Source organism: Pinus tabuliformis, chromosome 6 (genome assembly GCF_031772625.1).
Source record: "Pinus tabuliformis cultivar Carrire ecotype Pingquan chromosome 6, CPIR1, whole genome shotgun sequence".
NCBI classification, from domain to species: Eukaryota; Viridiplantae; Streptophyta; class Pinopsida; order Pinales; family Pinaceae; genus Pinus; species Pinus tabuliformis.
Genome location: NC_142292.1, coordinates 1,036,384,525 through 1,036,528,703, shown reverse-complemented (window position 1 = coordinate 1,036,528,703; position 144,179 = coordinate 1,036,384,525).

The window sequence follows — 144,179 nt, the reverse complement described above, 5'->3', positions numbered from 1 at the left end:
AATGGAAAATTCCGGTCTAGGAGCATCAGGTATTTTATCGTAGAGCGTGCCAGACTGAGTATAGATCAAGTCTAAATATTGTGCACGAGAAATAACTTGCTCTTTAGTGATGACTCCTCCCTTTGCCACATCTTCTGTGATAGAAGGTAATAATGACTTAATAAACCATTCAGCTAGCAGCTGATCAGGAACATATGTTTTTACCATTCTACGACGACATTGCCACTCATGAATATGATCAGATATGTGAGTGGCCGTTGTCTGTTTGAAATTGGTAAGAAGCTCTGTTCCTGTTTCGTACCTTATTGGTAATTGAAAATGGGTTAAAAAGGTTGTGGCTAGGGTACTGAAGTTGTCAAACGAAGCTCTCAGTAACTCGATATACCATTTTGCTGCCGAACCAGTTAACGTCCTCTGAAAAAGGCGAAGCCTAATCGAATCATCGTTTAGGGTGTTTGATGAACACCATAGATGAAATGTCATCGCATGATTCGACGGGTCCTCACCCGGATTTCCATTAAATTTAGAAGTATCTGACGGAATTTTATGCGGAATCGCTGGCCACCAAGGGGCATAAGCAATTGGATCATTCGTCAGCCGGTTTAGATCCGGTAATTCTAGAGTTACTATAAAGGGCAACTGTTGATTCAGGTTAGGCGAAGCATACCCAAGATAAGATGGAATCACCTGAGCAGTGGTTCTTTGCATACCAGCATAATGCATTTGATGGTGGAAACTTTGACAAGGTTGATGGGAATAACCATTATAATATGGTTGTTGATAACCGCTTTGGAAATGCGGTTGCCCATTACTTACAAAGACTTGTTGCTCAGGTCCTTGATATGATTGCTGGAATTTCAGTTGTTGAGATTGAACCAGCCATGGTTGTTGGACCATTTTCTGTTGCCCAATACTAGATGATTGACCAAGATGGGGAGTCATAGTACTTGTTTGAGTCTGAGCCGCTCCAGATAAGGAGTCACTAACCTGAGGTTGTGATTGAGTCATTGAGACAAGAGGCTGTTGTATTGCAACCTGAGAAACTTGGGGTTGAGATACAACAGGTAGTGATTGTACTTGCGACGCAGTCACCATAGCAGGTATAGTGGGAATATTCGACACAGGGTGGACTGGTTGCATTAAATATACAACCCTTGGTTGTTGAGGCAGTATTGGTACCCAACTGCTGGATGTAATTCCAGTTTGACCTGAACTTTGTTGTAAACTCCCATATGGTTGTTCTCCGGGAGGGAACAATGAAAAGGCATACTGCCCTCCATATGGTGGCAATCCAGTACTTAAAGGGTAGATTGGCCTTTGAAGACACATTGGATCAATTTTTTGAGTTTCAACATAAGAAATACCAGATGATAATCTGGATGAAGAAATAGGAACTGACCATGTCATCGAAACAATCCCTGATTGGACTCTGGCTTGTTGTTGATAACTTGCCGAGACAGATGGTATACCATCGAACATCGTTGGAGTAGCAGCAGGAGGCTCTGCCACTGCTACGTTGGATGACACAGTCCTGGATGTCGATGGTTGTTCAGACATATCTAGTCTATCCAAAAGATTTTCTAGCGATTCTACAAGAACTTTGAGATGAGGGGAGACTAACTTCTAAGACCAACGAGGGAACAGTGACGTTATTCCGATTAAAATAAATTTTAGACGCTTTGACACAACTTGTTTTTTCAATTTTTAAGAGTCGAGAAAAAACAAAAGATGACTCTAGTCGCCTTCGATTTTTAATGAGCTTGAAGTGACACATGCTTAGATGGACCTATTCTATTAAGGAGTCTAAAAAGGAACGAAAGGGACTGCTCTAGAAATCTAGGTAGAGGGATTACCAAACCAATCGCAAAACTGCAGAATACATTTTACGGTACGGCAGTCAATCTTCCCGAATGCTGTGTTCAGTGCATTGCGATCGATAGGGTGGCAGACACGACTTCCTATGGATAAAGGATTAAGCCTATTGGGGTCTCCAAAAATATACTCGACGGTACGTGGGAGCACAAGTCCGTACTGGCACTTATCGTCTCAAAGTGGAGGAATCACCCAACCATCAGTGAAAACAACAGTTACCAGGCTTACGACGCCGGAATACGTCTCTAGCCTAGACTTCTAAATGTTGTGCGTTAAGTTCCAAAGCATTGTTAGATTCATTGAATTTATTTTAAGTTGATCTTGTTTATGAAGTTTGCCTTTCAAGTTCACCGCGAGATGTAGATGTAATTCCTAAAATGCAATCTAAGATGATAAACAAACTTTTTATCTTTTTTTTGCAATGAAAATCCTAGCTACTAAGGAAAAGAAAGACATAATATTTTCACAAAGAGCAAAGAGCACACTCTAAATGCACTCTCCTAAATCAAGCCAATTAGACTGTCTATATGCAAATGCACATGCATGTATTTGTTTTCAACTTTCTTAGTATATGAATGCTAAAAAGAAAGTTGATGCACAGATCTGAATTTCTTTTCAAGTGACAAATATCAACAAGTTTCTTTTCGAAATCAAAAAATGGAGACGATCACAACACTTTACGATTTTGAACTGAATACTTGTTCTCGACACTAGAAAATTACAAATTCAGACCAAAAGAAATAGTAACAGGATAATCGACCATCAACAGAAATCAAACTCTTTCCTACGATTGAAATCGACACTTGCGACAGTTTCAAATCAAAGGATGATAGTACGATTATGTTACTTTTGCGAAGGAGAACTGTAAATGACTCAACAAACACACAAAAACATCTACAGTTCTTTTGTACAAAGGAGGCGAAATAACAACAAGGAAAAGGGGTTTCAAACAGACATATACTGATCACAGGCAGTAAAATTTAGGAATAGAACTGGAAAGAATGAATCACAGAAGCCAAAACTGCACAGAGCTAGTCTGATCAGCGCACCTGTAACACAGAGAATTTGAAATGCAGTGCAACTTGTCCACTCGGGAAGTGCGCTGAAATTTAGATTCTCTGAACAGTACCTGCACTGGGACAGAAACGAGACTCTGTTCGGGTTTTGGGTCACAGTTTGCAGTTCAGTTCTTGGGTTTTGGCCGAGCAAAAAGCAATCAGTAATGCAACAATCAGGGGTAGATCTAAGGAGGATCTAAGAGCTATCACAAGGGCAATCAAATAGTTTGTGAATCAGTTGTTTAAATCATAAACAGATCCAGTAGATGGATTGAAGTAGCAATTATCTACTTTACATTTGTTATGGCAAATGCAATTCGAATGCTACTTGTAAGTTTATGAAACAAACAACAAAGAATGATAAACAAACAAACTAATTAGCTCCCTAGTGGAGTCGCCATTTTGTTACAGGGAAAAGTGTCTATATAGAACTGCTCTATCCCACTAAGGTGTGACAACTTCCTTAGAAACAAACAGAGAAAAGCTACTTTCATTTTTCCTTTATGAATTATAGATAGAAAGGAATAGAAATACCAACCTCTGTCTTGCGCTAATCTCCTGATTTGATTCCTCTCTTCTTTGATAGTCTTCAGCTACCTGCTCCCTTGCACGCCCAGCTTCACAAAGTACCTGTAAGATCACAGAAGCATAGCACTATACAAAGACATGGATCTATAATCATAAACAATCTAGGATCAGATGTAAATTGACCATACAAATGTAGCAAGCATCAATGACACAAAAGCATGGAGGAAAACTTGAATAGCTTTTATTGATAAACAAGAAAAGAGCCAAGAGGAGTTACAACCAATTATTCTGACCCAGCATCAACCTCCTAGAAAAGAAGCCCCTCTTCACCTCAGACAAAGCTTAGATCACCCAACAATATGATGTTTGTCTCAAGAAACCAACAACAATTCCTTACAATATGCAAAATTCCAGCCCCCAACCTCTGGATCTCTGGGATGAGAGATCTATATATAGATATTTGCAGAGGTGTGAGTCAGCTCTGGGTTTTTGATTAGTGTCTTCTCACTGATAGTTCTTGATGCCACTTGGAGATCTCATTGATCTCTTACTCATCCTTGGGCGATTTTGAGAGGCAAGTGTCCCAAGAGAAGTTTCTGGAAGATTCCATGATCATCCACCTCGCAAACTGTCTCTGGCACTTGTCTTTTCCTGTCCATCGCACCCTATAGAAGGGCTTTTTGAAATGAAACGCACTTCCTGTGTGTACAAGGTGCGATGCATCGCACCCTGGCCATGGAGAAAGTGAAATGATCCAGTTTTGACCAGTTCTGAGCAATTTTTCATGGAGAACTTCTGGGAGAAGCTGTAATCAGTTGACCTTGTTCCTTTAGGGCTTAGAACAACACTTTTAGGGACTTAGGAGACCTTAGTTTATGGACATTTCATGCTTGGGGTTGCAGTGCCCAAAAATGTCTATAACAATTTTTCTAGGCTTTCCCCCCCTCATCAGATGCTTTTGCAACTAGAGTAGATTCTTACTGAGGTTGTTTTGAAACTGAAGCAAAGGAAGGGGTGGTAGCAATAGTTTGAACAAGATTCAAATACATGCAAGGTTCAAGTTTTTCAGGGGCATTGTTTGCAAGAGGATCGATGTACCAAATTGGGATCCCCAAAGTCATGATAAGGAGACTCAACATAGCCATGATAGGAGTAAAATTATTCCTGGTGGTGGGAATAAAAAAGGTATTTGACCAAAGGCATAATGACCTAGAGGAACTCCTCATGAAGGAGGAGGGCCAAAAGTTAAACCACTTGAAGGGAAATGGTCTGGAGGAATTTTTCCTGAAGGAGGAGTTGAGTCTTGAGTAAGGGATTGTTGTGAAGATGATTGATAGTAAGATGCATCAATTTTATTGTTGGAAGCCCGTGATTCTTGAAGCATGCAAACACTTGAGGAGCTAGCCTCAAATGAAACTGGTGGTGGGACAGAATAAACCCCAAGTAGCATGGAATATTTATAGACTTGAGGTGAAACATTGGTAAAGGTAGGAGTGGTCTTATTGCCCACCATTGATGAAATGGTGTTTTGAGGATAAGTCTAAGAGTAAGGGTCATAGTAAGTTAGTTGATTGATAATGATGATATTTCCATTGTGAGGAAAGCACATCTTGTGAAAGATAGAGGATGCAACAATTGACATGGAATATATGTAACTATGACCAAGCAAGAAGTTATAATCTAAAGGGGCATCAATAAATTCGATATTGGTCATGATCGTCTTGCTAGCAACATTGATGGGGAAATTCTGATATAAACCAAGAGGATGTGAGTGGTGATTGTCCCATGCATGAGGAATGATGGTGGATGGTGACAAGTCAGGTGAACCAAGTTTGTTCTAGACACGATAAACCATCACACAAGAGGAGGCACCTTCATTCTCTATACACCATTCAATAGTGGTTTTTTTTATTGAGACCAGTATCTAAAAAGAAATGGATGAAGGGAGAGGAGGAGGTTCCACATTATCAACATCAAAGAAAATCAAACAATGATAAGAAGGGTCCACAACACCTAGAGAAGATAGTAGAGATTTTCATTGGGATGGACATGTCTGGAGGACTTCCAACATTAACATGGTGACAAGAGATTGCAACAAGTCATGTACAATATTGTAAGTACGGGCATCTCAAAAACTAGAATCATTTCAATGCAATGGTCCTTTGATGATGTTAGGATGAACCTCTACCTTAGGAAGAGGGATCTGTAAGGTACCATTTGGTGATGAAAGGGGCTCAATGGAACTTTTGAGTTGAGAATCAATTGTCGACTTATCAGGAGGATTGTCATACTAGTTTGACCAAGTTTGGAGGTTGATATTTTCAGAATTCATCATAAGAATCTAATAATTTTCTTTCCTAATTTGAGAAGGTTGAGGGGCTCAAGGATTCTAGGTAGCTGTTACACAAAAATATCGTCACCATGATTATTTGTAGTCAGTATGGGTCTATCATCACTTGTACTGTCCTCCTAAGCAAGTCTCAGACCTCAGCTCTTCAAATCAAGCTTTGGAAATGAGAGAAAGACATCAAAAATCAATGTAACTCTGGTTTCGCACTTTCTCCCATGATCACCTATGGTCCCGCACCTTCTGTGTACAAAAACTGCGGACCTGTCCGCTCTATCCCTAATGGTGTAGGTGCGGACCCCTATGAAAGTCAAAAGGCGCAAGTTTTATCTTAAAAAACTCACTTTGGGTTAATTCTAGAGGTTTCTAGAAGGAATTTTGACGTGGATTGTTCACTCTGAGGTGGTTCATGCATCCCAAAAGAGAAGGAGCTAATCCCTTGATGAGAGGAGCTATCCCTTTGAAGGAGGGCTTTATCCCTTTGAAGGAGGACCTAGTAACCACCCTCCATTGCACTATAAATACAGGAATTGGGCTAGTTGCTAGAGAGGTTAGAAGCTGAACATTTTTGAAGGTAAATGCTGGTGAAATCAAGACTTCCTAGTTGAGCCTAAGAGGAGAGATCACAAATCTTTTTGGCTTCATTGGGGAGTGAGTGAAACTTGTCAAAGTAGAGGAAACTTCTTGCTGGACCCTGGGAGGAGCTTGTACAGCGTCAAGGCAAAGGTTGTAAAGTTCTTCTTCTTTTGAATTAATACAATCAAACTCATTTTTCTCAACAAGTATCTTATGTTATTTGTTTCATGGACTCCTTGACTTTCATGTTAAATATGTTTTATGCAATTGGATTTTCAGGTGCTATTTAATTTGTTTGCCTTGTTTGTGTTTGTAGATTCGCGAAAAGGAGCTCATTTGGATCAAAGGAACGAGGGCATCCACAAGCTTGCCTTGGACCTAAGGTAGGCCCTAAAAACACTTGTTTGCTATTGTTTATCAAAGCATATTTAGAGAAAGATAGTGTCTGGTTGGTTTGCTTGTCATTAGGTCTTCTTTAGATTCTAGGAAGGTCTATCTTGTCCGCAAGATTGACTTATTCCGTGTGACAGTAGGTTGGGTGGCCACATATCCTTAGTGAGGGAATGGATTGGTAAGCATTTTTGGCTACATTGAAGTAGGAATGGGTTGAGTGATGGGTTGCTTCCATCTACATGCATCTTCTTGAACTTCCCATGCCTAACTCATTCGAGGGAGAAGGGGACATTCATGAGTGTAATGGTCACAAGTCTTGTTATCAATTAGAATTTTCTCAAGGTTAAAGAAAGAAATTTCCGTGGTAACCACAAACCAATCTTTTAGAGTCGGGTCTAGCCAACTTAAGTCCAGAGAGGGCTCTCTCTTTATAATTTAGCTTTGTTTGATGGGATATTAGGCTAGTTATGAAAGTTCAGGGGTGTTATTTTTTAATTGGGTGGTGGAATTAAGAAAACAGATGGGAAGAGCAAGTATTTAGGCCATTTGGAAATGGAGTCAAGTATGAAACATTTATCAGGATTTGATTAGTCATCGAGGTAAGAGTTCACAAGGCAAGCTAGTATAGTAAGACAAATCTGAAGGTTTCAATGGATGAAAATCTTAACCAGGGCCAAGGGCAATGTAGAATCCTTAACAAGGATTAAGATGAAGAAGGGAGGTTTGGAAAATAGCAAGGGAAATTAAGAATCCTATACAAAAGGCCAATAGAGGGAATGAATCATAGAAATAAGAGAGTAATTAAGAATTCCCAAACTTAAGTAATTTAGTAGAAAACATTAAATAAGCAAACATTTAAAACAGAGAGAACTTAAGCTAATTTTGATGATATTACTCCTTATTTACTTTTAATAATGATGAGAAGCACATATGATATTTCGTAACATAAAGGAAAACAATAATCAAACTCAGAGAAGTGATACTTATTTGTTTCCCACAGTGCACATGAATCGAGTGAAATGTCCTCAGCTTTATTTAATCCAGTAAACCAGTATAGCCTTGATTACAATAGCTCCTTTAGCTCCAAACAAAAATTCTAGAGAAATTCTTTTTAATCCACACAAAATACTTCAAATGAAGAAGTATTTATACTAATTCTAAACTGAAATATCTTGAAGAAATATCAAGATTGGTTTACAAATATCTCCAACTGTTTTACAATAATAGAACTTAAATAAAGGACACTCAAAACTAATGAATCTATTTGGCACTATGTTTATGTATTTATGGTAACAAATAATAAAAAATCAAATTTTATAGCAACTCTTAAGTGATGATGAGGCATCCCAGTCATTAACTGCTTCCTTCCTTTATGCATTCTACCCCCAAAATTATACAAACTTAGGGTCCAATGATATGCTTGTATATCTCAATCCAAGATAGATATGTAAAAAGTGAAAGACTTTATTGTAGATAAGAATGTGTTTGAGATACAGCTCTCTCCGTTTCCCAAAATTCAGCTCCAACTGTTCACAATATTCTCTGCAAAAATATGTCAAAAATGAGATTTTGCACAAACTGAAAACTATGCTATGAAGACATGAACTTATATCCCTTTTGGTAATACCCGTGTAAAAAGTGAGAGATTTTTTTGTAGACTAGCCTTTTTGGAACAAAAAACTCCTCCAGTTTTTTAAAATACATCTTGGATTGGTCGCAATAGTTTCTGCAAAACTATGACTTAAACAGGAAATTTCTGAAGAATGTACCATTTATGCTCTGATTTCATCTTTTAACCTTGAATTTATTTTAACTGTTTTTCACTTTTACTTTGGATAAACTTCATTGTTGATGGTGAAAGTGTTTTCATATCTGTTTAACCCTTACTGCATCCATGTTTACTTTTTATTGTTTACTTTTACCACTCTGTTTTTTCATCTGTCTTCACTTTGACATGAATTTGTATGCTCTGTAACTATCTTCCCTGCTGTTTATCTTGACTTGGTCTTCAATATGATACTCTTTAACCCTGATACACTTTGACTGTTCTTTACTGTGTCCTTTTACCTTTCTGTATATTTTAGGTTTTTACTGTCTATTTCAACAATAAATCATTTAATTTCATGTTTCCTCTACTTGTCCTTTAACTGTATGTTTTATTTTCCATCTCTGTATGAATAGATTTGATAACAATCTTGGAGTAAACAGGTCTTATGACTAGTATTAAGACTGTTTATCCAAGGTTGTGGTCTTCTGATCACCTGTAAAACAAAACAAACTGTTAAGAAAGCATTGGTTTTCAAGGGAGGTCAAAAAGGTTTCATTTGAGCTTGAAAGGTCTGTGGAGTGAGTCCAGAATGCTTTTCGGGAGGTAAACCATGCTTGAATTGGTTAACAGAGGCTTCATGTGGCGCAGATGGGTTACATAGGGTTTTACTGCACAATCAGGTGAAAACGAGCAAAACTGGGGTTTCCATGTTTAAACGGGTAAATGGTTGATATTGGTGGGTTAACGACAGTGACAATTGGTGTTGGAGAGGTAAATCCCCTCTACGGATAGAGGCAATCCCTACTAGCCCAGAACGGGTCTAGCAACAATTAGTCAATGCTACCATGCAAGTTCCTAATTGCAAATAAAAGGTAGGCAATGAAAACCTACTTGGATTCCAACGCTAATGTTTGATGAAGAGACGTCGCTCTCGCTCCTTCGCTTTGGCCGGTCACAATCCTCCACGATCCTCGTGAATAGACACCTGCACACACAAAGAGAAACACAAACACAAGCGTGAAATCTAATAAATGCAATTATACGTCAGTCAGAAAGGACATAACTCACATTAACCATTACAAAGACAAATGAGAGTGGAACCATAATAGTAGTCATCTATTATTAATCAAAACAGAGAGGAGTACAACCAAAGTTCTGACGTCGAATCCTTCTCAAGAGGGTCCAGCCAGCAAGTCTCTTAAGCATTCACCCTTGAAGGTAGATCTCCCAAGACAAAAACTCTCTCTCACACAAGTTTACACAAGAGAGCAACACTTCACAACCTTCCTTAAGCTTTCTAGCAATCCCACACTTGTCACACCAACTACCTATTAAATTCACACACTAGCAGCAGCACTCTAAGCACTATCAATTCCACACTATCCAAAAACTAGCTGCTCATGGCAATGGTAGAGGCTTAAATAGGAGAAGGAGTCTCCATGAATGGTGGGAGGATGAGCTTATCTCAAAGGAAGGTGGCTCAAATGACGAAACAGACATGCCAGAGAAAGGAGGGTGACATTTACAAGGCCAACAACCAGGTCTGGAGTCATCTGGAAGGCCGACTGTTAGAACAAACTCGCCCAAACAAGATCAGCGTGGGTGTATAACTACACTGGAGCGCTGACATCGCATCTGAATAACAGGGAAGGTTATGTCAGCGCGACCCAATATGAATAGAAGATGTGCTGGTTTATGAAATTCGACCAGCGCGGGAAACACGTGTACTTCCGCGCTGGCAGCGCATTCGTTGTATTATGAGGCGCGAGTCAGCGTAGTTATTTTAATAACAATCACGATGATGGAAAAAACTTTGGCAAAGTGGGTCATTTGGCAACATTAGAGAGCATGAGCATGATTGATTTGAACTCATGACACAGTAGGGAAACTGATAGGGAGACAGTGACAAATTATTGTGTAACAGATGCCCCCTAAAGCATGAAGCCCAAGAGAGTGGGAGGGGTGAAATGCTTTACAAAACTCGCTGAACTGGAACACCACCAGGAAGAATCTGCACGTATGTACAACTGATATCTCTGAGAATCTACTACATGTAGTCTAGGCATGGGCGCAGCCATCCAAGAGACATATGGAGAAGGTCTGTGGTATGGACGCAGCCACCCAGCTGAAGAGACCATGATGATAATAAGGTATGGTTGCAACCATCCCAAAAGACTCAGGTATGGGCACAGCCATCCATCAACGAGTCATGTAATAATAATCCACAAAATCGCAACCTGGATTGCAACAGACAAAAATCCAGGGTCTTGCGCTTCATCCTGACCCGAACAAAGTACAAGTCCAAGCATGTGAATATGAGAGTCGAAGTCGAACATGCAAGAACATTGTTTGATTACCAGTCAATAATGAAAACTGTTAACAGATGCGAGAGGTACCACCAATAATGACAATGGTCCTCAAGGTACTTATAGGTACAATCCGCGGCGTGTGAATCAATGAGCTGGTGTCGAACACCCGCAGAATCATTCGATCGGAGGCCAATGATGAAAACGTCGCGTCGAACACGAAGAACCTGCCATTGAGACATGCAGGCTCTAAGGCACCTGAAGGGAGTCTCTAAGTCACCTTCCTGGATAATGAGCTGAAGTCGACAGGAAGTAACCTTGATCGAAGGTGGGCCATAATGCTTCCCACATCATCGACACGAGACAAAGAAGGATAAGATATTTTGTGTGAGGTATCAGAGGGAGGTTGTAATTTTACAGAGGTCAACTTCTCTTGAACATATCGGCGGCACGACAGTGGATTTGGCAGTATTTGACATCAAATGAGCAGAGGTCATGGTGACAAGGCAATGAGCAGATGAGAGGCTAAATAGGATAACCCAAACCCACGGAGTCTAGTGTAAAACAAGATGAGAAATCCCCGCCCAAACACGAATGTAGACTAGTGCCATGTTCAAGAGCGACATACTGCCGACACGACAATTATTACAGTTCCATTTTCCCCACCATTTCTGGCAGGTACCTCGATTATTTTTGGATGACAAGCTTGACAGGGATAGCATATGCTTGGAAAGCGTCATTTCAACGGTGTCCGATGTCATTAAGTTTTAACGAGTCTGACAAAGGAAGAACTCGGCGTCTTTTCCTGTTTAGAGAGTCTGAAAAGACAGCGGAAAAGAAAACTCCAGGGGGGTCCTTTTTCGTAAAGTTGTGTCTCTCGAGCCCGAAAAAGTATAAAACAATGCTCGAAAGAACCGCCCGACCAGTATGATCGAGGAGTACTTTTCGTAAGTAGTGACTTCGACCCGAAAAAGTAGAAAAGTGGTCAGAAGTACGTCGTTTTGGAGCCAATAACGAGTTCGAAACGACAAACACCCGACAATCTTTTTAGTTTAAACGGTCGAAAAAAGAGCTTTAAAGGCGACCGCCTCTCGTTCTTTTTAACGAGCCGAGAGGGGGGCTCGGCCATCTTTTCTTGCTTTACGTCGAAAAAGAGCTTAAAGACGACGTTGCGGGACCAAGTGTGTATAGGACCGTCGTGACCCCACCGGTATGAGAATCTACACAAGAAACACCGCACGCGTAAACCTGTTCGAGATAATATGTACCACATGCATAAAAACATAGTAAAACGATATTGGCACCAAGCACATGGTAAAAAACATCACAAAATCCCATATTTATGAAAAGTGATAGTTAATTATAAATTTTTTACCATAAATAGGGGGTAAAAGGAGGTTTTTACCATTGTTACCATTTTGAGCCGTGGAGGACGTTGTGGAGCTGCGAGGTTGACGAACCAAATTCCATCCTGTGCGGACATCAACCACCCTGCAATCTGTTCCAGGTAGGTTCTCTTTCTCCTGTGCTCCATTTTGAAGCAATTTAGCTGCATTTTCACGGTGGGAAGTGTTAGTTTGGGCGAATTTTTTGGACTTCAATTTGCTCTCGGTCAGCGCGGATTTCCCCATCGGGTTCGTGCTGATCGAATAATATTTACACATACCACCCCCGGATCAGCGTGGAAAACACGTGTGCTTCCGCGCTGACCCAAGAAAAAAAACAAAGGGCGCCATTATCAGCGTGACTGTTTTAAAAACAGTCGCGCTGACGCCGTGAAACCAAATTTTTAACAATTTGAACATGTAAATTTTAACGGTCAGGGCTCTAATGATTTTTTGTGGCCATGCAGGACAAAATGGCATTTGTTTGGGAAGAGCGAGCTCATGATAATGAGGATATAGCGGCATTCGCCAATGCTGGGTGCCGTAATGCAATGCGGGCATGCGGAGTGCTCAAATTCTTCCTAACTCCGCGCATGCGAGCACAACCTGATCTTCTCGAGTTCCTGATCAGAGCCTGGAATCCTGTTGATGGGAAGTTTGTGATTCGAGGCCGAGATATCGAGTTCGATTATACGAATATCTATTTTTTGACCGGGTTATCACGTCGAGGTGAGATGCCCATTCTGGAGGGGCAGCGACCCAGTGGTGAAACCCTAGATATGCTGATGGCTCGGGTGTGCCCACAGGCACGCAAAACGCGGAGTGGGAAGGTAGCTATTCCTATGGTGGAGGACATCGTCCTTCGAACCATACTCTTTATGGTGACCCGGGCAGTGGGCTCTTTGGCCAATCACGAGGCTTCGAAGACCCATCTCCTATTAGCTCTCAAGTGTTTGAATCCCATGATATTCAACTGGGCAGCAGCAGTAACAACCAGTATGAAGATACAACTGAGCAACTGTCGACGTGGTGAGTCGAAGCAGTTTGGCTATGGGTCCATTTTAGTCCCGCTCATGCTGGAGCCGGTACCGGCATTACAACTACAGGACATGGTTGTGGATCCACACAGAGGCCCCTGGGAGACGAGGGCTAGTCGATGGGGCCATGTCATGCCGCGAGGAGGTGGCGGTCGACCAGTGGCATGGGGAGTATATTTCTGAGAGTGGCTAGATCGGCAGGTTATTTTTGTGGAGGACTGGCCATATGCTAGCATTGACTTCTGTGGAGATCCAGACATGTCACTGCCCGCGGGAGAGCATTGGGACGATGGTGGTAAGCCACTTGATCTCTTTTTAATTTTTTATTTTTTGTAATGTTTTTAATTTTTCATGTACATGTCTTTACGATGAATGCTATGGTATGCAGATGTAGGACCGATGAGACCCCTTGGTCTGGCCCCAGAGGCACGGAAAGAGGCACAAGGCACTGGAGCCCTGGCCCTGGCTCCTCCAGGAGTTGATACGATGGAGACTGTGATACAGAACCACGAGGGCTTACTGGCGGGGATTCCAGATTACCAGGGGATAGAGGAGGTCCCCATAGCATCTCAGATCCATACAGTGGGGGTAGAACCCAGGATGCACCGCCTTTTGAGGTGGGTGGCACGGGCGGCTGCAGTATACAGAGAGCATAACCCACCACAGTAGACATCTAGGTCTTATTTCCTACTGATGTTTTTTGAGAGACATGCGTCTCAGATATACTGAGAACACAGGCCTTATCTAGACATATACACTTATTTTTGAGCGCCTTGGTGCGCCATATGATATATATATATATATACCGATTTTGGATGGATCTTTTACATGTGATGATGTTTTTATATGCTATGCAAATGTCTAACACAAATGTAATCTAATGTATCAGTTGCATAACATACGACCCACATATTTTAATTTTTTACGCAAGCTTAAAAGCACACATGACAGCACACATGCAAACTATGCTTGGAAAAGGATTTTATTTTTGATGCACACGGTGCAAACATTATGATATACATATACATATGCTTATCCTATGGTCTTATTATGTTTTCTATGTCTTCTTGTATAATTTTTATCTGTTACGCAAATGTCTGTCTAATACATGGTTTGCCAATGCATCAGTTAATGTGTTTAATCGTCTCGAAATATGTTGATATGTGATGTAATCATAATTCTTTTCTAACAATCTTACACGTAAATACAAGCTTAGAATGCGTTGGTCTCTGACGGAATATTGCCCGTTGAGTTGATGGACGACAAGTTGAGAGTCCAGGTTCACCACCAATGCACGAATGCCGAGATCAACTGCTTCGGCTAATAACTCAATTACAGCACTGTATTCGGCAACATTGTTGGTGGTACGACCCAAGCAAACACCTTGAAGATCTAGCAACTCTCCGTGAGGATCATAGATCGCCCACGCCGCAGAAGACAAATTGCAAGTGCTACGACAGGCACCATCAACGAAACCAACATAAGGTGCACTAGACATCTGCACAAGAAGCAGAAAGCACAATAAGAGGCAAACACGCCTTCACATCAAAGCAAAACGTGAAATCATACACACATAACACACTTGCTAAAAACACACGTATGTACAAACTAGGTGCACAAAATCATGCATAGTATTTTTTCAAATAAAGCCCGTTACAGGGCTTATCGAGAGGATTTCCTTCATAGTCAATCAGCTCATATGCCCCCTTCTACAAAACTCTCTTCACGATATAGGGGCCTAGCCACATGGGTTCGAGTTTACCTGCCCCTAGCTTATCCTTAGCTTGATCATAGAGCAGTACTAGATCTCCCTCAATAAAGGAACGAGGTTGAATGGTATTGTTGAAGTGAGCCTTAACTCTCTTCTTCTGTGCTTCGATAGCTAGAGAAGCTAAGCGATGGGTCTCGTCTAGCTGTTCTAAATAAAGAAGCCGTTCCTCCACCAGAGTGGTGTTGGGAAGCAACTCGACAACTAACTTTAACGAAGGAATCTCACATTCAACAGGAAGGGTGGCCTCTAGTCCATAAACTAGCTGAAAAGGCGTGAAACCGGTGGCGTCCTTCACAGAGGTCCGGTAGGCCCACAAGGCAGGGAACAACATTAGATGCCAATTAGACTTGTGTGTACCAACGGTACGTTGGAGCATTGTGATCAAGACTTTGTTCACGGTTTCAACTTGGCCATTGGATTGAGGGTAGTACGGCGTCGAACTATCTTGACGCAAGCCTAGTTGGGTCATTAGTTCCGTCATCATGTGATTACGGAAATTCTTTCCGTGATCTGTGACGATAGCCTGAGGGACTCCAAACTGTGTAATGACATGATTAAACAAAAACCGCGCCGCTGTGTGACCGTCTTCATTCAATGTAGGCATCGCTTCGGCCCATTTGGTGAAATAATCCACGACAACGATGATATATCCATGCCCCCCCATCGAACGAGGGTTACAGGATGTATAATCGATGCCCCATTTGGCAAAAGGACCTACGGTAACAACAGGGTGCAGTGGTGCAGGAGGTGCACGCATTTTCCGGTGGTAGATCTGGCATTCATGGCATGAACGGACGGCAAGGATGCAATCCTTGAAGATAGTAGGCCAGAAATAACCAGCACGGAGGATTTTCTGGGCGGTGGCATATCCCGGACGAAACGTTGTTTCTAATCAGCACCCTCGACCCTTGGTATGGGGACATCATAGTATACTTGCAGACGTCTTCCTTCCATCCCAATGTATCAAAAGACGCTCGACGTAGGATTCGTCATCAATCTCAACCCTATCGCATTATTGGCGATACCCTGTACTGCCTCGGCGCTGATTCTGTTCTCCGCCGATGACAATTTGGTGACTCCACTGGGGAGCATGAGCATGATTGATTTGAACTCATGACACAGTAGGGAGACTGACAGGGAGACAGTGACAAATTACTGTGTAACAGTTGGTATCAATGGAATGACGAGACATTTTGTCATTTATGGGAGGTGGTAAGCGGGTTTCATCGCATCGCTTATGGGAGGGAAGTGGTTTTTAGGGAGGACCGCGTGATTCCACACATCTTTCGACACATAGCATCGGCACTATTTGGGAAACCGCTCACATCACACGCTAAAGGTTGACCAAAAGGCCCGTGCGATATGAGCGATAGTCGTCGGATCTGAGGGATCCGATCAGATGGTGGTCGGGGTGATGAAGTGACTGATGGATAATGGAGGGCGGGCCCGATATTAATTAAAGGAGTTATTCATATCGAGGGCGATTTGATTGGTCACTGAGTTATTAATTAATCCTGGTGACTAATTAATCCTCATTTAACATGATGGGGTCGGGGTTCTTAATTAGTTATGGTTTAACTAATTAATCCCAATTATTAGTGTTATTATGGTTATTTTGCAACCAAAGGTGGGATATATAATTTATTGGGTTTTTAATAATAATATGGGTAATGGGTGTTTCATTTTTGGGAGCTAAATAATACAAGTTAAAAGTTAATATGACTTTGTGGAAATTCAACATGTGCTAAGATAAAACATTTCCGAAAGTATATTTCATCATATAACATTTATAACTTAGGCTAAACGAATTTGAGGGTTTATATGGAGAATGTTTTAATTTCCTAAGTAGAATAGTATTTTACTTAGGAAAAGCTTTATAAAGGGAGTGAGTGACTTTATGAAGGGGTAATTGTTGATGAAGGGGATTTAAGTACCTTAGGTATTCCAAATTATTGGGCCAAGGGTTCGGTCCCTCCAAAAGTGAGAGAAGTGCTCTGAGCCCCTCTAACTTGTTTATAGGTACCTTTAGCACTTAGGGGAAAGTAGTGAAACTTGGGGGGAAAATGGATAGGGAAATTAATTAATTTGACATTGTTTCCTTGATGTGCTGTCTCCAATGTGAGTTGTGCTTTGTCCAAGTGATGAAAACAAAAGATTTAGGCATTAAACTTAACCATTCACCACACATTTATTCTGCAACCATCATCTACTTACCCTACCTACTTTATCCTAGCATTTTTACTTCTTTATTATGGTGCACTTAAAATAGCAACCATTATCACACTTTCTTTTCTTTTACATGTAGATATCTATCTAAGTCTAGCCTTATTACATTTAAGGGCTCAGATTAAACTGTTGAGCTCCTTTTATTCACTCTACTTATCTACTTATCTACCAATATTAAACAGTTTGGTCAGATTTTATTCTCTATCTATATAAACATGAAATTGAAAACATGGAATAACCAAGTTTAAACTATTTGGCTACAATGGATTGTGGCATAAGTGACAAGCTACACACAAAATTTATTACACAAAATTAAAGTAGTGGCATTTGGACTTGCACACTTTCATGGTCTTTTTATTTTTCTTGGGATTCATTTTCTTTCATTTTTTTGACCTTTTGTTTATTCTTTTTGCCCTTTGATTTTTATTTTAGGGCATACCGTCTTTACATTTTTTAATTTTTGGATTTTTTACAAATATGGAAAACATTTGCAGAAGCAAAGATATGTACATATTTCAGAACTAAACCAAGTCAATCATGATATATGACACCTATTGGTATAGGAATCTAACAGTGGCTCCACTGGGGGATGGCATTTCCTTGTGAAATGTTAAGAACACCGTCGACTAGTAGCCTGATCCATTGGGCCAATCCCACACATGTATATGCTATGTTACATAATCTTTGTGACTAAAACTTTTGAACTAAAAATACATCCTTTCTGCAAACTGAAATATGATCTAACATAACCTTGCTGTTGAAAACTAAATTTCTTCTTACTCTAATAAGCTTTCTGACTGTTGGTTAGGTAAAATGAAACAACCAATGCAACCATTCAAGAAGTATATATATTTGTGACCTTTGTTGCTTATGCTTGTTGGTGTTTAAAATTGAGATCTTGAAATCAAATATAGCTTTGTTCACCTTTGAGAAGATAAGGAAATTCCTGATCTCCTTTGTTGAATATAGAAACTTTACAAAAGGATCTTGTAAAATATATACACTTTTATTGAACTAATTCAAACAACTGCACATCTATTGTGTATGGCCTGCATGCCATGAAATTGAAATATCACTTTTATCTTTATCACCCTACATGTTCTCAATTGATCCTTGTGATGATATTTCTATTGATTGTAATGTCTGTCCAGTGAAACCATTATCATCTTGATTTTGACTCTCATAGTTTGTTAATGGATAGAAATTCTGATTGCATTCATCATCCAACCTATCAGCTATTGGATCATAAAGAACTTGGAAGAATTGCTGCAACTTACTACATATAGGTTCAAATGGAACTTCATAGATTTATACAAGCTGCTCCTCCTTTTCTTTAAAATTTTTATACCACATTTCCTTTAAAAATTGAAATGATTCAAAACAAAGAGGTAGGGAATCATCTTGGGTCATTTGATCATATGTTCCAACTTCCAAGTTTTCTTTTGCAACTTGACATTCAATGGCATTTTGGGGTTGCAAATCTAGATATGAGAAGTCTTGAACAAGGATTTTATTGCCCTCTAGATAGATAATATCAAAACTTGTTGACATTTGATTTCTAATTGCATGATAGTTATCTCTGATAAATTGAAACGAAGAAAAAAAAGATGGTAAATTTCCTTCACTGATTTCAAATTTTTCTGCACTTTCCTCCTCATTCTCATAGCTAAAATGAACAAGTTAATCACTATTTTCAAGTTACTGAACCTGAACTTCCTTATTCCTCCAATTAGCTTCTGATTCCTTTGAAAGGTTAATTTGGATTTGAGAAACATAATCATTATTATATTGATCAATCTTAGGCACATCATCATAAGAATTAATGTCACCAAATGTACATATTAGATCAGCAGATTGCCTCTCCACATATGGTTCTATAACTCTATCTTCAGATTTATGGTAGTTGGAATTAACAGGGATTTGTTCATGGATGTCAACCTCTTCTTTTTGTGAAACAAATGTGTCATGGTGATTTTGAACAAAAAATTCAACTTTCATGGTGATATTCTGCATCATTTCCTCTGTTTTCTTTATCAAAATGTCGAGTTTTTCCTCTTTTTCTACTTTCAACTTTTCTCTTCTAATTTGCAGATTAACTTCTACATCTACTGCCATGTTCTGCATCTGTTCCATTGTTGAGGGGTTTCTTTCTCTTAGATGAAATTCTATCTCTGAATCAAATGCTCTTGGGTAATGCAAAAGAGCTGAACCAGGGGGAGGTCTTATATTTAATGGTATTGAATAATAGGCTTGATTAAATCTGTCTGAAAATTGTTGTATTGTTTCATCTGGATGTCTTTTTAATTGATTATATTCTTCTATGATTATGAGAAGATTGACTTTTAGGAACCAACTCTTGACTTTGTCTTGCAATGAAAGAGCAAAAATCCTAATACTAACATCCTCTTCAACTACTTCAAATAAGTTAAGATAATCCTCAAAAGCTTGAATATATTTTTGGGCAGTGATACCATTCTCTCCATCAAACCTAGGGAGATACTTGGGATAATCATTAGGGAAAGCTTGGAGTGTAGCAGGTAACATGAGGGGCTTATATCTATCAGGAACTTTATGAGGTACTGGAATATGTACAGGGATTGTACTATTAGTCTTAATTTTTTGATTCTCCTCAATTGGAAAATGATCTTCATAAGAATTAGAAGATTGTTGTTCAAATGTGTAAGGATACTTTATATCTACTTTTTTCAAAGGAAAATAATAAAAATTTAATATAAAATATTCTCTAAAATACAATATACATTGAAAAAATTTATCAATGAGAAAGAACATAATGTCTTGGATAATAATCCAAGTTAAAAGCCTGATCTTTTCACACAGTTCTTTTAGGTTCATTTCTCCAGTGGAGTCTTGATTGTGAATTGATTTGGAGTCGCTAGGTGGATGATTTTAACCTTTGTGTGTCTGATCACTATCCACCATCATAGATTAGATCTAAACCTGTAAAACGATTCTGAAGAAAATGTTAGTTCTCCCCAGTGGAGTCGCCACTATGTTATCACTTAGAATTTTCTCAAGGTTAAAGAAAGAAATTTCCGAGGTAACCACAAACAAATCTTTTAGACTTGGGTTCTAGCCAACCTAAGTCTAGAGAGGGCTCTCTCTTTATAATTTAGCTTTATTTGATGGGATATTAGGCTAGTTATGAAAGTTCAGGGGTGTTTTGTTTTAATTGGGTGGTGGAATTAAGAAAACAGATGGGCAGAGCAAGTATTTAGGTCATTGGGCTATGGAGTCAAGTATGAAAGCTTTATCAGGACTTGATTAATCACCAAGGTAATAGCTCACAAGGCAAGCTAGCACAGCGCAGACAAATCTGAAGGTTTCAATGGATGAAATTCTTAACCAGGGCCAAGGCCAATGAAGAATCCTTAACAGAGATTAAGATGAAGAAGGAAGGTTTGGAAAATATCAAGGGAAATTAAGAATCCTATACTAAGGGCCAATAGAGGGGATGAATTACAGAAGTGAGAGAGAAATTAAGAATTCCAAAACTTAAGCAATTTAGTAGAAAACATTAAATAAGCAAACAATTAAAACAGAGAGCACTTAAGCTAATTCTAATGATATTACTCCTTGTTTTCTTTTAAGAATGGTGAGAAACACATATGATATTTTGTAACATAAAGGAAAACAATAATCTTTTTTGTTGAGGAAAATGTCGATCCTTCTTTTGAATTAACTGATCAAATAATTTACAATATGAACAGAAAACTCCCCTCCGCCGAGGAGACGAGAAAACTTAGACGCAACCCAAAGGGATAACCATAAAGCTGAATAGAGAAAAACAAAAAAACCTGGTGGAAGATCCCATCACTTTGGGCCGTACAATCCGCAATCACACCCACTGATGAGGTTGACCATGCGTTGACAAGACATTCATATTTTGGCGGGACCAAACCTCCAAGCTGCACGGAAAAGCAAGACTGTTGATTAACCTCAGCTGCATCCTATGGTGGAGATTATATCACACCGAACAATAAGACCATGTGATAGTGAGCGGGGAAGGGCAGTTTCCCAAACCCCCTCCCTACCACGTGTAGGCATCTGAATAAGATCGCTTCGAAAAAGCAAAAACTGCTTCCCGAGAGAAGGCAGTGCGATCAGGAGAAAACCACCAGTGAAGTGGTTTATCCCTCCAGACCCCAAAAATCCCATCAATCTCGGTCATACAATCCGTAATCACACCGACGGATGAGGTTGACGGACGAGGTTTACCACGGACCGACAAGACATTCGTATTTTGGCGAGACCAAAACTCCAAGCTGTAGGGAAAAGCTAGACCGTTGATTAACCTCAGCTGCATCCTACGGTGGAGATTATATCGTACCAAACAAAAGGACCACGTGATCGTGAGTAGGGAAGGGCGGTTTCCGAAACCCTCTCCATGCCACATGCAGGCATTTGAATAAGATCGCTCCGAAAAATAAAAAACCGCTTCCCTAGAGAAGGCAGTGCGATGAGGAGAAACCACCAGTGAAGCGGTTTATCCCTCCAAACCCCAAAAACGGATAATCCCTGCTGCCGGGAGAACTGGGATACCTTCCTCGCTCACTAAATCACCACTCCTGAACCTAGAATCTAGAATGGAAAAGGAGCACACCTAGGAAAAACGAATAGTGGTTACCATTACACTCACTCTTAAGAGCATTGGAATCTGTCTCGCTGTCTTCAATTAATCATTTTCAACCCCGTGTTCCCAATAATAATAAATTTCCTTGTCCTCTGCGGCTTGAGCCTCACAGATGGCTTTTAGCCTGCTAGGAGGCATTTCCTACCATTTCATGTTTATTCTGTTGATTTAGTGAGCGAGGAACAACACCTCCATAACCCTCAATTCCTAGGTTGCTTTTTGAAGCCCCATCAATTTTGCATTTCAGATAACCATGTGGTGGAGAATGCCAAAATTCCTTTTCCCTTTCCAACAATCTTACTTTTTTGCTAAGACCCTGGAGAATAATCTCATGCATTCCCAGTTGCTTGAGAGTTCTCAAATCGCACATGGTGGGAGGATTCGAGAAGTAACTGTGCACAATGTTGGAGACGGTCTCCTTAATCTGCTTTAAGATCAATTCCAATAGGAAAATGGCAGTAGTTTTTTCATCCTTGAAAATTATTTTATTCCTTTCCTTCCAAACATTCCAGATAATGAAGCTTGGTGTCAAGGTCCAGGCCATATTAAGGATATCATTCTCTGAAAAGTTTTTTCTCCACTTGTTCAGGGTATTACTGATGCTACCTTTTTCTTTGTCTGTCTGTTGAAAAATGATGTTGAAATAATCCCACAACCAGTTGATATAGGAATAGTTGTTGAGAATGTGCTCTATTGTTTCCTCTTGAGCCTCACATAAAGTACATCTAGAGGGCCCCATAACTCCCTTCTTCTAAATGTTGTCCCAAGTTAATAATTTCTTGTGATGAACTAACCACATAAACAATTTGATCTTCATCCATCCTTGGTGACTCCAAAGTTTTTGCCAGGACTTTGCCAAAACACAGGGATCTAGGTTAAGCGTAATTCTTTTTACTTCATGGATGTTAAAGATGCCTTCTTTGTTTTGTCCCCATCTTAACTGATCCTGCCCATCTGTGACCAAGATCTTTCTCTGTTCTTAAATTTTCATAAGTTCTTCTATTTTTGCCTTTATGGGGCCTTCCCCACTGCATTCAATTTTCCTCCATCTTCTCCATTTCTTAGTATCATGAGGAAGATTCCATAAATCCATGAGTTTAATTAGTCCTTAGGAATCAGTTTCCTGATTGATGCTCATAAAGTCCTCCCTTAACAACATTGGTTCTTGTTGCCATTTATCTTACCAGAAGAGAGCTTATTCACCAACTCTGATTTCCCAGAAGCTATTGTTCTGAACTGGGCTTTTGTTGTCCCAGGCTTTATTCCAGATGTGAGAGCCTTTTATGTTCCCTGATATTCTAATGAGATCACTTGTTTGCCAGGAGTTGGAAAATTTTTCTTTCCAGGTTTTAGCCCATTGTGCCTCTAGTTCTTTAACCCATCTCCACCAAAGTTTGGCTCCTAGAACATTACTTAGAATCTCCTGATCATCTGAGCCTAGGCCTCCATGACTTTTGGGTTTACAGATTTTATCCCAAGAAACGAGGGCCCATTTCTTTTTTGTCTCCTCCTTGCCCCATAGAAAGTCTCTTTGAATGTTCCTGAGTTGCTCTGAAACCCCTTTGGGAGCTGGCAGGGTTGATAGAAAGAAAATAGGGATGGATTGCAAAACTGCCTTCGTTAAAATCAATCTGCCAGCTAGGTTCAGCACTCTAAAAGTCCATCTTTTGATCTTGTCTTGCATTTTGTTGAGCACCGGTTCCCAGATACTTTTGCCCATTGGTTTATTCGTGAGGGGTATGCCTAGATATTTAGATGGTAGGACCTTCCTTTGGAAACCCATAATTCTGGAGATGTTCCTTTGAATAGCAATGTTAGTGTTAAAGAATTTTTTTTTTGATTTGGAGAGATTGACTTCCATACCTGAGGCCAAGGCGAATTCATTTAAGATTTTTTTGTACTCTGTAGCTTTCTTGATTGTGGGGATATCCTGCAACATGGTGTCATCCACAAATTGTTGATGAGTTAAAGATTGGCCGTTCTCCGTTAATTCAAGGCCCTTGATCTTTCCTAAAACTTTTGTAGTTTTAATAGTTCGGCTCAATCCTTCCATCACGAGGATGAAAAGAAAGGGAGAGAGTGGATCTCCCTGTCTAAGGCCTCTGGAAGGAGTGAAGATTTCCGAAACTGAATTGAAAAGTTGGGAGAGGTAACCATAGCCATAACCCATCTGATCCAGTCATGGTCAAACCCAAATTCAGAAAGGACCTTTTTGGTGTAAATCTAGTTCACCTTGTCATACGCTTTTGCAATGTCTAATTGCATGATCATACCTTCCTGATTTTTGCTGGTGAGAGAGTGAATGACCTCGTGGGCCTGAATAATATTATCTAGGATTTTCCTTCCTTCCACATAACCAGATTGTTCCCTAGAAATCAATGAAGGTAGAAGAGGTTTGAGTTTGTTGGCCAGGATCTTAGAAATGATTTTGTAAACAACATTGCATAAAGCAATGGGTCTGAACATATCACGAATTAGGTTTGAGTCCTATTTGGGGATCAGGGAGGTGAAAGAGGTGTTGAGGGCTTTCAGAATGGATCTGCTTCTTCTGGATTCCTTAACCACATCCAAAATATTCTGTTTGACAATTTTCCAGCAGGCTTTGAAAAATTCCACGTTAAAACCATTTGGACCTGGAGCTTTGCCATTCTGCATCTCTTTGATCACCGTACTAACCTCTGCTTTAGAGACTGGTTTGTTCAGGTTAAATTTATCTTCTCTAGACACCATCCGTGGAATATTCTTTATAATTTCCTTGATGTGATGGTCTCTGTTTGGATTGTTTTCATTTATGATACCTCTGAAATGTTGAACCATCACAGCTTTGATATTCTTGTGAGTGGTCTGAAGCTCCCCATATTCATTCAATATTGAGGAGATTATGTTGTGCATTATATTGGCTGTGGTGGAACGATGGAAAAACCTAGTGTTCCATTCACCTTCTTTGAGCCATTGAACTCTAGACTTTTGTCTCCAAAAAACTTCCTCCTGTTTGCATAAATTCTCCCAATCAAGGTAGAGTTTTTCAGCTTGCTCACTTTTGGATTTATCAAAACCTTATGCGATCATTGCTTGGTTTAGAAGCTGCATTTTGATTTCTACTAATTTTTTGTTTGCAAAAATATTCACAAAATCCTTCTTGTTCCATTCTTTGAGTTTGGTTTTTATGTGCTTTAGTTTTTGTGGAGGAGAAACATTTTGGAGCCTTGAATTTGAAGATCTTCGGACCACCATTCCTCAATATTACTGATAAAATCTAGGTGGGGGAGCCAGATATTTTCAAATCTGAAGGGTCTGTTCTTGGGAGCATCAATTCTCTTGATTTCTAATTGGATCGGCTAGTGATCCGAGCCTCCGAATGGAAGAACACTTGCAGCTATTTCTGAATTTGTACGCATCAAATTCTTAGAGATAAATTTTTTTTCTAACTTAGAGGCAACCTGAGCATCACCTCCTCTTTTGTTGTTCCAAGTAAAAAGACCATTTTGCATTTCAGAGTCAACCATCTTCATGTCTTCTGTGAAAGAATTGAACCCTAATGCATCTCTACTGAGGATTCTGGTGCCTCCTTTTTTTTCCGAAAGAGATTTAATCATATTAAAGTCTCCTCCAATGACCCAAGGGATTTCTTTATGTCTGCTTCTGAGATCTACCAGGGAGTTCAGAAATCTAAGCTTCTCATCTATTCTCTGAGGACCATAGACATTCGTAACCAGGAAGGTGTCAGACATCCCCATTGGCTGAATGATAGCTGATAAGTAATTTCTCGTTGCCTCTGCATCTACAATAGTGACTTTTTGGGGGTTCCAGAGAGTAAGAATGCCCCCTGCTGTGTTTTCTACTTTAACTTCTAGAAACTCAAATTTACTGAGCCATTTGCTATGAATTTGTTTTATTTTTTGAATGGAGCATTTTGTTTCTTGAATGAAGATTATGTCCGGCATTGCTAGTTTCATTCTGTTACTTAGCATTCTCTGTTTTCTTTTACTACCTAGACCTATGATATTCCATGAGATGAACTTCATTATTAAATATTTGTAAAGGAGTAGTTGGTTAGGTCTTTCATCTTACCTAAGTCTATCATTAGCTTTCCAAACTCCATCAGGAGCTCAATTTTCTTTTTTCTGCCTCTTTTCTTTCCTGGATTTCTAGTGTCTAATCCTCGATTTAAGTTCAATGTTTTCACCCCTCTGTGCTCCAGTTTATGGATGTTCTTGTCTTGCTCCTACCTTTGTTCCTGAATTTTCCATAAAAACAACTACTGTATTCTATTGCATTCATCTTGGGGCAGAGAATCTAGTCCTCCTTTGGTGCCTTGCATCAGGAATCCTTCCAGATCCAAGTTTTCCTTGTCAAGGACTTCCTATAGTTTGTGCTCTTCTAGATCTGTTTCACTTTGAGTCATCTCTTGGTCCATTTCCATTTCTGTTTCACTTCTCATTACTTCTTTTAGAGAGTCAATGCCCGGAGAGAGATTTAGGTCCTCTGTTTTTTCTTTTTCTTTAGCATATTCCTCCAGATCTTGATCTTCTCTTGTGATTTCTTCAGTCTCTTCTAGCACTTTAAACTTATTCTGACTACCTTTTTGCCCCTCTGTGTGTTGTTGTTTTGATCCCTTTTTTCCTCCTCTTCCTCTACTAGCCACTTTCTGAAAGCTTTCGGTGTCCTTCGATGTATTAAGTTTTTCTTTGTTATCCTCTTTGCTGAGAGGACAATCTCTTAACAAATGCCCATGTTCATGGCATCTTCGGCATCTGAAGGGTATATGCTCATAGTCAACCGCCTGCACCCACTCTTCATCCAAAACCTCCAGTATAACTTCATCTGGAAGTGCACCTGATAGATCCATTTCCACACAGATTCTAGCAAAGGAGGTATATTTTCCCCTTCTTGTGGCTTCAGAAGCTTTGATATAGCATCCTAGTTTATTACCGATGGAAGCCAACGATTCAATTTTCCAATAATCCAGAGGTAGAGAGTAGAGCCTTACCCACACAGGAACTGAGGAGAAAGTCTCCCTCTCTGGGACAAAGTTCATTTTCCAAGGTCTCATATAGAGACCTGCTGCAGCAAAAAAATAGGGTCCTCCTTCAAATATTCTGTCTTTGTCTTTGATGTTGGAGAATACTACTGTGAAGAATCCTTTTGACCCTAGATGTAGGTCAATGATTCCTTTGGGCTTCCAATGATACTTGATCCACGCCTATAAAGCCTTTTTAGTGGGCCATAGTCCCATGAATTTACAGATTATGGCGTAGGTACCCATATGTTCCCTGTGCTCCTGCAGAGCATAATCATTTAATATTACTCGGGGAGTGATTTCTTCTTTTGGCTTGCAAGGTCCTTTTAGTTTTTTGTCTCTTGAACCCAGACTTTTGTCTTCTTCCTCTTTGTCCTTTGTGCTATTGTTTTATTTTGTTATGGTCCCATCTATTTCCTTTTCATTGTCTCTGAAACTGTAGTTCATATCACTTTAACTGTTTCTAGTGGGTCCCTTACTTCTGCTGGCTACTACATCTTTGTAGGAGGGAGCCGAGATCCCTCCCCTGCCACTGTCCATACGAATCAAACTTTTCTTGCTGAGTACCCCTAGTCACTGCGTTTCTTCCGCTCCCACCTCTATCCACACCAAACTCTCTCCAGCATAAAGGAAAACAATAATCAAACTCAAAGAAGTGATACTTATTTGCTTCCCACAGTGCACATGAATCGAGTGAAATGTCCTTAGCTTTATTTAATCCAGTAAACCAGTCCAGCCTTGATTACAATAGCTCCTTTAGCTCCAAACAAAAATTCTTCAGAAATTTTTTTTAATCCACACAAAATACTTCAAATGAAGAAGTATTTATACTAATTCTAAACTGAAATATCTTGAAGAAATATCAAGATTGGTTTACAAATATCTCTAACTGTTTTACAATAATAGAACTTAAATAAATGACACTCAAAAATAATGAATCTATTTGGCACTATTTTTATGGATTTATGGTGACAAAGAAGAAAAAATCGAATTTGATTGCAAATCTTAAGTGATGATGAGGCATCCTAGTCATTAACTACTTCCTTCCTTTGTGCATTCTGCCCCAGAAATTCTGCAAACTCAGGGTCCAATGATATGTTTGTATATCTCAATCCGAGATAGACATGTAAAAAGTGAAAGACATTATGGTAGATAAGAATGCGTTTGAGATAAACCTCTCCCAGTTTCCAAAAATTCAACTCCTGTTGTTCACAATATTCTCTGCAAAAAGATGTCAAAAACAATACTTTGCACAAACTGAAAAATAGGTTGTGAAGACATGCACTTATTTCCCTTTTGGTAATACCTGTGTAAAAGGTGAGAGAGGTTTTTGTAGATCAACCTTTTAGGAATAAAAATTTCCTGCATTTTTTCAAAATACATCTTGGATTGGTCACAATAGTTTCTGTAAAACTATGTCTTAAACAAGGAATTTTTGAAGAATATACCATTTCTGCTCTGATTTCATCTTTTAACCTTGAATTTATTTTAACTGTTTTTCACTTTTACTTTGGATAAAATTCATTGTTGATGGTGAAAGTGTTTACATATCTGTTTATCCCTTACTTCATATATGTTTACTTTTTACTGTTTACTTTGACCACTCTATTTTTTCATCTGTCTTCACTTTGACATGAACTTGTATGCTCTGTAACTATCTTCCCTACTGTTTATCTTGACTTGGTCTTCAATCTGATACTCCTTAACCCTGATACACTTTGACTGTTCTTTACTGTGTCCTTTTACCTTTCTGTATATTTTAGGTTTTTATTGTCTATTTCAACAGTAAATCATTTAATTTCATGTTTCCTCTCCTTGTCTTTTAACTGTATGTTTTATTTTCCATCTCTGTATGAATAGATTTGATAACAATCTTGGAGTAAACAGGTCTTATGATTAGTATTAAGATTGTTTATCCAAGGCTGTGGTCTTTTGATCACCTATAAAACAAAACAAACTGTTAAGAAAGCATTGGTTTGCAGAGGAGGTTGAAAAGATTTCATTTGAGCTTGAAAGGTTTGTGGAGTGAGCCCAAAATGCTTTTCGGGAGGTAAACCATGCTTGAATCGGTTAATAGAGGCTTCAGGTAGTGCAGATGGGTTACATAGGGTTTTACTGCACAATTAGGTGAAAACAAGCAAAACTGTGGTTTTTGTGTTTAAACGGGTAAATGGTTGATATTGGCGGGTTAACAATACTGACAGTTGGTGTCAATTGAATGGCGGGACATTTTGTCATTTATGGGAGGCAGTAAGTAGGTTTCATTGCACCACTTATGGGAGGGAAGTTGTTTTTAGGGTGGACGGCATGATTCCACATATCTTTCGACACTATTTGGGAAACTGCTCACATCGCACGCTAAAGGTCGACCAAAAGGCCCACGGGATACGAGCGATAGCCATCGGATTTGAGGGATCCGATCAGATGGTGGTCAGGGCGATGAAGTGACTAATGGATAACGAGGGGCGGGCCCGATATTAATTAAAGGAGTTACTCATATCAGGGTCGATCTGATTGGTCACTGAGTTATTAATTAATCCTGGTGACTAATTAATCCTCATTTAACATGGCGGGGTCAGGGTTCTTAATTAGTTACAGTTTAACTAATTAATCCCAATTATCAGTGTTATTATAGTTATTTTGCAACCAAGGGCGGGATATATAATTTATTGGGTTTTTAATAATAATATGGGTAATGGGTGTTTTATTTTCGGGAGTTAATTAATACAAGTTAAAAGGTAATATGACTTTGTCGAAATTCAACATGTGCCAAGATAAAACGTTTCCGAAAGTATATTTCATCATATAACATTTATAACTTAGGCTAAAAGAATATGAGGGTTTATATGGAGAATGTTTTAATTTCCCTAAGTAAAATAGTATTTTACTTAGGAAAAGCTTTATAAAGGGAGTGAGTGACTTTATGAAGGGCTAATTGTTGATGAAGGGGATTTAAGTACTTTAGTATTCCAAATTATTGGCCCAAGGGTCTGGTCCCTCCAAAAGTTAGGGAAATGCTCTGAGCCCCTCTAACTTGTTTATAGGTACCTTTAGCACTTAGGGGAAATTAGTGAAACTTAGGGGGAAACTGGATAGGGAAATTAGTTAATTTGACTTTGTTTCCTTGATGTGTTGTCTCCAATGTGAGTTGTGCTTTCTCCAAGTGGTGAAAGCAAAAGATTTAGGCATTAAACTTAACCATTCACCACACATTCATTCTGCAACCATCATCTACTTACCCTACCTACTTTATCCTAGCATTTCTAATTCTTTATTAGGGTGCACTAAAACTGGCAAACCCTTATCAAACTTTCTTTACTTTTAAATGTAGATATCTATCTAAGTCTAGCCTTATTCCATCCAAGGGCTTAGATTAAACTGTTGATCTCCTTTTATTCACTCTACCTATCTACTTATCTACCAAGATTAAATAGTTTGGTCAAATTTTATTCTCTATCTCTATAAACATGAAATTGAAAACATGGAATAACCAAGTTTAAACTATTTGGCTACCATGGATTGTGGCATAAGTGACACGCTGCACATAACCTTTATTACACAAAAGTAAAGTAGTGGCATTTGGACTTGCACACTTTCATGGTCTTTTTATTTTTCTTGGGGTTCATTTTATTTCATTTTTTTGACCTTCTGTTTATTCTTTTTTCCCTTTGATTTTTCTTTTAGGGCATACCCTCTTTACATTTTTTAATTTTTTGATTTTTTAAAAATATGGAAAACATTTGCAGAAGCAAAGATGTGTACATATTTCAAAACTAAACCAAGTCAATCATGATATATGAAACCTATTGGTATAGGAACCTAACAAGTCCCACAACAAGAAAAATATTTTTTGGTCATAAGCTCCTTTTTATACTTGGGTTGTTTGCTCTTTTGTTGGGTTATGGTATTAGATTGATCACCTTTATTGGCATTAGGTTGTTTACCTTAGTTGCCTTGATTACCCTAAGATGGTTGATTCTAGTTACCCTTCCCCTTGCTCCTTCTCTTGGGGTTGGGGGGAATGGGAGCACTCTGTTGAGAATGTACGTGACCCAATGGAGGTATTTTTTTTGCGGTAGAGGAGGTTGAGGCATGGAAGGTTGAGGTGTTTGTGCCATTGGGGATAGAGTACTAGGCGGTGTGAATGGATAACAAGGGTTTGTGGTTAAATTTTGGTAAAATGGTTGAGAAATAGCTGGCCCTGGCATTGAATAATGTGAATGGGAAAATACATATTACGTTCCTGTACCTTGGTGAGAGTTGACACGTGAGGGATTACAATGAGGATAAGTATAGGTGAAACTAGTCCCCTCTTGGGGTTGACCATAACTCATAGGATGTTGAGAATATGGATATGAGTGCAGGTGACATACAAATCCAACAATATTGTTAGTGGCATGACATTCCCTTGGCATAGAAGTGACACCAGGCCTAGTGCGATTGGGAAGAATGGTATAATCATAACTATATTGTGTGTATGTCAGGTCATATTTTAAATATATATGGAGAGCTTATTCCTTGTTTTAAGGAAAGTATGAGGTAAGATATTTACCTATGGGGGCCACGAGAGTTCTCAAAAACCAATTCATATAAACATGATATTCAAACTCAAGAGATTTACATAGACTCCTCCTTCTAATCCATTCATGTACATGGTTAGAAAGGCGAGTGGAAAAAGTTTGAAAAAAAAAGTCAATAGTTCGGTAATGGTATGATATCGAAGAGTTAATTTTAAATTTGAAAGGAACACATTGGAAAGAGTAAAAAAGGTGGAATGTGAGGCATGTAGTTGATCAACATACCACTTAGTAGTAGCTCCAGTTAGAGTACATTGGAAAAGACAAACATGAATGGAGTCCTTGGTGATGGAATTGGATGAACACCCCATGTGGAAAGAGGTAATGTGATTGGTAGGGTCTTCTCTAATATTCCATTTGAATTTGGGGATATATGAGGGAATTTTGGTTTGCATTGGAGGCCAACTATGGTCATGGAGAAGGGGATCATTGATGAGTTGGCTTCAGTCGGGGAGGGTAAAACCAACCATGTAGGGAAGAAGAGGTTGATTAGTGGCCATACTTAAAGAGGTTCTGATATTACCCCCTTGAGGGTTACCCTGGTTAGGACCAGTGTTACCACCTTGGTTTCCACCACTCGCATTTGCGCTTGACATGGTAGTAGTATGGGTTTGGGAGGATATGGAATCTAAGGAGGAACTAGAAAAACTAGAAGATCTAGAGTATGTATGTGGACTTAATGGAGGACTAGGAGGATGGACCCTAACTCGATGAGTAGGGGTAAGAGGATGTCCAAAAGGAAACTCGGGGTGGAGGACATGAAGTCACCTTGTCAAATGTCTATGGGGCGCAATGGTATAAGGAAAAAATAATAACCATGAAGGATAAAGGGTAGGAAAGAGAGTAAAAAACAACAAGAAAACAACTAGTGCATTGGTGCAAGGTGAAAATTAAATATAATGATATGCTACTTAAATCTAGGAAAACATATCCTATAAAAGAAAAAATGATGTATAGCCTAAAGGAGATCTAAATCCTCAAACAAGTCCTAGTTCCAATATTTCATATGGCCTTCCAAAAGATTTATTACTCAATGGGGCCAATGTCCACAAGTAGATTTGTTTATAGAAATGTAGGGTAGATATATGATTTCTTACCCACAAGCACCCCTATAGGGTGTTTTCCTAAAACTAAACACTAAATTTACCTTCATCCCATAGGGGCGGTCGAGTCTTGAGCTTCTTGATAGTCAGTCAACAATGTGGAGCCCTAGACCACTGAGTTGGGTAGCCTTGTGGAGAGCTATGCACACTGAGACCTAACCCTAACCCTCTCTGAATCGAGTCTCTGTCACGCTCTGGTCTTGACCATGGGATTGTGAAGGATTTTAAGATCCCTAGAAGGACAAATTTGTATTTCCTGATGTAAGTCATCAATGGGGGTTTTTGTAATCATATCCCACTAATCCTAAACCTAATGAAAAATCTTATAATTCTCTATTTCCCAAGTGGGTTTATTCTATGTGAGTTAAGTTATTAATGTGGAGTGTTTCAAGTCTTGTCTTGGTAGTTGTAACCAAACTCACGCTCTCTTAGGGTGTGAGTGTGTGAATAATGTGTTAATGGATGATTTAATTGAACATGTTTTATGTTGCCAATGCTGCTAAAAAATAAACCACATAAAATATAAATAATATTGAAAATTAATAGTAAAATAATAGAAATCCAAAGGAAAAAATTACCCACCCAAAAAATCTATGAAGAAAAAATAAAGTTGATGGGAAAAAGCAACTCAAATACACAAAATGACTAGAAGATATAATGTCTAAAGGGACAGGGATCTTAAGGAAAAATCTATTGAAATGATGCAAAAAAGCCATCACAAATTGAAGCCAAAGTGCTGGGAAATAACAAAAACAAGTTGCAAAAGAAAGGATGCTAAGGGGATACTAAAGAAGAAAAGCAACACAATTCTCTAAGGGAAAAAAAAATGTTGTAAGAATGGCCTAAAAAGGAATAATAAATGATGGAAAAAATGCTATAAAATAGTGGCTGAAAGTTTTGCGAATTAGACTCAACTCAACAAATTTTCTCCTAAATGGAAGACGTGTATTCTAAATCCTAAGGGGCTTTTTCCTTCTCAAAATGGGAAAAATTCTAAGAGACTTTAGGCCGAGGGGTCACTACGGAAAGTATAGAAACCCTTCTCGACACATAGGTAAAAATCTTGGAAAAAATTGAAAATTCTGAAAAAATTATGGAAAAAAAGAGGACGCGAGTTCTGACCTATTAAGTGTGCCCGTTATGGGGCATAGTTTCTGGTCCAAAAACTGTGCTCTATTTTCGAGGGTTTGGCGCGACAGATCTATTGTAGAATGTGCCTTCTCCTATGCAACTGGTACCTATGACTTGTAAAAAAAATGCAAAAAACCAACAAAAGCAAGAATTTTCCAGCAAAAGGAAACATTTTGAAAATAGAAATTAAAACTGAGAGAAACAAGAAATTTTGAAAAATACTAAAAATAAACTGAAACAACAGTCATCAGGGCCTCTGAATTGTTACACTGACAAAGTCACCATTTATTAGTGTGAAAATTCTTAGTAAGTGCACCAAAAATACTTCACTTAAGTTGTTGATGACAAGCAACCCTAACAACAAAAACGATTATTAATGTACTCTTCTGACTTGCAAAACAAATGTTAAAACCCCACAAAAAAATAAGATATAAATCAAAAGATATATATGAAAGTAGAATAAGAGTGTAACAACCCAATGGAAATATGAAAGAAACTTTATTTTATTAAGAAAATGAAAATTTTACACCTGACGAGGAGAGATTGTAGACTTGGGTTTGTAAACACCCCTCCATGGGATGCGTATTTTGAAGGCCCTGTGCTTCAGCTCTTTCTCTCATTTGTTATATGCAATGGGAAAAATATGGCAATGGAGGTTTAGAGTCAATATGAGAGCTCAAATGTCATAGGATGATAACTAGGACGATGAGAATGGTCATAGTAAAGAATGAGGAGAAGACACCTCTATTTATAACAAAATATTAGGATATCTATAGATTTAGAATAACAAGTGTTGGACTAAATCAAGATCTGGTCATTAGGAATATATTATTATAATTTTTTTAGGGAGGTAAAGATATTTAAAATGGTCAAATATCTTTATTTAGCGAGTTAACTCATAAAATACTGATTTATTGAGTTAATCAAAGAAATTGGTTAAAGTAAAAATTGAATAAAAATGATTTATTAATTTCTTTATGGGGTAAAGTCAAATATAAATTAGAAATAATTATTAAATATGATTTAATAATTATCTCATTAGAAAAATAAGGGATATATGGAATAATAAATAAATAATGATTTATAAAATCATTAGAAATAATCATTAAATAATGATTAAATAATTATCTTAGGATAATAATAAATAAACAATGAATTATTGATTTATTCTCATGGGGTTTTTAGATTTTCATGAGAAATAATTTAGGAAAATGGTTTGCTAAGTTATTTCCTAAGGTGAAACTGGCTTTTAATGTGTAAAAACCCATCCTACATGGTGTATTTTGATCAACCTAGTAAGAAATGGCTAGGTGATCATTTTTAGGTGATAACATGAAGCATGTGGCTTTAGGTAGGTGATAGAAATACAAATTTTTTCCATAAGTAGGCCAAGAACTGGGAAAGGAAGAATAATATACAGGAGATCATGTGAATGGATTAAAGGTAGATGATTTCCAGCAAATCAATGAGGAGTCTTGTTAGCGGGTGGGATACTGACATACTCGAGATTTACGATATAGTGACCAAAAATGACCCACTTAGCGTCACCCCTTTCAGCAACACCCACGAAGTGAGTAGAGTCTCACCCAAGATGATAATGGGCGACTGTTGGAACCAGGTTTCCGTAGTCTGACAGGATTGCCTTGTGGTTGTGATGCATTATTCCTAATTGACACATACTACAATATTTGTGTGTTACTATACACTACACATAATGTCAAACATCGATTATGTAACCCATAACACACGCCCATAGTGTTCATGCACGATGTGAGACCTCTGACATGAAATCATTATGGTGAAAGCTGAGTCAACCTATACTCTAGCATATTCACAACTATCACACAATTGCGACTGACACACGACCCTAACTGACTGTTTAATCCTTATCAGTCAGGAAAAACTTTATGTTCATTCAGATATAACTAACAAAAACAACACTATGTGTCCATACTAGACCAAATCATCACTATATATCGTTGCTCTAAAACACATTAACAGGATGATCACTGGGTTTAATTAACATAAGTACAGCCTAGTAACACCATTATAGACCATCAATAGAAGATGAATTAAATCATATTTTAATGAAATACATTAACATAAATATGAGGTTAAAACAAATAATCCACACAAATATGCATCAAAAAGACCACAATGGTTTCTCTAAATGATTACATTTACAAAATATTATAGCAGTTTCTCCAACAACAGTTCACATATATATATTAGCAGGAAAGGAAAAAACATCTAGAGTTTGATACATTAAAGTAGTAGGCTCACCGACCATCCAGAATAACATTAGATAATGTCAAAACCAAACCATAACCCATATATGATAAACTAATATCATTAAATACTAGTCCCATTACAATACGGCTATGAGGTAGCGACAAACTCAACTATAGCTTACATATTACATAAAAAATATATTAGTGTAGAAATCGACTCTATAATTATCCTGCGAACACTTTTAACTAATGAGAAACCCCCTTATTGTCCTTGCCAGACCATCTTATAGCTATTGTGAAGCCTCTCGAATCCTCTTTCCTTCCCTCCCAATCAGTCCATCTATTGAGAAAGTAATTGAAATATTTCCTTTGATTCCCCCTGAGTTGTCCCAAGTATCTCAATGACTTTCCAAAATATTTCCTTCCCTGTTCGGCTCCACTAAGCCTCATCTTTCTCGTATCCAAAATATCTCCAACCATCTCTTAACCTTGATCCCCCTAGTAAGCTCCTTTCCTTGTAATATCATAATGGTCGATATTCCCTACATGCATCCTTCTCTTCCACTTACAATTGTCCTCCTATTGTGAGTTGCCCATATTTGCCGTGCCCCATTCACTGTACCATCCCTATGTTGTGCTCCTCTTCCTGCGCCAGCCCTCCATTACCCTTTGCCTTGTCCTTTGTGACATCTTGTTGCTACTACGTAGTCCCATTATGCCAAAACTTGTTGGGTGTGAAGCCCAATTATCTTCTTGATTGTCCAGAGGTTTTTACTTCAGTCGCATTGGATCCCTGCTCCTAACATGATGGAAATGCCACTTGTTTAAACATCGTCAGGGGGGTCCACAGGGGGGTAAAAATAGATGAAAATTTTCCTTGTAAAATATTGTAATTCTGTAGTCAATCTGGTCTTTTCATTAAGTGGATAATCTTATGGTAGAAGTTATGTTAATTTAGGGTTATTTTCCTTAGAAGGAAACCCCTCGATTTATATGAGGGAATTGTATTGCGGTCGTGTATAATTATTCTGAGCGAGAAAGAGAGAGGATATTGTGTGAGAGTGAAGAGGAAACTATAGTGGATATATTGTAGGTTGTATCTCTTCATTTTGATGGATAATGAAAAGGAAAGGACTAGTTGTTCTTCCATGGACGTAGCTGAAATTGGGTGAAACACGTATATCTATGCCTCTCTTGTTTTATGCATTTTTATATTTGTGTTTCCACAATATTTTGTGTATTTCATTCCTCTATTAATTAATTTATAAAAATTGGTATCAGAGCCAAAGGTATATTTGGCTGGTAAACTCATAGGAGAGAAGGGTTCTTGGTTTGAGTGGGAGTAATGGTAGAGATGGTAAGCTTAGGGTCAAGAAATTTAATGGCCAAAACTACCAACAATGGAAAATGCAGATGAAATATTATTTGTATAAGAAATATTTGTACATACCATTGAGCAACAATTCAAAATAAGCTAACGAGTATTCCAAATGCAGAATGGGAGATTCTGGATAGAAAGGGACTAGTAACAATACGGTTGTGTATAGAAACATCAATGACATTTAACATTTCAAAGGAAACAACAACAAAAGGTTTAATTATGACATTTTCCAAACTATATGAAAAACTCTCGACCTAAAATAAGGTATTCCTTATGAAGCATATATTTAATATGAAGATGTCAGAAGGCATATCTGTTGCTGATAATTTAAATTAATTTAAAATGGTTACCAGTTAGTTAAGTTCTATAGGGGTAAATTTTGATGATGAAGTTAGGGCTCTGTTATCTCTATGTTGACTTACAGAAAGTTGGAATGGCTTAGTTATGTCTATTAGTAACTCTGTCTTTAGATCTAGTACTTTAATGTTTGATGATGTTGTTAGCACCATCATTAGCGAGTAAATGCAACAGAAAATCTCTAGTGAGACATCAGTTAATGATTTAACTGCAGAGACTAGCGGAAGAAAAATGGAAAGAGGAAGGAGCCCAGTAAATCACAGTGAGTAAAAAAAAGGAAGATCCAAATCGAGATTAGGGATAGTGTGTTGGAAATGTGGGAAGAAAGGACACCTAAATAAAAACTGCAAATCTCGGAAGGGAAAAGAAGGAGATGGAAAACAAGAGGACAATCATGAAGTGAATGTGATAGGTGATGTATTGTAACATGCTTTGAATCTTTCATTAGAGAATATTATTGATGTCTGGGTGGTAGATTCAGGGGCCTCATGTTAGGTCCCTATACTACTAATGTAACCCCTTATTGTTCTTAGTGAAATCCCCTTACTATATTGTTGTGCCCATGTAGTCCCCATATTGTTATTATGTGCCCCATAGAAGCCCACTATTGTTATTGTTGTGCCCCTACAATATTATTGTTATGTAGGCTCTAATTGTATTGGGACCCCTTAGACTCCTATATATAGAAAGGAGATATTGTCATTTGTATGATCCAAGAATTGTTGATTTGTGTAATGTAAAGGGGGTTTCCCCCTTGAAGAGGCTTATTTTGAAGTCATTGATCTATATTTTCTATCTTTTGGTGAGCTGGTTTCATAACATTTGGTATACGAGCTTTGAATTCTAGGGTTTCATTGCTCCAAAACGGTCATCGTGGAATTTTCGTTATAACTTTTTCTCTACGAAGTTTCAGAAGATAAATAAAAAAACCATTTGAGCCAAAATCATTCTGAACCTCGCGTCAAAATTTCAGATCTTGTCTCGCTATATTTTCAGAGATATGATCTAAAGGAGTTAGAGTTTTTGCAAGCTCAAGAATTCCATCTCAAACAGGTCAACGTGGAATTTTCTCTATAATTTTATTTCTGCGAAGGTTCATACTCTAAAATTAAAAAACATTTCAGTCGAAATATTGGTGAAGCTCGGGCCCAAATTTCAGATCTTGTTGCACTATTTTTTCGAAGATACGGTCCAATACATTTAAGGTTTTTGCAGACTCAAGAATTACATTCCAAACAGGTGACCTTGGGAAAATCGTCATAACTTTCTCTCTGAGCATCAGATTGCATTTTCGTAAGAAGTTATAGAAATAGGATGGATTGTAATTTTATTTGTATTTTTTTTAGGTCCGAAGGTCGAAACAGTGGCACGTGGAAGGTCATACAAGTTTGATTTACTGGACCAGTCTATAATCAATCCATCATAGGCGATTTGACATAACTCTTTATTGAAGAATCCAATATTGATTAGATTTATGGGTTAGAAAGAGGACTCAGAGGGCTTCGATAGGACAAAATTTTAGAACTTGAGGATCTGAAATTACAAATGCATAGTTGTTTAAATATCGAGCTCCTAAAAGAAAGAAAAATAATGACTCGAATCCAGAAAATAGAAACACCTAGTAAGCAAAATTGGATGGATGATTTGAAGAATGCGATTGAAGCTAAGATAAATAGTTGTATAAATGCCATGGAAGAAGTCTTGAATAAAGGCATGGAAAATTTGAATAAATACATGGAAGGTTTGAAGGAAGGTGGGACAAAGCTGCTACAAGAAAAGACTCCTAATGACGAAAAGCTAGTAGAGGAAACTCATGATGAAAAAAAAATAAATGTTAATCATGATTTCATAGAATCTAACATTGGATTGAAGACCCACCATATTCCAAAGATCAATATGAGGAAGTTTGATGACAATGATCTCATAACACGGATACTAAAAATGGAGAAATATTTTGATCTACATGATGTGCAATTGTTACAAAAGGTACATATTGCATCTTTATATTTAGAACCGAATCAATTTTTATGGTATAAAGGGATTTGTTCTCGTAAACCAATTGTCAATTGGTCAATTTTCACGGAGGAAATGGTAGCACATTATGAGGATACAAAGAGAAACACCTTCTTTATCCAATTGATAAATCTCAAACAAAATGGTTCAATGGCATAGCACATTGAGAACTTCCAAAAATTGAATATAAGGGTCAATGATATTCTAGAGACGCACAGGATTGATGTCTTCATAGGGACTTTAAAGGATAACATTCAACATGAGGTTCATCTTTGGGAACCTGATTCATTGGAGAAGGCATTCAAGCTGGAAAGAAAAATTGAAAGAAAAATTATGGCAACAAGAAATCCTACCACTCACAATTATAAAGATGGAAGTGTTGTTGCTCCTAGCCTTCCACAACCTACAAGGTTGACACCACAACAATTGGAAGAAAAAGGAGAAAATGACCTTTGTTACAATTGTGATAGCAAATACACTAAAGGTCATAAGTGTGTTGAGAAGAAATTATTTTACATTGATTGTGAAGAGGAGGAAGAAAAGGATCAAGAAATGTCAAAAGAAGAGGATATACACTAGGAACCAACCCCAGAGAAAGAAGAAATGAATCCGACCATATCTTGTAATGAATTGGCAGGAATTACCACTCCTCAAACTCTCAAGATAGAAGGAAATATCAAGAAGAAAAAGGATAGCCTCACTTTCACGCAGAATTAAATGAAACAACAGATAGATCAACAATGCAGTGAAAGAAGTTTTGATATAGGCAACTAGGTACTTTTACGAATACAACCATACAAAAAAATGTCCATCAAGCAAGTTAAGAAGGATAATAAATTATCACCAAAGTAATATGTTCCTTACATGGTGCTGCAAAATATTGGTACTATGGCATACAAATTGGAGCTTCCTGCATGTTCTTGAGTGTCCCCAATTTTCCATGTTTCATGCTTAAAGAAGGTTATAGGTGATAAGCTCCCAATTCAAACAATATTGTCAGAACTTGACGAGGAAGGAAAAATCATATTGGAACCTGAAGAAGTCACAAAAACAAGAACTTGACAGCTACAAAATTGATCAATTTCAGAGTATCTTATCAAGTGGAAGAACTTACTGCTGAAGATTCCACATGGGAGGACGATAATTTTATACAGAAGCATGCATAACTACTCATGCATTGAGGACAACACTTTTTGAAGGAGAGGTGCATGTTAGATCACTTTACGACTATTGTAACCCCTTATTGTTATTAGTGAAACCCCCTTATTATATTCTTGTGCCCATGTAGTCCCCATATTGTTATTATTGTTCCCCATAGAAGCCCACTATTTTTATTATTGTGCCCTTACAATATTATTGTTATGTAGGTTGTAATTGTATTGGGACCCATTAAACTCCTATATATAGAAAGGAGGTATTGTCATTTGTATGATCCAAGAATTTTTCATTTGTGTAATGTAAAGGATGTTGCCCCCTCGAAGAGGCTTATTTTGAAGTCGTTGATATATCTTTTCTATCTTTTTGTGAGCTGGTTTCATAACACCTCATTCCATGTCACACTTGATATGAAACATTTTCATGAATACATTCAAGGAGATTTTGGGCACGTTCGTTTGGGTGATGATAAACCCTGTAAAATTGTTGGAATGGGTAAGGGTTTTATAAAGAAATAGAATGGAAACCAATGGTAATTGAAGGAGGTAAGGCGTGTTCTATATCTGAAGAAAAATATAATTTCAATAGGATAGTTAGGTGGTGAATGTTGTGCAACTACATTCATAGATAAAATGTGGAAGGTCACTAAAAGGGCCCTAGTAATCGAAAAAGGAGAAAAGGTTGGTACATTGTATTTATGCAATGGTATTTCTAATATTTTTATTGCTTTAACCTCCATGAGAGAAGATACTAAATTATGGCATCATAGGCTCACGACAATGAGTGAGAAAGGGATGTAAATTCTTCACTCAAGAAATTTGTTGCTAGGTTTGAAGCATTTTGATTTGGATTTATGTGAAAATTGTGTTTATGGAAAATAGAAGAGAGTCAAATTTATCAGAGTTGGGAAGGAAACAAAGAGTGAAAAATTAGAGCTTGTGCATACAGATTTATGGGGACCTTCTCAAGTATCATCTCTCAGTGGCTCTCATTATTATGTTACTTTTATTGATTATGAAACTAGAGAAAATCTACATTTATTGTATTCGAAATAATTATGATGTATTTGATACTTTCAAGAAATGGAAATCTTTGGTTGAGAATGAGAGAGGAAAGAAGTTGAAGTGTCTCAGATTAGATAATGGAGGTGAATAATGTAGTAAAGAGTTTGATAATTACTATTCAGAGAATGGGATTCGTTGAGAGAATATAATTCCAAGAACACCATAGGAAAATGGTGTGTCAGAAAGGATGATTATGATGATCATAGAGCATGCAAGGTGCATGAGATTGCATGTAGGATTTCCCTTACAATTTTGAGAAGATGTTGTAGTTACTGTTGTTTGTCTAAAAAATAAAGGTCCTTCAAGTTCCTTGGATGGTGGTATTCTAGAGGAGGCATGGATAGGTAAAACGATAAACTAATCATTTTTAAAGACTTTTGGTGGTGAAGCCTTCTTCTGCTTCAATAAATAAAATGGAACAAAGCTTGAGGAAAAATAAAATAAATGTACCTTTTTTGGATATGGTGTTAATGATTTTGGTTATCACTTATATGATTATGAAAAGCACAAAATCAGTAGGAGAAGATATGCTATATTCAATGAAAATGCTTTGTATAAGGATCAAATGCAAGGAAAGAAATAGGAAAAATAAAACAAAGAATACGTAGTGCTTGACGATATCACAGAAAAAGTAAAGGTGCTTGAAAATCATAATGATCAACAACCACAACAAAAACAACAACAACCATAACAACAACATGCACCTCCAACACATAAAAGTGGTTTTAGAAGATCTACTAGGATAAGTAGACCCCCTAAATGATACTCTCATTGATTATATTATGTATTGTTGATTGATTCTAGTGAACCATAAATATATGAAGAAAAAATGTAGGTAGAAACTAGGAAGAAGTGGGAGTAAGTGATGGAAGAAGAGATGGACTCCTGGATGCATAACTAGACTTGGGACTTAGTCAAGTTTCCTACAGATAAAACAACATTGCAGAATAAATGGGTTTAAAGGTTGAAGGAAGAAGATGGAGGAAAACAAAGGTATAAATCTATACTTGTGGTGAAGGGTTTTGCACAAAAGAAGGGTATATACTTTGATGAAAATTTTTCTCCTGTTGTTAAAATGACTTCGATGAAAACTATTTGAAGTCTAGTGGCAGCAGAATATTTGCATCATGAGTAGTTAGATGTAAATAAAACCATTCTCCATGGGGATTTGGAGGAAGAAATATATATGCAACAACCATATGGGTATGATCTCAAAAGGTAAGGAGACGTTAGTGTGCAAATTGAAGAAGAGCTTGTATGGCTTAAAACAAGCTCCGAGGCAATGGTATATAAATTTTATAGTTTTATGTCTGAAAAAAGTTACTAGATGTCACTCTAACCATTATGTTTATCTTAAAAGTAAAATTTTTGGCAACTGTATTATATTGATATTGTATGTATATGAAATTCTTGTTGCAAGGTCTAACATGGAGGAAATAAATGCGCTCAAAGGAAAATTGGCAAATTCATTTTCAATGAAGGATTTGGGTTCTGCAAAACAAATCCTTGGTATGAGAGTAACTAGAGACTAGAAAAATCACAAATTAACATTTTCTTAGAGTGAGTACATAGAAAAGGTGTTGGAAATATTTAATATTCGGAATGAAAAACTAGTTAGTACACCTTTGTTTATCCATTTCATACTAATTAAGGAGATGTGTCCCAAGGCCTAGGAAGAAATGGATTATATGTGTAAAGTTCCATATGCATCAACAATTGGAAGCTTAATGTATGCAATGGTATGCAAAATTCCTGATATTGTACATGTAGTGGGAGCTGTAAGAAGGTATATGATAAATCCAGGAAAATAACATTGGATGGCAGTAAAGTGGATTCTCAAGTATTTGAGAGGTACCACAAATAAATCATTATGCTTTAGTGGTTCAAACATTGATCTACAGGGATATGCTGATGCAAATATGTAGGTGATAGAGATAAAAAGACGAGTACCACAACGTATTTTTTTACTGTAAGCGGAAAAATGATGAATTGGGTTTCAAAGTTGCAAAACATTGTTGGAATTTCAATAATAGAAGTAGAGTATGTTGCTCCTATAGAGGCTAGTAAAGAAATGTTTTGGTTACAAATGTTGATGGATGAGTGGGAAAGAAGAAAGATATGGGAAGGTTATACAGTGACAGCTAGAGTAGCATTCATCTTGAAAAGAACTCAACATTTCATTCCAAGACTAAACATATACAACTCAAGTATCATTTCATACGGTCAGTGTTGGAAGATGGAAATTTGAAGCTAGAAATGATACACACTAGCCAGAATCCTACAGATATGTTAAAAAAAGTTATAACCATGGAGAAACTAAAATTCTTCTCAGTTTCAATTGGTCTTCAAGTATGATGATGAAGATGACAAACAACCAGATCCAAGGTGGAATAATTGACCAATAAGTGAAGCATCAATGGAGTTACTATAATTAGTCTCCAACTAGGAGATTGTTGGATTTGGAGCGTGATTATCTTCCTGATTATTCAAAGATTTTTATTTTAGTCACGTTGGATCCCTTTCCTTATGGGGCAGAAATTCCTTCTGTTTGAACACCTCCAGGGGGGGTGATGGTGACTTTTATGAGCCCCCCTAGAGGGGGTTCAGGGGTAGTGCCCCTGAAGATAAAAATAGATGAAAAATTTCCTTGTAAAATATTGTAATTTCATAGTCCATCTGGGTTTTTCATTAGGCAGACGATTTGATGGAAGAAGTTATGTTAATTTAGGGTTATTTTCCCTAAAAGGTACCCCCTCGATTTATACAAGGGAATTGTATTGCAGTTTTGTATAATTATTCTGAGTGAGAAAGAGAGATTAGACTGTGTGAGAGAGAATATGAAATTCCAACGGATCTACTGTAGGTTGTATCTCTTCATTTTAATGGATAATAAAAAGGAAGGATTAGATATTTCTCTATGGATGTAGCCCAAATTGGGTGAACCATGTACATCTGTCTCTCTTGTTTTATGCATTTCTTCTGTTTCCATAATATTTTGTGTAATTGATTACTCTATTAATTAATTTATAACAAAACTTTCAAAAAAATTTAGGGCTCCAACAAGCCCCCAACACAAAAATGTGGCTCATCCTTGAGCCACTCATTCCTCATTCTATCCCCGTGGATATGAGACCTCCCTTATTACTAACATTGTCTGCTTTCCCTTAGTACAACTACCTCAAAAAGAGACATAGGGCTTGGCCACCTTGGAGCTCTTAAAACAACTGAAGAGGGACCAACCACATCCCCCTTCATCATAGTAGTGCTCTCAGATAAAGAGAAATTGCCATCACTACTGCTACATGTCCGAGTTCTATGCATGTCCTTGGAATTTATCTCCTTCTTCTAGCCATACTCATTCCTTCCCTTGGTGCTAGGGGATAAGGCCCAGAGCTACTTATTTTCTTCAGGACAAAGGTTTCAACCTTTCCCTTTCACTAAGATGTGGGAATTATCCCATGTTTATTCATTCTTCACCATCATGCCTTAAGACAAAACTGTGCCCTTCAGATAGAGTCCTTTTGAAGGGGACTCTAGTGACACCATCCTACCCCAAGAGGCTACAATGTTTCTTGTCATATGGAATCTAGCTAAACTTAATGGTGCATCAATGTCCTCATGTGTGAAATATCCTTGCGATTGGAGGGGATCCTTCCTTTTCTAGACCTCCCAATGAATTTAGTCCACTCCTTCAAACCTATACCTCCCATTCCCAGTTCTATTACCCAAGTCTCCTTGTTGTACATTCCTCTTCCAAAGTCGTGTCCTCTTGCCGTCCTTCCTATCTAGGGTGGTTCCTTTTGCCATTCCTTTAACTATCCTCTCATCAGTGTGCTACCTCTACACCATCCCTCTGTCTTTATTCTCAAATGATCCTCACTCCCACTATTTATTTATTAGTCTTAACATCATCTTGGAATACTTTTCTTCTTCTTGTTAGGTCCCTGGGTGGTAGTTTATAGAAATTTCCCCTCACCCCTCAATCATGTCTACTGGTGAGCTCAAACTGGTTATGATGGGGTTCTGATTCAAATAACCTTGATTAAGATCGACCTACACCAAAATCATCTGCCAAACTTGTCTAATATGATGGTTCACACAAGTAACCTGAGTCACTATTGGGTTGTATTATATTCTTTCCACGACTAGACTACCTAGTGAAACTGGGGGGTTAGAGGGGGGGCAGAGCCCACGCTTCATTGCGTCGATGCACAACGGGGGCATCGCAGGGGGTTTGAGGGGGCTGGTTAGCCCCCCTCTACGGGGTTTGGGGCCGCGTCGTATGGTTTTTTTTTTGGACCCATGGTTTTGTCTGTGGTTTTGTGCATGTTTTTTGCACATGGTTTTGGGCGCGATGGTTTTTAGTCCATGGTATTGGATGCTTCAATATACATACATACATACATACATACATACATACATACATACATACATACATACATACATACATACATATATATATATATATATATATATATATATTGTAACATTGAAAGGAACTTAATGAAAAATCAATCTGGTAGTCCCGGTTTTAGAATCCAGGGGAAAATCTCTGTGTATATTTGTTTTATGTGTTATGCTCTCGCTATTGTTTAATTTTTGTTATTAGAATTCACATGTAGGTAATTTCTATATGGGGTTAAAACCTACATTTTGTATTAGAGATGTTTTGCCTTCAAGGGGACGCCTTTTTTGTTTAGGGGTTTTACTCAGGCCTGTGGTAGACCCTGTTTAGTGGGAGATCTATGGGATCAATTCTGGTGGTAAAAGAAGATGGTGAGTAGTGGAAAGATAGAGATCGAGAAATTTAACGGTAAAATTTTTAAGTTATGGAAACTCAAGATAGAGGATCTGTTGGTGGATAAAGATTAGTGGATCGTGGTAGATCCGGGTACTAAACCAACAAGAGTGTCCGATGAAGAATGAAAGAAGTTGGATCAGAAGGCAAAGAGCACAATATGATTGTGTGTTTTAGATTCAATATTGTTGAATGTATCAGGGGAAGCTACGACGAAGGATTTGGGGAACAATTTAGGGACTTTGTACCAATCTAAGTCTTTGGTGAATAAACAGTTCCTACAGAAAAAGTTATATAACTTGAGGATGAAAGATGGAGACTCGGTGACAGAGCATATGAACACATTTAATACTGTGGTAAGTTAGTTATTATTTGTTGATATTAAAATTTTAGATGAAGATAAGAGCATCAGTTTGTTGTGTTCTCTACCAGATTCATGGGATAGTCTGGTTATTGCAATAGGTAGTAATGCAACTACCTTGCAATTTGATGAAATAGTCTCATCCTTGTTGTCGGAAGAGATGGGATGAAAAAATATGGAGAGCCAAAATGGTGATGCCTTGTCTTTACAAGGACCGTCCTAGAACAGAAAAAAAAAATTCATTAAGTGGGAGATCTAAATCTAGAAGGAGAGCTAAACCTCGAGGAAAACCTGTAAAGGTGTGTTGGAAATGCAGAAAGGAAGGGCACTACAAAAGGGATTGTAAATTTAAAGCTCCTGACAAAGGAAAGGGATCTGATGATGCTCTTTCTGCAGAAGTGAAAACCACATCATATGAAGGTGGGGATTTGTGCTTGGCTTCTTCTTCAAGTACACATGTAGATCATGAGGCATGGTTGATTAACTCAGGTGCATCCTTTCACTTCACTCCCCATGGAGAGTGGTTCTGCGAGTATGAGAAATATGATGGTGGTAATGTCTTCTTAGGGTATGACAAGAAGGCTAGGATCATTAGTCACAAAAAAGTAAAGTTGAAGTTGCAAGGTGGACGGATTAGAACACTTCTGGGTGTTCTTCATATTCCTGCATTGGCTAGAAATCTTATTTTTGTAAGCAAGCTAGATGATGTAGGTGTATAAACAATGTTCAAGAAGGATACCTGTAAGATGGTTCGGGGAGCACTGGTATTGATGTGGGGAGTTCGGATTGGAAATCTGTACAAGCTACAAGGCAACACTATTGTTGATGGGTCAAATAGTTCTGTGGTTCCTGAAAGTGGGGCAAAAAATCTAGTGGTCTCTGGAGAAAATACCATGCTATGGCATCAAAGGTTTGGACATATTGGAGAGAAGGGCCTTAGAATACTTCATGGTAAAGGTATGGTAGAAGGTATGACTAGTAGCTCTCTGGATTTTGATTTCTGTGAAAATTGTGTATATGGGAAGAAGAATCAGGTGAGTTTCCCCTCTGGTGGTAAGAGGGTGAAACATATATTAAAGCTTGTCCACAATGATGTGTTTGGACTTGTGAAGGTTCCATCATTGGGTAAGTCTGTGTACTATGTACCATTTATAGATGACTTCTCAAGGAATACATGGATATATTTCCTCAAGAAGAAATCTGAAGTCTTTGACAAGTTTGAAGAATTTAAGGCTCTGGTGGAAAACCAGATAGACAAGAAGATAAAGGTGTTGAGGATAGATAACGGTGGAGAGTTTTGCAAGAAGGAATTTGAAGAATTATGTAAGAAGTGTGGTATAGCATGGAAAAATACTACCTGAGCAAAATGGAGCTGCAGAAAGAATGAACAAGACATTGATGGAAAGGGAAAGAAGCATGCTCAGTGGTGTCGAGTTAGGACAAGAATTCTGGGCAGAGACAATGGAGACTGCATGTTACCTGGTCAACAAATCACTTTCATCAGCATTGGAGGATAAAACTCCACAAGAGGTATGGACTGGTAAGAAACCCTCTCTTTTACATTTGAGGGTATTTGGATGTGATGCATATGTACATGTTCCAAAGGAGAAAAGAACAAAGTTGGATAGTAAATCTAAAAAGTGCATCTTTATTGGGTATAAGGATGGTTTAAAAGGCTATAAGCTTTGGATACCAGTAACAAGGAAGGTTGTGTACAACTGAGATGTGGTGTTTAGAGAGGTGAAAGATGTTACTAAACATGAATTCCCATCAAAGGAACCTAAGAAGCAAGGAAAATTTTAAGGATGGAAAATTTTCTTGAAGTTTAAAACATTGGCGAATCTCACTAATCCCTAATATGCAAATTATAAATGTTTATTGATATATTTGTAAAATTATTCAAATTTATAATTATTTTATATATAGTCTCTATATAATGTTGGCGATTTTTAAGGTAAAATAATTTTATATTCTAAAATTTGGGCGAATCGTCTTTTATAAAATTGGAAATTGGCGAATCTTTTTTGTGGAAAAATCATGGAAAATTAGCCCACTGGGCGAACATTAGCCCCTAAAATTTTCCATGCTAAGAAGATAGAGTTTGAGCTAAAGGAGGAAGAATCAGACTCTACAGTAGAAGAGGAATCAAAAGATGAAGAGCCACAAACTATGGTTATGAGAAGATCAGTTCGAGAAAGAAGGCAGCCAGAAACGTATAGTCCATCTAATTTTTGTTCAAATTTTTCTTTATCTATTACTGATGATGATCCCAAAATTGTGAAGGAAGCAGTAGATTCAGATGATGACAAACTTTGGAAAGAGGGCATGGTTGATGAAATGGCATATTTGCACAAAAATGAGGCTTGGTATTTGGTTGAGTTGCTAGCTAGAAGGAAACCCATTGGAAACAAACGGGTGTTCAAGAAGTAGACAAATGCAGTAGGAAAGGTGGAGAAATACAAAGCTCGGTTGGTAGAAAAAGGTTATTCCCAGGTCCCGGGAATTTATTTTGGTGATATTTTTTCTCCTATTGCCAAGGTATGTTCTATTAGATTTCTTTTATCTATTGTTGCTGCTTTTGATTTTGTGGTAGAGCAGATGGATGTGAAGACAACATTTCTTCACAAGGATCTAGAAGAGGAGATCTACATGAAGCAACCTAAAGGCTCTGCAGTGAAGGGTAAGAAGGAACTGGTATGCAAGTTAAAAAAGTTTATGTATGGGTTAAAATAGTCACCAAGGATATGGTATCAGAAATTTGATACATTTATATGGGGACTTGGCTTCACTAGAAGCAAAGCGGATCACTGTGTGTATTTTAAATTAATTGGTGACCATATTATTTAGCTGGTCTTGTATGTGGATGATATGTTGCTGGTTGGAAATGAAAAAGAAGTTATCTAGGATTTGAAGACCCAATTGTCCTCCAAATTTGAAATGAAAGATCTTGGTGCTGAAAACTATATTTTGGGCATGGAAATTAAAAGATAACGGGCAAAGAGGAAGCTTTGGTTAAACTAGAGGAATTATGTCGAGATAATACTGTAGAGTTTTAATATGCAGGATAGTAAATTGGTGAAGGTTCCTATTCCTGTAGGTGTAAATTTATCTGTTGAACAGTGTCCTAAGACACAAGAAGATGAAGACAACATGTCCCATGTTCCATATGCAAGTGCAGTCGGTAGCTTGATGTATGTGATGGTTTGTACTAGACCAGACATTGCACATGCAGTGGGAGTATTGAGCAGGTTTACATCAAAACCAGGGAAGGAGCATTTGACAATAGTGAAGCGAGTTTTCAGGTATTTGCGTGGCACTAGTGATTATGGTTTGTGCTACCAAGGAAGACCAGGATTGTACAGAGTTCTGGATATCCATGGCTTTGTTGATGAAGACTAGGTTAGAGATCTGGATTAGAGAAGATCTACAAGTGGGTATGTGTTTAACCTATTTGGAGGTGTAGTCAGTTGGATGAGTAAGAAACAATCTGTAGTGTCACTATCAACTACAGAGGCAGAATACATGGCAGCCACTCATGTAAGCAAGGAAGCAGTTTGGTTGCAGAGATTGTGTTCAAGTATGGGGTTAGTACAGGGAGCTATAAGGATAGACTGTGATAGCCAAAGTACAAATTTCTTGGCAAAGAACCCTACTTACCATTCAAAGGCAAAGCAAATTGATGTTCAGTATCACTTTGTGAGGGATATGATAGAAGACAAAAAGGTGTTGCTAGTAAAGGTGGACACTTTGAAGAATACTGCAGATGCATTGACAAAATCAGTGAGTTGTGAGAATTTCTCTTAGTGTAGAGAAAAAATGGGCATTGCAGGGCTGGATAAATGACTAAACTCTCTTGTGGCCCCCTGTGGAAAGAAAACAACAAGTGGGAGAATGTTTGGTTGTGTTATATTCCTTCCATGACTAGCCCCCCTAGCAAAACTGGGGGTTAGAGGGGGGGCGGAGACCCCCCTTTTTTGTACTGATGCATAGTGGGGGGTCACAGGGGGTTTGAGGGGGGCAGTTAATCCCCCTCTATGGGGTCTAGGGCAACGCCCCAGGGAATTTTTTTTTTAGACCCATGGTTTTTTTCATGGTTTTCACACATGGTTTTGGGCGTGATGGTTTTCGGTCCATGGTATTGGATGATTCAGCATGTATATATATGTGTCTTATAACATTGAAAGGAACATAATCAAGAATCAATCTGGTAGTCCTGGTTTTGGGATCCAGGGGAAATCTCTGTGTATATTTGTTTTATGTGTTATGCTCTCACTATTGTTTATTTTCAGTTATTAGAATTTGTACGCAGGTAATTTCTATATGGGATTAAAACCTACAGTCACCCTAGTTAGTCCTAGTCAATTCGGGTCCTTTATCACCTTAGTCTTATCTCTCCCTGACTATCCAGTCCTGATACTCCATTGGTGAATTGATAGATTTCTGACCTCCTCCTACCACCAAAAATGATTCGGTGATCTAGTCAAAAAATTTCTCCCCTCTGCTCGAACATTGTTGTGATTGGATTAGACATTTTGATGCAATATTCATCATGCTGCCTTGACCGTCATCGATGTCTCTAACCTTTCACATGCTGAGTTACATAATTTCCAATGTTTGGTTTTGTTAGGTCCTTATAATACTAGTGTATCCCCCTTATTGTTATAGTAGCGTATCCCCCTTGTTATTATTGTTAGTGTAGCTCTGTATTGTTATTGCCGTGCCCATGTAGCCCCCATACTGTTATTGTTTTTCCCATGTAGCCCACATATTGTTATTGTTGTGCCCCATAGAATCCCATTATTATTATTTTTGTGCCCTTACATTATTATTTTTATGTAGGCTCGGATTATATTGTGACCCCTTAGACTCCTATAAATACCAAGGAGGTCTTTTCATTTGTATCATCCAAGAATTTTTAATTTATGTGATGTAAATGAGTTTTCCCCCTCGAAGAGGCTAATTCTCAAGTCGTTGACCTATCTTTTCTTCTATTTTGTGAGCTGGTTGTATAACATTTGGTATCACAACTTTCGGTTCTAGTGTTTCACAACTTCAAATAGGTCATCTTGGAATTTTCGCTATAATTTTTTGTACGAAGCTTCAGAATATGAAGTTTCTACCACATGGAGCCGATATTTTGTTAAACTTTGTGTAGAAATTTAAGATATTGTTTCACTATAGTTTCTTAGATATGGTCCGAAGAATTTATGGTTTTTGCATGGTCTGAAATTCAGTCTCAAAAGCATGACCTAGGTAAAATCTTCATAAAATTATTCTCAAGCATCAGATTTTAATTTTGTAAAAAGTGATTGAATTGAAAAAAATATAGTTTTTTTTTTTTTAATATCAATTTCAGGGCCGAAGGTTGAAATAGTGACTCATTGAATCTTGTACAAGTTCTCTCTATTGAACTAGTCCATAATCAGGTCGTCGAGTGCCATTTCACATAAATTTATTTTAAAGAATCCAATCTTGGAATGACTTATAGTGTTGGAAAGAAGACTCATATTATACCACAAGATTGAATTTTAGACCTTGGGAGGTAAAAATTTTAGATATACAACAGTTTCAATATCAATCTCCAAAACGAAAGAAGAAAAAGGTGTGTATTTTTTTTAACTTTGCATAAGTTTTGTTTGAAAAATAAGTTTGAAGTAATTCAAAGGGAATATAAAAGCATAGATATCATTATTTGATTCCAGTATCCCTAAAACAAAATTGATACTCCCAGTAAGAAACTAGAAAGCTCTACTATGATGCATGAAGAAGAGGAAGAAATGCAACATGATATATCAAAATTACGCGACCAAGTGCAACAAATTTCTCTCTCGCAAAGAGTAACAAAAAATGAAATGGAAGTTAATATGGATGGTTTGAAGAATGGTTTAATGGAAACATGGAAGGGTTCAAGGATTGATTAAAATTAGTCATGGAAGGTTTGAAAGAAGGTTTGACAAATCTGCTACAAGATTTGCTTCCTAAATACAAAATGGTATTCCATGAAACTCATGATGAGAACAAAAGGAATGTTAATCATGATTTTAGAGAGACTAACTTGGGATTGAATACCAACCAAATTCTAAAGATCGATATGAGGAAGTTTGATGGCAGGGATCTAGTAACATGGATACTACATATGGAGCAATATTTTGATCTACATGATGTGAAACACCCATAAAATATACACATTGCATATTTATATTTAGAACCCAATCAACTTGTATGGTATTGATGGCTTTGTTATCCTAAACCACTTGTCACTTGGTCAATTTTTAAAGAGGAAATGATAGAACATTATGAGGATACAAAGAGAAACATCTTCTTTATCCAATTGATAAATCTCAAACAAAAGTGTTAAATAGAAAAGTACATTGAGGATTTCCAAAAATTGATTATCAGGGTAATTGATATTCCAAAATAGCATTAGATTGATGTCTTCATTAATGGAATTTAAAGGATAAAAGCAAACATGAGGTTCATATTTTGGAACCTACTTCATTAGAGAAGGAATTTAGGGTGGAAAGAAAAGTTGAAAGAAAAATTATGGCAACAGGAAATTCTACCACTCACCACTATAAATATGGAAGTGTTGCTACTCCTAGCATACCATAACATACAAGTTTGGCACCACAATAATTGGAGGAAAAAAGAGAAAAATATCTTTGTTACAGTTTTTATAGAAAATACACTAAAGGTCATATGTGTGTTGGGAAGAAATTATTTTACATAGATTATGAAGAGGAGAGAGAAAAGGAACAAGAAACATCAAAATAAGAGGATATACATTGGGAACCAACCCCAAAGAAACAAGAAATGAATCCGACTATATCTTGTAATGAATTGGAAAGAATTACCACTCAAACTCTCAAGGTAGAAGGATATATCAACAAGAAAAAGGTAATAGTGTTGATTGATTCAGGGAGTACCCATAATTTATTTCATTGTAATATAGCCAAGGAATTGAATGCTTTCTATATCTAGAACCAGAGTGTCAAGTGATGGTTGAAAATGGAGGAACTATAAATTTCTTCGGAAAGTTCCATAATATCAAGCTAACCATGGGGGAATATTTATTGAATATTCCAATGCTTTCCATGCCAATGGGTGGTGTTGATGTTGTACTTGGAGTCTAATGGATACAATTTTTGGGGACAATAGCTTTGGAATATTTTTGGGAAGGAAAGGAAATTGAATTAATGGGTATCGTAGGGAAGCCATGGAAGATAATCAATTCTAATGGCATGAAAAATATTTTGAAGAAAGAACAATGGGGTGTAATTTCACAATTATGTTGACTAGAGGTTCAAACATCGAAATTGTCTATTTCTCTAGATCTCCAAAAAGTCTTGGACAATCATTCCAAGGTATTTGTGACTCCAAAAGGTATCCAAACTATTCATGATTATGATCATTATATTCACATGATTCCAGGAAGTGTTCCTACAAACATCATGCCTTACATATATCCTATTGTGGTGGCTACAACCACCCTCCAAAATTTTGCCTTAGCTTCGTTATGGAGACTCCCTACCAATCTTTCACAGCATCATGTCTCGCTTCGTCAAGTAGACAAGTTCCAATGATTTTCTTGCAAAAAAATAGCCTATTGATCAAACATTGATGCATTCCCCTCACACGTTGTTCATTCGGACTTGGTCCAGCAGCAGGCTTAGCAGCTCCTTCAAGAATTCGCTCAAATCTGGAGGGAAACCAACCTTCCCTCCAGAAATTGTGCAATCCTTCCCAGATGGGCTACTCAACCCAGAATTTTCACAAATCTAGGCAGCAATCAGCTTTTCTGTCTAGAAATTGCGCAAATCTTCTAAGCAACCAACCCAGCTCCAAGCCAGAAATGCGCTTTTTCTCCCAACAGTTGAGCAGTCTCTTGCATGTGCAACTGAGTTAACCGGCTCCCTCTGGGACCAAGAAAAACATACTTGCATGCATGGACTATTTCTCCTAAGGAAGCATGCAAAGGCATTCCATGTTTCAGGGATTTATTTTTGGCAGTTGAAGGTTAAATGCAAGGATCATTTCAAAAACCTCCCACAAAGTGTCACTTTCCATAGATTTGTGGCATGTGCATCACAACCTCGATGTTATCAAAACTCATCAATCGAATACTGTATAGATCATTCCTCACATCAACCTTGCAGCTTTGACATCCCACATCTGATCACATACTAGCTTGTACTAGCACCGTTTTAGTTTTCCTTAACATCTCACTATTGTCGCATGCATGAAACTGTTTTGCACGGACGGTTGCCGATTCGACGACTCGCTTCACCCACATGCGTGTTGATCTATTTACTGAATCTTTCATTCAATGTTTTCATGCATTGTTAATCACTTCTGCTTTCACTTAGTGTCGTCATGCATTCACTATCATATTTTCTTTCAGTTTCCCGTCGGCAAGTCTGGCTAACCTTGTCCCAGAATCTGCCTTCACTGTGACAACATTGCGCAAGCTGGGGAAGGAAGGCTCTATCTTCCTCTCCAGAAATTCGTATTTATGTCGAGGCACTATCCTCCAGGACTATTTTTCCCATTATTGAGGGAAAATGACTACTGGCCTAGAAAATTACGCAATGTAGTCATTGAGCCTACAACCATTGCCAGCTGAGATTGCGCATTACACAATTCCAGCAATCAACAACCAGACTAGATTGTGCATTGTGCAATCCTAGCAATCAGTCAGCCTTCTAGCAGCCTAGATTGTTCCTTTCACAGCCTTGGCAGTCAGTTTCCTGACCTCTCGGTGGAAATTGCATGACCTTCATGATCAGTCACCCAGGTATGTTACAAGTCAATTCTTAAGTTCATTTTGGTTTTTGATTGACAGATTTCTTGCCATGAGTGTTTCCATGTCTCCAAGTATCATAGGCATTCATCTTCCTCTCATCAGTACAGGTACAATGGATTATAGGAGAGTAGAGACAAAGACACTGTTTAGAGCACACTTGGGGATGTAGTCGATCAAGTTTCTATGAACTTGCCTACCCACGAAGACATCAAGTTGTTCGTAGACAAGGACATCAAGATATAACGAAAGAAGCATCACAACGAGCAGCATCATGAACATCAACTATAAGCAGCATATCAGATGCAATGAATGCGAGAGGAAGGTTGTTGACAACACAGAGGCGGAACAAAGTTGTAAGCTCAAGAAGATCCACTGATGATGAAAGAAAATTTGGAGACTTAGGCTATGAGGTGACAGTGCGACATGGAGATCGTGCGAAGACAGAGAGTGGAACAAGGAAGGAGTTGGATGTGCTGAATCGGCAACTCAAGGAAGAACATGAGCTGCATAGAAAAGTGAATGAGTTGCAACATGAATAGGAAATGCGGGGGCGCAACATGCACTCACGGATGAAACTATGCCCGTACAAGTTATAGATCTATCTGAGTAGATGGCACAAAGTAGACATGGTGAGCAGTGTTGTTGATCACATGCAAGGGATTCAACAACGTGTATGTCATTATGCACACGCATGCAATCTAACCCATTTAGCAAAATCACCAAGGAAAAGAAAAGAAGCAAGTCCAACTGGGGCTGAAAATGTAGTTGATAGTTGATGTGCATGACCACCAGCACATATTGGAAGATCAACACGAACACTATGCATTAGTGTGTTGCTGGTTTGGTTGCACCAAGAAGACCATGTGCATGCTAGTAGACGACTTGGATGAAGGAGCCACACCAGTGCACCCGGATGCAACGAAGGCAAGACTTCGCTTCAACAAGATGTCACCATGGGGTGTATGCACACCATCATGGACGACCAAGCTTGGCATCACCTCACCACCTTCACCATCACAAGCATGTCAAAGATTTGGTCTCACCTCAATAAACCGAGTGTCAGTGATGTCTTGCATGTCTTGTTCAAGGCATTTTGTCTCACATGAGCACATATGCATTGTAATGTAATGTCGTGTCAAGTGGAAGTTCAAGTGTCATTAGTTGGATGTAACAGTCATAGAGTATATGAAGAGTCATGAGGGTAGATGAACTCTCACAAAGGGGAATGTCAAGGGTCACCCCACCCTTTGATATAAATAGAACCTCATAACTCATTGTAAAGGATTTTGGTCATCCAAGCTTCGATAAGAGTATCTTAGAGAAAGCTTGAACAATATTGCAACGAGCCTTGGCTTCTCCACTGCATAGAGCTAGTACATCTCTTTGAAGGAGCAGGTGATTGTGGCTGTAACGTTCCACTATTGGAAGTAGTGGTTTGACATGGATGTATTGTATGACTCAAACTTACACTTAATATAACAGAGCTAGCACGTTTCATGCATATGTTGTATTGTATTCTATGCTATCTGGTTTACTCTAAATGATATATGTATTTGTTTTCTTACGCATGTATGGTAGGTATGTATGAATTTTTCTGAAATGTGTTGTTGGTTTAACCATCACTTTGGATTGATCGCTAACTTGCTTTCCAGCTTGTGATGAATTTTTTCTTGTGTGTTCCCTTCCAAGATGTGTACTATTACAGGTTTCCAAGGGGTGCACTCACCTCACCCTTAGTGTGCTACAACCTCTCATGCACCTTCCTTGGTTTGCTGCAACTGTCACACCCTTGCTACCAATAGAGTTATCCTACTTGCCTTTGTGTGAAATCACAATCAAGGCATTACCATATGACCCACTATTGGGACTCCTACACGAAACAGTCTAAGTTCTAATTAGGACTTCTTACCAGGGAGATTCCCTTACATGTTGGCGGGTCCAACATCGTCAACATTTTTGCGCTAGAAGGAGGGATAGATGACAAGATGAGTCCTCACATCTATTTTGAATCTCTAGATATCTATCATGACGAACTATTGAGTTGCTCTTCTAGAGTGTATGTCTTATAGAAATCATTTCATCATCTCAGAAAATATCTCGGATAGCTTGTCTCATAAAACATATGATGGTGGAGGTCACGTAGCCTTGGTTAGGCACACAGTTGGCATTGTAGGATCATGTGAAAGACATGGATTCTTTGAAGAATACATGAGCTTCGTGTTGTTCATCTACACACTTCGAGGGCATCCAATGCATTGGTGTGCCATGCTGCCCAAAAAATCTATTCATTCTCTTGCTCATATGGTCGCAGAGATAGACCGTGATTTCAATCACTTTGACCATAAAACACTCAACAAAGGAATTCTGAAATTACGAAAAGCACCCGATGAATCCATTGAATAGTTTCACACACGCTTTTGTGATCTTGCATACAGGTTCCCTGAAGATGATATTTGTTGGGAATTTCTCAATGGGAGATTTGAGTATCTTCTTTACATATCTGAAAATCCACAATTCTTGAAATCACTTGAATCCTTCTCATACTCCGGTGATGGAATTGCGTAATCACAAGCAGGAACAATCATTGTCACAAGTGATTGTCTGCTTTCACCTTATCAAACAATTCCATCACCGCGAAGTGATGTGGGAGATCATGCATATACCTTTGTTGAGCTGTCACATCCTCCCACCCCACCAGCTCTTGATATCTATATATATTTGGCTTGCAATACTCTTGGTTGTCATGTGGATTCATTCCCTTGACCTATTTCCTTGCGTTCTGTTGATCCTATGGATTCTACTATCTTGTGTTCTTCCATTCTGGAATCCTCACTTGTTGTGAATGAGGATCAAGTTGTTGATGGAGTTGGTGTTATGCAGCCAACCTCTGCCATCATTCATGATGAGTGTGTGTGAGAATATAAAGAAGAACCTGCAGTGAAGGATGATTCCCTTGGAATCGCGTCTCATCCACTTCATCTTGACATCCCTTGTGATTCTGCCACTACTGATCTCCCCTGTGAAAACCCATTTCTGGATGTTTATACTTCCGATCATTCTTAGGACAAATTAGATGTCAATCTATTATCACAGTGTAGAGAGGACACATCTTCATCCAGAAATATGTCCAATCTGTCATCTGTCATTTATGAAAACACAGAGGGTGAACATCTTTTCTTCTCATCTACCACTCTTCTCAATTCATCAAATCATGACGATGCCGACATACATCCTAAATTTTCTGATCTTGGCTGCCGTAATCTCTCTACTTCTTCATATAATCATGATATTGATTCAATCAATGTTAATCTATCTAATACACCAGTCTACAATGATCTATCTATCAACAAAGTAAAAACCCCGCAGACTATTGAGGCACTTCAGCTCGAGATGATGGTTATGTTAGGCCCTCGTTGTCCTAAGGTTGGTTTCACTTTTGGTTAGGAAATTGTTGAAACACTCAAGGATCCTCATCACTCTTTTCTTTGCATTGAAGATCAATCAAACACCCAGATTTCACTTCCTCCACTCAAACTACACGATTCCATCGCTCATGCATTGGATGAATGTTACACAATAAGCACACATGCACAACATAAGTGGTCTACCTTTCTCACGTTTTCTTGCATTTCACAATCAAGAGAATGCACACACTCAACATCTGCATGTAGTGTAGCACAACACCATGGAAGCTCCACAGAGTGCATGTCATGTACTTTCACTCATCTCTGTTCTGTGGTCGCTTGTAAACTCAAAGTGTGTTTTTCTTCACTGTTATATCTTTCCTGTTTTCTGGTTTGCATAGTTATCTGGTTCGCGAACCATGTCTTCACCAACATGGGTCAACCAATGCTCTGATGGCTACATTGGAAGTATCACTTCAAGTGAGATGACCCATGCACCATTAGCTTAGCAGTAGGAACAATGTTTTATTTTAGTTTGTTTGCTTACTTTCTTTGTTGGTTTGTTCTCTTGCTTGCTCGTTTGCTTACTTGCTTTGTTTTTGCATTTGATTTTTCTTCTGCTTTTCTTTGTTGTTTGTTTTCTTGTTTTGTCTGTAGGTTAGTTTCCATGAAACCATGTATGACTCTTGAAACAAGCTAGGTAGAGTATGAGAGGACTTGTACAACTATCAACATTTGGTTATCTGTTGTTCGCCCTCTTATACACGAACTTGTTGTCTTCAGTCCATGATACATCAATGGAAAATACGTACTGTTCAAAGTGAAATTTGGTGAAAACACAACATTTGCGTGCTCACTAGTATCACCTACTCTAGTTGTTTTTTTTCTGGGTTAATCCTTGTTAGCTCAGTCAAGTAGAGTAAGGTGAGGGGGGAAACCTTAAAATGCATGTTAGAGGTGTAATAAACTACTTCTCTAAAGGAACAACCTCTTCTGCTCTCAATAAGTCAGGATCCCTCTTCCACCTGTAAACTGAATAGGTGTTATGCACAATTATGAAGATGAAAAATGAAAAAATGAAAAATTGAATAATTTTTGAAAAATGAAAAATGAATAAGGCAAAAGAAGAGAAAGGATTCCTGCACAACGAGGTGATGCAAGTAACTCTGCTAGGGTACTAACCGGGCTCGCTGGCAGCAGAACCATGCTTGTGTTCCTATGTGACTCCATCGGGGTACTGTCTAGGCCTACTAGTAGCGGAGCAACACCAGAGATGAAACTAAGACTTTGACGACTATAATGCTTGTGCATCAATATACCCCTCAACCCCATTCGAAACAATTGTGTTGACCTGGCTTGGAATGTTTGTCAATGGACCAAGAGCTTGGTAGATGCTACATCTTACAATCAAGCTAGTGTTGAACCAAGACAAGTTGAGAATTGAACAATACTTTTGGAGGTGTTAGACTTGCTTTTCACGAACAAGGTTCATTCAGAGAGCTAGAGTTCTACTAGTGTGTCACCAAGTGTTGTAGCGGCTACGACCACCCTCCAAAATTTTTACTTAGCTTTGTTTTGGAGCCTCCCTACCAACCTTTCATAGCAGCATGTCTCACTTCGTCAAGTACACAAGCTCCAGCGATTTTCTTGCAGAAAGACAACATGTCGATCAAACCTTGATGCATTCCCCTCATAGGCTTTTCATCTGGACTTGGTCTAGTAGCATTCTAAGCAACTCCTTCAAGAATTTCTGCAAATCTGGAGGGCAACCAACCTTACCTCTATAAATTGCACAATCCTAACTGGCAACCTACTGGGCCTCATAATTGCACAATTCTCCTGAGCAAGGTTCACCCAGAAAATTGCGCAATCCTTTCGTGATGGGCTGCTTAGCCTAGAATTTGTGCAAATCTGGGTAGCAGTCAGCTACTCTGCCCAAAAATTGCGCAAATCTTCTAAGCAACTAGCCCACCTCCTAGCCAGAAATGCACATTTTCTCCTAGTAGTTGAGCATTCTCTTTCATGTGCAATTTATTTGGCTGGTTCCCTTTGGGACCGAGCAAAATAGACTTGCATGAATGGGATGTTTCTCCCAAGGTAGCATGCAAAGGCATCCTATGTTTCAAGGATCTATTTTTGGCAGTTGGAGGCTACATGCAATGATCATTTTAGAAGCCTCCCATCAAGTTTCACTTTCCTTAGATTTGTGGCATGTGCATAACAACCTCAATGTTATCAGAACTCATCAACTGGATGCTACAGAGCTCAGTCCTCACATCAACCTTGCAGCTCTGACATCCCACATCACATATAGGAGCTGTCGGCACATTCAGCTCAGCCGTTTTAGGGTAAGCCCACTTTCCATGACTTATGTTGCATTTCTAATGCTTTTTGTGTTTCACTTCGTATGAACGCTATCTGCTTGATTTCAATGAGTGCTTGCTGTCATTTTGATACATACTAGATTTTACTAGCACTATTTCATTTTTCGTTAACATCTCACTGGTGTCGCATGCATGAAACTATTTTGCATGAATGGTTGCCGATTCAATGACTCGCTTCACCCAAATGCATGTTAACCTATTTACTGAATCTTTCACTCAATGTTTGCATGCACTGTCAATCACTTCTTCTTTCACTTAGTGTCGCCATGCATTCACTGTCATATTTTCTTTCAGTTTCCCATTGGCAAGTCTGGAGAACCTTCGCTCGAACTCTACCTTCACTAAGACAACATTACACAATCTGGGGAAGGAAGGATCTATCTTCCTCTCCAGAAATGCACATTTATTCCTAGGAACTCTCCTCCAGGAATGTTTTGTGCATTTCTGAGTGATAGTGACTGCTAGCCCAGAAAATTGCATACTGCAGTCACTGAGCCTGCAACCATTATCAGCTAAGATTACGCATTGCAAAATTCCAACAGTCAGCAACCAGATTGGACTATGCATTGTGTAGTTCCAGCAGTCAGTCAACCTTCCAACAGCCCAGACAATGCCTTGTGTAGTATTGGCAGTCATTCTCTTGACCTCCTGATGGAAATTGCACGACCTTCATGATTAGTCACTCAGGTATGTTACAAGTCAATTCTTAAGTTCATTTTGGTTTTCGATTGGCATATTGCTTTCCATGAGTGTTGCCACGTCTCTAGGTATCACATGTGTTCATCTACCTCTCAGAAGTACAAGTACAATGGTTTCCAGGAGAGCATAGACGAATACACCATTCAGAGCACACATGGGGATGCATCCGATCAAGTGTTTATGAACTTACCTACACACGAAGACATCAAGTTGTTCATAGAAAAGGACATGAAGATATGACAATAGAAGCATCACAATGAGAAGTATCATGAACATCAGCTGAAGGGATCATACCAGATGTAAGGAATGTGAGAGGAATGTTGTTGACAACATAGAGATAGAACAAAGTTGCAAGCTCAAGAAATCCATTGATGATGAAAGCAACTTTGGAGACTCAGGCTATGAGGTGACGACGGCACATGGAGATCGCGCAAAGACAGGGAGTGGAACAAAGAAGGAGTTACATGTGCTAAAGAAACAACTCAAGGAAGAACATGAGCTACATAGACAAGAAAATGAGTTGCAGAAGGAACAAGAAGAATAGGGGGCACAACATGTACTCATGGATGAAACTGTGCTCGTACAAGTTATAGATCCATCCCAGTAGCTGGCATGGAGCAGACATGGTGAGAAATGTTGTTGATCGCATGCAAGGGATTCAAAAGCATGCATGTCATTGTGTGAACGCATGTGATCCAACCCATTTAGCACACTCACCAAGGCGAAGACAAGAAGCAAGTCCAATTGGAGCTGAACATGTAGTTGACAGTTGATGTGCATGCCCACTAGCACACACTAGAAAATCAACATGGACACTATGCATCACTGTGTTTCCGGTTCTATTGCACCAAGAAAACCATGCACATTCTAGCAGACGAGTTGGATGAAGGAGCCACACCAATTCGCTTGGATGCAACGGAGGCAAGAGTTCACTTCAACAAGATGTCACCATGGGGTGCATGCACACCATCACGGATGACCAAGCTTAGCATCAGCTCACCACCTTCACCATCATAAGCATGTCAAAGAGTTGGTCTCACCTCAACGGACTTAGTGTCAGTGATGTCTTGCATGGCTTGCTCAAGCCATTTTGTCTCGCATGAGCACATGTGCATTATAACGTAATGTCATGTCAAGTGGAAGTTCAAGTGTCAATAGTTGGATGTAACAGTCATAGAATAGATGAAGAGTCATGAGGGTAGATGAACTCTCACAAAGGGGAATGTCAAAGGTCACCCCACCCTTTGCTATAAATAGACCCTCATAACTCATTGCAAAGGCTTTTGGTCATCCAAGCTTCAATAGGAGTATCTTAAAGAAATCTTGGATAGTGTTGTAATGAGCCTTGGCTTCTCCATTGCGTAGAGCTAGTACATCTATTTGGAGGAGTAGGCAGTTTTGGCTGTAACATTCCACTATTGGAACTAGTGGTTGGACATGGATGTATTTTATGATTGGAACTTACACTTAATATAACAGAGCCAACTCGTTTCATGCATATGTTGTATTGTATTCTATGCTATCTAGTTTACTCTAAATGATATATGTATTTGTTCTCTTACACATGCATGTATGGACTATTCTCTATAAGTATGTATGAATCTTTATGAAATGTGTTGTTGGTTTAACCATCACTTTGGATTGCTCGCTAACTTTCTTTCCAGCTTGTGATGCATTTTCGCTTGTGTGTTCTCTTTCAAGCTGTGTATTGTTACAGGTTTCCAAGGGGCGCACTCACCTTGCCCTCAGTGTGTTAGAACCTCCCATGCACCTTCCTTGGCTTACTGCAGTTGTCGCACCCTTGCTACCAACAGAGTTATCCTACTTGCCTCTATGTGAAATCGCGGTCAAGGCATTAATGTATAACCCACTGCTAGGAGTCCTACACCAAACAGTCTGAGTTCTAATTGGGACTTCTTACCAGGGAGATGCCCTTACATTTTGGTAGGTCCAGCACCGTCAACATATCCCTATGCCCCAAAGAGTGAAATTGAATGTATGGTTACAAAAATGCTAGAGGCTGGTATAATTCATCCTAATTAAAGTTATTTCTTTGCTCTAGTAGTATTAGTCCACAATAAGGATGGATCATGGCATATTTTTCTAGATTATAGGGAGCTGAAAAAGATCACTATTAAATATAAATTTCACATTCCTGTCATTGATGAATTGTTGGATGAATTACATGGAGCAATTTACTTCACCAAGTTGGATCTTTGTTAAGGAAATCATCAAATTAGAATGAAGGCCAAAGACATTCCAAAAAAGACATTCAAAACTCATGAAGGTCATTATGAATTTTATTTTCATGACTTTTGGCTTTACTAATGCACCTCCCACATTTCAAGGTTTGATGAATTCCATTTTCAAACCATTCCTTAGAATATTTGTGTTAGTATTTTTGCATGATGTATTAACCTACAAAAAATCTTGGAAGGATCATGTCCAACATTCTTACAGGGTGCTAAAACTATTAGAGGAGAAATAATTATATCCAAAAACCTCCAAATTTTTATTTATAGTACATGAGTTGGAATATTTGTGGGATATTGTATCTCATGAGGGTGTTAAGGTAGACCGTAAAAAAATTAAATCCATTAAGGAATGGAAAATCCCCATAGCCCTAAAGCATCTTCGAGGATTTCTTGGGTTGATAGGATATTACTACAAGTTTGTTAAGACTTGTGGTAGAATAGAAACACCCCTAACAAGAAATATGCATTTTCTTAGACTTTAGAAGCAACTAAAGCCTTTGAAAATCTTAAAGAGGCAATGTTCCAAGCATTGGTCTTAACTACACCAGACTTCAAAAAAACCTTTATTGTGGAATGTGATGCCTCGAGAAATGGAATTGGTGCTATTTTAATGCAATAAGTAAGACCCTTTGCTTTTGAAATTCGTCCAATGAAGGGAAACTATTTACACAAAGCTATTTATGAGAAGGAAATGTTGGAAATAAATGCACTAAAGCAATGGGGACCTTACCTAATAGGAAGAAACTTTAAGGTAAAAACAGATCATGATAGCCTTAAATACTTTTTGGAACATAGATTATCTTTAGAAGAGAAACATGAATGGGTCACAAAGATGTTGGGTTATGACATTGAAATCATTTACAAAAAAATGAAGCAAAATGTTGTTGCAAGTGCACTCTCAAGAAAGGATGAGGATGTGGAAGCATTGCTTTGTGCCATTTCTATTATCTAACCTGATTGGATAACTGAAGCAAGGGATAAATGGAAGAATGAAGAAAAGGTATGTACACTCATTCAAAAGTTGTACGAAGATTTGAGTACATCAGATACATTTATTTAGAAAAATTATTTCATTTACGGTTTTGGACCTAGCAACATTCAAGGGATCTCCCCAATATGAAGTCCCAACTAGACCTCACATTGTTTGGAGTAGGAATCCCAACCGTGGGTGGTAATGTAATGCCTTGACCATAAAAAATCACAGAGTGAAGTATGATAAATTTCGGTAAGAGAAAGTGTGTGACCCTGCGGAGAGTCAAGTGTGATGCATTAAGGTTCTAGCACATGAATAGAAAAGGAAGCATGCCCCTTGGAAGTAGTAGTACGCAGGTTGAAAGGAACACATGAGTGAAATGACATCACAATCTAAGATGTAGAATAGTCCATAAGTTAAAATGATGAGTTATTCCAACAACACACATTCAACAAGATTCATACAAATGCAAACAAAATAGTTCATAAACATATGCATAAGTTAAATAACATACATTTCCAATACAACAAGAATAGTCCTACTATATTAAAAACATAAGCATGAAAGTGTGTTGGCTCTAATTTTATTATTATAAATGAAAGTTCCATCCGTACATACACCATTGACAACCACTAATACCAATAGTGGGACATTAGAGTCAAGAACACCTGCTCCTCCAAAGAAGTATACTTGCTCTACACTATGGAGAAGCCAAGGCTCTTCACAATACTCCCAAGCTCTTTATGAGCCTAAGCCTAGCCAAAAGATTGGCTCCCAAAAGCATGTTATATGGGTTATGAGGTTCTATTTATAATTAGAGGGGGTGGCTCTTCAACTCCACTTAGTGACCTTGGGACTACTCTCATGACTCTTTAACTTCTTCATAAAATTACACATTACATTACATGGTGACTTTTCATAATCCAATATTGACACTTGGAATTTCACATACAACATAATTACAAATAATATTACGTTTTCCACTCATACACATATAAAAAAAAATAGGGTAGAGATACCCTAACAAGACACAGTACTATGATTCTGGAGTTTGTGGAAAGTCCAGCTCAACAGCCTCCACTTGCTGCTTCTTGGTCACATATTGGTGTGAATCTTAGTACTATGTGAAAATGTCCCTAAACTTCTTAATGATGTCTTGTTGGAAGCAAACTCTAGCCTCCATGGAATCTAGGAACACCATCTCAGAACCTATATACCACTCATTCTGAAGCATGAGAAACATTGTCTTGACCTTGACAAGACCACCGATGAATGTTTACATGTTGTGTGTGTTGAACTACAAGTCTTCCCTGGTGGCTTACTGTCTTACCTACTCCAAGTACTCTTCGACCTCCTATCGGACTTGGTTCTTGGGTTAGCTTTGGTGAGGGAACCAATTGATGGGATATGGTGTGTTCTCACCAAGACATCCAAACTACTGCACAACTGCACATATGAGGCCTATGTTCTGCTAATGAATGAGGAGAGATGCTTGTTGTTTTAAATCAACATTCGAACCTTCACTTTCTCCAGCTCTTCCTATGGCTTCATTTTCTTAACTAAGTCAAGAGGGGTACCTTTGAACCACATTGTCCACTCCTGTAAATAGGTGATGGAAGCATGTATGTTTTTTAGAGTTTTAAAAAACTCTTTGTTCTGATACTGTAGGAGATGCAAACTGACAAATTATTTATGGATGATGAAAAACTCATCATAGAGCTTCCACATGGTTTCACCAAGCATTGATACTTCAACAAGTATCACTATTCTCATCTCCTCCAATGTGAAAACTTCATTCTGTGTTGATGCTCAGAGTTGTTATGCCTCTTGCCTAGAAGCCTGCAAGTTCTTTGCTAGTTTCTTATTCTCGGCTGTCAGATATTGAAAATTTGATCTTGTTGCTCCAGCATATGCCAAGATGGCTTTGACAATGGAAGTTAGATGATTCCTGGTGTTCGACACTATCACCCTTTCTTTGATGAGTGCAGGTGAGGTGTGATCATCTAGAAAGTGCTTTGTCCATGCTTATACAATCCTCTTATGGAACTCATCAAATGATAGATTGTACACATCCATGGTCGGATCATCATCAAGGAGAACAAAATCTCCTTGTTCGCTGGAGTCTAGCTCTTCTACTACCAGTGGTGTAGACTGAGGGATGACCTGTGGTGCTCTTGGCATCAATTCAAAATCTTCATGTTGTGTATATTGTTGCAACTTCATGTGTGTCACTTAAATTAATTGCTCAATCTGCTGAGCAAGATCCCAATCCTACATCTTGTCACCTTCCTCCTCAACTATTAGTTGTTCCAACTCTTCAACTTGCATCAACATTGTTTCCTCTGTCATGGCACCTTTCCATTGTTCTTCTTCCTCCTTCTACTTCTCTTCTCATTCTATCCTCCTCAACTCCTATTCTTACTTCAACTTCTTCTTTGTCTCCTGCAGCTTTAGTTATGTGTCCTGCAACCTCTCATTTTCTCCCTTCCTCTACTCTGCTATCTTCATCCTTTTCTTCCTCTTTGCTTTTGCTACCAAATATGATTCATGATAGGAGTATATGATTTCATTTTGCAGCTTTTCTCTGCCTCTAGAATGTCAACAATCTTCCCCGTTCCTTTGTCTTGCACGGGATTGTTGCCTTCTGTTATTGTTGTTGTTTCTTTGGGAATTGTTGTTATCTATGGAGAAACCTTCAAATTCCTTGATATAATGACCAGATCATTGATTATGTATGAATTATAGTAGTACCTCCAAGGATCCTCCTTTGGCTAATGAACTTCCTCGCTGATCCACAAAAAGTTTACTCTTGTAAAATGGTCCTTGCAAATACTGTGGGGATCATATGGATTAAATTCCTTGGTGTCAAACGCAAATTTCACTATTTCCTTAGCCTCGACATCTGCAAATTTCAAGTTCTTAATCTTGTATAATTTGATCTGCAAAGGAAGAGTGGGCCATGGAACTTTCTTCTTCCTATGTAGTGTTGTTGACAAACCTGTAGTGAGGTGGTATGATACTTCTTGCATTATCAGTTTGTCAGTGGCATACCTTGGTAAGACATGCAGAGGCTTCTCTCTGCCAAACACTCTAATGAAGGTTCCACCTAGTGAGGCATTCCAATCTGAAATTTCTACTATTGCCTCCATTACTTATCGATACATACAAGGTGGATCTTGTTCAAATAGAAGCTTGTATAATGGGATAATAAAGTGGTCAGTTAACCATTCCATTACTCCACAATAGCAACATTATGAAAGAAACTTGTAATAGATGTTCACGCAGTCTCTCATGATATCCATGTCTATTTCATGCCATGGAAATCCTGTTGTGTACATATTGCATCTAGTAAGTATGTGGAACATATAAAACCTTGCTCGCTCATCCTTTGGCAGATTCTGAGCCTTAGCTACATGGGACTTCCATTTTTGAGTGAACAGATCTGAGTAGTTGAAAGGCATCCCATCTCTCACTAAATGGTCTAGTAATACTACCCACCGTTTAGGAAAGGTTTCTGTGCTCTCTTGAACATATATTCCACAAGCAAAGATGATCAAGAATTGGTAATACTTCCTGAGAGACTTTGTCTTGTACACATGGGTGGGTGTCTGTCTAGACTTTGATGGCTCTTTCACCCAACGCTTGAAAATGTCTCTTGTATTCACATAACTACAGGTGGCATAGAAGAGTGAGTCCATGTGATTCACTGGCTCAAGAGAGTGATACATTTGCTGAAAGTCTTCTTCATTGAAGGTGGCAAGCTTCTTCCCGCTAGCACTGCTCAATGTCATAGTCTATTCATTTATATGTGAAAAATCTAGATGATGATTTCTGCACATGGGAAGATGAGATACCCACATAAAACCTTGTATATCCCTTACTTTCAGGTTCTAAGATAAACTTGTCGATCCTCTAAATATTCCTCAAAGTCCTTTCCAAAAGTGTCTTTGATCTGTTTCCATGTTAGTGTTGTTCCCTTATCAATAAACAACTGAATATCTGCGTACACTAGTAAATCAACTGACGTCTACTCAAATTTTTCCCCAACACTGCTCTTGGTGGTTTCCTTTGATGAAAATCTCTTAGATGCCATGTTAACTATGACTGTTGGAGATATTCTCAACAACTATTGTACTTGTGGAATAGAGAGGACACTCATGGCAGGCAAATGTCAGTTTAAAAGAAAAATAACTTCAAGGTAAGTTCAAGCAGCAAGCCAGGCATTAGATGTGAGGGATTGCATATTTTTTCTTGATAGGGGTGATTGGATAACTATGGGAACTGTGCACTACGCAGTCCCAGTAGCCAAGGTGGAAGCTTGATGACTAGAACTGTGCAATGCACAGTTCAACCTGGGAAAAGGCCTGAGAGAGATTTCACATTGCTCAGTATCAATGGCCAAGCTAGGAGGCTGGATTCTGGAACTGCATAATGCATAGTTGGAGCTAGCTTAGGCCATGCTATGTGCAGTTCCAAAGGCCAAGCTTATGGCTTGAGCCTCCAAATTGCACAGTGACAGATGTCAAAAGTGAGATCCAGCCAAGGGAAGCCTAGATCTGTCCATGTGAAGTGTGAAAAGCTAGCCGATCTGAGAGATAATGTGAAGGTGAGTGTAGATATGATAAGGGTGGATGAATGCATGTGAATCAAGTGTAGCAATTGATTAAATAGAAGAAAAATGAAGTAAGTAAGGAGAGTTGCCACAACGACGACCATTGGTGCAAAAATAGGAAAATTGATGTGAAACTTGGGAAAGGAAATCTATAACTTGAAAAAACACTTCTAAAAGTTAAAGAAAGTTAGTAAACTAGAAACCACACAAACAAACAAGTGAAACAATACTCACATAAGAAAAACAACAAAAAGCGACAAAAGACAACAAGGGAAAAACTCACCCGGAAAAGCAATGATGATTGCACCAAAAGCTCCTTGATCTCCTTAGGAAAGATAGAGATTCAATATCAAGTGTGTAAATGACATCTAGTAGTATTGATTAAATAGATTTGGGAAAATTAGGGTTTATGATGCGCATGCCTAAAATCAAGGAAAAAGTGACACTTGGCGGAAGTATCTAAAAATAACACAAGTTCCTTGTTTGGGATACTAAAAATAGATCCGTATTTTTTAGGGATGCTTTTGAATTTTTATTTTTCTAGGGATACTTGCCATGGACACTACTGGGAAAGATAATGCAGTTCTAAGAACTAGGCAATTTTTTGGTTCAATGCACTATGAAGTTTCTAAGCTTAGTGAGGGTTTCATAATTTTTGGGCCTAGCGTTAGGCTACCTCCTCACGAATGTGAATTTTCTAAGATCAAGGCTCACCGGAAATCAGGACTATGCAATTCCTATCAGCAAGGATGGTTTCCCTCATGGATTCCGCAATTTCTAGGGGAAATCCCAGAACTCTTATGGGACCAAGTTAGGAGATTAGCTTGTGAGTTGGAAAATGAACGAAGTAAGAAAACAAAAGCCAAACTAAAAATATAAGTCTTAGTCGAAGCATGAATACGTGGATCAGTGTGAGATGAGCTACTATGTTTAAGAAGGAAGGATCCAAAATCAAAGCATAGGAAAAATTTTGGAGGGTGGTTATAGCCGCTACAACATTGGCGACACACTGGTAGAACTCTTGTTGTCTTTATGGACCTTGTCTCATGCAAAGCAAGTCTAACTCTTCCAGAAGTATTTCTTAGTTATTTTATTATCATAGCTTATTCACTTAGCTTGAGTTAAATATGTAGTCCCCACCATTCTCTTTGTCGACAGAACATATACCAAGCTAAGTCAAATTGAGTTTTTTCAATTGGGGATGTGGGATATATAGATGCACAAGTAAAATAGATTATCAGAGTTTTTAGTTTCATTTATGGTGTTGCTTAGCTGCTAGCAGACTTGGAAAGTACCTCAAGGGAGTCGCTTCATGAACACAAGTATTGCTATGATGTCAATGAGCCTAGACAATACCCCAACAGAGTTACTTGCTTCACCTCTCTACACAGGAAACCTTTTTCTTCTTTCATGCTTTATTTCATTTTTTTATTTTCATTTGTTCAAAAAACTATGCATAGGAATTTATTTGAGGCAGAAGAGGGATCCTGACTTATTGAGAGCAGAAGAGATTTCCCCTTTTAATAAGGATATTTATATATACCTCTGACATACTTGTTAAGGTTTTCCCCCTTTCCTTACTCCACTTGACTGAGTTGAAAAGGATTAATTGAAAATAGAAAACTAATTAGATTAGGTGGTACTAGTTAAAAGTGAAAGCATCATGATTTCACCATGACTCTCTATAAAAGGAACATATTTTCCATTAGGGTTTCATCAACTAAAATAAATGAAAGGTTCACATAAAGAGAGGGGATATATATATATATATATATATAACCAAGTGTTGGTAGCAGTACAAGTTCCTCTTGAACTTCACCTTGCTTGTCTAAGAAGCAAAACACATTTTCATATGAAAACTAACCTATAACTGAAAAAGAAAACAAATAAATCAAAGAAGGGGAGCGAAGTAAAGAAAATCAAGGAAATAAATAAGAAAATCAAACAAGTACTCCTACTCCTAACCTAAGCAGAACATAGGCCAACTTATGTAAAGTGATACTTCCAATGCAACCATTGACACATTGGATGGCCCATGTAGGTGAGAGTATACATGTCATGAAGGATATACATGCAAACCAACCAACAAGAAAGATACGATAGTACAAACCTATTGACGGTGCTGGACCCGCCAACATTCAGGGGATCACCACGGTATGAAGTCCCAACTAGACCTCACACCGTTTGGTGTGGGAGTCCCATCCATTATGATGGCTCGATTACCATTGTCTTAAGGATTTGGCTCAACTCTTGCTTGTCAACACATGAGAGTGGTTCACTTTTTCTTCAAGAAGTGAGGTTCACATGCCTGGTGAGTGTAAGTGTATTTGTGTCAATGATTCTTTCACTGTGAGGGGAAAAGGTGAAGGTGAGTTCCAGGTCCAAAGGGATCAGTCCCAACTCAACTAGGAACACACAACACAAAGGACATACACAGCTTCCGGTAGAGCAGTCCACTCAGATGCGACAATCAGAACATACAAGGTAAGAGAACACGCACAACACTTATGGATCAGTCTGAGACGAGTGCAATGATTGTTACAACAAGGTTCATGTGAAAGGTCTGTTTGATGTCCGATAGAGCAGTCGACATGGACAAGACAACATTAATAGCATATAAAACATTTCCATTAATAGATTATGCATTACAACAAATGAATTAGTTCAGATGTAGAACACATGGTTAAATCAACATGCATTACAAGTGTTAAATATCAGTCTTACAACAAATATAATACATGTGTGGAAACGTGGTAGCCTATTGGCAGGCTTCTGAATTAAGCAAAAGTTCCAATACACATCGTTACACCATACATCACTAACCTCATCAGCGGGGCATTGGAGCCACTACTTACTCCTCAAGTAAAATATTGCATAATCTCTTGGCTATATGGAAGGAGCTGAGGTGAAAAGTCCTTTTCTGTAAAAATGATTGGGGTATTTATAGCCAAGGGTGAAAATGACCCTTGTGGCTGTTCAACTACCCTCATGACCATTCGACTTCCATGAATTTCTAGCTTACATGAATCTATGTTCAACAAGTGGGTCTCTTGGACTTCCATGTTAAATCACATTGATTGGAAACAAGCCCATAGTGCAGATGTGGGCAACATGAATCATGACTTGACTCGACATGACTTAACAAGACAATGCTTGTACATTCGTGCTATTGCTGGAGTGCATGTCGAGCCACAGTGTTGCTAAGTGATGAATGTCTTCATGGTGTATCATAGCTTCACTTCCACATGGTGAAGTACATGGAGTCTTCGATGGTCCTTGGTTCGCTTGATGAAGCTCTAGCATGTTGTTCCTCACTTTCATGTTGGAAGGTTTGACAGGCTCTCTTGTTTGCGAAGGTGCATTTTTGTCGCGTTCGTCCACTTCACATGCTTCATTCATTGTTCGCTTCGTATGCTTCATTCGTTCGTCCATTGGTGAACCTGTCCATTTGCATGTGCTCCATTCATTCATCCCGTTTGTCGTCTTGACATGTTTGTGGGTGTACCTGTACATACAGTCACTCATGATGAGACAACATCAAATCCAAAACTTCCTAGTCTACCGTGACACATGATCATTCGGATGTGGGTGACTAGGAGAAGCAATAGGGTTGTGATGTGGGATGATGGCTTCAGGCAATTGCTGATGAAAACTGCCCAAGAGTCACTGAGTGATGGAGATAGACGATCTGAGTCAACAATGACTTCCTGCAAGGTCTATCTCGGTTGGGAGGCCAAATTGTGCAAATTTTAGGAGGGATAGTTTGGGCTGCAGGAGTGTAGGGCAGGCATGATTTGCACATTTTCTAGAACGAACAGTCAACAGGGGCTGGACAACCAAATTTTCGTAACTTTCTAGAGGAATGGGCTGAGTTGCATAAGGGGTTAGTAGGCAGGGATTGCACAATTTTTCTGGGGAACTACTTCGGTCACTGGAAGCCAGATCTGTACTGTTCCTAGAGGGATCTACTAGTTGGATTCTAGGGTCACTGGTAGCCAGACTTGCATAATTCCTAGAGGGAACTGCCAGTTGGCTGCTCAATCATTGGCAGTAGCAACTACACAATTCCTGGAGGGAATAGGTAGTCTACTGTTGGGAGCTGCTGGCTGGGAAAATTGCATTAAGGCTAGGAGGCTGGCCTGTTGATCATCTCTACACAATTTCTGAACTAAGCTGACTGATGGGCAGTGGGAAGTCTGCTCCTGAGAACTGCGCAATTTCTGAGATGAACAGTCGGTCAACTATCTAGGTGGCCAACATGGGTGCTGATTGAATTGCTTGTAGGCAACACAAATTGAAAGAACTAGCATGGTGCTTCTGCTTTGTTCTGGTTGACAAACAATTGAGTCAAAAGCAAGGTGATGGTTTGGTGGTCAGTGACGAGTCTGGTCGTTATAACTTCAACAAAAATTACTAAGTGTGTGAATAGTAGAAAGATGCATAGGTGATCATACAGACACACACTCACATGACTTGACGACGAAACGACCAAACCATCTGGATACACATGTTCAACATGACTAACCGAAGGTGAAAGTGACAAGCGTGGCACTTGTGATTGATCGTTCATGATCAAGATGATGCTTGCGGGATAGTGAATGTGACTCTGTATGTGAGTGCGACAGATTCTTTCATGGTGAACACATCAAACACATACAAAGCAAAGACTTTGAGCATAACCAGAACACGGTCGCAAGCATGACTTGGAGATCAACATGCAGAGACTTGAGTGAAATAAACAAGAAAGGAAAATGTAAAGACTCACACGAGCTCATAGAGTGACCCAGGGTGTGTGCATTAATCAAGTGAGACTCTTCAAGGGAGGCTCCGAAATTGATGCAGGCCAAAATTTTGGAGGGTGGTTGTAGACGCTACAAAACTTTGAGACACATTGGTAAGACTCCAACTTCTTTGTTTCAGTTAATTACTAGCACAAGGCCTTCATATTTCAGGAAGTATTGAGTCCTTGTGTAGGTTACTTCAGTTTCCCCATTTACCCCATGGACATACATGGTTCACCCTTTGCCAACTCAGTCAAACACAATCAAAAGTTCAGCTTAGATCTCAGTGTTTCGAATCCGGGAAGGGTAGTTTAGTTCATGAGTTGAAGACTTTCAAAGTATAAGTTTTCATCTCTAGTTTTGCTTCGCTGCCAGTAGACCTGGACAGTACCCCGACAAAGTCATGCAGGAACACACACATTGCTCCACTTCTAGCGAGCTTGGTCAGTACCCGGGTGGAGTTGCATGCTTCACATCTCTGCACTGGAAGCCTTTCTCTTCTTTCGCCTTTGTATTTTTTAAGAGGACTGTGCATAGGCACTTATTATTTTTGGGGCGTGTTACACAACATTTTGTCACTGTCCCTATACTCCTCATTCCTTGATCTTGGAGGACCTCTATAGTGAACCCTACATGCTTTCCCTTCATGAAGAAACTTCCATTGTGTCCCTCTTCATGAGTAGAACAATTCCCTTTTGCACCATTTCCCCAAAATCTTATGTTTTTCCCTGTTTACAAGACTGGTGCTAATGCCCCTTTTCCTCCTCATGCCGATATGGAGGGATTAACACTGTCCCTAGCATCGACCAGAGTGACTAAGATTTGTTTCAGTCATGCTAGTCCTCTTATGGATTTTTTTTTAAATAAAGAGCCGAAGCTTCCAGCTCTAGAAACTTCGTAATTTTGGTAAATGGTTTGGCTAGATGGGGTCGAGGATGTTAGTTTGGGCTCCTTTCCCCTATAAGGATGGAACTAAGCCAAGAGATAAGACCTTCTCCCATGAGAATAGGATCCATCTCCCATCCATTCATGCTATATAAACCTCCCTTTTTCCCAAGCACAAGCTAGTGTTAAGGTGGGTGTGCTAGTGCTAATTAAGTTTGGAGTAAACAACAAGCTATTCATAGTTGTAGCTCTCTAGTTGTGTGAGGGAGAAGTGTGAATTTGGTGTAGTGTGAAGCCTAAAGGGAAGAGCCTTAATACTATCATTGTTGAGGCCATCATGAAATGCTAGCTGAAGTGTGTGGGAACCTGGTTTTGTTGGAGGAGAATGACAATGTCAAGACAATGGTTGTAATCTCTTCTTGATTCAATATATATGCAACTATATATTGATTTCCTACATGAGGTGTCATGTTACATGCTCATGGATTAATGTTTCTTGACTTGTTACGTAGCTTGAATTACAATTTGTCTATTATCACGGTTGTTGTTTGTTGTTGTTTACTTGTTTTAGGTGTTTGAAGAAGGAAATGAGAGATAGATGGAGTGAGAAAGTAGGGACATCATCAAACGAGATAAGCATACTAAGAGGTAGGCCCTCTTAATTGGTTCTAACCTAAGGAAATCTTCCATAGAATGTATAGGTTGTGGCTAGACCCATTATTGGGCTAGAGGAATTGTTTGTGTCCACACTCATAATTTTACTTCACCACAAATTGGTGACCATACTGGGGACCCAATACTTCTGTTTATTTGTTTGAGATTTCATGGTTTTCTGTGAACTTTTCTAGTTCCATTTTTTCCCTTTGGTTTTGTTTGTTTTCCTTTGCCAACTGGTCTGAGTTTAAAATTCATAGTAGCAAATCTGGTCTCAGCTTTAATTTTTTTTTCTTTGCTCCCTCTCTCAGTGCTCTTAATTCGATGATAGTCGTGTTGATCATCGCGATATGTCAAGAAACAATTGTGTCGACCTCCCTCTGGCGCTTGTTGTCAGGTAGGCAGTCGTGTTGATGCCTGTAAGTGAAGATTAGGGTTTGTCCCTAATCTTGGCAAGTGTGTTTTGCTCTCATGATTTCGACCCCGTAAGCCCTTTAGACAGTTTTCTCCTGGACTAGAAAGTTGTTTTGCATTTGGTTTGTCATCTTTCCACTTGATTTCTTGGGTCAGTGGGTGGTTAGTGGCACTAGGTCATCTAGATTGTCATCCATTCAGCTGATTGTGAACTCAATGAGTGGATTTGTTGGTGCATTTACTCCTTGCATTTCGTTTGTATTCGTGTTATAGCTTTGACCTCCATTACACAAGTTTGAAAAATTTTTGTTTGCTTGTCTAAATGCTTCTTTTTCAGCATGGATCACATTTCTTGTCTTGTTTATGGTAAAGTCAATGTTTCATTAGTTTGAACATGTCTCTCTTTTCATGTTTTCATTTGCTTGAAAAACTTTTTTATTGAAGTGTTGTATGAAAAAAATTCATTTTGTTGTTTCATGAAAAAGTATGAAATTCTAGTTTGTTGCATCAGTATGCTATGGTAGTCAGCATCATTAAAGACTGGGATTGCATTAGAATTTGAAAATGAAAAGAACTCTTTTTGCTTTTGGAAGGATTGTTAGAAATGTACTTGTCAGGAAATTAGGAATTGGAATGTATTTTTCATTAGTTTATTTTCTAAAAAAGTGAAGTAGTGAAAAATATTTTTTCTTTCAGTTGCTTGGTTGTTTGCATTTGATGGTGTGTTTTCTACCCTCTCTAGTGTAGACAATTCATCGTGTTTAAAGGGTCTTGTCTCATTTAGTTTCATTTAGGGTTTGTCGAGTCACATTGCTAAGGCCTGAAAACTAAGACATAACTCAAGATAAATTTTAAAATGAACTCAATTAACCTAAGGCACATTTGAAATCTAATGATCATAGCTAGAAGGTCTAGGATAGAGACGTGTTCCACTGTCTTTAAACCTATCAGCTGTCATTTGCTTCAGCACTAGACAATGCTAGTACATATTTGTTCTTCCCATATGTTATAGACATTTTTGTGCCTTACAGCATGAAGCATGAAATGTCAATAATCTAAGGGATCCAAAGTCCCTAAACATGTTGTTCCTACCCCTAGAGGAACAAGGTCAGCAAACCACAACACTAAATATCAGTTCTCCACCTGAAAACACTCAAAAACAAGCTAATTCTGGATCATGTCAACTGCTCCACTGAGCATCTGCGCTGAATGTCAACTGCTCCACTCTGTACCTGCGCTGAATGTCAACAGTAATGAAGGCTACCTGCGCTGGGCGAGATTGGTCAAGTGGCACAGTCATTCCTCAATGTGTCAAATGCCCAGGAAGCTTCTAAAATGACACTTGGATCAGGGAATTCGCCTTGTGATGAGTAAGAGGATCTAGATCTCCAAGTGGAAGCAAGAAACTCCAAGTGGACTCAAGAACTGAAGAATAACTGAAGTGGGAGAGGACACTAGTCAGCTCCATGCCAAGCTCAAGCTGACTCATCCTTTCTCCAAAACTCCTATATATAGAGCTCTCTCATGAGGTCTATGGAGGCTGGAATCTTGTGAATGTAAGGAAGTGCTGTTGGTTTGAGTATAGAACTATTGGGTGATCGCTTTGAAGGAGGTGAAGAGGAGATTTCTTTCTGCTGGGAGGTGTTGCTGGATTGGGCCTCTTATGGTTGTAACACTCTCAAAACTTTACTTCTTCCATTAATAAAGCATTTGAGGTTCTTCTATATGCATGTGTCTCTATGGCGAATTGATACTTGTATATTTGATTTATTCTAATCCTTGAATCAATTATGAATGTATGCTTCTTGTAGTTTCCCTCTCTTGTTATTTTGCAGGATCTTAGTGTAGTCGGGCCAGTGAAAGAGCAAGGAGCTGGGAGCAAGCAGCAAAGAGGGAAGATTGGATCAATCATTAGCGAAAGATAACAGTTAGTGGATCTCTTTCTCCTCTCTCTTACATCTCATAAAGAAGTAATATCAAATAGCTTTGCATTCGGTTGTTGCTGAGGTACTATCACCCTTAGAGTGGGATAGGGTCATTCCGTATTGGATACTTTTCCCAACAACAAATTGGTGACTCCACTGGGGATCGTATCTTGTTGGTTCTTTGTGTTTTTGCTATTCATTTTATAAACACAGGGAGTACCGAATCGAACTGCATTTGGATCTTTCAAATGCAAAGTAGAGGGCAGCTACTCTAGCTCAGTTTCTGGGCAAGTTTATGATTTGAAGAGCTGATCCACAAGGACTCTAATAAGCTCTTAGTGATAGCTTTTCATCCTCCTTGTCATCCCTTAGTGTGTCCTTGACTGATAGCTTCTGATTTGGCTAAAAACTGTGAATTTTTGAGCAATCTGTGACCCGGAAACCAAGAGAAACAAAAGTTTCGTTCTTCAGTGCAGGCTGTGTGAAGGCTGTCTGCATTTCAGCGCAGTTCCCGAAGGGGCTACCTGCGCTGAAGGTCAAACTGCCTGTGTACCACCTGCGCTGGACCAGTCTTGCCTTGTGCTACTGGGGTTTCCTGCTGTTTCTTGCCCTGTTTTCACTCTTGTTTTTTGCTGCCTGTTACCAGTCAATGTGCCTATCTGAAACCAACTTTCCTTGCCACTATTCCGCCTCGGTTGTATAAAGAAACTGTGTTTGTTCTTTGTGTATTTCTTGTATCATTTACAGTTTCCCATAACGAAAGTGAACTAGTCTTGCTGTGGCCTCTTAGATCTAGACCTGTGATAAAGTGTCGTTTTGATCTTAAGAGTTAGTTTGTTTGTTGTTCATAGCTGATTGAGCTTTTGCTTTCGTCATATGGTTTGAATTTATATATTTCTAGTGTCGAAACAAGTAAATCTTAAGGTGTCTTTTGATTTTGGACAAGCTTGTTTACTTTCGCTTGAAATTGAATTCAAAGTTATACAACAGCTTTCTTTTTGTATCGCACAAACATTAAGAAAGAGAAAAGAAATACTTGCATTGTGCATGTGCATTATGACAGCTTGTATGATGATTTAGGAAAAAGTGCATTAGTGTGTGCTCTATGATCTGTGTGAAAAGATGTTGTCTTTCTTTTCCCTCAGTAGTTAAGATTTTCAAAGTTGAAAGATTGAAAAGCTTGCTTATCATCTTAGACTGCATTTAGGAGTGTTATCATACATCTCGTGGTGATCCATAAAGGCAAACTGCTAAACAATATCAACCTTAAAATAAATTGAATTTACATAACAACGCATTGAAACATAACGCAAACACATAGAGGTCTAAGCTAGAGACGTGTTCCGGCGTCGTTAAACGTGATATCTTAGCGTTGAGTGGTTGGGTGATTCCTCCACGGTGAAGCGATAAGTATCAATACGGACTTGTGCTCCCACGTACCGTCGCGTATATATTGGGAGACCCCTATAGGAATAAAGCCTTTATCCATAGAAAACCGTGTCGGCCGCCCTACTGATCGCAATGCAGTGAACACAGCATTCACGAAGATCGACCACTCGTACCGTAAAACGTATTCTGTGGTTTTGCGAAAAGTTTGGCACACCCTCTGCCTAGAATTCCAGAGCAGTTTCTTTTGGCCTTTTTCAAACTCTATAACTGAAAAAGTCCATCTGAGCATTTGTCACTTCGGGCTCGTTAAAACATCGAAGGAGACTAGAGTCATCTTTAGCTTTTTCTCGACTCTTAAAAAGTGAAAAAGCAAGTTGTGTCTAAGCGTCGTTATAAAATTTATTTTAAACGGAACATAATCACCTCCTATTCCCACGTTGATCTTAGGTTGAGAACATGGAACGCCCCAGCCAAGGAATTCCACATGATGGAAATCCTAGTCCTTTCTCCTCTTGGGGAGAAGTTGGTGCGCCCCACATGGCCACATTGTCACTTCCAGGACTGACAATTGGCCTGCCAATTTGGCTATTCTCAACCAATGTAGTTCAGAACACCATGGTTCCTGAACAGTCGAGTCAACAGTTAGATGAGTCTAGAGCTGCCCACCAGCCTTCTACTTCCTATAACTCTTCCTCTAATCCTTCATCTTCGCAAGGTAGAGCCGGCAAAAGCCAAGCTCCCATGGAGAAGAAGGAGAAGAAGAAGAGAGAGAAGAAGAAGAAGGAGCCTAAGGCGACTGGGGGCAAGCAAAAGACATCTGACAAAAATCCACACACAGCACAGACCGGGCCTAAATCGCCATGTGTCATATGTAGAGGAGACCACTTCCATAGAGATTGTCCCTGTATTCCCCGGATACTAAGGGACTGGTCCCCTCGGTTGCACAATTCGGGAGCATCAACCTCTGATAGCGATGTTGAATGCTTACCGTCAACCAGCGAAAGTGAAGGTTCAAGACAAAGAGGGGGATCAAGATTCCTCTGCAAACTGTGTAAAGGCGATCACGCCATCCACCGTTGTCCCTTCTTAGACGAAGCGAAGAGAGTTTTGGAAGATCGTCCGGTTTCACCGGTAATGCTTCCTCCTGGATACAAAAAACTCGTGCCAAGTCCTTCGTTGGTTGAAAATACAGCGGGCCCGCTCAAGTGGTCAGCTGAAGAGTCAGTCATTGAAAATGAACCCACTGAATCTAGACCAGACGAAAGTCTAAAGGTCGATACGGCAGTTGACCCGGTTCTTCCTTCAGAGGTTTCATCCTCAAATGACACCGTCACTGAAGATTCATCTTCAAATGACACCCTCACTGAAGAGAATAAGGATGACACCATCCAGATTCTTTTCATCAACACAGACTCTGATGAGCATCAGGGCAATGCACCCATTCCTTTATCGCAGGAAGGAACATCGTTAGGGTCATATCCGGCCGTGTATTCGGTCCCACCACCAAGCAACCTGGTTGTGTCCTTTGATTGGAACCAACTAGGCAGACCCTGGTTACCAGCCAGTATACCATTCAGAATCATAGTCCAAATTTATAGAATGGTAATGGCTGGAACTATCATTGATGAAGGGGCATCTGTGAGTATCCTTTCCTCTATTTCTTGGAAAGCACTGGGTTCCCCGGAGCTTTTTCCTGAGATAATAAATCTCTCAGGTTTTGATAAAGGAACCAGTCGACCATTAGGGATCCTCCCCAATGTACCTGTTACATTGAAAGGGAAGACCGTTCAAATGAACGTGATGGTCGTTCAAGGACCCTTGGATTATAACCTACTCCTTGGACGAGACTATATATATTGCATGGGAGCTATAGTCTCCTCACTCTTTAGAGTAATGTGTTTTCCACACGAAGGAAGAATGGTCAAGCTCGTAGACCAACTTTCATTTCCGGGATCACGCATTGCAAATAGTCAAATACCAACCCTCAATGGTCTATTCACCCAAGAAATGTCTCCACCCCCAGTCCTCCTTCCCGATGAGTGCGAGTGATTCAGAAAGATGGGACTGGAACCCAGGGTGCATGCATCCTGGTCTGCTTCGGGCAGAGGAAACCTTGGGTATAAGGTAGAATTTCCGCGAAGGAATACGACTAGTCTGTACCCCGTCCGTGGAAGGAAGAGGGGTTGTTCTAGAACAAGATTCTTTTGATAAGGTTACTTGTTTGACAAAGGTCATTCACCATTGTCTACTTCGGTAGACAGTGCCGAGGAAGTGTTTTCGTTTGATGGTGTTAACAAAACAATCGTTGGGTAACCAGAAAGAGGCAAGCCTCACCCTTTAAAACAAATGTTTTATCGGATAAGTAGGGGCAGCCTTGAAATTGTACTTTATACCTAGGGGCATGCAAACCTTTTGGAGTGCAAGCTAGGAGCAGTTATTTATCTGTTTTTGGGATTAGCCGTTTCCGAACTTGCATAAAGAAAGGAGGAGTTGGAGCATAGCTTATGTGAGGTGCGAGCTCTATAAAAAATGAAATCTTGCAGGAGACATTTCTTATCTTATGACTGGTATTATCGAGCAGTTTTACCGCGGAATTTATGCTCGTTAAAAAATAGAAAAGCGTGAGCAAAAGTTTCCTCCAGAGTTTAAGCTCATTAAAAAATGAACCTATGCCGGTAAATAACCATTGTGATCGTAAATTTATTAGCCATAAAAAGCCTTGGTCGTGTTTGCACCCGCCACCTCCATTCCATTTAGCCAATCGTTCACCTCCATATGATAGTTTACCCATTTTGAGGAACAGCTGCGAAGAGTGATTTCACCTAGCCATCCTTGTGACACTGCCGTGATTGGAAAATTCCAACCTGTACCTGGAATCTGCTGCTATCCCTGTTTATCACTCGTTCCTCAAAAGACGAGTCTTCTTTGAGCTCTTTTCAACTGACTCGTAAAATATGAAAAGTTTGCCAAGTTTTGGCCTTCCAGCTCGTTAAAAGGACCGGAAGAGCTATCCCTCCTCTAGATTTTAATCTTTTTGGACCTGAGGGATTATTGCACAAAAAGGTCGAGCGCTTGTTTTATTCGGCTCGTTAAAGTTATCGAAAACTCAACCCTTCTGTATTGTTTTATACTTTTTCGGACTTAAGGGATTAGATGACGAAAAAGGAATTTTGGAGTTGACTTTCTGTACCTTTTCAGACTCTCTAAAAATGAAAAGGACCGAGTTTTCCTTGTCGTTAGACTCGTTAAAATGATTAATAGCGACAAACTTGTCTTTAGACGAGAATGAGTTTCCCTATCGCTAGGCTCGTTAAAACATAGCGATGGGCTTGCCCGAAGGGCAGGTTATAGAACAAGCATATGTTATCCTCCTCAAGCTTGACAAAAATAAAGAGGTACTGGTCAGAAATGACTGGGGAAAAATTGGGAGAACCTCAAAGCTTTAATGGTAGCAAGTCGCTCTTGAACATGACACTTTGTCCTCCGTATCACATCGGGTTGGGTTGTTTCATTCACCGGTCTCATCACCATGGTCTTCGCCAAACCATCCACATTTGGGGTAATGCTACCGATCCATCACATCAGTGTCGTTATATGTTCAAGAGATGTTGTTCAGAAAGAGTCAACCGTGTCCCATCCACTGCCATACATTATCCTTCATCCACCCATGATCGCCACCCTGAATCATATTTCACAGATTGTTTTCACCTCCACTAAAATCATTAGCTCCGTTCCATGTCACTGATGTGGGATTCATTAAGGCCCTCCTTTGACGGATCGCTTCTTGTCGACTTCAGCTCATTATCCAAGAAGTTGATCTAGGAACAAACCCCCCAGTACTTTGAAGCTTGCATGCCTCAATAGCAAGTTTCTCACCTCTGGCTCAATGACCTTCGACCAGAAGATTTTGCGTGGTGTTCGACGCCAAGTCCTTTATTCACACCACGTGAATTGTACTGCAGTACCTTGAGGGTCATTATCATTATCGGTGATTCCTCTCGCGCTTGTTAACGGTTTACATTATTGACCGGTAATCAAGCGATGTCTTTCCATGTTCGACTTCAGCGCAATTCTCACATGGATCGACTTGTACTTAGAGTGAAGATCGAAAGAGTTTGAAGACCCCAGATCTAGTTTCATCCATCCGGGCTGCGATATATATTCAGGAAATATAAAGACATTTGATATGTACATCATTGCAGCAGATGATCATCCTACTCAAAGGATGATAATTTCAGCAGAGAATTATCAGTCTACCATCAGACGATCGTCCGTTCTATGTACCAAAATGAATTTATAAAGCTGAGCATGGGAATGCCCGCCTCAGCTAGATCATGAAAGCAGAATGAAAAATAATGTATTGTATTGTATTTTATTACAGGGCGCCTCTCAGCGATTGAATGAACTTCGGATCCTCCTGATAAAGCATTTCACCCGATAAACGACCTCATACTTTAGGGGGCAACTGCTATAGACATTTTTGTGCCTTACAGCATGAAGCATGAAATGTCAATAATCTAAGGGATCCAAAGTCCCTAAACATGTTGTTCCTACCCCTAGAGGAACAAGGTCAGCAAACCACAACACTAAATATCAGTTCTCCACCTGAAAACACTAAAAAACAAGCTAATTCTGGATCATGTCAACTACTCCACTGAGCATCTGCGCTGAATGTCAACTGCTCCACTCTGTACCTGCGCTGAATGTCAACAGTAATGAAGGCTACCTGCGCTGGGCGAGATTGGCCAAGTGGCACAGTCATTCCTCAATGTGTCAAATGCCCAGGAAGCTTCTAAAATGACACTTGGATCAGGGAATTCGCCTTGTGATGAGTAAGAGGATCTAGATCTCCAAGTGGAAGAAAGAAACTCCAAGTGGACTCAAGAACTGAAGAATAACTGAAGTGGGAGAGGACACTAGTCAGCTCCATGCCAAGCTCAAGCTGACTCATCCTTTCTCCAAAACTCCTATATATAGAGCTCTCTCATGAGGTCTATGGAGGCTGGAATCTTGTGAATGTAAGGAAGTGCTATTGGTTTGAGTATAGAACTATTGGGTGATCGCTTTGAAGGAGGTGAAGAGGAGATTTCTTTCTGCTGGGAGGTGTTGCTGGATTGGGCCTCTTATGGTTGTAACACTCTCAGAACTTTACTTCTTCCATTAATAAAGCATTTGATGTTCTTCTATATGCATGTGTCTCTATGGCGAATTGATACTTGTATATTTGATTTATTCTAATCCTTGAATTAATTATGAATGTATGCTTCTTGTAGTTTCCCTCTCTTGTTATTTTGCAGGATCTTGGTGTAGCCGGGCTAGTGAAAGAGCAAGGAGCTGGGAGCAAGCAGCAAAGAGGGAAGATTGGATCAATCATTAGCGGAAGATAACGGTTAGTGGATCTCTTTCTCCTCTCTCTTACATCTCATAAAGAAGTAATATCAAATAGCTTTGCATTCGATTGTTGCTGAGGTACTATCACCCTTAGAGTGGGATAGGGTCATTCCGTATTGGATACTTTTCCCAACAACACCATACCATCGAGTATATAATGGGAGACCCCTATAGTATGCAATCCTTTATCCATAGGAAGTCGAGTCGGTCACCTTGCAAACATGATACACCGAACACAACATTCGGGGAGACTGCCTGCTTGTACTTCTCAGTTTGTCGGGAGGTATTCTACAGTTCATGGTTGCCTGGTAATCCTTTTTACCTAGATCATCTAGAGCAATCATTTGGTATTTTTGAATCATTAGACTTAAAAGATCATTCGAGCACTTGTCCTTTCGAGCTCGTTTTCAAATGAAAGCAATAGAGTCATATTTGTTTCTTTCTTGACTCTTAAAAAAAGAAAGAGCACTAGTCTATTTATGCGTCTTAATAAATTGATTGCCCACAAAATGATAACATCATGTTAGTCTTTTCTAAACCAAATCATGAGTTTCCCTTAAAGAAAAATTTAAAGCCTTCAAGTTTATCTCTCTCTTTTCCTATTAATTAAGACAAGGTCATCATTGCTGAACCATCTGGTTCACCTAGTTCTTCTTCCTCTCCTCCGTCTGAAAGATTGCTTGAGGAGCCATTTCCTAAATTACTAGAGTCACTTGAGGACCAAGGTGTTGAACTTGGAGTAGTTATGAGCATTCAACCTTTGTCATCACATCCTTTTCCTACTTCAAATACTGGGTCACCTGCTGATTTTGGCCTGGAATCTCTGGACAATCCCATTCAAACTCCTGAGAGTTCACCGACCACTGATGGTTAGCTTGGACTGGTTATCTATCCTCTAAATCCTTTGTTTTACCCTATTGTGATATCACCATAGTGTCTGTATAGTCTTGTTGTGGCCAGAAACAACCCCCCTCCTTATTTAGTCTTATTCCTAATACTAAATAAGTGGGGACCCTTATCTAAAAATTTAAAAATCAATTAGTTTTTAAATTTCCTTTTTTGAATAAAGCTTACCATCATAAGCTCAGGAAACCCCCTTGAAAAATCTAAAAAAATCTAAGTTTTATGATAAGGTAAGACAAAATCTTTCCTTAGGAAATATCGCATCGCAAAAGGATAATAAGATACCTCCTTACAAGCCAAATTCCAACACTGCGAGATCGCGATACGCGATAATAAAATATCGCATCGCATGTATCAGGCACAACTTACATTGAAACACTTTAATTTGCTGATATGTGATGACGCCATTCGCAAATCTCATTTCGCAGGAAACAAAATAACAAAGATTGTCATATACCACATTCCTGCGATCTGCGACATTGTGATATTACAATTTCGCGATATCAGCGACAATGCGATAATGCGATGTCATGAGCGATCAACTCTGTGATGTTGTGATCCTGCGATGTTGCGATCTGCGATATTGCGAAGCAAATCACAAAATCACTTCATCGCAGATCTTTTAGGCGCGTGGTTCAAAAAAGTATTTTCCATAAACTGACACCTGGTTATGTGCTTTAATGCTAATAAATGAGTTAGTTGCCAGTTATTAATGGAATATGGTTTCATGCTTATTGAAAAATCATCTCATGTAAGGTGGTATACTTTATCTATCTTCGGCATTTAAAACTTTCCCATCACCCTTCCTTGTCATTATTTTCACCTCACTTGTGAATTGCAGGAACGGAGAACAAAGAATGATACAAAGCAATACGCAAGATAAAATGGGAAAGAAAAGCAAAGCTCCGAGCTCTGAAGAAAAATAAATGGCGCCCTTGTATACAGACACGACCTGCAATAGAGACGCAGGAATTGCTACGTGGGAAGGCATGTATAATCTGCTTGAAGAGGAGAATCCCAGAGTAATGGAAGTTACTGCTACTGCGGGCTCAAATAGTTCTTCTGATGCATCCATTACATAGCTAGCTTGCTCATTCTTACATCGGATAGCAGCAAGACCCAAAATTCTCCCATACACGGACATGGTTAAGTGGATACTTAACAATGTTGATATCAGAAATAGACAGTTTAAGACTCAGGGTCAAGAGCTTACGGAATTATTATTTTTACAAATTTTGAACTTTATATCCGCTAGAAGGAAAAAGCGCAAAAGGAGAAAAACGCATCAAGGAAACTCGGATCAAGAAACGGAGGCAGTTTCCTAGGCGCTAATCGTGCATCGTTGAGAAAAATTTCTCGAAAAGGCAAGCTGCTAATTGCCTAGTCACCTACAAGCCCCGAAAATTGCAAGAAAGCAACGATAGAGACAGATTGGAGGCAGAAAGCTCAAGAAAATGTAGAAGCAATCCAAGGGTTAACCAAGTTGGACTGGGATTATTACTGGGCATACTTGGTAAAGCCACATAGCTAGTGCATGACTATCAAGTGTATCATCAATTCGGCTGAAAAGATGGCTCCAGCTCTTGCCGATTCTATTTTCTCAGGTCAGCTAAAATCGGAAGTCGGCCAACCGACTCTTCTCAAACAGATGCTGCATGCGTGCGATTTCAAGGACCAGATACAGAAGTAGTTTTAATTTTAGATTCAATTTTAGTTTTAATTTTGTTTTATTTTCCTGAAATGAGGACGGTCATTTAAACCGCATCCTACATTTTTGTAATAATTTATTTTTAAATTTAGTTATTAGTATTTAAACCCTTCTCATGCATTTAGAGAAGGCTCCTGAAATTTGTCAAAAACTTATCCCCAGAACATGCAATTCTGTACCCTTTGATGAGGTTTTGATGAATGAATGGAATAGGATTTATTGATATTTGCATTTGATATCTGCTACTGATGTTGCACTTTTGTACTCTTAGTGGATGTTGGATCAAGAAAATATAAATCGTTATCGCTTGAAGCTCATGAGTAGGACTAGTTATAAATGGTACTTCTATCTCTTAACTATTTCTGCCCTTGTGTTAAAGTGATTTGCATGTCAGTTATTTATATATTGATGTATGAATGCCTGAGTTATCATTTGGCACTTTTTTATGGTGATAGCTATTTATTTATGCTTGATGTATGAGTAGCTTATTATGCAATATGTTTTTCACAACTGTTTCGTCTAACTTTTTATACGAAGTGGTTCATCTTTATTGAATTCTTTTCTCATAACAGTTGAATGATATTTATTACCAGTTGTTATTTGAAATCATTTTAGATCGCATAAAAGAAAGGTTACACCCCGGGTTAGTGTAGACTTAGATATTTCTGCTTATTAGAATACAATTTTTATATTATTAGATTAGAATTAGAGTAGAAGTATTCCATTTAGAAACTGTTAGAAAGAGAAATATCAGTCCATCACATACACACACATAAATTGGGAAACTGGTCCCATATCCCCAGTAAGACCCACTATACTAAACGGAAAAGGAGCTGCTAACCAAGATCTGGACCGGGTGGGTATCCCCCTTGTTGTAGACCCGATTTTTGGGGCTTCAACATATTTGGTGCTAGAAGGAGGGCCCCGAACTGTGAATGGCAAGAAAATCTAAATCTGAATACCATTTTGAGAGTAAATCTCCCTCACCATCTCCCTTGACTTCTCCATTACATTTAGAATCTTTAAATCTAGAGTTAGAAGTCACTGGAGCAAAAGTTGCTGCTACAAACCTTGACATTTCAGAAAAATCTACTATTGAACCTCTTGAAGTTGAATCTTTGATTCAAAAACTTCAGCGATTTTCTATATCTCCTCAAAAATTTGATAAATCTCAAGGCAGCGTGACTTCGCAATATAACCATGCTCATCCTCTTACCAGGTTAAAGAGCGAAAAGTTTGGTGTTCAGCCAACCGAATTACCTCTACCTACTAGGAAGAGAGCAAGGAAATCTCCTAAAGGGTCTGATAGCGAGACTCTTTCATCATCATCGTCCATCTCAACCTCTTCACCGCGAAGTCAACCGTCCACTCCTCCACTTCAGATCATTTTCCATCAGCCTACTGCAACTTCCGCAACTCCTTCTCAACAATCTGGAGTCGTAATATCCTCATCCTCTCAACCACAGGGATCATCTTCTGCACTTTCCTCTGTTAGTAGTTCAGTGATGGCCCAATCTCCATGGAATAACCCAGGGGCAGTCTTATTGCCTACACCCTTGAGTCAGCTACCGGCCCATCCTGAAAAATGGCTGCCTAAGTTTAATCCTGAGGTAGGCATGCTAGCAGAAGAACATATAAATAACTCTATGCTATCCATAAATATCAATGGAATTGTTAATGAAGATGTCGTTGTTCAACTTTTTCCTTATACTTTGCAAGGAACAACCAGATCATGGTATTTCTCATTACCATCTGGATCTATTACTAGTTGGGACATCTTCCAAGAACAATTCCTGACCAAGTTCGGTGATGACAGGTCTACAACGACACTGATCAATGACTTGTCTAACCTTAAGGCCGAATCAAGAGAACCTATCAAAGATTTCAATTTACATTTCAATAAAATCTTAAACAAAATTCCTACTGCTTCGTAGCCTAGCTAAGAAGTGCGAAGTGACTGGTACATCACCGCTTTACCATCAAACTTAGCAATCTTTGTTGATAGGGCTAACAAAACAACCTTAGTTGAAAATGTGAAAGAAGCAATAACAGTAGAGAAACGTATTATGGCCCTAGAAAAGAAAAATACGATAGAAGAATTAAGATCTAAGAAGGTGTCTTTCAAAGAAGATCCCAAGAAAAAACAACCTAAAGATCCATTCGATTTATAAGGATTACAAAAAGTTTTGAAGACCATGTCTAATGAAATGGTTGAAATTAAGAAACAAGTATTAGAAACTTCTTCTAAAAATCCATACAGGCCTTTTAAAAGAAATCCTTCAACTGATTCCAAGCCCCCTAACGCTATTACAAATGCTAAATCAAAAGAAGAAGAAGAGGAAAATGCTACTGAAGAACATACCAATGAAGAAGAAGTTGTAGAGTTAAAAGGTATGTGGGATTTCATCCTCCTAGATGAAGAGGATCAAGAGGCATTCCCAATTAGTACTCGTAGCAGAAATCAACTTGATCCTCCTCAACCTACACCTAAGCCAAAGAGCGCAAGCTCGATGACTAAGGATAAAGTCGCAACCAAGAAAACATCACCTAAAGCGACTCAAACCAGCCTAGTCCAAACAGACACATCAACTACATCTAAAATGATAATCGTCTCGGATGAAATGGAGTATAATATCATAGAAGACATGAAAAAGACTATGGCCAATATTACTCTTTTTGAATTGAGCAAATTAAAACACCAGCAAAAAGTACTTTTGAAAGAATTACATGCTGTACTAGTTGCGCCTTTACCAGTCATTGTAATCTCTCAAGCTTCCCATGATATGGGAAGACCTCCAACTAATGCGATAAATAAAGTTGATCCAAACGATATCGCATTAATTGGAGGAAGATTGAGATCTCATACTCCTCCATTTCTCCTTACTTATGAAATTTTCAATAAAAAAATGCATAATTGCTTAGTCGATTCTGGAGCTTCATCAAATATTTTACCAAGTTCAATATGTGCAAAATTGAACGTTCAACCACAGAAATCCTCTGCGCGCATAGTTCAGCTAGATCGATTGCAAGTCGAAGTGATTGGCGAATTAAATTAGGTTACCATAAGGCTGTCATCCAACCCAAAGGTATGTCAAGTTATCGACATTTTAGTTGCTGATATTCTGGAATTTTATGGCTTAATTCTTAGCAGATATTGGTCAGAAAAACTTCGTGGATACTTTTCAACTGATTGGTCTCACATGTGGCTACCTTATAATGGTAAACCAAACCAAATAAAAGTTGAACGCAAACGACATCAGAAATACATAGTAACAGAAATTGAGGGAGAAAATGAACCAGTAGCATATAATTCTAACATCATAGGCAACTATTCAGTAGATTCTTTCCTAGGAAATTTTAATGCTTATACTTCACCTTACTTAGAACATTCTGTTTTATCTCAAGTAGAAAATTTCTCTCAAATAGATAGTTCTAAATGCATTAATTTTATAGATAGTCGTGTAAATAAATCATTGTTTTGGAAATTATTTTTTGATGGTTCTAAGTTTAACGAAGGAGCAGGAGCAGGATGCATGTTAGTAAGCCCAGAGGGAGATAAAACCATGCTAACTTGAAAACTTGAATTTGAGTGCACCAACAATACCGTAGAATACGAAGCTCTAATCCAAGGGTTATACAAAGCAATCGGATTAAACGTCAAATACCTGCAAGTTTTCGGAGATTCCGAAATTTTAATCAGACAGGTACGAAATACTATACACTGTTTATCAGGTCATTTAAAGCATTACCAATCTTTAGTTCAAGATCTGACTAAACATTTTATAGCATTTAATATTTCATCAATTCCCAGACTCCAGAATGCTAGTGCAGACCTCTTAGCCAATGTAGCTTCCAAGCTCATTCCTTCAGAAGATTTTAGCCCTGACCAATTTTCAATTGAGTTAATTTTTAGACCATCTATTCCTGATAACATTACCAATTGGAGGATTTTCAACGACGATCTTGATATCATGAGTTTCCTCACATCTGAAGGATCCTACACCAATCAAATAATTTACGAAGACCAACATGACCAACAATTGCAACAGGATAGTACTAACAATGCTATACCTAAATCAGTAGTCAAATTAGAATACCTTTATGATTTGAAAGATCGATTCAAAAGATCTACCAATTCAAAACTCCAAAGTTCAAATTTGAATTATGAATTAGTAAATCTAGGAACTGATGCCAAACCGCAAAATATCAACCTAGGCCTTGGACTAGCCCCTGAAGAAAAATTAGCGTATATCCGTCTCTTGAAACAATACAAAAGTGTCTTTTCTTGGAACTACGATGAACTCAAAACATATGACACATCCATCATCCAACATATTATCCCAATGATCGATAATGAAAAACCTGTCCAACAAAAGTTGAGAAAGATCCATCCAAATTTAGAAAATCAGATTAAAACTGAACTCAATAAGTTATTGAAAGCCAAAATAATCTTTCCCGTTAGAAATTCTAAATGGGTCTCCAATATGGTACCTGTTCGAAAGAAAAATGGAGATATTAGAATCTACATTGACTTTCGAAACCTTAACAAGGCCTGCCAAAAGGATAATTTTCCTTTGCCTCCCTTGGAACAAATTCTCTAGGCAGTTGCGAGCTCAGAATTAATGTCATTCTTGGATGGATTCTCATGATACAACCAAGTGTTGGTACATCCAGATGATCAATTAAAAACTACATTCAGAACTAAGTGGGGCACATACACATATCAAAAGATGCCATTTGGATTGATTAATGCGGGTGCCACATTTCAGAGAGCCATGGACATCGCATTCAAGGGGTTAGTTAATAAATCAGTGGTAATCTATTTGGATGATATAACTGTTTATTCCAAGAAATGAAACAACCATCTCAGAGATTTAAAATAAATCTTCCAACGTTGTCTAAGGTATGGGATTTTGCTTAACTCGAAAAAATCCTTTTTTGCATTAAGTGAAGGAAAAATTCTAGGATTCATAGTGTCAAAATCTGGAATTCACATAGATCCTGACAGAATCAGGGAAATTTCCGCAGTACCCCTACCTCACAACAAGAAACCCATGCAATCTTTCCTTGGCTAGATTAACTTTGTAAAGAGATTCGTTCCAGATTTTTCAAGAATCGTGTCTCCTTTACAAGCCATGATTAAAAAGAACGCAAACTTTAAATGGGGCCAAGATGAACATGAGGCATTCAATTTGATCAAACAAGCAATTATTAATGCTCCATATTTAGCAACTCCAAAATTTTCGATCCTTTTATATTGTATACATTTGCCTCAGATAGATCATATGTTGTGATACTCACTCAAGAAAATCAAGAAAATGCGGAAGCCCCAATTGCTTTTTTCAATTCCAATTTACAAGGTGCTAAGTTGAATTATTCAGATGTGGAGAAACAAGCTTATGCTATTTTCAAAGAAATTAAATATTTCAAACCTTTTTTACTCAAAACACATACCAAGATCATAGTACCATATCCAGCGGTAAGAAATCTTCTAGTACAGAAGGATGTGGGTGAGAAAAGGGCCAATTGGGTTACTGCCTTACAGGAATATGACGTAGAAATCAAACCAACAAGTATTGTAAAAGATCAAGGCTTTTGCAAAATGCTGGCAGGAGCATCGCTAATGTCCAAAAATCCATCTGCAGAGGTACAAGTTTACGAGGTAAGCCTAAACGATGTTGAGTCATTATACGCTGATATTATTTATTATCTAAAGAATGGATATCCTCCTTCAAACCTCGATCATAGCAAGAAAAGAGCCCTAAGGTTAAAAGCCAAACAATATCAACTTGTGAATGAAGTTCTTTTTAGAATAAATTATGATTTTATTCTCCTTAGATGTCTTGAGAAATCTAAAGCTGAAAAAGTCTTGCAGGAACTCCACGATGGGCCAGCAGGCGGACACTATGCTGGAGATGCCACTGCTCACAAAATTTTACGCATAGGCTATTACTGGCCCACATTATTCAATTACACACATAATTACGTGAGGAAATGTCAAGTCTGTCAAACCGCTGCTAGGAGACAAAAGAAACCATCCTTGCCACTGCAACCAGTTACCATTGAACAACCTTTCGATTAGTGGGGATTGGACATAATAGGTGAGATTGTTCCTCACTCTTCTAAACAGCATAGATACATCCTTACAGCAATAGATCACTTTACTAAATGGGTAGAAGTAGTCCCACTCAAGACGGCTAAAGCTGAAAATATCACTAAATTCATAGATCAGTTCATAATTACTAGGTTTGGATTGCCTTCCACTTTAATGTTTGATAATGCCTCATATTTTTCTGGTAATACAATGACTGAATTTGCACTCAAAAGGGGTTTCAAGCTTAAATACTCTGCCAATTATTACCCACAAGGGAATGGGTTAGCTGAATCCACAAATAAGAACTTAATTAGAATCATTAAGTGAACCATTGACCAAAATCATAAAAATTGGCATAAGTCTTTATATATGCTTTATGGGCAGAACGAATAATGCAGAAAACCTCTATAAGCACTTCTCCCTTTAATTTAGTTTATGGGAAAGAAGTGGTTCTTCCAACACATCTGGCAATTCCCTCTTTAGCCTTGATTCAATATACTGATGAGGCACCAACTCCTTCTTTACAACTTAGGTAGCTGGAATTAATTAAATTAGAAGAACAACGAGAACGGGTTAAGATAACTCATGCTCATCATCAAGCGTTAGTGAAAGCCTCTTTTGATTCCAATATGATATCCAGAAAAGATTTTAAGATGGGAGATCTAGTTTAAAAATGGGAAAAGGCTCATGAGGAAAAGGGGAACATACAAAATTTCAAAGAATGTGGCTTGGTCCTTTTCAAATCATAGAAGTCATAGGTCTGTCTACCTTCATGTTACAAGATTTAATAGGGAAAAGAGATTCTCTACCTGCTAATGGTCAGATTCTTAAGAAATATTTTCCATAGAAGATCATTCTTCTATTTTTGTAGAGTAGTTGTTTTTCTTTCCATAATAAAATCAGTTGTAAATGGTTACATTTGAGATTCACGAAAAAGACACAAATTCTCTTCTAGATTTTGTTTTTCACTTGTATAAATAGAATTCTTTCTGAAAAATTGATTATTACTATTGAAAGATACAATTAAAGACTATACGTCTAGAAATGATATTAGTTTCAACTGTATAAATTTTGATGAAAAGCCACCTTTAGTTAGAAATTGTTTTATTTTAGTCCAATGAAAGGTATCAATAACAAAAAGAAGATTCTTTGTAGAAAGGCTCTTTCCAAAAAACTCTATCATTGTCATCCAGAGTTGTCTTAAGGAAACAATGACTTCCTCCCCACCTAGGAAACTACAATATTCAGAGAATGAACCAAAGATACACTTTAACTTAAAGAGTAAGAGGTCTCATCATGAGCCGACTTATCATGATCATAGATGTATAGCTTGCTGACTTTGCCAATATTTCATACCACAACAGGGCAATGACTTAAGATTGTTGCAATCAAAAGACAAGGGGTCTCACCACGAGCCAGCTTGTTCAACAAAGTTATAAATTAGTGAATGACTATGTCATTAATTGGCTACCAAACCAAGACACTGTTCTTTAAGGATAAAAAAGAAAATGAAAGCAAAAAAGTGTGGAAATGGATTTTTCTTTGAAAAGTTGTAAATTTCTCTAAGTAGGATACAGGATCATTGCTGGATAATAGGTAACCCTGTCGAAGCTATAAACGCTTGCTGGAAGCAGAGGCTCTACCTACGACAAATGAGCATATTTAAGACTGATTTACAGAGAAGACTTTGTTTTTATCTTTATAAACCAACTAATGATTGATGTAGATACAAGGACTGGCTTGAGGGAGTAAATAATCAAAGTTGGGAAAAAGAAGAAACGAAATATCATTGATAGGCAAAAGCATAATGTACTTAGTATTTCTATAGTAAAGTTTAATTTTCTGGAAAATTTTCTGCTTTGGAAGTTTTGAAAATTCAAAAGAACAGCAGAGATAACTGGTTCTCCCAAGTGAATCGCTAATTGTTGTGGCCAGCAACAACCCCCCTCCTTATTTAGTGTTATTCCTAATACTAAATAAGTGGGGACCCTTAGCTAAAAATTTAAAAATCAATTAGTTTTTAAATTTCCTTTTCAAATAAAAATTACCATCATAAGCTCAAGAAACCCCCTTGCAAAATCTAAAAAAAATCTAAGTTTTATGATAAGGTAAGACAAAATCTTTCCCTAGGAAATATTGCATCGCAAAAGGATAACAAGATACCTCCTTACAAGCCGAATTCCAACATTGTGAGATCGCGATACACAATAATAAAATATCACATCACATGTATCAGGCACAACTTATACCACATTCCTGCGATATGCGATATTGTGATTTCGCAATATCAGCGAAAATGCGATAATGCGATGTCACAAGTGATCAAATTTGCAATGTTGTGATCCAGTGATAATGTGATCTATGATATTACAAAGCAAATTGCAAAATCACTTCATCGCAGATCTTTCGGGCGCGTGGTTCAAAAAATTATTTTCCATAAACTAACGCCTGGTTATGCGCTTTAATGCTAATAAATGAGTTAGTTTCCAGTTATTAATGGAATATGGTTTCATGCTTATCGAAAAATCATCTCACGTAAGGTGGTATACTTTATCTATCTTCGGCATTTAAAACTTTCCCATCACCCTTCCTTGTCATTATTTTCACTTCACTTGCGAATTGCAGGAATGGAGAACAGAGAACGATACAAAGCAATACACACGATAAAATGGGAAAGAAAAGAAAAGCTCCGAGCTCTGAAGAAAAAGAAATGGCGCCCTTGTATACAGACATGGCCTGCAACAGAGACGCAGGAATTGTTATGTGGGAAGGCATGTATAATCTGCTTGAAGAGGAGAATCCCAGAGTAATGGAAGTTACTGCTACTGCGGGCTCAAATAGTTCTTCTGAGGCATCCATTACAGAGCTAGCTTGCTCATTCTTACACCGTATAGCAGCAAGACCCAGAATTCTCCCATACATGGACATGGTTAAGTGGATACTGGACAACGTTGATATCAGAAATAGATAGTTTAAGACTTAGGGTCAAGAGCTTACGGAATTATTATTTTTACAAATTTTGGACTTTATATCTGCTAGAAGGAAAAAGCGCAAAAGGAGAAAAACACATCAAGGAAACACGTATCAAGAAACGGAGGCAGTTTCCCGGGCAGCAGCAACCCTTATATACATATCAATAGGGTCAACCCTTGCAAGGGCAAGGCTAGGGTCAAGTCTTGTAACAGCAAGCCCAAAATCCTAATGTCCTAGGCCAACAGGTCCAAAATCCTTTTGGCTAAGGGAAGAAGGTACAAAACCCTAATTTCATAGGTCAATAGGTCTAGAATCCTTTTGGCCAAGGGAAACAGGTACAAAACCCTAATGTCCTAGGTCAATGGTACAAAATCCTTTTGGTCAAGGGAAATAGGTACAAAATCCCTATGTCCAAGAGAAACAAGTGTATAATCCTTACGCCCAAGGGCACTAGCTCCAAAATCCTCTTGTTCAAGGGCAACAAGTTCACCACCTGTATGTTCATGGACAACAGGTACAATACCCATATGTCCAAGGTCAACAGGCTCAACAACCTCTTAACCCAAGTGTTTCTTATTAGCAGCCTATGACTAGACAGTCTCAAGGTATTCAAGGTCAAAATCCTCCCTATGGCCAAGGTAACCCACAATGGGGGCAACATCAAATGCCATATGGCCAAAATCCTTACTAGCAGCAATAGGCTCCTCCACTTGGACTTGCTTACCGACCTCCAATGCCTTTTAATACTCAATTTCCATTCTTGGCCACACTAGAGTTGCCAGACGTGTCTCACCTTACGAATAATCCAATTCTTCATTTGTTGTACTAGCCTCCGTTTCCATCCAAGATCCCAAGCAATTGTCTGAAATTCGATGGGAAAGCAAAAGAAGATCCTCAACCCCACATGATGACATATCACCTCTGGTGCTCTTCAAATTCTTATGTTGATGATTCCATTCATCTCCATCTTTTCCAATGAACCCTCACAGGTGCTGCAACCAAGTGGTACATTGAGCTTCCTAGAAGTACTTACCATGACTTTAACTCTTTATCCATGGATTTCCTCACGCATTTCCAACTACCAGTTTGCTATGAAACTGGCACCTATTTGCTCACATCACTCAAGCAAGATACTACAACACACATCTTTGATCACATCCATGAATGGAGATGTAGATGTCGCCTGATCAAGTTCGAGATTGCGGATCAATTTCTCACCGAATGGTTCACTAAGTCATTCGTGGCCTCGATTGCTCATGATATAGCTATGGTGGGTGCGTTACTGAAGAACAAGCCATTGCTCGTGCCCAGTACTTAGATTTAGTTTACTCTCAGTCTGGCACCTTGTATGAGTTATTACCCGATGCTTCGCTGCCATCATCTGATCCCACAACATCGAAATCGTAGGCTACACCTCTTGTTGATGGAGTCATTGGTTCAATGTCCCAAGCCCTTACTAAATATTCTTCAAAAAAAAATTCAGTCTCAAACACTGTTTCCAATAGTTCTTCCCAGAATCCAGTTGCCCTGATAAAACGTTAGAGTTCCATGCTGTCCAGTCTACTGCAGTGGAAAAATCCTCAAAAGGTAAAAAGAAAGGCAAAGGCAATGGTAAAGCTGATGCCCAAAAATAGGGTCCTCCTAAACTGTCTGCTGGTGAATCTTCACAATAGAAACCTAAGTACCCCTACCTCATTTGCGAGGAGGATAACTATACCAAGGATTGTCTCCGGTGATCCAAAGTTAGTTGTTTACTTAAAGGGACCCCACTGTCCTAAAAGAGCCATTTCTATCTCAATAGACCCAAATGGTAGACCAATCTCAATCATTTGGTTTCTCAGGATCTCAAGTGTTCATGATGAGTACACATATTAATGTAGCTACTAGATCAAAATATTACCAAAATCCTGCTTCGATAGATGGGAAAGAGAAAGAAGCCACCGCTTCTTCTTTTTCCCTGAGTTCTGGCCCTCTTCATATCAAGCACCCTAACCCTGATTCTGCTATACAGCCACCCTCTTGAGGTGTGCTAAGGAAATTCTTGTACAATCCCAATGCCCAAGCTGCTCAGAACTATAATATTGTTGAGGATTTGGCTCAGGCACCATCATTTATGTCGGATTTCTAGGTGCTCCAAGCTGCCCATCACAGTGGAAGTCTTTGTTGTTGGCTATCGGGGGTATTGATACTACCGATTCTAATTTGATATATTTTGATCTAGAGAACCATGTTCTGCACCTGCCTCATCAAATTTCCTTTCTTATTCAGGTAATATTCAATGAGAAGACCATCCACAGGATTGTCATCGATGAAGGTGCTTCCACACACATAATGTCAACCGCATGTTGGAAGGCCATTAGTTCTCATGCTTTGAACCAATCCCCAAAAACTTTGGAAGATTTTGATGGGTGCGATTCGTGACCCTTCAATGTCTTACCCAACCTTGCCATTACTCTAGAAGGCAAGACAATACAAGTCGAGGTAGAGATTGTTGACACTAATCTCAATTATAATCTCCTACTCGGTCGGAGCTGGACCCATGCTATGCATGTTGTAGACTCCTCCCTATTATGTGTGAATCACTTTCCCCATCAAGGGAAGATTGTCATTGTCGACCAGCTGTCCTTCTTTGTCTCTTCCTCCTCAGACGGCAATGTTACGTACATCAAGCACACTGGTACTCCCTATGAGAGTGTGGGCGTAGGTCTTTTTAAAGATTCTACCTTAATGGGATTTTTTCCACTCCCACCTCCTCATGCTGCCTCTGTCAACATGTTCTCGGTCAAATCTGATCCTTGGGTCATACCTTCACCAGATCTTGTTGATACCTAGGGAAAGGTTATGTCACTTAGTCCTGCCGAAATCAATTACGTGGAAATTGTTTTGGCCTTGAGTTCAGCATCCTCTGATTCTTTTGTTTTGAAGACCTCTCTCGATATGTATTCTTGATACCCATGGCTTGGAAATTTGGAATATCTTGATCCCTTAGCCAAGACTTTCCTTGTTGACGAAGGTATCATGGAAGTAATATCTCTCAAGGAACCAACTTCTACTGATACTCATCATCGTTACTCATTCCTACCTCGCCTCACGGTAACATCTACTAATCTCGAAGAGTTCTCTTGTCTGTTTCCTTCCCTCCCACTTCTACCACTGCTCATGACTCATGAAATATGGTCGGAAGGAAATTTGGGTAATATTACCCAAACAATTCCAATAGATATTTCTATCAAGCCTGGTATCATTGAACAAGTCCATATCGGGGTAACTTCTTCTCTGGATGAGATCAAGACCTATACTCGTCTGTTTCAAGAATTCCGCAATGTGTTCGCGTCATCCTATGAATAAATGCCCAACATTGATCCTTGCATTGTTGTGCATGAAATACCAACTTATCCTCACGTGAAGCCCGTTCAATAATGGCTTCTCCCAGTGCACCCTAGGAAGGTCACCGCTATCAAGGGTGAAGTTGAAAAACTTCTCAAAACTAGATTAATCTATCCCATCCCTCTTATAGATTCGGTGTCAAATATTGTCCCGGTGATAAAAAAACAAGGCACGATCCGTGTTTGCATTGATTATCGTGATCTCAATTGTGCCTGTACTAAGGATAACTAGCCTACTCCCTTCATTGATCAGATCATTGATGAATGTGTCGGGAGCGAAATTGTTTCCTTTATGGATGATTTTTTCTAGTTACAACCAGATTAACATTGCGCCGGCTGATCAAGAAAAGGCAGATTTTATCTGTCCATGGGGTACGTTCACGTACAAAAGCTCCATTTCAGACTTAAAAATGTTGGGGCTACATTTCAATGGGAAATGTCCTATGCGTTTCACGATATTTGCATCATCATCTAGCCTTATTTGGATGACCTTCCTACTCATTCTTGTAAGCGCCAAGATCACCCTGACCATCTTCGACAGATTTTTCTTCACTGTAGACACTACAAAATTCGGTTAAACCAACATAAATGTGTTTTCTGCATAGGATTTGGATGACTCCTTAGCTTTATCATTTCCAAGGATGGTATTGGCCTTGATCTGCTTAAAGTTGAGGCCATTGTAAATTTACCCCCTCCATCTTCATTGCACCAACTCCAGAGCCTACATGGAAAGGAAAGTTTTCTCTGTCGTTTTATACCCAATTATGTTGGGCTAGCTACGGGATTTACCTGGTTGCTCAAGCAAGGAACGCCCTTTTCCTGGGATGAGGTTGCCCAAAAATCTTTCGATGATCTCAAGGCTGTCCTCATAAATGCTCCTTTGTTGCATCCCTGGGATTATCATCGAGATTACTTCCTTTACCTAGCTGTAACCCCTATCACCATTGCTATAGTCTTGGTCCAAGACGATGACGAAGGCAACGAACATGTTATCTACTACCTTAGTTGTAATATCCTCGAAACTAAAACGTGTTATGCCCATGTCGAGAAGTTGGCTTTGGTTGTTGTCCAGGTTGTTCAACGCTTTCGGCACTACATCCTCTTATGCACGACTATTATGATTTCTGAATGCAACCCCACGACCTACATCCTAACTCGTAAGTTGTTGGGGGGTAAGTATTATAAATGGATTGTCATCCTGCAAGAATTCAATTTGGTATTTACTACTGCCAAATCTAAGAAGTCACTAGTTTTCACCGAGATGATTTGTTCCCTTCCTTCTAAGTCTCTCCCTACTGGTGCAGATGAACAACTTCTAAACAAGACCCTTTTCTTGATCAGCACCCTTGATCCATGGTACGATGATATCATCATTTATCTCCAAACATCCATGTTCTGGTCTGTGTTGACTAAGGGTGATCGCCGACGGATTCGACATGTTATGAAACCAGCTCAAGAAAATATAGAAAAGATAGATCAACGCCTTAGAATTCAGCCTCTTCGAGGGGGAAACCTCCTTTACATTACATAAATGAACAATTCTTGGATGATAAAAATGAAAAAACCTCCTTTCTATATATAGGAGTCTAAGGAATCACAATATAATCCAGCCGACCTAACAATAATAATATAAAGCCACAAAAATAACAATAGAGGGATTCTATGGGGCACAAAAATAACAATATGGGGGTAATAGGGGCACAACAATATAAATAAGGGGTATAACTACAATAGTAATGAGGTAATCACTAGTATTATAGGGACCCAACATGCCCCTCTCCTTCAAAAAAGTGTTGTCCTCAACGCTTGAGTAGTTCTAGATACTTCTTCATAAAATTCTCATCCTCCCATGTGGAATCTTCAGCGGATAAGTTCTTCCACTTGATAAGATACTCTGAAATTGATCGATTTCGTAGTTGTCGAGTTCTTGTTTCTGTGACTGCTTCCGGTTCCAATATAATTTTTCCTTCCTCGTCAAGTTCTGGCAATATTGTTTGAACTGGGAGCTTGTCGCCTATAACCTTCTTTAAACATGAAACATGGAAAACTGGGTGCAATCGAGAAGCTGCAGGAAGCTCCAATTTGTATGCCATAGTACCAATCTTTTCCAACACCTTGTACGGACCATAATACTTTGGTGATAATTTATTATCCTTCTTAGCTTGCTTTAGGGACATTTGCTTATATGGTTGTAGCTGTAGGAATACCCAATCACCTACATCAAAACTTCTTTCACTGCGATGTTGATCTGCCTGTTGTTTCATTCTATTTTGTGCCAACACGAGGTTATCCTTTAAGAGTTGGAGGACTTGTTGTTGATGTTCGATGTGATGTTCCACTGCTTGAACCTTAGAATTTTCTCTTAAATATGATGTGATTGATGGTGGTTGGTACCCATAAAGTGCCATAAATGGGGTCATTTTTGTTGCTGTATGGAAGGAAGTGTTATACCACCATTCAGCCAGAGGCAACCATTTGACCCATTGTGTTTGTTTATCAGATACAAAGCAACGAAGATATCCTTCCCAACATTTGTTTACTATCTCAGTTTTCCCATCAGATTGAGGATGATAAGATGAGCTATGAGCTAACTGAGTACCCAGACAAGAGAATCATTCTGTCCAAAAATTTCCAGTGAAAATGGGATCTCTGTCGCTTACAATAATCTTTGGGTTTCCATGTAGCTTTTGAACTGTTTCCATAAATGGAGTAGAAACTGTACTGGCTTTAAATGGATGTGATAATGCACAAAAGTGTGCATACTTGGTAAGTCTGTCAACTACCACCATGATGACACTCTTTCCCTCAGACTTGGGTAAACCTGTGATAAACTCCATTGAAACCTCCTCCCAACGTTGGCTTGGAATGGATAAAGGTTGTAATAGACCCGGTGTCTTAATTGTTTCAACTTTATTTTGTTGGCAAACCAAACATTCCGCCACAAACTTTTGAATATCTGATTTAAGGCCATCCCAAAAAAATTCCTTCTTAACCCTGTGGTAAGTTTTTAAAAATCCTGAGTGCCCTCCTAAGGGAGAAGTGTGCAATTCCATAAGAATCTTTTGTTTTAGCTGGGAATTCTTACAGAGGTATAAGCGATCTTTGTACCATATCGAATCATTTTGCCAGATAAATGTATCAGAAGTACTGGAATCTTGTTGTAGCTTTCGAATAAGTGCCCACACTTCTTCGTCATTCTTCCATTCCTCCTTTGCTTCATTTATCCAATCTGGTTGGATAATAGAAATGGCACACAACAATGCTTCCATATCCTCATCCTTTCTTGAGAGTGCATCTGCCACCACATTTTGCTTCCCTTTTTTGTAGATGATTTCAAAGTCATAACCCAACATCTTTGTGACCCACTTTTGTTGCTCTTCAGAGGATAATCTTTGTTCTAAAAAGTATTTAAGGCTATCATGATCCGTTTTTACCTTGAAGTGTCTTCCCATTAGGTAGGGTCACCATTTCTTAAGTGCATGGAGTATTGCCAACATTTCCTTCTCATAAATAGCTTTGCTTAAAAACTTTCCCTTGATTGGACGACTTTCAAAAGCAATGGGTCTTTCATCTTGCATTAGAACAACACCAATTCCATTTCCTGAAGCATCACATTGCACAATAAAGGTTTTTGTGAAGTCTGGTGTAGCTAAGACCAGTGCTTGGCACATTGCCTCTCTAAAATGAATCTTTCTTCAATAATGTTGTTAGAGGTGCTGCTATTCTCCCATAATTCTTAACGAACTTGCGATAATACCCTGTCAACCCAAGAAATCCTCGCAGATGCTTTATGGATGTGGGGATTTTCCATTCCTTAATGGCTTTAATTTTGCTAGGGTCTACCTTAACTCCTTGATGAGATACAATATGACCCAAATATTCCACCACCTGGACTCCAAAGAAACATTTGGATCTTTTTGCATACAATTGTTTCTCCTCCAATAGTTGTAGCACCTTGTCAACATGTTCAACATGATCCTTCCAAGACTTGCTGTAGATTAGTATATCATCAAAAAATACCAACACAAATTTTCTAAGGAATGGTTTGAAAATTGAATTCATCAAACCTTGAAATGTTGAAGGTGCATTGGTAAGGCCAAAAGGCATGACCAAAAATTCATAATGACCCTCATGAGTTCTAAATGCCATTTTCGGAATGTCTTCAATCTTCATTCTGATTTGATGATATCTCAAAGGAGGATCCAGCTTGGTGAAGTAAATTGATCCATGCAATTCATCCAGTAATTCATCAATGACAGGAATGGGAAACTTACCTTTAATAGTGAGCTTGTTGAGCTCCCTATAATCTGGACACATGCGCCATGATCCATCCTTATTGTGCACCAATACTACTGGAGCTGAGAAAGAACTTTGACTCGGTTGAATTATACCAGCCTCTAGCATTTCTGCAACCATACGTTCAATTTCACTTTTTTGGACATATGGATATTTGTACGGCCTGATGTTTGGAGGAACACTTCCTGGAATCAGATGAATAGCATGATCATGATCACGCATAGGTGGGAGACCTTTGGGAGTCTCAAATACTATGGAATGATTGTCCAGGACTTTTTGGAGATCTGGAGAAATAGATGATTCCAATGTGGAAACATCTAGCGAACATAATTGTGCAATTACACCTCTTTGCTCCTTTTTTAGAAGCTTTGTCATGCCATTAGAGCTGATTATCTTTCCTAGTTTCCCTGCAATACCCCTTAATTCAACTTCCTTCCCTTCCACAGAAAATTTCATGAAAAGTTCTTGAAAATTAAAAGCTATTGTACCCAAGGATTGTAGCCATTGGACTCCTAGTACAACATCAGCACCTCCCATTGGAATGGAAAGCATTGGGCTAGTCAATACATATTCTCCCATGGATAGCTTGATATTATGGCACTTTCCAGAACAATTTATTGTTCCTCCATTTGCAATCATCACTTGACACTCTGGTGCTGGATATAGGAAGCAATTCAATTCTTTTGCTACCCTACAATGAATAAAATTGTGGGTGCTTCCTGAATCAATCAACACTATTACCTTTTTCTTCTTGATTTGTCCTTCTATCTTGATGGTTTGAGGAGTGGTAATTACCGCCAATGCATTACAAGATATGGTCGGATTTATTTGTTCTTCATCTAGGCTTTGTTCCTGGAATATATTCTCTTCTTTTGACCTTTCTTGCTGCTTTTCTTCTTCCTCTTCACAAATCTATGTAGAATAATTTCTTCTCAGCACACTTATGACCTTTTGTGTATTTGCTATCACAATTGTAACAAAGCCCTTTTTCTCTTTTTTCTTCCAATTTTTGTGGTGTCAAACTTGTAGGTTGTGGAAGACTATGGGCAACAACACTTCCGTCTTTATAGTTGTGAATGGTATGCTTCCTAGTTGCCATAATTTTGCTTTCCATTTTTCTTGCTAATCTGAATGCCTTCTCTAATGAATCAGGTTCCCAAAGGCGCACATCATGTTGGATATTATCCTTTAAAGACCCTATGAACACATCAATCCTATGCTCCTCTGGAATATCTTTTACCCTTATGTTCAATTTTTGGAACTCCTCAATGTGCTCCATTATTGAACCCTTTTGTTTGAGACTTATCAATTGGCTAAAAAAAGTGTTTCTTTTTGTATCCTCATAATGTGCTATCAATTCTTCCGTAAAAATTGCCCAAGTGATAAATTGTTTACGAGAACAAAGCCATTGATACCATACAAACTGATTTGGTTCCAAATATAAAGTTGCCATACGTACCTTTTGTGTGTTTTGCACATTATTGAGATCGAAGAATTGCTCCATCTGTAATATCCATGTGGCGGGATCCTTGCCATCAAACTTCCTCATATCGATTTTTGGAATGTGGTGATTCTTCGATCCAACATTAGCATCTATGGAATCATGATTAGCATTTCTTTTGTTCTCATCATGAGTTTCCTTTACTACCTTTTCACCATTAGTAAGTATTTCTTGTAGAAAATTAGTCAAATCCGTCTTCAAATCTGCCATTCCTGTCTTCAAATTTGTGTTCAAATCTATTTTCAAATTGTCCATCTTAGCTTCCATGCCATTCATCTTAGCTTCCACGCCATTTATCTTAGCATCTGTTAACTTTTGTGAGCGTGACATTTGTTGCACTTGTTCTTGTAATTTTGATATATCATGTAGCATTTCTTCCTCTTCTTCATGAGTCATCCTAGAGCTTTCAGGTTCCTTACTAGGTGTTTGCATTTTCTTTCCTCGGGGCATCAGTTACCGATAATAATGCTCTACTATGCCCTTTGAATTCCTTCAAAATAAATTTTCAAACCAAGCTTAAGCAAAAATTTAAAAAAATCTACACACCTTTTTTCACTTTGTAGGAGCTCGATATTGCCTCTGATGTATCTCTGTGCTTTCCAATCTTCTAGTTCTGAACTTGTGATCTATAGTAGCTCTCTGTGTCCTCTTTCCAATGCCACAAGTCTGACCCAAATTGGATTCTCCAAGGAAGAGTTATGCGAAATCTCCCACAGTGACTTGATTATAGACTAGTTCAGTAGAGCTAACTTGTACGACGTGCCGTGAGTCACTGTTTCGACCTTTGGATCTAAACAAAAACCACAAGAAACTACAGTCCGTCCTCTTTCTGTACCTTTTTATGAAATTTCAATCCGATACTCAGAGAGAAAGTTATGACGATTTTCCCCAGGTCACCTGTTTTGAATGTAATTCAGGAGTCTGCAAAAATACCAACTTCCTCAGATCATATCTCCGAAAATATCACGCGAAAAGCTCTGAAATTTGGACCCAAGGTTCAGCATCAATTCTTCTCAAATGGGTTTTTTTTTTGCGACTTCTGAAACATCACAGAAAAAAAGTTATAGCGGAAATGCCACGATGACCTGTTTGGAGCAGCGAAACCCTAGAATCCAAAGCTTTGATACCAAATGTTATGAAACCAGCTCATGAAAAGATAGAAAAGATAGATCAACGCCTTAGAATTCAGCCTCTTCGAGGGGGCAACCTCCTTTACATTACATAAATGAACAATTCTTGGATGATACAAATGACAAAACCTCCTTTCTATATATAGGAGTCCAAGGAGTCACAATATAATCCAGCCGACCTAACAATAATAATATAAAGCCACAAAAATAACAATAGAGGGATTCTATGGGGCACAGAAATAATAATATGGGGGTAATAGGGGCACAAAAATATAAATAAGGGGTATAACTACAATAGTAATGGGGTAATCACTAGTATTATAGGGACCCAACACAGCATCACTCCCAACCCTACCGTATTATTGGAGATACTTTATACCGCATCAGTGTCAATTCAGTTCTTCGCCGATGCCTTACTGTTGAGGAGGCTGAGAGAGTTCTTAATGACTACCACTCTAGGGAATGTCGTAGTCATATGTCTGGCTATGCTACCACTCAAAATATCCTTTGCGCTGGTTATTTCTGGCCGTACATTTTCAAGGAATGAAATCTTGTTGTTCATAAGTATAAAGAATGCCAAATTTACCAATGCAAGATGTGCACCCACCTACTCACCTACACCCCATCATTACTGTTGGTCCTTTTTCCAAATGGGGCATCAAAATATGACATGTAACCCTCATTCAGTCGGGGGGCATGGCTATATTATCGTTTATATGGATTACTTCACTAAATGGTCTGAAGCGATGCCTACATACTCTACAGATGGTAAAATGACAGATCAATTCCTTTTTAATCATGTTATTTCTTGGTTCGGCGTACCTCAAGCCATTATCAGAGACCATGGCTCCCATTTCATAGATTAAAAGATGGCTGAGCTCACATACACATTGGGTTTGCGCCACGATTGTTCAACCCCGTATTACCCTCATGCCAATGGCCAAGTTGAAGTCGTGAACATGGTTTTGGTTACAATGCTTCAACGTACTATTGGGATGCACAAGTCAAATTGGCATCTCACGCTCTTTTCAGCTCTGTGGGCTTACAAAACCTTGACCAAAGATGCAACTAGTTTCACACTGTTTTAGCTAGTCTACAATCTGGAAGAAACATTGTTGATTGAATGCGAGATTCCTTCACTCAACATAGCTGTCGAAATTCTCCCTGAAACATCACCTCAAGAAGAGCGCCTCTTATATTTAGAACGACTGGATGACGCTCATCACCTCGATGCTTTGGTTATCGAGGCACCAAAGAAATGAGTCAAGTCCCATTTCGATCAGCTAGTCTCCCCTTGTGTGTTCTCTGAGGGTGATTTGGTTTTATGGTACGACCAAGCTAATGATAAGCTGGGGGCAGGCATGTTCAAACCGATGTGGCATGTGCCCTACATTGTGAGATGTATTTTGCAAAAAGGGGCCTATGAGCTTATTGATTATGAAGGAAATCCTTTGGACAAGCCTCAAATGGGCCTTACCTCAAGAAGTACTATGCTTAGGTCCTCTTGCATGGTTACTTGTGTACATTAGTGTGTCATTCATCTTTGTGTAGCGTGGTTTGGTGTGTTAGTTTTCAAACAAATTTCCTGTTTACTATGTTCTCCTTGCTTTGCAAATGTCTATGACTCCCCACATCGGTTTTGCTGATGGTGCTTGCCGTAGTACCCAGAACCTATCATCTGCGACATGGGATATTTATGACCCTATTGGTGAGTTGATTGATCTTCAAGGTATCTATTTAGTTCGTACATCTAACAACATTTCTAAATACAGTGCGGTCATTGAACAATTGTCAGAAGCCATTAATCTTAACATTCAAGAGTTGGTTGTCAACCTGGATTCATAGCTTGTCGTCATTCAACTCAATGGGAAATATTCCGTAAGGAACCCTGAAATATTGAGAATGTATCTCTGTATTCGTCTACAGATGAATTAGCTAATTATGTGTTGGATACACATTTACGAAACATGTGAAAAGATAAAACAATTGTTTGTACCATAGTAAGCAAGAAATATAGTGTATATATGCATGGTGATAATGTCTGATACATCAAAACCCCAAAAAATAATATGTGTGTCCAAAATAACATTGGCGGCTCGTAGGCCTCATATATCCATGGCACATAGGCCTAAACAAAATGTAAATTCTGGACTGAGGAAATAATCAGCATGGTGATCGTGGTAGCATGACATAGCTCGTGCAACATGAGTCAACAATCAACAGATTCGATTTGATACTCCCACAGTGTGTCTCTGGTACTGGCGAGGAATCTCTCCCACCCAAGCATACTCTAGGATACCACAAGTCAACCCCTTAAGGTTCCTCATGATCTCTTCCTCGTTGTCACTCCCCTCCTGATAAGGAGCAACAACATCAATAAGACAGGTGGCGCGCCTGGCTATTGGGGACATCCCAGCAAGATGCTCTGGTCCAACATCTGCATTAACAAAGCGAACTGTTATAAACACATATATATAAAAAAAAATTAAAAATCACAAAATTTAAAAATTGATTTTTTTACCTTCATCGCCAAAATCCTCTCCATTTGGTAGCAGCATGTCCGGATCTCCATGGAAGTCGGTGCCATTGTATGGCCAGTCCTCCATGATGATCTTCTGTCATCGTAGCTATGAAAACAAGGTAGGTCTGTATGACATGTGATGCCCCCCAGTGATCCTAGGAGTCAAACAACTCCAGTGGGCTATCCACAGGTCACATGGCATGGGAGGATCTACTTCAATCAATTGGTACTAGAAAAATGGCACCCATTCCAAGAAAAAGGTCACTAGTACAGATCTGAAGCAAAATTGCTTCAGATTCTATGCCTTAGTTGGCGTTTTATGTTGCTCTTCATGGCCTCCGCCCAGTTGAAGATCGTCGGTGCTGTGCAGTCGATGGCATACAGGAATTTCAACTTGTTAGTCTCGTGCACTGCTTGGGACCCTGCCACTCTGTTGATAGTCAATAGTAGCACTCTCAGTGTTAGATCTTGAACGGTGGAAATCTCAATCTTGCCCCTCTTGGATTTGAGGGCTTCATGGCAATATTCGGTAAGAAACATGGATATTCTTGCCCCAATCGGTCGTGACCCATATAAGTTGACTGGTTCCCCTCTTCGGGATAGTACTGTGATGAAATATATTTCTAAAGTTTCTAACTCCAGCTCCTAGTCACCAATGACGAATATTTCCCGATTTATGTCCGAGAGACTAATAAGGTACTGAAGCAACTCAGGTTGGGCCTGCATCCTTGGCGTGAGAAATAATTTTAGGGGCTCACAGGCCCTCAAAGCATCCAGGCAATTTGGATTATTCAGCGCCTCGTGTCCACATCCTCGTACTCACGTTCTTTCTAGTCTACCATTTTCAGCAATTCTTTCCTACAAAATCCATAGCTTTAAGTCAATAATCATTTTTGACCCATAAATTTCAAATTCCAATGGTGGTTTTGAGGGGAAATAGTTTTTTTCCCTATTCATCGCACTGATGTGCCTGTTTTAAAAATAGTTACACTAATGGTGCGATAGGGTATGTTAATTACCCTCAGTCAGTGCAATTCTGTGCTTGGAAGTCACGCTGACTGAGGGTGAAAAACTTTTAACAAATCCTCCCTCAAAATCCCAAAAATGGTTAAAAATAGGGATAAATGGTATGAAAATGAAGATCAGGGCTTTGGCTCTTACCTATAACTAGCAGCTCGACAAATGACCTCCTGGATCTCCCGCAATCTACTCCGGAACAATTAGGGAAAAAGTGAGTAAAAAGTCTTTCACAGCAAGGTAAAATAGTAAATGGTAAAAAAATATTTACTTCTCCTCCTTTTTATTTAGTTTTTCATGAAATATTAGGTTTTTGTAAATATTTTGACCTATTTTGCCTCAAGAATTGGATATTTCACTTTGCTTTTTTTGCACAGTGACAGGTGATGGATGTTCGACGATGATGCCAAGTCATGTTTCAGCTCTTTTCTCTACTCGTAAAACTCATATGAAAAGATTGCCGAGTATTTTTCCCTTTTGACTTGTAAAAGAGAAGAAAATGGGGGGCTTTCTTTCAAGCTCTTTTCCAACCCTATAAAAATTAAAATATCATCGAGCTTTTGTCATTTCGAACTTGTTATGCATGCGAAACATCGTGCGTCCAATATAAGTTTACCCCTTTTTTGGACTGGGATGCACTATTTATGAAAAAGGCACTCCTTGACTGAAATGGTCAAGCAATTCTCTCGAGTATCATTTTGTACCTTTTCAGGATCAAGAGACACAAATGTACGAAAAGGGAGCATGTGGAGTTTTCTTTTCCTTGTTTTTTTCAAACTCTCTAAACATGAAAAAGATACCGAGTTACACCTTCGTCAGATTTGTTAAAATATTAAACGAAATCGGATTCATCACCATGATGAACATGAGCTTCTCCTTCCTAGGTCTCGTTAAAATTACTAGGTTAGATTCGTCCAAAGGATGAACTTACGACGCAAGCATATGATATCCCCTTCAAGCTTGTGATTAAAAATAATTGGGGTACTTTCCAAAAATGGTGGGGGAAAATTTGGAAATCAAATCAGTTGTGTCGACAACTCACTCTTGAACATGACACTTTTGCTTCATGTTGTGTTGGGATAACCTCCTTTGTATCGTTGAACTTCCTAGGTTGGGCCATTCATTCTTTTCCTTCCATTTGATCTCTGCCACATCGTCATGACCAGCAATCTTATGGATTCAAAAGCTACCAAACTTCCAGTTGTGTCATCGGTATGTTCAAGAGTTGTCCTTCTGCAGTTACACTTACCTTTGATTCTCTATATGATACAAAATCATTTTTGCATCCCTTTGTCTCATGTCGATGATGTGGGATACATTATGGCCCTCCTTCGACATGGTCACTTCCTGTCAACTTCAACTCATTATCTAGGAAGTTGACCTAGAGACTCCCTTCCAGTACCTTAGGGCTTGCATGCCCTAATGACGAGTTCTTCGCACTCGACGACAAGTTCTCATCATTGGCTTTCGATCGAGTGATTTCACGGGTGTTTGACTTCAGTTCCTCTATTCGGATTTCATGGACTGTGCTGATAGTACATTGAGGACCATTGTCATTATTGGTGGTTTCTCTTGTGCTTGTTAAAAGTTTACATAATTGACTAGTAATCAAGCGACTTTCTAGCATGTTCAACATCAACACATCTATTCACATGTTAGGATTTGTACTTTGATCAAGTAATGTTGGAGCGCAAGACCCTGGACTCAAATCACAAAAGTCTAGGTTATGAAGTGATGTGAAATGGTTATGTTGATATACATGTCTCTTTTAGATGAATGGTTGCGACCTTACCATGAGTTATCATATGTGATGCTTCTCATTATTGGATGGCTGCGACCATACCTTGGTTTCAGTATGATCCTCTTTAATAGATTATTGTGCCCATACCTAGATCCATTTACATGATCATTCTATGGATGGCTGCATCCATACCATGATTCATGTACATTTGATAGAGTTTTTAGTTATGTATATTTATTTGTACTTGGTTGTAGGTTTTCCGACGACAGACTCCAGTTCCCCGCACTGATTCATAAAGAATTTCATCCCTCACTCTAGTTCAGCCTTCATGCTTTAGGGGGCATCTGTTACTTTCCCTGTACTTTCCATTCCTTGATCCTGGAGGACCTCTACAGTGAACCCTACATGCTTTCCCTTCATGAAGAAACTCCCATTATGTCCCTCTTCATGAGTACAATTCCCTTTTGCACCATTTCCCCCAAATCTTCTATTTTTCCTATTTTAAAAGATCGACACTAATGGCCTTTGTCCTCCTTGTGCTGATATGCAGGGATTAACACTATCCCTAGAGTTGACCAAAGTTACTAATATTTGTTCTAGTTGCGCCAGTCCTCTTATGGAATGTTTTTTAAATAAAGAGCCAAAACGTCCAGCTCTAGAAGCTTCGTAACGGAAGTCTGGTAAATGGTTTGGCCGGATGGGGTCAAGGATGTAAGTTTGGGCTCCTTTCCCCTATAAGGATGTAACTACCTCAATAGATAAGACCCTTTCCCATCAGAAGAGGATCCATCTCCCATCCATTCATGCTATATAAACTTCCATTTTTCCCAAGCACAAGCTAGTGTTAAGGTGGGTGTGCTTGTGCTAATTAAGTTTGGAGTAAACAACAATATATTCATAGTTGTAGCTCTCTAGCTATGTGAGGGAGAAGTGTGAATTTGGTTTAGTGTGAAGCCTAAAGGGAAGAGCCTTAAAACTATCATTGTTGAGGCCATCATGGAATGCTAGCTGAAGTGTGTGGGAACCTGGTTTTTTCGGAGGAGAACAACAACATCAAGACAATGGTTGTAATATATTCTTGATTCAATATACATGAAACTATCGATTGATTTCCTACATGAGGCATCATCTTACTTGTTCATGGATTAATGTTTCTTGACTTGTTAAGTAGGTTGAATTACGATTTTTCTATTATCACGGTTGTTGTTTGCTATTGTTTACTTGTTTGAGGTGTTTGAAGAAGGAAACGAGAGATAGTTGGAGCGAGCAAGTAGGGACATCATCAAATGGGATAAGCGTACTAAGAGGTAGGCCCTCTTAATTGGTTCTAACCTAAGGAAATCTTCCATAGAATGTATCGGTTGTGGCTAGACCCATTATTAGGTTAGAGGAATTGTTTGTGTCCGCACTCATAATTTTACTCCACCATAGGGCAGAAGAGGGATCCCAACTTATTGCGAGTAGAAGAGTTTGTTCCTTCAGAGAAGCATGTAAGACCTCTAACATAGGTTTGTTCATTTAGATTTTTTCCCTTCTTTGTTTCTACTAATTGGATTAGCTTCAACAAACAGAGCAGAATGCTAAGTATAGGCATGGGGCTTCCCATTGTGGACACAGGTTCATGGTTGTACCAAAGATTCCCTTACAGACGGTTCGTATTTTCTGTCGGGACTTCATCAGCCGAAGGTTGTAACCAAGAATAGAGAAAATGGACACAAGACTAGCCAAGTGTTGTAGTGTCACAAGTCTCTTCAAATTTCAGCCACATACTCTATTCAAAAGCCAAAATGTAGTAGTTGGAAACACTTATTTCTAGAAACAAAAATAGTAATATATCAAACAAACAAAATGTACGTGAAGAAAAATAGTAATCTGAATAAAAAAAAAAAAAAAAAAAACGAAATGAAACAACAAGCAGCAAACAAACTATGTACAAGGCACAGTCACGGCCCAACCTACTGAAATAATGTTTGAGGACTTGGCCGTTTGATAGGAAGATCATCAATCCTCTCGTCGAGTGATTGCAACTGATGGGTGTGTGAGCCATGTTTCTCGAGGACTAGTGCCGGTCCACCGGGCTTCTCTACTAGAACCTGGTGGGATTCTAGAAAACTTTCAAGTGAAGACAACACTACTATCTCAGGTACTGTGTGCAACATGGGCTCAGATGATGGCAAGTCAATGTGTAAGTGAATCTTCCTAGATTTCTTATGTGGAGGGTTTAAATAAAAAAACCAAGTGTGATGACAAACTTTGCAAGTAATCCAAACAATTAAAATGTTAATAAATCTATTCCATGAAAAGAGTACAAAAAACATGTATGTGTTACCTGTTCTTTGTTGTAGTGGCTTGTCTTCTCCTTTACCTGGAATGTCATGTTGGATTTCTTGCATGTAGTGGGTACTTAGGTCATCATCTACTTGTGTAGGCCCATCCTGGTAATGTTCGATCAAGCAGTGAACGATTGGTCGTTGCTGCAGTGTGTAACTTGTACCGAGATTAGCCATCTTCGAATCATGGTGGATCCCCAAGTTGCTTTGTTTGTTCATAGTGTTGGTCTTTCGTGTGTTCAGCATGAGTGCTTCAACATCATTGTTTGTGAATCTGAACTTCAAACAACTTGAAATCATGGATAGTTCATTGTTTTGGGTGACCGAGATGCACTCGGTCCTTGAGTCATCATGCGTTCTTGATTTATCAAGACTCATGTTCCACAACTTGTTTGTACAGGGACTGCTTGGCATGCTGGTACTGCTGCTACTACTGTTGTTGCTACTACTGCTCCTAATAGAAAAACAAATTATACAAGTTTCATTATCATCAGTTGGGTGGGGAAGGAGTCCCAACTGCTTGTGTGATGGGGTTGGGGTTGGCCATGTAAGATAACACTCCAATGTATTTTCTGTGAAGCAGTTGCCAAACATGAGTTTTGCAAAGGACAATGGTTCGTTCTCGCCATCGAGGGGAGTGACATTGTGTTTCATATACCTCTCGGATAACACCTCGATTCGGTTGCATTTTCCCTTGTATGTAAGCTAGAGGTGGGACAAGTTTGTAACAAAGTATCCATCTAGCTTGCTCGACCACTCTTTGTTGAGCAGCAGACCATATGCTTCCGGTATGTCCACAACAATTATGTTGATGCACTAGTGGACTCGAATGTCATGGGATAGTTGGATGATCACGTCTAGTAGTTCACCAATGGATGGTACCAATGTTGTATCAAGTTGGAAGATTCTCACAGATGTTTCGCTCCATTGTGCATTGATCTTCTTAGTGATGGAGAGCAGCATGACATTGGCTGGCATGCTAGAATCAACCAAATAGTTGTGGACATTGTATTTGAAAAATTCGAATGAAACCAGGAATGGGGGGCAACATGAGTTTGCTTCTTCCATCTAGAGTGTATTGAGCATATTGGATAGTGATTCGAGAGGTGTGCATGCCCCCTTGCTAGTAGAGGTTGTGCTGTCTATTTCTGTTTGTCCTAATGCATGTAATAGGATATCTCGCTAGCTCTAGGCTTTGGCTAACTTGAAGAAACTGATGTTCGCTCAATTTTTTTTCATATCATCGACTATGTTGTAATCCAGAGGTGGTAGACTCATCGAGGTGTATGGGGTGGAACAGATGCTTGTGATGTCTAGTGGATTGTTCTACAACTTGCTGCTCACGAATGTATTCCTATCTACCGTTGTCTTCCCAGACTTGCTTTGTGTATGTTTCTTTGAGAAAGCTAATGAGCATCATCATTGGGTAATTATATGTGCCTTAATTCACCTCCTAGCTTAGTCAAATAAAATATTCTCACAACTTATTGCATACTTTTGATTATATTTTGCTTATGAGATGAGTTAGAGTTGAATATTTTGCTTTGTGGTCTAATGTGCATGTAATGTAGGATTATAGGGTAAAAACAAGGCATTTTGGAAAAGATCTTTGTCAAAACTCGAATGGGACAAGGGAGAGGAATTATAGGAGGTAAATCCTCCTCATTTACTACCCCTCCATTCAAATATTCCTTCATCATCTCGGAGTGCAACCAGCCAAAGCATGAGGACTAGAAGGTAGCCGAGCAAGTGAAAGTCAAAGCACCAGTTTATCTCTAGTTTGGAAGCTAAGCCTCCTTAAATTTAAGGAAGTCATTGAAGACTTTAGTCATATAAGTAGAGAGGCCTAGGACCTTAGTAGGGTTCAATTTTTATTCGAACTTTTGATTGTAAAACTCTATTTTTATTTTCAAGCTGCAAGACTTGTGATAGTTCTTGAAGTAATCCATTATTTTTTGATAATAAGAATAAGTTTTGTTTTGAGCCAGCATTGAGTTAGCTCAGAGGGTTGAAGCTCTTGGGTTAGGGCCCAACCCTAGTAGCTAAGTCTCCTCTTTACCGTACATGTATGTTGGTTTAACCGTTCATTTGCGTAAATCGCTGCATTTCCATTACATCAGTATAACACATAGATTCATGGTATAATCGTTCATTTTATTAAGTAGATGCATTTTCATTACAACAATGTAGAGTAGATTGGTTATGTTTTAGATTTCTAGTTATGGCATGAGCTTTGTAGTTTGTTTTCTTAATTCATTATTTGGTTCATTTCAGCATTATCATCTTCAATCACTCTCTTTCTGTAATAGATCTCATTCATATTCTCATTTCCTTCAGCATGAAATACTTAAGCACGAGCCAATAAATCACATCTTAAGCGAATTATACCCATAGATATCCTTATTGTTCGATCCACAACAAACCTGACAAATCACCGTCTGATTCATTTCAACGCTTGACTTTATATGCTTCAGATCTCCACCGTCGATCTGTTTAGCTTGATCCAATGGCTCTCGTGAATTATTCCACCTTCTTTAAGCGCTCCAAATCTCCATCATTGATCTGTCACCCCCTCGATCCAATGGCTATTGTGTCACCCTATCACCAACTAGCTTGGTCGATCGCCATCGTTGATCAACCCCACCTGATCCAACAACTATCACGCAATCTTGCGCAGATTCTTGCACGGCTGATATCCACTCGAGAGCACGTGAGGAAAGTGGTTTTCTTGTGATACGTGTCACCTAGTTAGGCCAATCGCACAAAATTTTGGAATTTTTCTTACAACCTTGAGGGCACGCGAGAAACTGCTTACCACCTATGGAAACTCGCTCCATCATTCTGCACATTTTTTTACCCTCCTGTCGCCACGTGACCTACTATGATCCATCCATCTCTTCACTTCATCTTCGTGATAAGATCTCCGCCATTCATCTCTTGTTTAACCCTGTTTGTCCATCTATTCACTTAACCTACACCATATGATCTCTGTCATTCATCTTCTGATTAGTCTTGTTCATTCATCTCTTAACTTAAACCTCCCATGATAAGATCCTTGCCATTCATCTTCTGTCAGTCTTATTCATCCATCTATTCACGTAATCTTCTGTGATAAGATCTCCACTTCTTGTCTTCCATTAATACCATTCTTGATCGATCCAATGGTTCCTATGCACTTCTGCTTCATTACATTGATTTCGATCTTCACTTGCTCTTCTTCTTGACTCCTTTCATGCTTGATTTTACAAAAAAACCAAAAATTTGAAAAAAACTTTAGTTTAGTTTCTTTGCTTATTCATTAGTTTAGTTTAATGCTCTTTACTTCTGTAACTTAGATAACAGCATTAGGTCAGTGTTGATTTAGCAATTCTGCTTAGCATAGCTATTTAAATGGTTAATTAGGATATGGTGTGATATTAGCATTACACGTTTTCTTCATTACTGTAGTAGAGTAGCTCTCTTAGAATAGATTTTCTCTTCTTCCATCAAAGAATCAAGCTTCTTCTAGCTCTATAGAGTTCTGGCTTGGAACCCCTGGGGTCTCTTGCCAGATGAACCAGTGACAACAGGCAGGACCTTCACTTCTACTTGTGCATATAGCACTATCACCTCCAAGTTTGTACAAACACTGGGTTGATAAGTAAAGTTGGTAGCCAAGAGTTGCAGCATCCTTGGTGCAATACTGGCGCTCATCAATTTTTGGCACCGTTTCTAGGGAGGTGTCAAAGTAGAATGTGATTACCGCTCTCTTTTCTTCTATTTCTAGTCTGCTTTCATTTCTTCTATTTCTAGTCTTCGACTTTCTTCCATTAGTTTATTTCTACAAAAGTGATCTAGTAGCTTCCTTTATTTTAGTTTTCATTATCTGCTTTCCTTTCCATTTTGCAAGTAGAATTTCAATTTTGCAAGTAACCTTTCTTTTTGTTAGTAGTTTTCATTCAATCAACAATTTCATTTCTGTAAAGTATTTTCTTGCTAAAAAAATCTTCCAAAAAACCAGCCCAAAAACATTTCCTTTCATGCCTTGTAGGATTAGGGACAATTTAGGGAAATTCTTGCCAAATACCCCCACTGCATCCAACAGCCAACCTTCTCTCTTATTTGGTGGTTGTGAATGGAGGAACCTTTAGGTGAGCAACCTGACATATTTGAAGAAACTATAGGGGAAGAAGAAGAAGAAGAACCCGTTCCTACTGAACCAATGGCTGAAAACCAAAATGAAAGAGGAAATCGAGAGATAATTGAGGGTTCCTTCCCCATCAGGGAAACCAATAGGGACATTAAGATGAAGAATATAAGCCCCTCTGCTCTACCTCATTTCCATGGCATGACCATAGAGGACCTTGACACTTTCCTATTTGAGTTTTATATTATATGCTGAACCTATGACTATACAGATGATGATCAAAAGCTAAAACTGTTTCCATCTACCCTCAAGGATGCAACATTGTGCTGGTTCATGGGTTTACCTCGAGATAGCATCACAACTTGGGCTTAGATGCAACAGGATTTTAACAACAAATTTAGGGAATACTGTAGGTCGAAGGATACTAAAGAAGAGATTTCCAGGATGACCATGGGCCAGGATGAATCCTTAGAAGGGTATGAAGAAAGATTCCAGCTCAGTTACAAAAGGGCTAGGTGCATACTTGACCCTGAGTCACTAAAGCTGGTCCTGCTTAGAGGAGTAAAGGAAGAACTTTTGGATACCTTACATTGGTTAGTAGGAGGGGATATCTACCAATTACCCTATGAGGATATCATGATTGTCTTTAGAAACCATTCTAGGGCAGCCATGAAAAAGGGTAGGGGTAGTCAGCCCATGGCCAGTACATCATATTCCAACTCATCCATCAAGGGTGAAATTGGAAATATGCTGGAAGATTTAAAAAATGAGGTGTTGCAAACCCTTGCCTTGCAATTGGACACCACAAACATCAAAAGGAAGCAAGAGGAAGCAGAGAGAGCCCTGGCCATCTTTTGTCATAGGTGCACTAGGAGGCATCCTAGGAACGAATTTCCTTTGAACTATATTGAAATTTTCTCTTCCTATGAAGAAAACCACTCCACAGACAAGTGCGCTTGTTTACTCGGACTCAAAGATGTATTTCAAGGAGCTGAAGGGGTCATTGAGTAGATTTTTTACATCAACCAAAGGAGATCTCATGCGCCTAGACCATACCAGCAGGGTATGCAAGGGTCATCCCATGCATATTACAACCCCAACCAAACCACAATTATGCCTTCTTAGGGACCCCCTGCTCATCCTTCCTAGTCTACACCCCCTCCTTGGTCCTATGCATCTCAGTATCCTTCCCAGCTAGCTAACCAGTCATTTCAACCTTATGTTTAGCCACAACCTTAGTGGAATACCCCACTCTAAGGATGGAGGCCCTAATACAACAATGCTCTAGCTCTATTTCCTCCACCACCTACCCAACCATAACTCCTACACTTTGCTCCACCTAGGCAACCCCAGATGCCTACCCAACCAAATCCGAACCCAAAAAATAGGTAGGCTCAACAAGTATACAGTGGAGAGATATCATACCCAGCTTATGTTGTAGAAATCTAGGAGATCAACCTAAGATTTGGGAGAATTCTCCCAGATAACCAACCTCCCTATCCACATAGGGAGGTTAAGGAAGAAAGAGAGGAAAGAAACCTTAAATTAAATCCACCCTTTCCCAAGAGATTAGCCCAACCACTCCATCCTACCCCAGAAGAACTTTAACTTCTGAGAGAATTGAAAAATCTATGTGTAAAGATCCCCCTTCTCTAGGCAATAAAAGATGTTCCCATTTAAAATAAGTTGATTAAGGAGAAGTGCTTCAAGCATCCAGGAAGAAGAAAAAGAGATGCCCCTACCGTCAATGTCATTGGGCAGCTTTCTGCCTTAATGTTGGGGCAGGTAATATGTCAAAAATATTTGGACCCTCGAAGCCATGTAGTAGATGTGCACATTAATGGCACCATTGTCCCACACACTTTGATTGATCTGGGGGCTGCCATTAATGTGATGACCAAGGACACCATGCTCAAGCTCAACCTCCAAGGGTCATTAAGGAAGACCACAATAGTTCTGCAACTTGCAGACCATTCCACAGTCACCCCTGAGGGAATTGTGGAGGATGTGATGGTCTTCATTGGCTCCTGGGAGTACCTTGCAGATTTCCTAGTTCTCCAGCCTAAGGCTAAGCTTACTGATTACCCTCTCATCCTTGGGAGGCCATGGTTGGCCGCAATTGATGCTTACATTAGCTGCAGAGATGGGAATATGACCATCAAGAATTGGCATATGTCCAAGTAGTTAGTCCTATACCGTCCTGCTTAACCTTCTCTAGAGTATGATTTACCTTTATGGTTGGAGGAGGAGGAAGAAGATGAGGCTTATTCAGCCCAACTTTAGGCTTTGGAAGCAACCATGGGAGGAGAACAACAAGATGAGGATGAATTAATTGAAAACCTGCTCCAAAGTGCAACTCCTAGTTCATTACCATTATAAGAAGAAGGGAAACCCAAAAAAATCATCCAATTAACTTATGCTTGGCTAATTCCAACCCACTTCGTGTCAAAACCATAGAATTTGGCCCAAAGAAAACTTTGAAAATTAATCCATCTCTTTCTGCTCTTGAAGAGGAAAAGCTATGCAACATGTTGAGAGAAAACCTAGAAGCCTTCACTTGGAGTTACAAGGAAATGAAGGGAGTACACCCCTTAGTTTGTACTCACCACATATACATCAAAGAAGGTTGCAAGCCAGTCAGGCAACCACAGAGGAGGATGAATCCAGCTCTTAAAGATATAGTCAAAGAGGAACTGCAAAAACTTCTAGATGTAGGATTCATTTACCCTATTTGAAAGTGAGTGGGTCTCTCCTTTAGTGTTAGTTCCCAAGAGAAATGGTAAGTGGAGGATTTGTGTAGATTACAGGGAGTTGAACAAATCCACAAAGAAGGATAATTTTTCCCTACCCTTCATTGAGCAAGTGCTAGATGGCCTGGCAGGGAAGAAGTTTTTCTCTTTCCTAGATGGATTTAGTGGGTACAACCAAATCCAAATCTGCCCAAAAGACTAGGATAAGACCACATTCACCTGTACTTGGGGTACTTTTTCCTATAGGGTCCTTTCTTTTGGCCTATGCAATGCTCCTGCCACTTTCCAGAGATTAGTCTTGAGTATTTTTTCCGAATTAGTACATGATGCAGTGGAAATCTATATGGATGATTTTACACCTTATGGATGTGATTTTCAAGAAACCCTGACTAACCTAGGCAAAATATTGCACAAATTCATTGAAATGAATCTGTCTCTCGGTCCAGAAAAATGTGAATTCTTAATGACTGAAGGGACCGTACTAGGTCATTCAATATCTCAACAAGGACTGCAGGTGGACCCAAACAAAATAGCAATCATCCAAAGGGTCCCACATCCTCAAAAGCAGAGGGATGTCCAGAGTGTCTTGGGGTTAGCTAGATACTACCAAAGGTTCATAAATGACTTCAACAAGTTGGCCCCTCCTTTATTTGGGTTGTTGACCAAAGATTCAAAGTTTATATGGTCAAAATGCTATCAAGAGGCCTTAGACATTTTAAAGGGTAAGTTAACCACTGCACGAATTCTTTGAGGCCCAAACTGGGCCCTCCCTTTTCATATTCATGTTGATGCCTCACACAAAGCCATAGGAGTAGCCTTAGGTCAGGTATAGGAGAAATTGCCCTATGCCATCTATTTTATTAGTAAAAACCTATCAAAGTCTGAGCTAAATTATACAGTGACCAAAAAGGAAGTCCTGGCTGTTGTGCATTCATTAAACAAGTTTAGGAATTACATTATAGGTATCAAACATTTGTGCATATTGACCATGCTGCAATAAAATATTTAATGAACAAACTAGATGTGAATGCTAGAATTATAAGATGGTTGCTTTTATTACAACTGTTTGTTCTAAGTATTGTTGATAATCCTGGTAAGAAAAATGTTGCAGACTTTCTATCTAGGATGAATCTTCCTGCAGGTGAAGAAGGGATGGTGGATGACCAGTTACCAGATGATCATTTGTTTGCTATTTCAGTTCTCTCCCCATGGTTTGCTGATATAGAAAACTATTTGGTATCAACACAGTTCCCACCAAAATTTCCCTCCAAAGAAAAGAGCACGATAGTCAGGAAAAGCGCCCCCTTCACTTGGATTGGGGCCAATCTCTTCAAACTTGGCCCATATCAAATATTGAGAAGGTGTGTAATGGAAGAAGAAGTTTTTGAAATCCTTCTGACCCATCATTGTGGGCCTTGTGGAGGTCACTTTGCAGGAAAGAGGACACCATTGAAAGTGTTACAAGCAGGGTATTATTGGCCCACTCCTCATCAGGATGTGAAGAAGTACATTAGTCAGTGTGATCAGTGCTAGAGGATGGGAAATCCTACTCCAAGTGATGAAATGCCCCTATAACCTCAAGTGACTTTTGAGCCATTTTACAAGTGGGGCATGGACTTCATTGGGACTATCAACCTTGCTTCAAAGAAAAAACAATACATTATTGTGTGCACTAATTATTTGACTAAGTGGGCTGAAACCAAGGAAATTGAGGCAACAACATAAGAAAAGGTGGATGAGTTCCTAAGGTAGTGTATTCTACAAATTTGGGTACCCTAGAGAGCTAGTCATAGACCAAGGTAGCCAATTTACCTCCATCATGATTGAAGAACTGGTCAGACATCACAAAATGAAGAATAGGACCTCCACTCCTTATCATCCACAAGCTAATGGGCAAGTGGAGGTGACCAACATGGCACTAGAGAGCATCTTAACCAAGGTAGTGAGCAACAATAGGAAGGATTGGGCGGAGAGACTAGTTGATGCCACTTGGGCCTATAATACAACATGGAAGACCACTAGATTTACACCCTATGAGCTAGTCTATGGGAAAACGACTTTTCTATCCATTGAGTTTGAATATAACACATTGAAGATGGTAGCCCAACTAGATTTGGATCTCAGTCATGCACAAAAAGAATTTTTTTTCTATTTGAATGGTTTGGATGAATTCAGAATGCAAGCCCTCATACATACAGAGTTAGTTCAACTTAAGAGGAAGATCTGGCATGATAAAAATATTAAGGAGAAGCAATTTCAAGAGGGCAATTGGGCATTGTTATATGATTCTAGATATAAAGACTTCAAGGGAAATCTAAAGACAAGATGGCTCAGACCTTATATGGTGGAAAGATGCCATGATAATGGTTTGATGTAAATCAAAACTATAGATGAAGAAGCCATTCCATTGCTTGTTAATGGACACCGACTAAAAATGTACAAGAGGCCTTTATCAAAGCAAGAATTCATTGACAATATCAATAAAATAGTGATGATGGTGGAGCAATTTCTAGCTCCTCCCTCATCAGGTCACTGAAATAAGGATTCGGGGGAAAAACTCCATGAGGTGCCTGAGTCCCATCTTTGGGTTGAAAACCTCGTGAGGCAGCCCAATGATGAAAAAAATAAAAAAATAAAAAAAAATGAAAAAATAATAAGTAGATCCCTGGGTGAAAAGCTTCCTTGAGTCGCCTAGGGAAAACATCTAGGGTGAAAACCTCTCGAAGGTAGCCTAGGTGTTTTTCAAAAAAAAGAAAAAGAAAAAAGAAAAAATAGATAAAAATATGTAATTGTTATTTGCAAGTGAACGAGAAAGACAATCAAGGAGCAACAAGAGGATCTAAAGGGAACCATGCCTCACACATATCCATCTCCTCCACTCCTTACCATGCATGACTGCATCATTTCTATAGTTTTCCACTCCATTGCTTCTATTTAGGTGAAGACTGTGTTTTCTAGAATCATCAGCTACAGGTCTTCACAAGGATGATCTAGACAGCAGACAACAGACAATAGACAACAAACAACAGAGGAGGAAGAAGAATGACCATGCAACAACTAAACCATGCAACACCTCTAATCTTTGAAAACTATCGCATGTCATTGAGACCACATGTAAGTATCTCGCTCACTCACTCATATGGATCATTTGATCAATAGTTTTAAGAGTCGCGAGGTAGCTGGTTTATAAGTGAAAAGGTGGCCAGTTAACTTGGCCACCTTCATCTAGTCCTCACATACAAAACCAGGTGTCCTCTCACACGTGGTCGTAGTCAACTCAAAGACACGGGAGGAGTAGGACAAGAAGTGGTTAACTACGGATCTGCGAGGTGGGAGCTGATTACGAGGAGTGGGTAACAAAACGTAATTTGCATGCATGCATGCATTCCACCTCCTCAAAACTCCCTCACTCAAGTCGCACTTATAACTCTGGCCACCCACCGGAAGCAACGATCCATCGTTCTGCAAGGGAATTTCTATAGGAGCATGCACAAGAACATGCTACAAGATACACAGAGGCAGTCTACAAGATAGACATAGAGGGGTTCAAGAGGGAATATCACGAGAGTGTCCACTACCACCATTCTACAGAGGTGGGATCTAAAAATCCACCCCCATTTACAAGCAAATGAACTAGAAATTATCTAAAACCTAGTGGATATAACAATTGTAGGAGGTGAAGTACATACACAGGAAACTCTGTTTTCTCCTGAATTTAAAATCTTGCGTCAAACCTCTTATTTCCTCCTCAAACCTCTCAAGCAAGATGACAAGAGAGTTTAATAGGAGAGAACCCACAAACACTGTGAGGACACAACAACTCCCCCAAGTGGTTGAAATATTTATAAGACACCAATGGATGGGGTTTTTAAAATAAGTAATAGGGTATGATGATGTTGTGGCTCAAGAATTTGTTCATTCCCTCACTCCACATAGCAGAATCCATGCAACTGTTATAGTAAGAGGGCTCACTATAGATCTCACCCCAGAGTTCATCAGTATGGTCACCACACTTCCCCTAGGAATTCCATGGAGAAAAGAAGACAAAGCAGATAGTCAGGTGGCAAAAAGGAAATTATTTTTAGGAGGTGAAGAACCCACGAGGATAAAAATGGAGTGAGGAGGGACAATATGCCATACCCATGTAGTGAGGTAGTTTATGGCTACCATTTTAGAATGCTTGAAGAATTAAGATTTGGGGTAGAAACACCAGTTCACCAAAGACTCAGCATACCCCATTTCTTGCTGCAATCACTCATCGACTCTAGTAAAAAAGTAAAGGAAGGGATTTCCAAAAAATTGGCTCACCATGGTTTGATCAGGATCCTCATTGAGGATGCCCTCCAAAACCTTAGGATCCCTATAAAATGGTCATTCTTCAGAGACTTACTAGTAGAGGATGACATCAAAACCATCACCTATGATGTTAGTCCTTCTGTCAGTGAGGAGGAGGCAAAACAAGAAGAAGAAGATACAGAGCTAGATGGGGATGGGATGAATGAAGAAGAAACTAATACAGAGGAACATGATGAAGTAGAAGAAGCAGGAGGGGAAGAAAAGGAGGATGATTCTGAAATAGAGGAAGAAAAGAAGGAAGAAACTGATGGAGATGAGAGAGAACAACAAGAGGAAGAAAATAAGAAAAGCAAAGAGGATGAAGGTATTGAAACAAAAGGGGAAGAACACAAGGAAGAGTCACCTAGGGTGTCTCCAGAGGTCCCTACGAAGGGAGCAACAACTTCCCTCACTGCTCTCAGCACCCCAGTCAAGAAAAAAGGGAAAAGGAGGAGGCAAACCCCTCTATATTTCAGAACAAGAAATAGCACAAGAATAAAACAAGAGAAGCTCAGGGAAATGGGAAAAGAGCTAAGTGGCTTAAGAGGCAGAGAATCAATAATGAGAGATAAAATTGAGAGGGAAAATGCATGGCTGAGAGGACATCTTCGAAAAAGGGAAAACCAACTAGCATGTATGGACAACCTCTCCTTAGAGGCCATCCAGTGTAGGATTCCAGCTAAATCCTATGCTCTTTACCTCAGAGGACAATGGCTGCAATTTCAGATTAAAACACAAGCACAAAGGGGCACCATGCCACTTCAGGACTACATGAAGTTTATTGATCTTTGTGATCAAAGTACACTAGAGGATAGGGCCAAAATGGCTGAGTTTTAATTGCACATCATGGCCCTCACAGACATGAATGTTTGGGATCTTAATGCCGAGCTAGGATATCTACAATTAATGGCTTTGGCATCATGGATGAACCATGAGGAGTCAAGGGCTATAGAGATGAAAAGAATATTGGCCAAAGAGAAAAATGAACCTCTTCTCATCAAAACTGAACAATCAAATCCCATGGACCTAATCAACACCCATAATCTAATTGCAAATGATCCTCAGCTGGCACCTAGATATGTTGCTACCCAGGAGAAAGAAATTTCACATTTTGAGGATATGTTTAGGCCTACTCAAGGAGATGGAACGCACTACCACACAGCTTGAAGATCAAAGACTATCACTCCCCTCAAAGGTTGAGAGAGGCACTCAACAAGACACCTCTGTAGAAGCAATCAATGTAAAGGTTGAAGGTCAATTGGATAGGCCTAAAACTCAGTCCACCACTACTACTAGGAATGCTAGAAGGGAGAAAAGAAGAAGAGGAAAAGAGGCAGTGGGAAGAAGGAGAAAGAAAATCAAGCTTCTATGCACAAGAAGAAGAGACCACAATAGAGGCATGGGATGCCAGAGAGGCTACCAGAGCCATGAAGGACATGGACATTGACAAAGTTGCTGAGAGGATGAGCAACACTTTCAGTAGGGGGTTGATGATGAGCCTCATCATTGGGTAATTATATGGGCCTTAATTCACCTCCTAGCTTAGTCAAACCAACTATTGTCACAACTTATTGCATACTTTTGATTATATTTTTCTTATGAGATGAGTTAGAGTTGGATATTTTGCTTTGTGGTCTAATGTGCATGTAATGCAAGATTAAAGGGTAAAAACAAGGCATTTTAGCAAAGATCTTGGTCAAAACTCGAATGGGACAAGGGAGAGGAATTATAGGTGGTAAATCCTCCTCGTTTACTACCCCTCCATTTGAATATTACTTCATCAGCTTGGAGTGCAACCAGCCAAATCATGAGGACTAGAAGGCAGCCGAGCAAGTGAAAGTCAAAGCACCAGTTTATCTCTAGTTTGGGAGCCGAGCCTCCCTAATTTTAATGAAGTTGTTGGGGACTTCAGTTGTATAAGTAGAGAGGCGTAGGACCTTAGTAGGGTTTTATTTTTATTTAGACTTTTGATTGTAAAACTCTATTTTTATTTTCAAGTTGCAAGACTTATGATAGTTCTTGATGTAATCCATTGTTTTTTAATAATAAGAATGAGTTTTGTTTTGAGCCAGCACTGAGTTAACTCAGAGGCTTGAAGCTCTTGGATTAGGGCCCAACCTTAGCAGCTAAGGCTCCACTTTACTATACATGTATGCTAGCTTAGATACCTAGTTTAACCGTTCATTTGCATAAATAACTACATTTCCATTACAACAGTATAGTGCATAGATTCATGGTTTAATCGTTCATTTGCTGAAGTAGCTACATTTTCATTACAACAGTGTAGAGTAGATTGGTTATGTTTCAAATTTCTAGTTATTGCATGAGCTTTGGAGTTTGTTGTCTTAATTCAGTATTTGGTTCATTTCAACATTATCTTCTTTAATCACTCCCTTTCTGTAATAGATCTCACTCATATTCTCATTTCCTTCAGCACAAAATATTTAAGCATGAGCCAATAAATCACGTCTTAAGTGAATTATACCCATAGATCTCCCTACCATCCAATCCACAACAAACCTGACAAATCGCCATTCAATTCATTTCAATGCTTGACTTTATGCGCTCCAGATCTCCACCGTCAATCTGTCTAGCTTGATCCAATGGTTGTCGTGAATTCTTCCACCTACTTTATGTGCTCCAAGTCTCCACCATCAATCTTTCATGCCCTCGATCCAACGGCTATCACATCATGTAATTGGCAACTAGCTTGGCTGATCTCCATCGTTGATCAACTCGGCCTGATCCAACGGCTAAAGCGCAATCTCGCTCGGATTCTTGCATGACTGATATCCACCCGAGAGCATGCGATAAAAGTGGTTTTCTCGTGCCACGTGTCACCCTGTTAGGCTAATTGCGCAAAATTTTGGAATTTTGCTTATAGCCTTGAGGGGACGTGAGAAACTGCTTACCACCTATGGAAACCCACTCCATCATCACATTTCTTTACCCTCCTGTCGCCACGTGACCTGCTATGATCCATCCATCTCTTCACTTCATCTCCGCGATAAGATCTCCACCATTCATTTCCCATTTAACCTTGTTCATCCATCTATTCACTTAACCTACACGATAGGATCTCCCCCATTCATCTTCCGATTAGTCTTGTTTGTTCATATATTAACTTAAAACTCCCGCAATAAGATCTCTGCCATTCATCTTCCATCAGTATTATTCATCTGTCAATTCATGTAATGTTTTGTGATAAGACCTCCTCCACTCATCTCCCATTAATACCATTCCCGATCGATCCAACGGTTCCTATGCACTTCTGATTCATTACACTGATTTGATCTTCTCTTGTTCTTCCGCTTGACTCCTTGAATGCTTGATTTTACAAAAAAACCAAGAACATGAAAACAACTTTAGTTTAGTTTCTTTGCTTATTCATTAGTTTAGTTTGATGCTCTTTACTTCTTTAACTTAGATAGCAGCATTAGGTTAGTGTTTATTTCGCAATTTTTCTTAGCATAGTTGTTTAAATGGTTAATTAGGATATGGTGTGATATTAGTGTTACATGTTGTTTTCTTCATTACTGTAGTAGAGTAGCTCTCTTAGAATACATTTTCTCTTCTTCCATCAAATAATCAAGCTTCTTCTGACTCTATAGAAGTCTGGCTTGGAACCCCTGGGGTCTCTTCCCAGATGAACTAGTGACAATAGGTAGGACATTCACTTCTACTTGTGCATATAGCACTGTCACGTCCAAGTTTGTATGAACCCTGGGTTGATAAGTAAATATGGTAGCCCAGGAGTTGCAGCGTCCTTGCTGCAATACTGGTGCTCATTAGCAGCTGGTGGATTGGCCTTCTTTATCAGCTGTCTCACTTTCTGTTTCATGTCCTCAAGTGTCAGGGGAGCCCCTTTACTCCTAAGATTGTAGCAATAATTTTACTTTGGGGGTTTCTTCTCGATGTTCGTCTTTGAGACTACTTGCGAGCACTGGTATGTGTTCGCCACATGCCCAAAACTTAGTGCTTCATTAGGTGCAACCTCTTCATTATCATCAGTGTCTTCTGGTTGCTCATGTATGTCACCATCCGCATTGAGTGTATGAGTACAGATAGAGGTAACAACTTGCTTCCAATCTGAACAAGAGTTCTCGAGATTAAAGTCTTCATGGAAGGAATAATACTTAGGATTAGCACATTGATCGAGTTGGAACATAGGCTTTTGTGCAAATTTGGAACCGAAACGACTGTTGCTTGATGAGCTAGTTGATGAACCTCTTTCTTGTCTCTCTATGGGCAGATGATTGCTCATGAATGTGTCTGTCTTTTGTTGCTTGAGTTTGGACATTTCGGTGGTCAAGTTCTTGACAAGGTGAGTGAGGGTCCCAATATTAGTTGCTTCCTTAACTCCACCTTTGCTTGTTGTTGCTTTGGGATTTCTGCTCGCATCCTTGGAGTCTTTCGGTGATTCATCATCCTTGATGACTCCAATGGTGTGCAAGTCTTTTTCAACAATAATAGCCTCTTCGTAGCTTTCTAATAGTGTTTTCTTTTCAGCTCGCTTGACGAATTCTACAATGTTGGTTGGCAGTGCAAATGTGTAATAGTCGATAGTGATGGAGTCATGCTATTTGGTGTCTGCTACAAACTTGTTCAAGATACACGTAACCTCTGACTGAGATCTTTCACTTTCTCTTTTCCCTTCATCTCGAGGCTTCCCAATTCTCTGAGTAGCATGGCTAGATTTTTGTCATCAACAAACTTTTCAAGGAACATACCTTTGAAAGAACCCCAATTTTGTATAGAGTTGGGCGGAAGGCTATGATACCAAGCAGCTGAAGAGGTTTTCCGTTACACCAAAACCCGCAGGTGTTGGTAAATGTTCCAAACCAGTAACTAGGATCCCAAAGGTGGAAATTACGGATTCCATAGAGGTGTGGTGATTCTTCCAACACCCCCCCTCAAACGCAACTCAGAAGAATCAAACCTTGGTCCAGGCTCTGATACCATTAAATTTCTTGATATTTATCTTTCTACTGCTCGCCATGTTCTTTCACCACTAGAATCAGTCTCGCAGATCTCCCATTGAATAGGGTCTACCATAGGCCCGAGAAAAACCCCTTAGCGACAAAGGCATCCCCTTGAAGCCAAAACAACTTTGATACTAGTAGCTGCCTAGCCATCCAAGGTACATGGAAACAATCTACATGCTACGTCATCATAATGTACCTCAAGGGTATCCAACTGTAGGTAGAAGTTGTCTAAGTTTTCTTCTGCCTTCACTACACTGTCAGGGTTAAACTTGATGTTCATTCTCTCTTCTTGCTTCGGTATCTTGTGTAGAACATTTGGGAGAGCCAATGGTCCCCGAGCCATCGATTCAAGATTTGGTTCAGCCATCTCTTCATCCTCTTCATCCTCTTCGTCCTCTTCCTCTCATTCAGAATCTGATGGTTCTAGATCTGAGTCTATCAGTTCACCTTCACCTCCACTTCCTCCGCTACCTTCTACTCTGCCTCCTATATCAGAGTTTGATCCCAAGACCACAAGAGTTCCTTGTTCGTCTTGAAAGAAGATTGAAGGTTCCTCTATGTTTTCAATAGCTTCTTCCAAACCTTCAAGAGTAGCTAGGACTACTTCTTCCACCAATTATACAACCACTTCTGTGGGAGTGGCATTTGGCTTCTTGGATGAATGTGGAAGGTACTGTACACCCGGGATCAGTCCAACTGCTTTTGCAAACTGGAAAGTGATGGAGCAGACGGAGCAAAGGTGTTGATATGAAATTTTTTGTTCAATTCTGGGAGGTGAGGAGTAACTAACTGCAGAGTTGTGAGATAGGGGTTGCGAGTTATGGCCTTGACCAAATGGTTGATGAGTGAGTGTGAGGGGAATTTCATCCATGTACAACTGGTTGCCCTCCTTCTAGCGCCAAAAATGTTGATGGTGATGGACCCGCCAACATTTAGGGGATCACCCTGGTATGAAGTCCCAACTAGAACTTACACTGTTTGGTGTGGGAGTCCCATCTGGTATGATGGCTTGATTGCCATTGTATTAAGGATTTGCCTCAAATCTTGCTTGTTAGCATAGGAGAGTGATTCGCTTTATCTTCGAGAAGTGAGGTTTGTGTGCTTGGCGAGTGTAAGTTCACTTGTGTCAATGATTCTTTCAATGTGAGGGGAAAAGGTGAAGGTGAGTTCCAGGTCCAAAGGGATCAGTCCCAACTCGGCTAGGAACACATAACACAAAGAACATACACAACTTCCGGTGGAGCAGTCCACTTGGATGTGGAAGTCACAACATACAAGGTAAGATAACAGGTACAACACTCACGGATCAATCCAAGATGAGTGCAATGGTTGTTACAGCAAGGTTCATGTGAAAGGCCTGTCTGACGTTCGATAGAGCAGTCAACACGGACGAGACAATATTAACAACATATATAAAACATTTCCATTAATAGATTATGCATTACAACAAATGAATCAGTTCAGATGTAGAACACATGGTTAAATCAACATGCATTACAAGTGTTAAAGATCAGTCTTACAACAAATACAGTACATGTGTGAAAACATGTTGGCCTGTTGACAAGATTCTGAATTAAGCGAAATTTCCAAGACACATCGTTACCCCATACATCACTAACCCCGTCAGTGGGGTGTTGGAGCCACTACTTAATCCTCAAAGAAAATATTACAGACTCTCTTGGCTATGTGGGAGGAGTTGAGGTGAAAAGTCCTTTGCTATACAAATGAGGGGGGTATTTATAGCCAAGGGTGAAATTGACCCTTGTGGTTGTTTGACTACCCTCATGATCATTTGACTTCCATGAATTTTTGACTTACATGACTCCATGTTCAACAAGTGGGTCTCTTGGAATTGCAAGTTACATCACATTGATTGACAACAAGCCCATAGTGGAGATGTGGGAAACATGACTCATGACTTGACTCAAGATGACTTGACAAGACAATGATGGTACATTCATGCTGCTGTTGGAGTGCATGTCGAGCTATAGTGCTTCTAAGTGATGGATGTCTTGATGGTGTATCATAGCTTCACCTCCGCATGGCGAAGTACGTGGAGTCTTTGATCACCTGATAATGCAATATACTAAAGAAAAATACTAGATCTGCTTCCACAATCAAACTTTGCATAAGCTTAATCAATTTGAGCTAGATCAATCAGAACACATATAACAGAGAAGAAGAAACCATACACATGAAACACATAAGAATACTTTGGGGAAAGCCTCAGCTAAAAAACTCGCTATCTATATTATCATACAAGTGGAAATATGTCCGGATTACAGAAATATTTAGCTCACAAGCTATCCAGCTCTTAGTACAATCTCTCTGCTCCTCATAGATAGTCAAAGGCTTCTCGCAAACCTTCTCCTCTACCCTCCAAGCCTCATATTTCCTTGTGCATTTTCTCCTGGGGTCCAATGCTGCCACCCGTGTGAATTCACCTCTCACACAACTAACCAAACTCAGAAATAACTACGCAATCCTGAAGGAGATAATTCATTCTGCATGGATGAGTTCCCTTTATAGGAGAATTCCTCCAACTAATAGTACACTATCCCTTCCTCTGATCTCAACTGGGTCTCTGACTGAATTGACATGCATGAGTTATTTATGAGAGAATATTCAGTTATCTGGAGAACACTAGTTGCATGCATGCATGCATTAACTAATTGAACTCACAATCAGTTCCACAAACTGTTTGGAACTAATCTAAATGGACTTAACTCAGTTAATTAAGCTAACTAATTACAACTCAAGTACAACTCATCCTTATCTCCTTAATTAGGGGATAAATTCCTCAATCAAAGGGATAACTCTTGCATGTCTTCAAAAAGACTTCATGTTTGATTTTCTCCAACTAATTAACTCAAGCTGAATTAATTAATATTTTTCAAACAACTGTTAAGATCAAATTCATATTTAAATTCTCAATTTTAGTTCAGGGACTAAGTAAAATTGGAATGTATCCCAAAATGCTATTTATAGCAATGCTATTTTTAGCATTTCTATTTTATCATTCCTTGTTGCTATTTCCAACACTGGTACATGAAATTCTATTTATAGCAATCCTATTTATCGCATTTCTTGTTGCTATTTTCAACACTCCCTCTCAATAAGAGAGGCATTCAACTCGAACTCGATCTTGAACCTTTGGAATGTTCTGCATGCAACACTTCTCCCTAATGTTGTTGCTCCAGCAACTCTAGAAACAAAAAAATATCCAACCTGAATTAGAATGATTCCTCTGTCATAAAAGTCTCTGACTACTATTTCCTCTGTCGACTGAAAACTTTGCACCTCTGTGCCCTTCAATATCTGATTTCTCTAGCCTCTATCACTTTGATCTCTAACTGCATCAATCACACTGATTCCTCCTGCTGCATTTGTGCTACTTCTAGTTCTATCTCCCAGCACTGCATCCGCACTGCACCTCCTCTCATTATGTTGTATCGTGCTGTCCACTGCTGCACTGCAACTCATTTACTAAGAAGTAAGTAACTGATCTCCCAACTTGCTTCCCTGTTGGACAAGAAACATCCTCTGATGCTGCAGCTTCCTCTGCCGCTCCATCCACATCTATCTCTACCCACTTAGCAAGTCCTGCTACTCCTCGTCGGAGCTCCCGTAACAAGGTCTAATCAAACAAGTTGGGTACCTCAAGGATCTTGACCCTATTCTAGCCTTGTTGGAATTGTCACTCCACATCGCCCCACCTCCCACCTGGAGGTATGGATGCATGTGATCCCTCTACCCACTTGGCTCAAAATTTCCCCCTACTGGAGGTCTTTACATGAGTGGATGTGTCCACTCAGTCTCTTCTCGGCTTCTCCAGTTGTGGCTGCTCCACAAGCTCCTGAAGCTGCTTCACCAATCGTGGCTCCTTCACAATTATCTGAGACTTCTTCTGGCACTGCATGTTGAGAGGTAATGTACTCTCCCTCTCAACCACCAAGTCTCCAATACCTTCCTTTCTCCTCAAGGCTTTGCATGCATCTTGAACCTCAAGAGAATACATGTTCTTGACTCCTAAACCGATCTGCATCACCTGTCTCGTGGTGATGTGTCTAAGGAAAACCTTTCCCTTACTGAAGACTACACCATAGCCTTTGTCTTCCAGCAGCGTGATTGATACCAAGTTTTTCTTCAGTCCTGGCACATACTTCACATCTGTCAAGGTCATGTGAGCTCCATGCTCCCTCTGAAAAACAACTGTGCCTACACCTAAGACACTATACTTTTCCTGATTACCCATTGCTATGAGTATCTCGAGGTATTTCTCCTCCAAGGTACTGAAAAAACTCTTGTCACCGATCATGTGGAATGAAGCTCCACTATCAAGAAATCAACCGCAACCCATCATCGATGAACCATGCATGTAATGAGGGTGAAATCCAACTCGAACTGTGAGGCCAGTGCCTAACCTTCCAATCCTTCCAAGGATCCCTTCTCGGATTTCTTCCATGGACAATTTGTTGCATAATGGCCCACCTCATGACAATGAAAGCACCACACTTTCAATTTGCCAAAATTCTTCCCACCATAGGAAGAACTCAATTTGGGATGAGAATCCTTCTCCTTCCCTTTCCTTGCCTTACTCACTAAGGCACAATTTCTTCATCCTCGTTAGATGAAGAACCATCTCTAGTGCTTCTCCTTATCTCCTCCTGCATCAGATCCAACCAAAGTCGTTCCCAATATAGCAGTTTCTCTCTTCCATTTACCAAGTCTTGGTAGCTATGCCAGCTCTTAGGAAGACCGAGGAGAGCAAGACTCACCATGTCATCATCGGTTGTTGTGATCCCTACACTTCCAAGTTCATCCCTGCAGGTGGTGAGCTTGTATAGATATGTAGAGATAGTTTTTCCCTTTTCACACTTGATTTTCTGAAGCTTGTCTTTCAGTGCCAACTTCCTTTGATCGTTGTTGCTCTGATATAGATATTTCAATGTTTTCCACATCGAAAATGATGTCTCCTTCCCATGGAGACTCGTGATTATGTGGTCTCGAACTCCCTCCAGAAGGATTCTCCTCACTCTAGCCACACATTTCTTCCCTTCTGCCAATTTTTGGGCATTAGCAGTTGTTGGCTTGGTGACTTCTTGATCAATTAAGTCCTTCAAACTCTTGTCCTCTAATACCACTTCCATGCGATCCTTCCAGGCTATATAATTTGAGCTACCATCAAAGGCATACTCGAGTCTTAAACTGTTGAACACCATTGGTGAAATTTGAGATGTGATAAGAATTCGAATTCTATAATCAGGAACTTAAAACTTCGAACTTCTCCCTTCTTTGTATATTGTTCTTCGCTTTGATCACCTTTTCTCTGATACCATGTAGAATTTCCCACTGTAGATCACCTACATATCTAACAAAGAAGAAGAAACCATACACATGAAACACAAAAGAATACTCTGGGAAAAGCCTCAGCTAAAAACCTCGCTATTTGTATTATCATACAAGATGAATTATGTCCAGATTACACAAAGCTTTAGCTCACAAGCTATCCAACTCTTAGTACAATCCCTTTGCTCCTCATAGACAGTCAAAGGCTTCTCACAAACCTTCTCTTCTGCCCTCCAAGCCTCCTATTTCCTTACGCAGTTTCTCCTAGGGTCCAATGCTGCCACCTGTGTGAATTCACCTCTCACACAACTCACAAAACTCAGAAATAACTGCGCAATCGTGAAGGAGATAATTCCTTCTGCATGGATGAGTTTCCTTTATAGGAAAATTCCTCCAACTGATAGTACACTATCCCTTCCTCTAATCTCAACTAGGTCTTTGACTGAAATGACATGCATGAGTTATTTATGGGAGAAGATTTAGTTATCTGGAGAACACTAGTTGCATGCATGCACTAATTGAATGAACTCACAATCAGTTCCACAAACTGTTTGGAACTAATCTAACTGGAATTAACTCAGTTAATTGATCTAACTAAGTACAACTCAAATACAACTCATCCTTATCTCCTTAATTAAGGGATAACTTCCTCAATCAAAGGATTAACTGTTGCATGTCTTCACAAAGACTTCATGTTTGATTTTCTCCAACTAATTAACTCAATATGAATTAACTAATTACTTTTCAAACAACTGTTAAGATCAAATTCGAATTTTAATTCTCAATTTTAGTTCAGGGAATAACTAAAATTGGAATGTATCTCGAAATGCTATTTATAGCAATGCTATTTTTAGCATTTCTATTTTACCATTCCTTGTTGCTATTTTCAACACTAGTACCTGAAATGATATTTATAGCATTTCTATTTTCAGCATTTCTTGTTGTTATTTTCAACAACTTCTAAGTGATGGATGTCTTCATGGTGTATCATAGATTCACCTCCACATGACAAAGTGCGCCGAATCTTCAATGGTCCTTGGTTCGCTTGATGAAGCTCTAGCATGTTGTTCCTCAATTTCATGTTGGAAGTCTTGACAGGCTCACTTGTTCACGAAGGTGCATGTTCATCACGTTCGTCCGCCTCACATGGTTCGTTCATTCATCCACTTCGTATGCTTCGTTCATTCGTCCATTGGTGAACCTGTCCATCTACATGTGCTCCCTTCATTCATCCCATTCATCATCTTGACATGTTTGTGGGTGTACATATACCTGGAGTCACTCATGACAAGATGACATCAAATCCAAAACCTCATAGTCTACCATGACACATGATCATTCAGATGCAGGTGACCGGGAGAGGCAACAAGGCTGTGATGCGGGATGATGGCTCTGGGAAACTGCTGATGAAAACTATGCAAGGGTCACTGGGGGATGGAGACAAATGATCTGAGTCGACATTGACTACCTGCAAGTTTTGGCTCAGCTGGGAGGCCAAATTGCGCAAATTTTAGGAGGGATAGTTCAGGCTGTAGGAGGGCAAGGTAGGCTTGCTCTGTGCATTTTCTGGAATAAATGGTCAACAATGGTTGGATAGCCAAATTTGCATAATCTTCCAGAGGAATGGGTCAGGCTGCATGAGGGGTCAGCAGGTAGGGATTGCACAATTTTTCTGGGGAACTGCTCGGGTCACCGGCAGCTACATCTGCACAATTCCTAGAGGGAACCGCTAGTTGGTTGCTGGGGTCACTGGTAGCCAGATCTACGCAATTCCCAGAGGAAACCACTAGTTGGCTGCTGGGGTCACTGGCAGCCAGATCTGCGAAATTCGCAGAGGGAACTTCCAATTGGCTGCTGGGGTCACTGGCAGCCAGACTTGTGCAATTACTAGAGGGAACTTCCAGTTGGTTTCTCAGCCACCGGCAACAGAAACCATGCAATTCCTGGAGGGAACAGGCAGTCTGCTATTGGGAGCTACTGGCTGGGAAAATCACATTAAGGCCAGGAGGTCGGCCTGCTGATCATATCTGCATAATTTCTGAGTTGAGCTCACTGATGGGCAACGAAAGGCCTGTTCATGACCATTGTGCAATTTATGAGATGAACAACCAGTCGACTGCCCAGGTGGCCAGCATGAGTGCAGATTGAATTTCTAGCGGGCATCACATCTTGAAAGAACTATCATGGTGCTTCTGTGATGTTTTGTGTTATAGGAAATCGAGTTGAAAGAAAGGTGATGGTCTAGCTGTCAGTGAGGAGTCTGTTCGTCATAACTTCAACAAAAATGACTAAGTATGTGAATAGTCAAAAGATGCATAGGTGATCATACAGACACACAATCACATGACTTGAAAACGAAATGACCAAACCATCCGGATACACATGTTCAACATGACTGACCGACGGTGAAAGCGACAAGTGCGACATTCGTGATTGATTGTTCATGATTGAGACAACACTTGCATACAATGAATGTGACTCGTGTGTGAGTGCACCGGATGATTTCATGGCGAAAACATTAAACACATACAAAGGAAATACTTTGAGCATAACCAGAACATAGCCGCATGCATGACTTAGACATCAACATCCAGAGACTTGAGTGAAATAAAAAAGCAAGGTGAATCTAAAGACTCACATGGGCTCACGGAATGAACCCGGGTGTGTGCAGTCATTAAGTGAATTCACCTCTCACACAACTCACAAAACTCAGAAATAACTGCGCAATCCTGAAGGAGATAATTCCTTCTACATCGATGAGTTTCCTTTATAGGAAAATTCTTCCAACTGATAGTACACTGTCCCTTCCTCTAATCTCAACTAGGTCTTTGACTGAAATGACATGCATGAGTTATTTATGGGAGAAGATTTAGTTATCTGGAGAACACTAGTTGCATGCATGCATGCACTAATTGAATGAACTCACAATCAGTTCCACAAACTGTTTGGAACTAATCTAACTAGAATTAACTCAGTTAATTGATCTAACTAAGTACAACTCAAATACAACTCATCCTTATCTCCTTAATTAAGGGATAACTTCCTCAATCAAAGGATTAACTGTTGCATGTATTCACAAAGACTTCATGTTTGATTTTCTCCAACTAATTAACTCAATATGAATTAATTAATTACTTTTCAAACAACTGTTAAGATCAAATTCGAATTTTAATTCTCAATTTTAGTTCAGAGAATAACTAAAATTGGAATGTATCTCGAAATGCTATTTATAGCAATGCTATTTTTAGCATTTCTATTTTACCATTCCTTGTTGCTATTTTCAAAACTAGTACCTGAAATGATATTTATAGCATTTCTATTTTCAGCATTTCTTGTTGTTATTTTCAACAACTTCTAAGTGATGGATGTCTTCATGGTGTATCATAGATTCACCTCCACATGACAAAGTGCACGGAATCTTCAATGGTCCTTGGTTCGCTTGATGAAGCTCTAGCATGTTGTTCCTCAATTTCATGTTGGAAGTCTTGACAGGCTCACTTGTTCACGAAGGTGCATGTTCATCACGTTCGTCCGCCTCACATGGTTCGTTCATTCATCCACTTCGTATGCTTCGTTCATTCGTCCATTGGTGAACCTGTCCATCTACATGTGCTCCCTTCATTCATCCCATTCATCATCTTGACATGTTTGTGGGTGTACATATACCTGGAGTCACTCATGACAAGATGACATCAAATCCAAAACCTCATAGTCTACCATAACACATGATCATTCAGATGCAGGTGACCGGGAGAGGCAACAGGGCTGTGATGCGGGATGATGGCTCTGGGCAACTGCTGATGAAAACTATGCAAGGGTCACTGGGGGATGGAGACAAATGATCTGAGTCGACATTGACTACCTGCAAGTTTTGGCTCAGCTGGGAGGCCAAATTGCGCAAAATTTAGGAGGGATAGTTCAGGCCGTAGGAGGGCAAGGTAGGCATGCTCTGTGAATTTTCTGGAATAAATGGTCAACAATGGTTGGATAGCCAAATTTGCATAATCTTCCAGAGGAATGGGTCGGGCTGCATGAGGGGTCAGCAGGTAAGGATTGCACAATTTTTCTGGGGAACTGCTCGGGTCACTGGCAGCTACATCTGCACAATTCCTAGAGGGAACCGCTAGTTGGTTGCTAGGGTCACTGGTAGCCAGATCTATGCAATTCCCAGAGGGAACCGCTAGTTGGCTACTGGGGTCACTAGCAGCCAGATCTGCGAAATTCGCAGAGGGAACTTCCAGTTGGCTGCTAGGGTCACTGGCAGCCAGACTTGTGCAATTACTAGAGGGAACTTCCAGTTGGTTTCTCAGCCACCGGCAACAGAAGCCATGCAATTCCTGGAGGGAACATGCAGTCTGCTATTGGGACCTACTGGCTGGGAAAATCACATTAAGGCCAGGAGGTCGTCCTGCTGATCATATCTGCGTAATTTCTGAGTTGAGCTCACTGATGGGCAGTGAAAGGCCTGCTCATGACCATTGTGCAATTTATGAGATGAACAACCAGTCGACTGCCCAGGTGGCCAACATGAGTGCAGATTGAATTTCTAGTGGGCATCACATCTTGAAAGAACTATCATGGTGCTTCTGCGATGTTTTGTGTTATAGGAAATCGAATTGAAAGAAAGGTGATGGTTTGGCTGTCAGTGAGGAGTCTGTTCGTCATAACTTCAACAAAAATGAATAAGTATGTGAACAATCAAAAGATGCATAGGTGATCATACAGACACACAATCACATGACTTGACAACGAAATGACCAAACCATCCGGATACACATGTTCAACATGACTGACCGATGGTGAAAGCGACAAGTGCGACATTCGTGATTGATTGTTCATGATTGAGACAACACTTGCGTACAATGAATGTTACTCATGTGTGAGTGCACCGGATGATTTCATGGTGAAAACATTAAACACATACGAAGGAAATACTTTGAGCATAACCAGAACACAGCCGCATGCATGACTTAGACATCAACATCCAGAGACTTGAGTGAAATAAAAAAGCAAGGTGAATCTAAAGACTCACATGGGCTCACGGAATGAACCCGGGTGTGTGCAGTCATTAAGTGAAACTCTTCGAGGGAGGCTCTAAAATTGATACAGGCCAAAATTTTGGAGGGTGGTTGTAGCCACTACAACAAAACCATAACATCTGAAGCTTGAATGAACTTGTAGAAAATAAAAAATGAAAAGTGCATGAAAGGAATTATGTGGATGTATTGTGGTATCCTAACACATTGCGAGTCAAAGACAAGCAAGTACACAATTTCAAACTTCAAAAACGAGCAAACATAAAGAAAGAGGAACGTTTTTGTTTTGTAACAGTGCTTGCTACATATGATTCCTCCAATGATTGAGCAGTAGGATCGTGTGATATAGATGGAGGATGCAAAACTGGTAAAATAAATTGATTTTTAATGTGTGCAATAGAGAGATGAGGAGACTGGATAGGTTCAACACATTTATGATCAGAATTGGAACTAACGTCAAAGCTACGAGAACCTGACATAACAATCAGCTCAGTCTGAAGTGCCTCGATAGTTTGGGGAGGTTCTGATTCATCATAAGATGGATCACCAAACACTAGTGGCTTAGAAATATTGGTAGTGGAAGAATCAGGATCATGATCAGGTGAGCGGATAAAAATATCATGACAACGATGATTAAAAAGTTCAAGATTATGAATAGAGGTATCCTCATGATCTGACTAATAATAAAGAGGGGATGATGGAAAATGAGAAATTTCACCCTCTATGTTTTCGGAAAGGTAAGATGAGAGATTGGGAGGATCAGAGACGACAAATTTGTCCTCTCTACATTCAAATGAAAATTAGCATTCCATGTGTTATATGAATGATCAAAAGTAGAAACATCTGAAAATGATTTTTCACAAGATGGAAAACACATGACAATATTGTGGAAAATGTCAGGATAATGTGGAAGAGGTGTAGACAAAAAGAGGTGATCTTCACTACAGATTCTTGTTCAGAATCCCATACATACTAATAAAAAATGATATCGTAGGTTGGTTGCACAACACCAATTCCATGCAGAACTTGATCCTCATGAAAATCCCAAGGGAGATTTGAGACATGTGAACACGACACACCAACACCCGAAGTATCAAATGAAACAAAGGATGGAGGAGAATGAGATAACACCTCATGAAAACCATTAGAGTCACGGTCTAACTTTGCGTAGAAATACTGAGTAAGCAGGGTAGGAGGAGATGGTGGTAGATCAATAGCTGGATCCTCAAATTATCCCACCTCGACTTATGGGACTAGAGCTATTTGATGAGAAGGGGATGGAGTTACATGGAATAGAAACCTTTTCCATCTCGGATTTAGAAGCTCTAACATTGAGTTATGTTGGGAGAGGCATGAAAGATTCTAACTCATGTGGGTTCTCATAAATGTGAACAAGATATTGAAATATTCTAGTTAAAAATTCCCAATCAACTTCATCATCAGGAAATTCAAAGTAGTAATGACTAAAACGATCTTGAAAATTCTGAAGAGATTCATCAAGTTTTCTTTTCAATTTTAAAATTTTCCTATTAAGGGATTTATGATCATAAAGAACAAAATTATGACATGATTCACCAACACACTATTTGAAAGAGTGTATGGAGGCTGTGGGCAATGTGTGACACCATTGATTTGTGTGCCCTTCGAACGTGAGAGAAAAAAACCAATAGGAAACATCCTCAGACTGGATGTCATGCCCATCATAGAAACCATGAAAAGTAACTGCATGCCTGAGAAAGGTTATTCCACCCTCGCCATTGACCCTAAATTTAGACAAGTCATTTAAAATTCTCATTGGTACTTTCAAATTTGCAGAGTTAGAAAAACATGTTGGTGTTATGATTTGGGACAAAGTCCTCAAATGTGTGCGAGATTTCAAAACATACTTCAAGGGCTCATCTTCTCATGCAGCCCTCCTTCTAGTGCTAGAAATGTTTATGGTGTTGGACCTGCCAACATCCAGGGGATCTCCTTGATATGAAGTCCCAACTAGCCCTCACACTGTTTAGAGTAGGAGTCCTAGCAGTGGGTGGTAATGTAATGCCTTAACCGTGGAAACACACGAAGGGAACTATGATAACTTTGGGTCAGAGCAAGTATGTGACTCTTCGAAGAGTCATGTACGATGCATGAAGGTTCTAAGACATGAAGGGAAATGGAAGTGCACCCCTTGGAAGCCTGTAATAGTATGCAACTTCAAAGGAACACACGAGTGGAATGATATCACAAGATAAGATTCAAAATAGTCCACAAGTTAAAGTGATGAGTTAATCCAACAAAACACATTTAACAAGATTCATACAAATTCAAAAAAAATAGT